This window comes from Orbicella faveolata, unplaced genomic scaffold (assembly GCF_042242905.1).
Source record: "Orbicella faveolata isolate gen_17 unplaced genomic scaffold, um_ofav_v1 contig_14, whole genome shotgun sequence".
Taxonomy (NCBI): Eukaryota; Metazoa; Cnidaria; class Anthozoa; order Scleractinia; family Merulinidae; genus Orbicella; species Orbicella faveolata.
In genome coordinates, this window is record NW_028301541.1 from 14,253,718 (window position 1) to 14,397,896 (window position 144,179).

The 144,179-nt window shown below is 38.0% G+C and overlaps 5 protein-coding genes, 5 long non-coding RNA genes and 1 pseudogene across 15 annotated transcripts in view; 5 read left to right on the forward strand and 6 right to left on the reverse strand.

The window, feature by feature from the left end:
• The window catches only part of LOC110047366 (uncharacterized), a 10,199-nt gene extending 9,294 nt beyond the window's left edge, over positions 1-905 (reverse strand). Inside the window, exon 1 of the mRNA XM_020753113.2 lies at positions 769-905. Coding sequence (XP_020608772.2) covers positions 769-808 — 40 coding nt within the window. The 5' untranslated portion in view covers positions 809-905. The remainder of the gene's footprint in view (positions 1-768) is intronic.
• Positions 906-6,236: 5,331 nt separating this feature from the next.
• LOC149114130 (uncharacterized) lies at positions 6,237-8,059 on the forward strand. Its single transcript, XR_016206416.1, has 3 exons — positions 6,237-6,445; positions 6,702-6,780; positions 7,822-8,059. It is a non-coding gene; the product is annotated as an uncharacterized LOC149114130 (long non-coding RNA).
• A 32,765-nt stretch (positions 8,060-40,824) lies between these two features.
• Positions 40,825-52,481, forward strand: LOC110047343 (uncharacterized). Its single transcript, XR_016206417.1, has 5 exons — positions 40,825-42,305; positions 45,090-45,213; positions 48,278-48,409; positions 48,723-48,830; positions 50,310-52,481. It is a non-coding gene; the product is annotated as an uncharacterized LOC110047343 (long non-coding RNA).
• Positions 52,482-63,844: 11,363 nt separating this feature from the next.
• On the forward strand, positions 63,845-70,956 carry LOC110047360 (carbonic anhydrase 1-like). Its single transcript, XM_089286729.1, has 8 exons — positions 63,845-64,084; positions 66,703-66,779; positions 67,091-67,120; positions 67,247-67,560; positions 68,065-68,157; positions 69,211-69,274; positions 69,426-69,586; positions 69,697-70,956. The coding sequence occupies exons 2-8, from the start codon at positions 66,716-66,718 to the stop codon at positions 70,048-70,050; spliced, it is 1,080 nt and encodes a 359-aa protein (XP_089142855.1). The 5' UTR covers positions 63,845-64,084; positions 66,703-66,715; the 3' UTR covers positions 70,051-70,956.
• Positions 70,957-78,973: 8,017 nt separating this feature from the next.
• LOC110047363 (carbonic anhydrase 2-like) lies at positions 78,974-86,947 on the reverse strand. Its single transcript, XM_089287603.1, has 8 exons — positions 86,708-86,947; positions 84,939-85,016; positions 84,682-84,720; positions 81,712-82,025; positions 81,103-81,195; positions 80,657-80,720; positions 80,337-80,497; positions 78,974-80,202 (listed from the first exon to the last, which is right to left on the reverse strand). The coding sequence occupies exons 2-8, from the start codon at positions 85,000-85,002 to the stop codon at positions 79,846-79,848; spliced, it is 1,092 nt and encodes a 363-aa protein (XP_089143729.1). The 5' UTR covers positions 85,003-85,016; positions 86,708-86,947; the 3' UTR covers positions 78,974-79,845.
• A 3,964-nt stretch (positions 86,948-90,911) lies between these two features.
• On the reverse strand, positions 90,912-98,855 carry LOC149114131 (carbonic anhydrase 2-like). Its single transcript, XM_089287602.1, has 8 exons — positions 98,637-98,855; positions 95,994-96,070; positions 95,724-95,762; positions 94,649-94,962; positions 94,016-94,108; positions 93,114-93,177; positions 92,480-92,640; positions 90,912-92,303 (listed from the first exon to the last, which is right to left on the reverse strand). The coding sequence occupies exons 2-8, from the start codon at positions 96,055-96,057 to the stop codon at positions 91,938-91,940; spliced, it is 1,101 nt and encodes a 366-aa protein (XP_089143728.1). The 5' UTR covers positions 96,058-96,070; positions 98,637-98,855; the 3' UTR covers positions 90,912-91,937.
• A 6,500-nt stretch (positions 98,856-105,355) lies between these two features.
• LOC110047361 (carbonic anhydrase 2-like) lies at positions 105,356-111,123 on the reverse strand. Of its 3 annotated transcripts, XM_020753108.2 has the most exons (9): positions 110,885-111,123; positions 110,383-110,485; positions 109,438-109,514; positions 109,147-109,185; positions 108,229-108,542; positions 107,622-107,714; positions 107,129-107,192; positions 106,845-107,005; positions 105,356-106,688 (listed from the first exon to the last, which is right to left on the reverse strand). In XM_020753108.2, exons 3-9 carry the CDS (start codon positions 109,499-109,501, stop codon positions 106,323-106,325), a joined length of 1,101 nt encoding a protein of 366 aa, XP_020608767.2. In that variant the 5' UTR covers positions 109,502-109,514; positions 110,383-110,485; positions 110,885-111,123; the 3' UTR covers positions 105,356-106,322. The 3 variants fall into 3 exon arrangements, with proteins under 3 accessions (XP_020608767.2, XP_020608766.2, XP_089143727.1); XM_020753107.2 differs by lacking the exon at positions 110,383-110,485; XM_089287601.1 differs by lacking the exons at positions 109,147-109,185; positions 110,383-110,485.
• Positions 111,124-112,280: 1,157 nt separating this feature from the next.
• Positions 112,281-117,630, forward strand: LOC149114132 (uncharacterized). Of its 4 annotated transcripts, none has more exons than XR_016206418.1 (2): positions 112,281-112,760; positions 115,346-117,630. It is a non-coding gene; the product is annotated as an uncharacterized LOC149114132 (long non-coding RNA). The 4 variants fall into 4 exon arrangements; XR_016206421.1 differs by lacking the exon at positions 112,281-112,760 and adding an exon at positions 113,127-113,462; XR_016206420.1 differs by lacking the exon at positions 112,281-112,760 and adding an exon at positions 113,504-113,875.
• A 19,680-nt stretch (positions 117,631-137,310) lies between these two features.
• Positions 137,311-144,179, reverse strand: part of LOC149114133 (uncharacterized) — a 477,513-nt gene continuing 470,644 nt past the window's right edge. The window contains exon 3 of the long non-coding RNA XR_016206599.1: positions 137,311-137,326. This is a non-coding gene — a long non-coding RNA (uncharacterized LOC149114133). The remainder of the gene's footprint in view (positions 137,327-144,179) is intronic.
• Positions 138,888-140,924, forward strand: LOC149114134 (uncharacterized). The gene is made up of 2 exons (XR_016206612.1): positions 138,888-138,929; positions 139,608-140,924. It is a non-coding gene; the product is annotated as an uncharacterized LOC149114134 (long non-coding RNA).
• The window catches only part of LOC149114135 (uncharacterized protein KIAA1958-like), a 1,073-nt pseudogene continuing 626 nt past the window's right edge, over positions 143,733-144,179 (reverse strand).

Consider the following 144,179-nt stretch of genomic DNA (forward strand, 5'->3'; position numbering starts at 1 on the left):
TAGCCTGTCTAAAAGACAGTTTTCTTGCGAATCGAACCGATGTACAAAATGCTCTTACATGAATAATGTTGAAAATAATAAGTTGTCAAAGGCAGGAAATATATTTATCTCTTGCTACACTTGAATTGCAAATTTTAGTGCCCCTATCTACGGTGTGTAAACACATTCTGTTTTAAGCAAAGTTTTAGATAACATTTTCTACTTGATAACAATTGTTGTGAAAAGTGTAAACAGGCGGACGGTGACAGCCTCTGCTTTGAAAAGTCACTGGGATAAGGGAAGCTGCTTCTAGTTCCCTTTAACATACAAAATTTACAAAGAACTATCCGCTCTTGTGAAATTCTATTCGTTAGTTTAGTCTCCCTTGACTTTCTTCTCTTCTCGCAGTCAGACAGTATTTTTACTGAACGGCGTTTCGTTTAAAATCTACGAGCCTCTGTAAATTGCTTTGAATTACCCAACGACGGAAAAACCACGCCGTTTTTGTTTTGGTTATATTTAAGTTGCTATTTCAGACATTGCTTTGTCAATTAATCACCGTAAAATAATTTGCCCTTTGAAAACGTTTCTTTAGGTAAACAAAAAATTAACAGAAGGCAATGACTTAAAGCGTGGCTTAATGAGGAAAAAAAAAAACCCTTGGAACGATTTGCTCTAAGCAATATCATTTCGGCTAGTGATTAAAGCTGAGTATCGACCAAAAGCACAGTATGAAACAGTTAGAGTCTTAATTGAAGAGAAGCCAATCTTGAATGGAATCTATCTTACCTACGCCCAGGATTAGCAGGAGAACTGCTGTACTCTGCATTTTGTCGTCTAGTGTTTCTTGGTCAAGAAGCAAACGTCGACTACGTACAGAGTTTTTGTGCTCAAGATTAAATGTACCACGGCTCTTGACGACTCAGTTTTATCCATGGAAACCAAAGTTCAGACATTCATGCAGTTAAAAAGCTGTCAATCTTCTCCGTGCCGTTAGCGAAGAGTCCTATTATATTAGCGGAAAGTGCTCTTAATTAAAAAAACATTTTGCGAGCTAGCGTTATTTTACGAAGAAAATTATTCAAACTTAAAATTTTCTTTTCTTTTTTCAAAGATTAAATCCGCACAAATTGGCCACATTCCCGTTGCCGTTGCCGTTGCCATCGTGGTTTTCGTAAACTCCCTAATAACTCGGCTATTGATTATGTGCTTTTTGTGTGGGATACCTGATACCTGTGATATCCCACACTAATGTCATCGGCTCGTGTCCGTTAATGCGACCGAGACATTCCACACTTGTACCCTTTTTGGGTACCTATTTTTTACATGACTCTCTCTGTGACTGAAGTCATGGTCCGTTATTAGGTTATTACGTGCTGATTATTCTTCTGGAAGAATCTTTCTGCCGATTTTCTGAAATCTTTCTATCGAGTTTCTGTTCCTTTGCCATCAGCGCCACAAACAATAATACACCATTATAGTGCTATGTTAGTCTATAAGGAGTTCTTAAAATGCCAGATTTTGTGAAGATCGACAGATATCCTAATCCATTTCTTCTACATGAGTTTCTTTATAGTTATGTCGCATTCGCCATGGATACCAATCAACTAGGAAACGATGTGAGAATATCCGCAGTTGAAAAAGAATCTGAAATATGGTGTGGAGTCCCAGAGAAATGCCAGAATTTCTCATATTTGTCCATGTTTCTCTCAAATTCTAGTACTGAATCTCAGCTTGTTTTAGCAGGAAATCCGAAAATCTGAATCTCCTGCAGTTGACCGTTATGAACACGAATATATTAACACAAGAATACTTTTATCTTAAAAGACATACATTCTCACTAAGAAATTTACCCTGCTATAAGGCTCAGACGGGGATTGTGATCGATTCTTCGTAACTCCAGTCATATAAACGGTGTCTGGCAAACGTTTTGGGGCCAGATATGTCAACGTTTTCAGCGTGAATTACGTGGCTGTGATAATATGTTTATTGAACGTAAACAACCTGCTGTCTGTGCCTAAAGCTATGGTCTGTCACTACAGAAGAGTGGTTATTATTTTTCTTTCTAACCGTCAGTTAGCAGACGGAATTGAGAGTATATATTCCGAGCCCTCTGGTTTGCTAAGTTCATATTTTCTAATTTTCACTAAGTGAAAGTGCTTCAGCACAAAATTAAGTTATTCAAGGCTTACTACGTGTTTTCAAATTTCTGGTTTCACTGGTTTGACACGTTTTACTGTTATCGATTCAAACGTCGGCGTGTAAACTTGGGATGCCGTTTTGTTCGTTAGACGCATTTTTATGACAGTCCAAGTCGTTGCTAACTTTCTCAATTTTATAAATAAGTAATTAGATGAATACTAACCAGCGAATTCAGATAATTCGAATGTCTTTGTTGTTTGTCTGCTCTATTAAATTCTGCTAACTGTACTCGGTTTAATGTTCGTCTAAGGCCATCTGGTTGGTTGAACTTGAGTTTTCGTTCAGTGTTGATTCTGCTCTAGTTCCTTTCCTAACGGATAAATCCCGAATTCTTGAGGAGTACACAGTTTATATTGAAACACCATTATTTACAGGAAACAGCACAGGGAAGCGGCAGTTCTCCCCCTGTTAAGATGTTTAAACACGACACGCCTTCTCAGAGGGTTATGTCAACACGAAAAGCCGCCAGCCAATAAATTAACAGAACCTCTAGCATTAGATGCAAGCTGTTAGGTGGACGACGAGTAGTCCCTCTTTCGATTAGTTCGTCGTGCTTGACGCGAAAGAAAGCCGCAAGGAAAAAAAAAATGCCCCGCGAAATTTGGCACAGCCATGTTTTCCTCGCGGTTTATTTACGGTCACCCTCGACAGACTGAGCGAAAGAGGAACTACCCGTAGTCTTACAGTTAGCAGTAAAATAGACTTCCGCATGAGAGCGATAGTATTACAGTCATGTTCTCCCGGCCTGCTTGCTTTGTAGTCAACAATAGGAAAAGTGTTAAAAGGAAAGCGCTTTACACGACAACAAAAGGATGTCGAAGACCAAGTGCTCACGCAAGGAATTTTCTCTAAGTGGCGCCCTCTGTAAATTTCAATTATGGCCATTTGGACCAGAAAAAATCAAATTCCTCGAACTTTCTCAGATGAATGGTCTAGATAAGTGATTCACAAAAATATAACTTTCAGTTCAATTCGTATTGATTTAAACATGAGCTTCTGCTTGCAGGCATTTTCTAGGTTATTTTTGCAGGGTAGGTGGTGGTGGTGGTGGGGGGGGGGGGGGGGGTCTTGTATATAAAAAAAAAAAATCAAGAAAAAAGAAAACGATAGACAGTATCACGTCAAAAGATTATGATCTGTGTATCTTGATCAGCTTTATCAGTTCATCAGTGAGGCCCTATTAGGGGTTTTCAAGCAGAAGCTCATGTTCAAATCACTCTGGTAAAGCCAGTTACTAGCTTAGTCATAGAAATGCATAAAATGGCTTTAATGGCGGTTACATTTTCACTTCCTACCCACCATACCCCTACCCGTTGGAATGTGCATTTGTCAGATGTAACGCAATCTGTGGAATAATGGCGGGTGCACAGCAGATCAAAACAGAACTGAGCTTAAACGAGTTCTTGATGAGAGTCCTCGATTAAGAGGAGGATTTTAAAGGCTGCTTACAGACTTCTGGGTCAGTTAGGATCTCAGCAAATTGTTAAACTTCTTGTAAACGGTGGCTTATGAGACGAAAGACAAATAATATTGATAGATGTTTGTAAGGTGGCCGAACACAGTTTTCGCGCGCGCTTTTGCTGATGTCATTCAGCGCACGCACAAGGATTGCTAAAAACAAGCATGCCGTCAATAGAGCGATCATTTTATTTACTATCTGCGTTATTTTTCTCTATAATTGAACCCAGAGTATTGATGGCTTTAGTCTTTTACTACAAAGATATGTTAGGAAAGGTAACGCTGCAAAGAACCCGGCAATTCTCAGCTTTTTCTTTGTTACCGAAAGAACCCAGTTAAATGCGGCGCATGCGTAGTAGGTCAAAAAATTGCGATTGAATGAAAATTGCACTCTCGGAAATACGCCTATTACTCGAAAACCACTCATTAGAATTTCACGAAATTTGGCACGAAAATACTTAAGGAAATAAGTAACTGGAGTATTGAAAATGATTGAACTTTAACAACGGAAATTATAGATATTCCAGTGAACCTTCAACAAGGGATAATTAAAGATCTCTCTGTTAAATTATTAGCAAAATGGTGTTAACTTGTGAGAATCGTTACAAGCTTGTTGCATGCAAATTACAAAGAAAATCTAATAACTAGATTTTCTATAAATAAACAAAACCGATTTTAAAGGCCTATTTATATTTATTCATGTTACCATGGCAACGGCACATACGTCAGCTTAACCATCAAAAGACCAAAGTTTGTGATGTTAACTTGCTTGCTGCCATTTTTGGCGACTGAAGGATCAAGGGTTTTAGAGAAAAAGGTGAATGAACACAGGCATCAAAAACTGTGTTCAGCCACCTTAAGCGGGCTTCGGAGAGTTGAAATCTGCTTAATCGTGGGCGATGGGTGAGAGTAATTTCGTACACTAATCACCGAAAATGTGGCTGAAACATACTGGAAATATAAAATGAGGCATCGTGGAACATCCAGTTGTCAACATGTCGCAAGGTAAGTGGAATATATCATTGTTTTCTCTGTGCATCGTTATTTTCACGTTATTATGCGAATTAGGACGGCGGTCTTTGTTGACAAAAGCACAGCTTAAACTTCTTCTTCTAACATTTTACACTTTTAACTGCCCCCAAAGTTTATTGCATGTTTTTACAGGTGAGACATTACTCTTTAAGTGGAGGGTAGGTTTGGGATCTCAAGTGATGTACTTTTGGGGATATTTACTTTTAAAACTTCGCATTTTTTATGGCGCTTCATGGGTAGTCCGAAAGGGAAGAAATTTAAAATTCTGTAAAAAAATCAGGTGATAATCAAATTGCCAAAACAGCCTCTCAACGTGGCAAGGAACATTTGCTTGTCTCGAATAAAGGGTTTTTACCCGGATTTATATCGTTTTCTTTGTATGGCAAATTGTTAAAAATGTGCCCTAAAATGGCCGCTGAAAGCCCTCTCAGAGGGGCAAAACCAAGATGGTGACCCCAGCGCCAAAATACGAATCGAATTGAACTGAAAGTTATATTTTTGTGAATCTATTTTGTGATATTTTTGTGAATCACTTATCTAGACCATTCATCTGAGAAAGTTTGAGGAATTTGATTTTTTCTGGTCCAAATGGCCATAGTTGAAATTTACAGCGGGCGCCTCTTAAATAGCAGTCTGTCAATTCACAAAAGATAATCCCTCCCAAGTTAGCCGTTGCTTTCAGGATCGAAAATGCGGGAGGGTCTGGAGATAGCAAATCCCAGTAGCCTGCGTCATAGCCGCCCTCACTCAGAAAGAGGGTGGGAGGGTGGGGATGGCGGGGAGGATGGGTAGGGTGGGTAGGGTGAGGGAGGCGGGAGGGCGGCGACGGTGGCTTTGACGCAAGCTACAGCACAAGCGACTTTACACGCATTTTCATCCCCCTCGAAAACATCCACGTAACGCAAGTGGTATCATTACCTGTGGAAAGACTGGATATCATGTCTAAAAATAACTTAAGGATGATTACCTTGAGAATATAAAGGCCTAAATCAGGGATTAACTCTCCTACCCTTCATCCTTTCATATCGTTGTCTGTTAAACAATCAGATTTTGAGCTCGAGATTTCTATCGCGCGATAGAAATCGAGGTCGAATAATCCAATTGTTTTAATATAAAACTACTAGGTGTCCAAAACTTTATCGAAATCCTCCTCAGCAGAAACTTCGAAAACGCCAAGAAGCAGCCGTCATTTTGTTAACAAGGAAATACCGCCACGCTACTCACTATCTATTACAAAATAGATAGTGAGTAGCGTAGCCAATCAAAGAACGGCACGTGATATTCCGCTAGCAGAGTTTATACTAAAAATAGATGTATAAAATGCAAGAAGTTCATGTACTAGCCTGTACTAGCCTGACATGTCAGTCATCTCCCGCCCTCAGCTTTAGGATGAGGGCGGGAGATGACCGACATGTCAGGCTATTCATGTACATGGGAGAATCGTTCTATGGGATCATTATTTCTTGCTACAAGTTGATAATTAAATTTTCAAAAGAACTCGAAAATTAGTTACCGACAACGAAGGACCACAGTTTGTAGATCATAACCGTAAACGTTTGTTCCATCAAAAAGCTCTATTAGGTGCGCAGTTCCTGTACTGTTATTTATTTAGCTGTTATTTTGTCACGCAACGCTCATCCGCACGAGGGTTGCCTGACGACCTCTGGGCCACTGCATTTTTTTCTTAGGTGCCGGTCAGATGTATTACTACGTGGTATTCAATGGATTTCACGTGACCGAACAAAAGATTACATCATACTCTAAAAATGACAAGGTAAGTGACTGATAACTCCCGGTAAATCATTAGATATCGCTGTCATTTATCGGCTTAGAAGCTGATAATATCATTTCTTTTACTTAAGCTCAGTGAATGCTGTTGGTGCTGCTCGGTAAGCTGTAAGCATGCAGTGATATTCACATTAGAGTTAGTATGTGCACGGGTGTGGGAAACCTCAAGCGAAAGCTATTGAGCAGTAATTCCATATGATATTTTTTATTCTATGTTCTTTATTTCTTCATGGATTGTTTAGAAGCTACGTGTTTTGGCCAAGAGATTAGCGGAAAACCTCAATCTAAACTACTTTGATGTTAAAGCGAATTCGAAGGATCGTATCCTTTATATAAATCAAAAGAAATTTTAAATTAACATTACATGAACACCTAATTAGTACATCCCGAATAATTTTTATAACTATTCCAATTCGTACCTCTACGGCACGCTTCGGTAAGATCTCAACGGAAATTTGGTGGAGCTATAATAGCCATGAGAGACGAAATAAGGCAGTTAGATATCAACACGAAAGACCGACTTTGACCACATTTCCAAACTTCGAGAAGAGAGTCGAAAATACGACGCGTAGCGGAGTATTATTGAAGAACATCTCACGTTTAGAAATGTGGTCAAACACGGTTTTTCGTGTTTGATGTTTCGCCTCAACCGAAGCTAAAACTCAGGAGAAAACGGAGAAATAGAACCATAAATATCGATACTAATCAACTAAACAATAGCCTCCATTTTGTGCGAGAATATGCTAGGATAATTGTCCGCCGACATTATCTGTTCCGAGAAGCGAGCTGTGAGCTTTAAGGAACAGATTATGTCCAAGGACAAATATCCGAGCATATTTTTGCGCAAAATGGAGGCTATTGTGTTTATCAGTAGTCTTCAAATATTTTTCGAAGCACGCGCAGTTTTTAAAGCTGGAAATATCACTCCGATATTCCCCAGTTTTAGGTGGGGCATATTCTGTCATGTGACGCGTTTAGACCAATCGCGCGCGAGCAAAATTATTTGATGGATAAACAATAGCCTCGATTTGGCGCGAAAATATTCTCGGATATTTGTCCGCGAACATTATCTGTTCCGAGAAGCGAACAGTTTTCCGAGAGCGAAGCTCGAGGAAAACTGTGAGCTGAATTAGCATATTCTCGCGCATACTGAATTATTAATGAGTTTGCCAATGATATGCCGTAGAGGTGTACTAAACAAGATATAATTAGGCATTTACTGCTTCCAAAATTTGGCGGTGAGTCCACCGACATATCAGGTCCGTTACATGATATCAGGACAGAAGACTTGGCTTCTGATTGGCTAATTGCTCATTTGGGTACGATATATACCCTGCCATTATCTTCCTTGACTTGCGTGAGATGTTATCCGACATCGTCCTGTGGTTCAAGTCCCAAGTTGCAGTAACAGCGAAGTCATTGTTACCAATCCTGTTTAATTACCCTGAAACCAATATTCAAATAACCTCGTGCATGGATATTCGATAAGGCCTGACATTCACTGTTTGTTATTTTCTTAAAGCATCTGACGCCTTGACTCTTTCGTAAAATGTGAAATAAACATTAAAGAAGTGTGATTTTTTCAAAGTTTTTAAGAGTGCCTTTTTACTTGTTTATACCCAGGGGAGACACCCATATAAAAAGGGCGGGGTGCTAGTCGGAAATTTTGAAAGCAACCTCCAAGAGTTACCAAGTTGCTGTTTTGCGGGTGTGGCTTGAATTTGAACACAAAAGCTCCCACTGTGGACCTTTTGAGGCTGAACACCCTGAAAGTTACCAAAACCGCTTTTTAGCCCCTAACAGGTTTGACGAGCACGCCCGTCATTTTTATATTGGAGTACCCCCCCCCCCCCCGCCCCGGGGGTCTATACCTTTTTATCTTTTATTTGTAGTGTTTGGTTAACCAGCGCTTACTAACGATTGCTTAAAAACTTGTCCTCGGACAGCGACAATTCAGTTCGGGACTTCCTTTAGCCGATAAGCATCACGAAAATTCTTTTGAAATTTTCTAAAAGTGGGCTAATAGCTGGTTTTCACATGACGTCACCAAACTTCGAACTACAAAACTATCGATCTTCCTGATATTTTACTTAAATGATGTATAAGAGCAGCTGAAAACTAATATTCATACAAATTTTCGCTCCGAATGGGCTCTTGGTTTTGTGACACACTACGCTTGAATTTCTAAGCTTTTGCGTGACGCGGCATTTACATGACGGCCTAGAGAGCTGTCATGATGGTTAAAAAAGTGACTTATTTCGGGGAACTTGGCTATCTGAACAGTTCATGTCTTAGAAAAAGTATTATTTTAATGTTTTACAGTTCCTCGAGGGATAAATTCACGCTTTTATAGCAAAACGCAGTGACAGATGTTTCTGTCGGTTTCCGGCCGCCATGTTGGTGCCCACACGGATGGGCACCAGCACGGCGTCTCCATAAAAATCTCTATAAATTTGGGTAAAAAATTTCTCCGCATATCTCGCATAAGAAGAATTGCTGTGACCAGAATTTTGGCGAGAGTCTTTGCATATTTACCTTCTTTCATTTCCCAGATTCTGGACTTTATCTATTGACCGGTTTTGATTTTGATTTTGATCTATTTTGAATTGTGTGACACTGAAAACCAGCAATGGTCCAATCATGAACTGCCTGTCCAAACTTTGCAACGTGGATCTTAGTTACGATATTTTATCAGATGCCATTGTGATTTCAAGTTGGCAACTCATAATGAAAGAAAATGCGTAAGATATAGCTTGACCTGTGAACGCCCTAAATCTAAAACACCGTAAATCCGCCGTTTAAAACGTAGATCTAGCAGGCGGCAACATGTGCAACTTCCTGCCGAAGTAAGGCGTAAAACGAACGTAAAACTATATAGAGAAACTGCGCTCGTTAATCACGGTATCCCGAAGGCACGCTTTATGACATACGATACACAAAATAACATGTTTACACGCTGTTTCTGATTCGTATAATGAAATCAGTTATCCGTTTACCACCTCAGCTATAGTCAAGTTTCTCTGAACCGTTTTTCGCGTTGTACCTTTCCTTGCCAAACGTTTTATTATGCCCAGACCGCACTCATCTTTAGAGGTAAACCAGGTTCAGGATTATATTTTCTTTCCTGAGGTAAGTTTCTTGCTTTGCTTTGGCAGTTTGTCTGAGAAACCTTATAAGGCCTATTGACCAATCACAAGGCGCGCGACACCAGCAATTTTAACAACCAGTCGATCAGGCCTACGAGCGCTAAAAAGGTCTACTGCCATTTCGTGTAAATTTACATGGTTATCATGAAAACACGAGAGATTGATTCTGTTGCTAGTGCTCTGAACACGCCTTCGGATACTGATAGGATCGGCAACAGAATGTGGATCGAAAGTTTGCAAAGATAAGTTTAATGTGACCTTTGCTTGTGAAAATAAGGAGCTGTCAGTTTACTTTCTTTCGTACTTAATACAGAACCACCGGCACGTAAGGTGATGACTTTTGCTATCCCTTCACTTATTTGACTGGATTTGGCTTGCAGCTTTAACTCCGGCATGGACGCAAATAAGCCTATACTCTAACGAGTGTTGTTTCCACATTAAATATACCGACAGTCTTACAAATGCATATACATTTGCGTCGAATGGTCAGGTGTTGTCTAATGCCAGAATAGACACCAGACACATTAGTTCAGTGGCTTTTAATTCGCTCCCTTAATTTAGTTAATTCCTCAACTATAAACAACAGACGATTAAAATTTAGAAGACTTTCTGAATCAAATCGCCAAAATTATTGCTTTTACAGCTCAGTTGAACACAACGTTGTCGTTAGAAGCCCATCAACTAGTCTTGTATCGTCGCTGTTAAAATTTACGAGTTCAAAATCAGTGGAACATATCTTGTGGTGCATCTGTCCTTGTCGATAAGCATCAAACCGCGTATGCCCTTGCGACTTCGACCTGCCCTCATCGCACCGGCTACAAAACGTTTTATTAAACAAGTCTGGTTCACTTTCTTCTGAGAGTAATAAAGACAATCTATTCTGGTCAGTTCTTTCACCAACAGGAAGACACGTGCTGCTGTGACTACTTGGAAGTTGTCTGCGTTTCGTAACGATCGCCACACCACTCATAGAAGTTTTGAAACCCTCTTTTCTCTCTGTGATGATAGTTTGAGGCATAACAGAGTTATTTTTGTTGTTGTTGCCTTCGTCTTTGTCAACTTTCTTTGCGTTTTGCTTCACTTTGGTTGCCATTTTGTCTTTCCCGTTTGCTAGGTGCTTACCGTAGATTAACACAAGATAGTTTCCGGCTCAGTTGAGTTTGCCGCAGAAACGCAAATCTTCTTTTGTTAATAATCTCAGCATGTTTAGTAGAGTGTTGTTGATGTGTGACCGAGCACGGCGTCCAAACGTCTATATGACCCAAACGAAATAGCTTTTCGGCACGCCTCGTCACGTTTTCGTATTTTCCTCTTTTTGTATAAAGCCCTCATTGGTTAGTGAAAACACGTGTTCTCTCAGACCAGTGAATTTACGAGTTAAGGAGATAGTTGGACGCTGTGCTACACCAACGTGTATAAGCATTTGGTTACCAATTTCCGTACCTCTTCGAAACATGCGGCGTTGATAAGAATAACTTTGTTATATCTGAAAAAAATGAACCCTTTAATCAGGGTCATACGCAGCTCTGCGAGCACTAATTACTCGCTCTCTTTAATTACTGACAACAAGAGCCCATGGTCCCTTTCTGAAAATGAAAAAGTTAACTACAGTAATGATTACTAAGTGCAGATTATATTTCGCATCAGCCGCACAAAATTGAAGCTTGCATGTTTACAAAATACAGTGAAAAACAAGCCCCAAGAAGTGATTTAATGGTAAAAGTCGCTCACGTGATTCTATATTCTGACGTTATCTCTGGCCTAATAGCTGGCTTTATTGAGCTTAGTTCGATGATAGTTTGGATTGACTTTGTTGAGTTATATAATGTATCTATGAACGTGCATGATTGCAGATTACGGCTGTTCTAAACTTCACTGTATCAAACATGACCTAAGAAATTATTTCTAACATCAGATCGAGTTTGATAAGTAATATCAGTGTCCTTTGTGAGGATTCAGACAGATCCAAACGAGAATACCTGCACAGAAGAGAACGTTTACCCACTTTCTATTTGTGCTACCAAGGATGATAACTGAAAATCGATAAGAATTTTAATCTTTTAGACCGTTCGTGTTGTAGGTCATGTTATTTTAGGCACTTTTGTGACTTAAGGACGTTCGCGCGAAAATTTTCCAGTCGATAGATTTTTTTTTTAAATTTTTACTGCAGTCAGATAATGAGTTACTTGTGTCAGAAATGCAAAAAAAAAATTGGGGGGTCACTGACTTCGTTTTAGAGATAAAGCGTGTGGAAAACTACCCTGATTTTGAAAAATCGGCGCACGTAATTCAGCATGGTCTACAGGGGTTTATAGTTAAGAATATCGAAGGTTAGTCAACGGAGGCAAACGATCCTAGTCATATCTTGTAGAAGTGGGTCTGATGCGTAAATAATTCCAAATGTTACCAACGTTTTAACAAAACTTAACCCTTTAAGAGGCATTTGAGACCGTCGCACAGATAAACGAAGAGCTAAAAAGAACGGAATTCGATTGTCCATTATGCAAAATATTCAAACTTCTAGTCGATAGATTTTCTTCAATTTTTCGCTCAACGTAGAAAATCGGTGGAGAAAATGATCCATCAAAAGAAAAATAGGGGTCACTGAACGTCCAAGAACGTTAAATCCAGGAAAAGCTATAGCAATGGCCATCTGCATGTCCTATCATTGTTCACTTTAGGGAGCTTAAGCAAACCACGACAGCAACGGCAACGAGAACGCCACCAAACAAAATGTTTAATAAGGAGAACAACGGCTGTGCACGTGCGTTATAATTCTTGGTACATTTCTTAGCCGTCCTCTGCAAAACAACAACGTGAAATGACTAAGTTCTGCGTATTTTGGAGAACGCGAACGGCGACGGCTAATTTTTCGTATTTTAATTGGGAATTCAACGCTGGCATTACACATTTAGCTTGAATAAGTTCTGAGAGAGATATGTGCACTGAACAAATCTACACAGCTGCGAAATTCGAAGGTAAAATATAAACCTATTTTTCACTGGACGTCGTCCCGGCGTTGCCATCGTCATTGCTTAAGGTCCCTTTTATTACTTAGCGCGTGCGCTAATGCATGACGTGGCGTGTGAATTTGCTTGAGCAGTAAGTATGCGCAGAAACAATTAGCGCGAACGTCCTTTTAAAAATTCAGACCACTTTTTAAAAAAAGTGGTCTGAATTTGTTACTAACATACAAACTGGGCTTGAAGTCGACTGAGCCCTCATAAGTCTTAAAAGTTCCTTGCATTTGGCCGGCCAGTGCGGGAGAAAATATTCTGTACTGACACCACATGTTTGTTAACAAGAAAGGCATTGCAATCGGGCTACTTTTCTCACTAGAGAATAAGTTGAATATTTACAAAAAGACGTGCAAAATACCAAAGACCCGCAAAACAAATTGTAACAAATGAAAAGTAATTATAAAGAAACATGCCTGTAAGCTTAAATTTGGCCGCTACAAGACTTTCCGGCAACTCGCAGGCCAGGTGTCGCCAAGAAAGATTATACTTGCGTTATCCTGACTTAAAAACGGATCTAGTTCCTTGTTGAATTAAACACAGAATTCTCGGGGGGAAGTATTAGAAGAGGCCAAAAGAACTAGGTGACCTAAAAAAATGTACCAATGTCTTCATTTTTCTTAGTTATGGAGAGAACGACTTTTATTGTGTCGTTTCGGTTAGACAGGAATCGAAAAATTGAGCGAAGAAGCGTGAAATTTCAGTTTTAGCTGAAAGTTGTTTTCGTTCGTGTCACAACGACTGCGATACCCGCGGCTCGCAGCTTGATTGCTCGCTCTGTTTTTGCGTTCTTCCCCGCGGATTAAAGAGCAAAAGAGACTACTCCACGATGCAAGGAATCTAGGTAGTTTTAATCTGTGTTTGTTTCTTTGTCCTCTTAATTTATATAAATTTATATACCTTCATAAGGCTTTTTATAATTTCTTTTTTTTCTGTTTTTTTTTTTTTTTTTTCGTGGCGTACCTGTAAACTAGCTTTTTAGCTAAGCGTACCGACCACGTTAAATATATTGATTGATTGATTGATTTGCAAAAAGCGAAGAACAACAAAGCAAATCTGAAAAAAAAAAAAAAAAAAAAAGAATCAAACAAAACAAGCAACCTGGTCCAACCAAGCGACAAATAAAAAATAAAAATAAACAGTCCTATTCAGGACTACCCTCATTTGAACATTCAAGCTATGGCCTCAGAGAACACGGTGAAACTCCATAAAAATTATGTGTGTTAAACACTTCTGAAGACCTGACAGAAAACGATTGATAAAGAGATATAGTGGGACCACACCCAAATTCACACACGCAAGCCAAAAGAAGAGTGTACATGGTGGATATGTAAATTTGCGTGCGCTTGTAAAAGTGTTGATAGCGAAAGATTTGGAAAAACATTTCAATTTCAGGATAAAAGGTAGCGATATTAAAAAATGACGTTTCGGCGACGACATGTCACCATTATCAAATGTAAATTATTGTAAGTTCAGTAATGATCTACATTTGACGAAGGTGACATGACGTGTGGAGGCGCGGTGGCGTCATGGTTAGTGCGCTCATTCCCGGATCGCGCGGTCTGGGTTCGAGCCCTGGCCAGGGACACTGTGTTGTATTCTTGGGCGAGACACTAAACTCTCACGGTGCCTCTCTCTACCCAGGAGTATAAATGGGTACTGGCGAATTGTTGGGTAGACCTAAAAAATTGCGGGGGAGTGACTTGGGATGGACTAGCCGCTTCATGCTACAGAAACCGGAATAAGCTCCGGCAGCTATGAGCCAGTCGGCTCCAAAGCTTCACCTTAATGTTGACCTGTCGTCGCCGAAACTTCATGTTTTAATATCGCTACTTTTTATTTTTGTAAAAGTTAAAAACAAAATAAAGTTTCAATGAACCATTCCTCCTAAAATTCCATTTATATAACAGAGAAACAAAAAAAATGTTAATGACATAATTTATAGGTCTGTCTTCCGATAGATCGTAAGTAAGAACCAATCAAATGCGAGTATAAACAAAATGGACGACAAAACACATGTTAAAAAAATATCAGTTTATTTCTGAAATTTGTCAGTTATCTGTTGAATTTCTCGTTTCCAGTTTAAGCCGGCCATATGCTATCTAAAATGGCTAATTTTCTTTCCTTTCATTTCGCTCCATCGGCCGTTATAATCAAATTGTAAATGTCTGAACATGCTCAACAGAGAACTATAAAATATAAAGACAACATCACTTGTATGAGGAGTAGTTAAATATAACTTTTTCGATAAGTTAGTTCCTGAAACGGGAGCCCGCTGAAAGAAATTGCATCAATGTTCTTTAACTTTGTTTTTACAGTTCTGTCGAGCACAACGTCGTCGTTAAAAGTCCATTAACAAGTCTTGTCTCATCGTCGGACAGCTTAAACTCAACTTGGGCGTTTGTAATCTTGTGTTGCATCTGTTTTTCTTGGTAAATATTAAACGACGAATTTGGTTTTGACTCAGATCTGCTATCCGTACACTGAGTAAAAACAGTTTCATTAAATAAGCGTTGTTTGGTTTCTTCTGGTAATCTTTGATGATCAGTCCTTTCTTGGAGTGTTGGACACGGATTTTGACTGTCGGTACCTTCTGTCAGGGTCTTTGAGGCGATTTGTAAACTCGCGCGCCTTGTCACGGCGATAACTTGAGATATAATCTGAACGCTATGGTCTTTGTCATCTTGTTGCCTGTTTTGCTCTACACTGGTCGCCATGTTATCGTTGTTTACCATGAACGGTCTACAACAGCTCTTTAACTTGCTTTTCACAGGTCGAAAGAAAGCTACAGCTTCCTTTTATTAACAATTCCATGTTAACGTTTGCTTATATAAACCGAATGAATATTGAGCAGAACTTTAAATAGATTTTAGACATACCTTCACCCACACTCGTCACGTTTTTGGTGGTATTAATAACAGTGAAAAGTGCCAATAGTCCGCATAAAACGTGCTCCGCAGGAAGTCTCTGATCTTATAAAATAACGTAGGAGGGAATACGACGTTTGTTTACCTAACATGCAATCAACAACTGAGATGGGAGTATATTTCGTGCTCCGTGTGTACACATTGGCGTCGATAAGAAGCAGGTTTATTTACTTTGCATTATCAGCAAACATTATCACCTGACATGTAAAAAAGCAAAGACTACTCACGTATATTCTAGATGCCCCGTTATCTATGGATCAATCAGTTGTAGAATGGCTACTTCAGGCTTTCAGCCTTGCCCTTAATATAAACAGCTATCATATCTCTTGTAAACGTGACTGTACACGTTGGCTGGGGAACGTTTGCAGGTTAACTCGCGTGGGACTCACCGGCCTGTAGAACTGATACCCTTTCCGCTGATAAGCGATACGGCAATATTCTTATGCAACTACCAGCTTACTTGTTTACTTTTTTAATTCGACTTTTGTTCTAAGGGTATAATTAAGTTGCTTGCGGTTTACTGAATCTTCCATGACCGATTTCAAAGCCCTACGGAAGCCCCAAAGGGACATCCACTTATGAAAAATAGGAGTTCGTTTTTCGAGATTAAGAATTTGCTTTTTCGAAAATGGGAGTTTGTTTTTCGAAAATGCGAGTTTATTTTACGAAAATGCGAGTTTGTTTTACGAAAATGGGAGTTTGTTTTTTCGAAAATGGGAGTTTGTTTTTTCGAAAATGGGAGTTTGTTTTAGGAAAATGGGAGTTTGTTTTTTTAAAAATGGGAGTTTGTTTTTCGGAAATGAGAGTTTGTTTTACGAAAATGGGGGTTAGTTTTTTTTAAAAATGGGAGTTTGTTCTACGAAAATGGGAGTTTGTTTTACGAAAATGGGAGTTTGTTTTGCGAAAATGGGGGTTTGTTTTGCGAAAATGGGAGTTTGTTTTTCGAAAATGGGAGTTTGTTTTCTCGAAAATGGGAGGGGTTTTTTGATGATGAAAATGATTGACAGGCCAAACACCACTCCTATTGGTCAAGATAGAGCTAGCCAATGGCGTAATGTAAAGTTTTCAATCCTTATTTGTTTGAAGCTCGACCTCGTTGTTTTGTGTGTCTTTGACGACATTTCAGTGTAAAATAGGGTTGACTGGCCTTCACGACTTCTACGGTTCGTGATACTTGTACATTTGCCGTTCTCTGTTCGGCCACTCGACCCGGCTTTGTTTTGGTCGCTTCCCTCGTGTTTATGAAGGGCACTTCATGCTGTGTTATAAGGAGTAATTCTTATTTATGTCATTTTTAGGTGATTTTTGTTTAGGAGGGCTCCACTGAAAACCGCCTTTGGCGAGTTGGATTCCCTCACTAAATATTATTATTATTATTATTATTATTATTATTGTTATTATTTAAGTAGAGTTGAGCCGTTAGATCGTGCTATGGCAAATTTTTATAGGTCATAGGTCGGCATGATTTCCGCTGTTATCTGCATGTCACTTCGTCGAGTTTGACACCTCTGTAATTTGCCATGTGCTTATACATTGTTTTGGCTCATTTATATTGCAAGCTATGTTGTTAAATCTCCAAGTATTTGCTTTTAAGGACCAAAATACGAAATTTACCGTGAACATGTTGCTTACTTGCATTCTATATTGTGACGCCTGACCCGGCTGTGATTAAAACTGTTTGCAAGTACAGTAGTCAGTAGAGATTGTTGTCACGGATATCATATTTGCCCTCGTACGTTTTTCTTCGGAGACGCCGTAGCTTTACTTCAAGAAAGCTATACGTTTATCTTGAGACATTTTAATGTTTTTTGCAGCTATCTGATCGAGCTTATGTTTCTCAAGCTCGATGTTTATGTCTAATCCTCCTTTGATCGTTCTGGCACCACATGATTCAAATGTAGCTATTCACGAGCAAACAAATCAGGATCGAAAAGTACATTACGCCATTGGCTAGCTCTATCTTGACCAATAGGAGTCGTGTTTGGCCTGTCAATCATTTTTATCATCATTCTCATTTTCGTAAAACAAACTCCCATTTTCGAAAAAACAAACTCACATTGTCGTAAACCAAACTCCCATTTTCGTAAAGCAAACTCCCATTTTCGAAAAAACGAACTCCCATTTTCGAAAAACAAACTTCCATTTTCGTAAAACAAACTCCCATTTTCGAAAAACAAACTCCCATTTTCGAAAACCAAACTCCCATTTTCGAAAATCAAACTCCCATTTTCGTAAAACTAACTCCCATTTTCGAAAAACAAACTCCCATTTTCGAAAAACAAACTCCCATTTACAAAAAAAAGATACCGTTTTTAAGAAGTGGATGTCCCTTTGGGGCTTCTGTACAAAGCGGACTTAGTAAGTTGCTGTCTTTGTATGTATAGTAATTTTATTTTCAGGCTTCCTATTTTGTTTAATAATTGTTGAGATAAATTACCCGAAAACGTGACAGAACGTACTGCAAATAATTAACAGACATCACACTGGTTTGGAGCATTTTAAAGATCTCTTAAGATAAAGATGCTACTGACAGATTTGAGTTTTCGGCGCCAAAATACAACTGCGCTGAGGTCGTTATAACATAGGAGAAAAATCTCTGAATATAATTGAGTGCCAAGTTTTGCTTGAAACAAATTTCCTTGATTTATTGACGAAAGTCGTTTAATACATCAATTTGTTTAAAACTTTTACTGCGTTCAACTAACGAGTTTCAGAAACGCGAGAAAAATTTCGGAGGTTACCGACTTCGTTTCAGAGATAAAGAGTGGGTGAGGATCATCACTCTGATTTTGAAAAATTAACACAAGAAAATCAGCATGGTCTTCTAAACTTTTAGTTAAAAACATAAAAGATGAGTCAACGGAGACAGACTATCCAGTCATATTTAATAGGTCTGTTAATTTTGCGTTAGTAATTACTTCAAATGTTGTCGAACTTTACAGAGAACTTAAAGGCATTTGAAATTATGGCTTAAAAATAATGAACTCCAAACTGCCACAGATATACCTTGACTCTATCTCACAGCACTGCCTCGTGAATGCGAAATAAGGGGAAACCTATCCCCTGCCCGGAGTTAAGGGACTCTATTCAAATTTCCATTTAAAGGTGAAGCCTTTAACACGAGCCCGGGTTAGTTTTTAGTCCGGGTCAGATCACCGCAGAGAGTGCTAAAAATAAACACTTTACAGGACCCTGGTGCCAATCTGCAATAGCATGCGGTTTGCTCCAGGCCTGATCCGGGTCAGCCTTTCTACCGACCCGAAAAACTGAAAACAAGGGGCCGGAAAGATGACAAACAAAAAGCAAGAATGTTAAGAATGGTAAGTGATCATGATGTACAAAAAAAAAAAAAAAGAGTAATAAAAGAACGAAACAAATATGGTTATCTGAGTGAAAGTATAAACCCCGGTTAGCTCTTGGCCCAGTGTTTACATGTAATATAATTTAAGAAAACTCAACCCTTTTAGCCGTTTAACTAGATTCTCGACAAGGGTTACCCGGCAAGAGGAGTTGACCGTGCCTGACAACTGTTTTTATGTAAACGTTTACAAACATTGGACTGCAAAAGGGTTACCCTTCGCAGTGTTTTAACCCTGGTTAAAAAAGCAATCCGGCGCAGGGCTCCTGCCGGCGGGGTCGTGTAAAGAGGCTCTTCAGGTGTAAGGGCGGAATCTTTTTATGATATCATTATAGTGCGTCGCATTCTGCACTGATATCGTTCAGCTGTGAGATTCAGTTTTATTCGTCTTCTCTTTTGCTACTGAAACTGAGAATCTCTACCTAAGTAGGTGGCGGAGACGACTGACTGGGGAGCGGGCGGGCGAAAGAAATACGAGCGGGTTACGTCTAAATTGAACGCACGTGAGTCACGGTGTCAGCCCTTTTGCTTGCTATTACATAACGTCTACATTTAAAATCAAATTAATTAAAAGTTTGACATTACATAACTCAAGAAAGATTTGAAATTATCGGCAGCGACGGAACAATTTCCAAAAATTTCTCTTTTCGTGTCAAGGTTAACAAAAACTAGTTTTACAGTTCCTTCATAGTTTCTTGCAAAACAAAAGATTGATAATACCTTGCCAGCTGTTGTGAGGTATTTAACAGGTTGTCAATCAGGGCAGTGAGTCTTAAAATATAACTCAGTATAGATAGTTATCCACCTATTAAAAATGCTTTGCAAAAATAGAAAATTATTTTAATTTTCATAGTTTTACGTTTCTAACCTCATTAAGTTAAACTCATTATAAATAAAACTGACTCCAGGAATTCTCAGCCAGTCAAATATTTACCTTTTTCGTAAGCGATTTTTGCCGCCATATGGTACTAGTAAGCCATGCATTTATGACCAATTTATCGCAGTGTTACTTTCGGCAAAATTATGTTCTGAAAAGCATGCTGCCCGTGACGACGAAACACTGACTTGAGAGCTCAAGGTTAAGTTACTTACTTTAGCCGTCTTTATTGTTTGCTAACTCACGTATCTACATTTGTGTCGTGCAATAAAAAGGTGTCTTGTCAACACCGGTTTACATATTCAACAGAACACGGGCAGCCTCATGAAATTAAAGGAATGAAATGTAAGAATGGCGCATTTAAAAGTCTTTTTGACTAATTACAGGCAACAGTTATTTCTGTTTTCTATTTTTTCTTGATTGCGTGACTTAATTAATCCCGTGAAACTCCAAGCTTTTACAGTTTCAAGTGAGTTACTTCTGAAACGCTTTCGCAGTCTTTTGTGTTCAAAGGGGTGGATGTCGCTTGATGGGATGTTAATGATCTTAGTTTAAAAATAAAACCTTTGACGACGTATTACTCTAAAAATTTGCACGAAAAGAACTTTCAAGATCACGCAACTTGAGTAAACATAAATTTATTGTACTATTTTGGTCGTGTCAAAAGTTAACATTTTTTTTTTCCTTTCATACCCAATTATAGTACTTCATGCGTTCCATACTTGAAAGCAAATGTTTCCATTTTCCGGTCTGGATAAGTAAGGCATACAACAATTTTTCTTTCGATCATTATTTTCCTCTAAATGTACCTTTGTCTCAGACAGTTCGTCTTCTTAGCATATTTACAACATTTGACGTAACCATCGTTTTGTTTTTACAGTCAAATCTTTCAGAGTTCAGATTTCAGTCTAAACTAGTCAAGTTATTGTGGCAGAGTTGTTAATCCGACTACAGCAGTTTAACGCTGTTTAGGACTCTAATGTTTTATTATGTCTCGAGCGAGATTTCATGTCGAGCACGAATCGCGAGTACTGATAAATCTCAAGTTAAATCAGTTTTCAAAGTTCCGTTGAGCAAAGAGTCGTAGTAAACAATCCATCAATTATTTCAGTGTTGGGAATCTCCGTCAGTGATTTTGCATTTCTTGGACGAGGTCGAGTGGTTTTTTCTCTCACAGGAGCTGGTGTCGAAGAGTGCCTTCTTTTTCCAATCATTTTACCAAATGGCGCCGAATCCTTCGCCACTTTACTCTCTGCAACTTTTGTTTCCTGTGCATCTTTCAACTGAGAATTCATCGACCGCAGGGTTACACAGTTCTTCGGCGAAAGCGACATGGCAAAAATACCTTGAGAAACTGTTATCAAGGCTACTTGTGTGCGAGACATTTCCGTCGACCCCGTTGACTTCATCTGTGTTTTCCAAATGAATTGAATTCGACTTCAGCTTCTTTCTTCAACTTCCGACTGCTTAAAACGATCACCAATGTATCTACAGAATGCCAGATTCCTGCTTTAGCAAAGCACTTTAACGCTTGCGGTTTTCCGCATCAGTGGTACATTTCAGCGAAACAGCTCTATTAACTGCGATGCAACAGTTTGCGTGTATCCGTTTAAATCTCTGTAAATCGTGTTAACTCATAAAAGCTCTTTTGTTCCGTTCTCAATGAGGAGCAATTATCAAGACATCAATCACAATTGCTGATTTCAAAAATAGTTCACAATTACCAGTATCCCTTGGACAGCATTGTGTCGGACGCTTCTAGAATGCCACTTGAACCAAAACACAGCCAGCACGCTATTGCACTTTTTTGGTCGAATTTCCGTGATTAGTCACCAGATGTCAAGTTAATACTATGATTTATTGCCGAGCATATCAACTGAGCTCATGGGTTTACAAGAGATTACGATCCTTTGCAGAACATATGATGAAGTTTTGAAAAACAAACCTGATGTTTTGTGAAGCTTATCAGACAATTTCCGGTCGCTTTCTTTTCTGATACAGTTCATTACATACACTTACATACATAATCCTATTCGTGCCGAAGCTAAAAGTGGCACATAAAGCCGTGCATACGGTGTACATATGGTGTACAACATACACCATTCCATAAAACAGAACTTGTAAAAAAAAAATAATAAAAAATAAGTGTATTAAAAAAACATACAAACAAACAAACCAACAACAACAACACACAAATACACATACTCCCATCTCTTCTCCTTCAGTATATACAAGAAAAAATCATAGACAGTTCTCTTTCGCAGGAATTGTTTGTAATTTCTCAATTTCTTGGTTGATTTTGAATTACATTCGGTGTTTTGAGCTTTCGTCTTGGATTGTGTGACCTAGGCCGTGAACTTAAGCTGCATACATGCATTAAGCTTTTATTACAACGCGACTAAGGAATGCAACTGTATTGCAGACAAAAGCCGTACGGAAAAATAAAACCAATAATATTAATAACAACTTTATTCATTCGTACATTTACAATTTTATAATAGTATTTATGAATAGAAGAGAAGAGGAAAAAAATGAACAATTTGAGTCTGGAGACTCATGTAATCCGAAAGTTTCTTGGTCTCCAGATTTGTCATGTTTATGGCGATATTTATGACTGAAAATTGAGAACTCTTAAGAGAATAGTATAATAGAAAGGAGATACATGTAATATTAATAGTTTTTGGACTGTTGTTCAGAGCGCGAATTAAAGTTTCAGTTCTTTAGAAAAGTAAAAAACGATCCTTTGCTGTGTCTACTTAGAAGCGCTGAGTTCTTTAAATAACATTACGTGATGATTAATTAGAACACTAAGGCACCTTGGGCGCTTATGCAATCCGCCAATAACATATAGCAGAAATTATCGCGTTTCACCCGTCAGCGCTCTGAGAAAAAAAAAAAAAAAAAAAAAAAGACAGAAAAATGAAATATTAGTGTAAAAAGGGGCGAAGAAAGGGGCAAACTTTGAAATTCCCGGCCACATAGGCTTTTTCGAAAATTTCCACAATACTGTGCAATGTACATGCAGGTTTAGCCTCAGATGGACTTAGTCTCTCTTTGTTCTTGAGGAATTTACGATACATGTAGCCGGCTTGTAAACGTTTACCGGTGCAGCTTGTTCTGCACCGGCAAGAGTAATACCTGAGCAAAACTCAGTGGCGGATTACCTTACGGCTACCATGTTGGTCCCCTCCGAGGGGCATCAATAGGGCGTCTCCATACAAAGGTCTATAAATTTGGGCGAAACACTTCTCCAAATAACGCGCGCGCGAATATAAAACCGCACAGACCTAAATCTTGGCGAGGTTGTTTATATATCAATCATCTTTCATATCCCACATATCCTTGACTGAATTTATTTAATGGTTACAATTCAGTTTATTTTTGATTGCGAGACAGTGCAAACAAGCAATTGAACTGAAAAAAAATTACGAGAGATAGTGCTTCTTAGAAACGGAAAAACATTTCAAGCCACGCCCACAAAACAGGATGTTGGTACCTCTTACGGGTTCTTTTCAAAATTTCCGACGAGCATCCCAGTCCTTTTTAAACTCGTGGATACGCGAAGCCTAGCAACGTGTTTGTTGTGGGGACTCCGATATGCAAATGTGTTACTCAGTCACTCACTCACTCACTCAGGTGTAGACACTGTTCGTAATTAGTCGGCCCGAACAAGAGCGCCCGAGCCCGACGCCATGTTGGAATAGTAACCGTGCAGCTGCACGTTTACTATTCCAAGTGTGCATCTTGCCAGCCCGAATTTGATGATTTTGTAGCTTTTACACGACAATAATATTAAATGTTTCGCTAAAGTGAAGTGGAGTTGACTTCAAATGTTGGAATTAGTACTATGGCCAACTTGAAGGCTGAATTCCAGAAACATCTGAATCGTCCAGGCGTAAAAAAATTACCCGGATATGAGCATTTGTTTGCTGAAAAGTGACCTGAAAATGAGTAAATCTCATGCTAATGTAGTAAGCTTTCATGAGAATGTGTCTTACCGGTCGACCTTAATGAACTTATATGAGCGAAACGAACTATTTTTATTGAACGAAACAGCCATTGAAAACAGTGTAAACATCGGCACCGTTATATAATATTGTAATTTCATTTATATAATTTAGTAACATCTAAACCTGAGGCCAGCCGAAATATTGTTTTAAATATACGAAGCTGTGTCAGCCTTGCAGTAGTCGTTGACTTATTATCGTTTTACTGTGTGTGTGTGTGTGTGGGGGGGGGGGGGGGGGGGGCTTTTTGTTGGCAGGAGTGTCCTCTGACTGTGACCCAAGAACCCTTAACCTTTACCACTCCATGTTCAGCTGCAATTTTGCCACCCTAGCTATTCTGGACGTATGTCTTTGTAATGTGTGTGCAACAAAAGCCTACACTTTGTGAGATAAGTGTGACCTTGCATGGTACAAACCTGGCCTGTTTTAACGGCATTTAATAATACACCAATAATTGCAAGTCCGCCAACATATTTCATCTCTAGATTACTTAATCCACGAGTTTGGCCATAGGTCTCCTTTGATTTATATGGGAGTCCCCCTGGAGTGCTGTGATGACTGTTCCCTTGACTGGGATGGTCTCAATTAAGACATGAGTATGGCTGCCGCTTGTGGCGAAATGTCGAGTCCTTCAAATGATTCCCGTACACACTAAAAGCTGCTAATCGCATTTTAAACTGGAGTCTGCGTTCTGAAAAATGCTTTTCTTTATTAAGAATATAACACAAACAAGCTACGAACAATGCACAACGGTTTATGCTTGTTTTTGTTTCCACATGTACTCCTGCCTTTGAAACCCTGAAAACCAAGAGGTTATTCTCTTGTGGAAACCAAGTTTCCCAGCAACTTTCTTGATTTCCTGTAGATCCTTTATGAATCGCCTCTCTGATCCGATTTGTTTTCCTTGATAACTTCCTTTAGCATTTTTTGGTTTAAGTTTTACAAATAGACCTTTTTTTATCGATACGGCGACCATTTTGAATCCCATTGTTTCCAATAGCTATTATGGGATGCTTGGGGGGCAAATACATACTCATTAGTCCCTTGAGCATTTCATTATGTCTCTCAAACCATTAAATACCAAAATGGCCGCCGTATCGGTAAAAAGGTCTACTTCGTCACTACTAGCTGTCATTTTTGGCTAACGCTCAAAATGTCAACACAAGCGCAGATTAAAAATTGGCCCCCTTCAAACATTCAGGATGGCGGACGTGACCAGTCCCCGCGATATTTAAAAGGTCTATTCCGTGGAAGTCTATGGGGATTGAGACGAATGAATGAAATGAATATTCCCACAAATATACTCAGGTTTATTTGCAATTATTTTATCTAAATATTATTAGAGTAGTAATAGACGGTAGCAGATTTACAGAAATTTTACTAAAATCAATAGTTATCCGTATAGTTTACTAGTTGCTAAGTTCTGTTAGTCAATGTATACTTCAAGCTTAATTTCTTTGAATCAACATTTTTTTAGAAACGGATTTCCCTAAAAAAGTTAACGTTAAAAAGCAACGACGTTTCGGCCGTTCGACCGTCATTTTCAAGTTGAAAAGTAACATTTTTGCATGCGCCCAAATATACATAGAAACAATACAAGAAATAATTAAGTAAATAGCTTCGCGCTGATCGAGCCACTCTGTTTGTTCAATTTTGGTTGAAGTTTACGAATAAAAAGCATTTCAAAAACCAAGTCAGAAGATCAAAGGACAATTCAAACCAAAGGAACATAAACCTCCAATTGTGAATCAACAAAACGTTGTTTATTACCATAGAATTCCTAAAGTAACGGCCCCCCGGAAAGTAACGGCTTCCCGAAAGTAACGGCCCCCCCGAAAGTAACGATCCCCCCGAAAGTAGCGGCCCTTTCAAAAATGACAACTCAAAAACAATAAAATCTGTTGTATTTAATGTAACGCCTGTTTCAAACAGTACGGTAAGTGCTTAGAAATACAACGTGGCAGTGAACTGAATAATTTCTATTTTATTCATAGCAAATACCAATCAGTGGTCTCTTGTGTGTATTTTCAAAATCGATTCAAAAGCATTGCATAAAATAACTACCGGTGATACGGTACCGTACTAGGGCCGTACAGATTTAAAGAAGACATTGAAAGAAAAACTCTCTGCTCTCAAGCGAAATGCGGATGGAACAGCCTGAGTGCGGGACTGATCAAAGGACTGAAACATTTGAACAGTAAATATTTGTGATTTAATTTCATACTTACATATAAGGGCTGCATGTGCCAGATACGGTATGATCAGAGTCAAATAATACAGTATTTAGTTCTCGTATAATATGAACGCTTCTTTTCATTGTATTGTACACACTTTTGGCGCCTTTTTTTTGTTACAGTATGCTTTGGTAATAAATACGTAACGCCTGATCGCAGGTTAATACGTAACCTGAATGACCTTTTCATACGTATCATGTAACGTGTCTTTGTGTAAAATGACTGCCCAATTACAAACGTTTTTTAACCATCCGAAAGTAACGCCTACCTGAAAGTAGCGGCTCCTTGGGCCTGCTAAATCCGAAAGTAACGGGGGCCGTTACTTTCGGAATTCTACGGTATTACAAGTGTGGTCTGTGCGAGGCAGACTATCTCGGTTTCACGAGTCGACGCCTACATCAACATGTGGAGGAACATAAGCGATCAACAATCGACAACCACGTAAAGGATGAGCACGGAAAGGATCCAGAGACCATTGGAAGCAATTTCAGGATTTTAAAAAAAATGTCAGAGTAAACTCGACTGTTTGAGTTTTGAAATGCTTTTTATTGGTAAACTTCAACCAAAATTGAACAGAGTGACTCGATCCGCGCGAAGCTATTTACTTAATTAATTATTTCTTGCGTTGTTGCTACGTAAATATTTGCTGCGGAGCGAGCGTAGCGAGCGAGCAGCAACATAATCAGGATTTAAGAAGAATATATAGAAGGGGTACGAATTCTCGAACTCATCACTTTTTACCAGAATGCATTGCAGTTAACCAGACTGCACTGCGCCACTTTTACTGGAGTGCATTGCGTCACGAACAACACGAGGATGTCATACTCGTCGAGCCGTCGTCCTTTTTCGCGTGGATTCCACTGAGAAAGTTTGCTCTGATTTACCTGTAAAGCGATGTGAAGGAGATCGTGCTTGACTTTCACAACTCTTGCTATGCAGTATGTGAAAGTTTGTAAATCTGGACGATCAATTGTGACATCTTAATCTTAGTATGTCATTTCTTAGCAGTCTCGCCTCCTTCGCCGAATTCTTAAATGAAGAGAAATCGTCGTTACTAAAGCCTGTAGAATAATTAAAACAAACGAAAACCGTGGAACACGCTGGTTTCATAAATGCTGCAATCTATTCCTTTTCATCGAAACATGAATTTAAGTAGACTACGAGTAGTCCCTCTTTCGCTCAGTCCGTCGTGCGTGACGCGAAAGAAATTCGCGAGAAAAAAATGGCCGCGCGAAATCCTGGGGGCTAGGAGCGCGCGAAAGGAGGGACTACCGCCTAAGCCCAAGAGTTTGCCCCTTCACGGCCGAGTGATTTTTCGGTGTAGGATTTCTCATCTTGACGTCCTCTTATTATCGCCTGTTATCAGTAGCCCCGGGAGATTAAAATTGCTCTACTCTACTCTTCAAGTGGCCAGGCAAAAACATATGCCGTGAGAAGTATATCTTCGTTCAGTGTTCGTTCAGCGAAACTGTCAAAGAAGTTTTAAAAAGAAGACGGCGAATGAGGCCTCTTGTAACGATTTTCGCTGCGTCTAAAAGTTATTGCGAAAATTTCAACAGAGTTTCAACCGAACATTTACATTATACATTATACATTATACATAGGAGATCATCCAACTGCGGTGAAATGTTTGCCGATAGCAGCGGAAAATTTCAGGTGAATGTCCGGTGTCAAGTGAGAGTCCGGTTCAATCTTTCAAATGGACGGCAGAAAGGCCAAGCTCAGTGAATTTATATTCGCTGACTTAGACGATGCTGTTGAGCGGCGAAATCACTAACACGCTCGCAGTCGGGGTGGAGGCAGAAAGCTTTGCCAAACAAAACACTGGATAAATTTAAATCTTTCCAAAGCGCCTGTTGGCAGATTCGCAAGAACATTACGGCTTGCGAAGCGCGATTCCAACGCTTCGATTTGCTCCGGTTCCAAAACATTCCTGCAAGACGTCACAGGTATCTCGAATGTTGACAACACGTTGTCAACGCTCCTAACATAAGCCAATCATATTTTTGCGTTGTGAGAGCAACGCATAATTCAAACTCTTGGGCTTAGGCGGTAGTCCCTCCTTTCGCGTGCTCCTCGCCTCCAGGATTTTGCGCGGCCATTTTTTTCTCGCGGTTGTCTTTCGCGTCACGCACGACGGACTAAGCGAAAGAGGGACTACTCGTAGTCTAGAATTTAAGCTAAAGCTTGAGCATTTTCACACATCGCGGTGGACACGTTCTCGACACAGTCTGCGTGTTCTTCTGTCGAGTTCTAGAGATATTTAATGCGTGCCAGTACAGAATTTATAAGTTAGATTTCTGCTCCTACAATTTCCACATCTTTCGATTTTCGCGATCTGGTAAAGGAGAGGCTGATGTGTATCGTTTTATGTCCAAACATACTTCAGATCACAATGTGCTTTTTTGTCTCGATCCTTTGTCACACCTCGCCATCGATGCGTCATCATGCATGAAGTTGATGCATACAACGACAGATTTTAAGTGACACCACGATTTGACACTACTTTGAGAAATAACAGTTAATGAAGTCTTGGAACACGCAGATAAATGAATCACGGCGTTAAATATGTCACTATCAACAGAATGTGCCGCAGCATTACTATCTTTTAGATACCCTAGTTTAGAGTTTTAGTCAGTGTCTCATTAGCATTCTTATAATCGATTGTATATATTTGGGCGCATGCAAAAATGTTACTTTTCAACTTGAAAATGACGGTTGAACGGTCGAGACGTCGTTTCCTTTTAACGTTAATTTCTTTGCTTCAAAAATGACAACAAAAGCACAAAGCAGTCTTTAGACTGCAGTCTGCATTTGGTACATTTTGAATTTTAGTTGTTGAAAAGGCTAGCGGATCACGTGCTCAATCTCACGTGATCCTGTAGTATCAATTGGTGACGTGGAGTTTATGCATATTTGTATTCACATGCAAGTTGTGCGTAAGGGTTTTATCAAAAGTGATAATTAAGCGTGGGTCACTATCAACACCAAGACAGTACAGCAGCACAGTGTAGAAAATCAACTTTGTCAGGTAGGTCATGGTTAGTTTTGTTGGCGGTCAGTATGACATTGAGCGGTGCTCGCAGTGTCGAACCTCACGTCGTTAATGATTGTCTTCCCGCTGTCTTCTGACCATTTTCCTTTTCTGTTCGGACATTCGTGGCAATCCGAATTGCACACTCCTTAGTTGTTCTTGGTAGATAATAGCTAAGAGAGAGAAGTTCTTGAAATACGCCTGATGCAAAGTAAGATAAAGACGTTTGTCTGGACTCCCGTAATCGAATTTCATTCGTGGAATTGATTTATGTCCGCTCAAAGAATCAGATTACCAAACAGAGTAAGCAATGTTCCCCGTTTGCGCGCACAAGAAGGAACTTTCGCGGGTGTAAAACTTGCTATACCAGTTTTAAATCGTTTCTTTGCTTTGAAATTGCCAGTGATAAGATTGTCTTATTTTATATCTTGATGATCCATCGTGTGTTTATCTTAGACATGACACTGAGAATACGATCCAGCCATTTGCTAGACCAGGCTATCAGGTTCCGATATTAATTCAGGGCCGAGTTAGACGGCTTATTACCGTTGTTAGGCAGTCATATACAGCTCTCCTCGTCGATCATTCAAGGCTAACTGGTCCTAAAGCCGATGTCACAAGCCGCGATTTAAAAAACAATTTCCATTGCTTCTAACACAACCTTTCGCGGAAAGGTAATTCCTTGTAACTGTAACATGGACCGGTCGACGGTTTTCTGCGACGATTTTTCACGAGAGCTTTGTAGACTAGAAACAGCAGCTCAAACTGGAAAAAAATCAACCACAGCGAGTCAGTGGGGATGAAACAAAGCAAGCAAACAAACAACTCAGTGTTAAAACTAAGAAATTTGCGCTGCTTAGCTGTGCGTGACAAACATAAATTGCACGTCATACTATTTATACGATGCAATTCGTAACGAACTGAACGAAGCCGGCTTTTTTGCCAGAATTGCCATAACCAACTGCTTTTTTTGTCTGAATTGACTAATAAAATACATTTAGGAATAGTTTTTGATAAAAACCTCAACCCTTGCCCCGAAAATTTGCGATTTGTCAAAGATTCGACGTTGTTTACAGCTTGTGATCCTTTTTTTCTTTTTATCCTGCGGACATATATAATAACTTGCAAAATCGACATTTTTGACATGTTTGTCTGTTTTCGACACCGCAAATGACCAAGATATTCAAACTTCAGAAAGAATACAAAATAATTATAGTCAAATTCAATTTACGTTTTTAAAATTATGCCAACATTTACACTACAGGCTTTATGCAAACAATACTCGAAGGTGATTATATTCAAACATAAGTGTGACCTTTGTCTACGGGATGCAAGACAGCCTTGATTAATAATTACCTAAATAATTTGATTTTTACTTAATAATTCTCTTGTATTGAAACTTGCACTACTTAAAATGTAGTTGAATGAAGATACTCCAGCACGATTAACAGGTAAACGGAAGTTATACAAAGAACTACAGAATTTTATCTTACTTACTTGCTAACATGAAATTGTATACTATTAACATTGACGATTGAGAAAAGGTTAATCAGATACATATAATTATGCATTTGAAGTGTCTGCAGACAGCTACCAGGGTGGGAGTCAAAGTCAAGCCTTGCAACAGCAACTGTTTCAAATACTCTCTTTTCGTTCGAATCGTCCCCGAGTGGAACGATGTACCTGTAAATGTTGTAGAGGCCAGTAACCGGAATCTGTTTGAGAAAGTTCTGAAATCGTTTTTACCTATTTCATAATCTAAAATTTTAGATTTTTAGTATTTATTCGTATTTGCAATGGAAACTTTAGCATCAGCTTTTTAATACATATTATATTATAGGGGTTTTCTTAAGATAGAGTCCAGTCCTCTTTAAACTCCCTTTCAGGGTGTTTTTTTGTATCTTATATTAGTTTTTAGTTGTAATGTCTTACATGTATGCAGGGAGAGGAAGGGAAACTAAAGCGAATTTAAATATATCGGCCGATGTTGCTTGAGCGGGAGCAATGCTAAAATGTGATCTATCACTGTAATTAAGGAGTAGAATATCTCACTTGCCACCGTACGTTAAGTATTATGTTAAGTATTAGTACCATATAGAGTAGTGATGTCGCAAGTATTACGAAGTTGATGCAACAAAACTCGTGCTCAAAAATATTACTTGCTCGCTGTACAAATCCTACAGCTCACATCAGAGCCACAGTTTATAATTTTGAACTGCATCAGTCTGATAGACAGATGGATACCCTAAATTGCGACATTTGCCTGATGGAAAAGAAAAAAACAATCTGACATTCCGTACAGAAAAAAAAAGGAAGATATTAATTACAGTTCGCACAAAAGCAGTTGTTACTATTTGCGGTCGGTTAGAAGCAAATAAAATATCTTAACAAGATGGTACTCCATTTATGTCTCACGTGGGTTTTTTTGTTAATGCTACGTGATCTTCGAAACCAAAATTATATTATATTCCAACACAGATTTATAGGCGTTTATATGTCCGCAGTGCGTACATAAGTGGTTTACCAGTTATTTTGTAATTACAGTAAGTTATGCCCCATGCCATTTTTCCGTCTTTGGTAAACTGCACCATAGTGATAACCATTAAAAAGACATGGCTTTTCAAGACTTGAATTTTCCTCCTCGCTAAAGTACATTTTCGATAATAATGTGTACAAATTAAAATGGTGGCGGCACCAGCAGTAGTGTCTTCTGTTCAAAATTAAAATAACTGAGTTTCCTGTGAAGCAAATCCTCAATTTTATGATAATTATAATGATAATAATAATAATAATAGTGATAATGACAATGACAATGACAATGACGATGATGACAATGACAACGACAATGACAATGACAATGACAATGACAATGACAATGATAATGATAATGATAATGGTAATGATAATAATAATCAACTTTATTTATTGAGGGTAGCACACAACAGTAATGACTGGAAAACCAGTGGCTCTCGTATAAATAATTACAGAATAAAAAAGATGTCGTGTTAAAAATTAAAAATATAGAAACTGATTCTCAAATATGCAGCGATTATATATCACAAAAAAAATGAGATATAAGATACACTAAAATATTAAAAAGCGAAGCAATGGATCTAGTCTAACAATTAAAACAAGAAACTTTAAAAGTTTACATGATAAAATGGTGTAATTCCTTATAACTGTCCCTAAATGTTTAAGAATGGATTTTTTGAAGCTGTTAAGGTTAGGTTGGTTTTTGATATGGGCAGGCATCATGTTCCAGAGAGGCGGCTAGTCGATACTGACAAAGACCTTCCACCCTCACTCTCCCGTTTGAATCGGGGGCAGACAAGGTATAATTGACCATGTCTGCTCGTTCTTCCGTTGACGTCTGCATTCCTTGCCACTGACGTTTGATGTGCCTGTGATACGCTGTAGTATAACTGTACATGTCTCTTGAGAGATTCACGTTATTTTATATTTGACAAGAGAGGCTGGGTGTCTAGGTGTAAATATTTCTTGCCGATCAGAAACTCGTCCCTGCGAAGTTTTGACTTTTATCCTTCTCTTCTCATAAAATGATTCGTTGCGTTACTTTTAAGAAGAAAAATAGCAAAATAACACTCGATGGACTTCAAGAAAGGCTTGCTTTAGATGTCAAAACATGTGAAATAAAGTTAATGCAAGAGAAGCAAGAGAATACATTTGCAAATCGTTAGTTTCAGTGCCCAAAGTAAACTTTGAAGTCATGATTGATCATCGCAGTTATACCCACAGCTCAAGGAGCTCAGTCACGGTTTGCACATTTTGAAAAGTTTAGCCTAAATTTTTCAAATTCGTCGTATGCAATCCGTGTCAATCTTCGCCATCCTTGACCATCTTTGTTCCTTTATGGTTTATTATTATCTCTTTGATGTTTTTCTTTCTTAGTAAACTATTGTTTTCAGGTTTCCTTCCATTTAAAGGAGATTTTGTAAGTGGCCAAAACAAAAGAAGACAAAACACCGTGACTGAGCTTCTTTAAGCAGTTGTGAAATTAAAGCCTGAAAAAAATTCAGGCTTGAATGGGATCCCGATCAAGCCTTCTTAATTTGTGTAATATAACTGCAACGATCAATCATGTCTTCATATCTTTCTCTGTAGTTCAAATATATGATTTTTCATATGTTCACCTGTAAAGTGAAATTTCGTAATGATTACATTAAATGTGCTCGTCGCGTGACTCTCTAGAGTGACAGTCGTAACGCGATATGCATTACAATCTATTCCAGGTCAAAGTCCATCTATGACCTCTTTATCAGACCTTATTTCCTTTGCTGCAAACGGTTGTCTATGAAATAAATCCCTGCGTGATCATCAAATGTACGTTTTTGTCCATATTTGGTATTAGCCTTCCTCGATGTGCAGGTACATTTTGTTTTGCGACACACACGAAGATCATTTCAATATTGACTTTACTCACGAGTCCATTCAGCAATAGACTTTTGTTTCACCAAATTGTACACTTCTGCCGTGCCGAACTGGGGATGAGCCGCTGGGACCCTGGAACTCTTAGCCCATCCCAGAGCTAGTTCAGCTTAATTTTGCTACCCTATACTAGAGTATACTCCCCAAATCCCCACACCTATCGACACTATTGAGGCTGATTTGGTAAATTTAAACTTGCCGATTTGATTTTTTATATTTTTGAGTGGCAATTCCTGCTTTCCTTAGTCTAGATAAAATCTTCAACCAACTGGTCAGTTTTGTGAAAAATGATACCCTATTCTAGACCCAAAAGCTCTGATTTATATACCCTATCCTAGAGTAAACTGTTTGAAAACCATACCCTTCACAGCGGCACATACCTATATAGCCCATATATGGTAGTGCCCCCCCCCCCCGGAGATTTCGTTCCCTCGGGGAGTTAGGAGGAGAATTGTTACGAGGCCTCAGTAAACCCTGGATTTGATTCGCCTCTGCCACGACGTCTGAATCAGAGTTGATTTCCTGCCGTGCTACAGTCGAACCAAATCGCAATTTTGTTCGGCACGGCAGAAGCACGACGTCTGAACTGAGCCTAAGCGGCTTCAGGGTCTGAGAGTTTTTAAAGCTAAAGCGAGACTATGCAAGACATGTTGTCTCGAGGATAAACAAAGGTTTTCAGACGGCTTTTCCTAAAAAAAAAATAATAATAGCAAAAAAATAATAATCCCTTGGCTTAAAGCCGTGGTTCTTGTCACATTGCCTTTTCACATTGAGCGCATGGCCTTAAGTGCGGGAAAACGTGTTTTGGCCGCGCTCCAAGTTTGAGAAAATGGCGGGAATTTCGTCGACTCGAGTAAACAAAAACGATTACGAACTTTACATACTTTCCCAATTTTCTCGGTAAGAAGCAACATTTTTTCGTCACTAATATGGAAAGCTGGTGTAATGTTTTTGTGGGAAATTAACCTTTTTTCGGACAAAATTAACATTAAGAAGGTTTCCGAACCCTTTATTTCCCCGTGGCATACAAGAAATTTTGATACGAAGACACGATTTTCCCACACATCCTAAGATTCGCATATTGCATCCATATAAGCACACCACTTAATGTATAAGCAGGAGAGCCTCACAGTCGGCAGGGGAAGCCTTGTTTTCCTAACAGTGAAATGCTGCAAAAATCATGCTAGCCCAAGAAGAAATACATCAACTGATCGGCATCCTCTTGGTCCTTATTACAGTCCTCAATCCTCTTCGCCATTGCTGCAGGCATTGCCTGGGCCATATGCATAAGTAGGGATACACAGAAAGCTGCGCAGTACGTTTTTCCACTCTGAATGCATGCCGCCTAACGAAATTACGAGTCCCCATTCCATGCACTTACGGACATGGCGTGCTACGTCAATGCCGTAGACCTACGCGGTCAAAGCGCCAAACAAGATGAGGCCTTGAACTTAGTGTCCTTATATAGTAAGCCACACAACTAGAGTCGGCGACAGGCAATTAGATTGGATTTAGTTAGAAGGATAGCCTGCTTGGCTTAGCTTGAGAGAATACTGGTTGAGGCTTTTCTGTTTTCTTTCTTTTTCTTCAAAGTAAATTAACCTTCTGAGAGAAGTAGTCTGAAAAGAAAAATGTTTGCCATGTGCTGTAAAAACAATTCACTAGCTGGATTCAAAACGTTCAAGTGTATTTCGCTTTGCTGTGAAGTTTGCACTGGTATTAATGCAAATACGTGCCCAAAAGATTTGCTACCGCACAGCCCATGATGAAATTATCACAGTTGATTTGTAGGGGTGAATCGCGTCTAGAGCCAAATTAAAAAAAAAAAAAAAAAAAGATCTGTAAGACAGATTTTAAGCTATTTTTGATTTCACATTTTTAGTTTACGATAAATCTGTCTTACAGATTTTTATTTTACTTTCCATGAATGTTAAATAAGAGCCAATTTCTAATTCCTGAAATTTTGAGGTGGGGTGATAAGGGCAGATTTTGAGAAAAAACGTGGATAAACCTTCTAGTGCTCAGTCTCTTCTTATGTACTCGGTCGTTCATTTTGGACATTTGTTGACGTTTAAATTGTTCAAGTTTCACATAGTATGGTAAAAGACTTCAGCAAACAGTAAAAAGACAAAGGAAAAACATCTTGGAACATTTGTCAAAATAGTTAGAAGTTGGGCTGTTATAATCCATCAAAACTACAGTAAGCGAACTTAACTAGGTTAGCAGAACTTATGAGTATGATCCGCAGCCCAGTAATAACAGACATGCCTTGTAGTTTAAGGAGGGGGGGGGGGGGGGGTAGGGAGTGGGTGGAGCTTCTTAACTACAGATTTAGAGCTGCTGCTAAGGGATTGCTTTAGGCGATATTTACAGGGATGCTATTTTAGAGTGTTTTGCAGTGCTAAATGGTGAATTTTATATCAAGGAACGTTTATTTTAAAAGAAATATGATTTCGCGTGCGTAACTAGTGCCAGTCCCCAATCTCTAAAACTTGGAAGAAAAGAGGAAGAGTTCCGATTTTTCTTGTGAATCAGAAATAACTTAGCCTTCTTTAAAACCGTACGCGTATGGAATTACTGTTTACACCTAAAAGAGGAAAGCTACTGTAGAAAGTCTGTTAACACTGATGCTTATTTTCTCGATCTCATAACTTTTATGATAATGCGATTTCATAAAAACCCATACGTAGCATTAAATTTTCGGATTTAGATGGCTTTTAAGTTTTAGGGTTTTTTTCTACTCTAGTCACATGACTGGTCAAATACGGCCGTGAGTTGAAACTTTTGTAGGAGTCTTCAATGGAATTAGCCTGTGCAAAAAGGTTTATTATTAAGAGGTCTGGTTTTCAACATATGACAGTTAGAAACCTTCAATAGCAACAAATTCATGACGAATTGGTAATTAAGAAGGACCCCCTTAAAGATCAGCATTTGTTTCCAAAACATTGACAATCGTCTCACCTTATCTTCTCATAGTCTTTCAAAAGGTGGAACACAAAGTCACAGTTCCCAAAATTTGATCACATTACCATTGGCTCCCAGTAAAATTTAGAGTTCACTTCAAGTTGCGTCTTCTTGTCTATAAGGCTCTGAACGACAAAGCACCAGAATACATAAAAGATCTAAATTACAAGCCTTGAGATTTCGCTTTCGGTTCCCGTGATCATTCAGGCTCTTCTATCTGTGCCAAGGGTGAAGTGGTTCCAGTCCACTCTTCCCTTAACAAGTCCCAACCTGGACATTAAAAAACAACAACAACAACAACAACAACAACAACAACAACAAACAACAAAACAAAACAAAACAAAACGAAAAACAAAACAAAAAAGGGATTGAAGAGATATTTCATAATTTCTTAGCTTCAATAGCTATAAGTCTAACTCGCCGTTTTTATTCTATTGGTACATTTTTTGGCATTCTTGATCTACATAGCAGTAGGTTGTGGTGACAATTATCTTTACGTGCACGATATGTCGGACGTAACCGCAATTTGTAAAATCACAGAAAGGAAAAAAAAAAAGGCTTCCCACTGGAATCAGCGATCCTTCTTCGGCCGAAATTTTAAAAGTGCATTCATCTTTGAATAAATGCTTCAATCCCCTCCCCTCCGTTTGTTTGTTTGTTTTTGCGGGGGGAAGGGGAGGGAGTGGAGTTGCGATAACTGAGAGAACTATGATCGAGTTGATTGTGTTGGGAGTGTTCATCACACGTCCTTTGTTTTTTACTAGGAAACTATCAGAGTAGAGCCCATCTCGTCAAGACTTGGAAAGCTTGATACACAGAACTAGCTAAGCCTAAAAAAGAACCCTCCCGATTATTATAGCGGAGCTCCGGCGGCCCTAAGGGCCGCCAAGCGGAGCCCCATACTCATATGGGAAAGACAAGGAAACCCATGAATGGATTTTCTCGACAGGTCTCAAAAACCGCTGATTGGCTGGGGACTTTTTTTAAGGACGCGTGCGCAGAACGTTGACCGCTGACTTACTGCGGGGATTGGAAGCGCGATCGAGTGACCATTGAACGGTAGTTTGTGTGAACTGCGCTTGATTGTGCTCTTTTCACCACAAGTTGGTGCTTTTTCCTTGGCCAGTTTGTCAGTATACTTGCACTTTTATCAATGGTTATTTATGAAGAAAGACTGGGTTGTCGAGGATGAGCATAAAATCAATGGACTGCAGTTGATGTTTGCCGACAACGACGATGTTAGCCTGCGCTTAGAGGAGCACAGCAAATTCGGCGCGAAATTCTGCTACATCCTTGCATTGGTTTCTGTTTGGGATTTGTATATAATGGAAGGATCTCTGGTGGATTCGTTTCCTTTTAAATTCTACCCTGGTCCCAGAGGTTTTTCTTCATTTTTCTTTTCGCGAAGCGGCGAGAAAGAAAAACCTCGTTTTTCTTTCTCGCCGCTTCGCGACTCGTGTTTTCACCACTTCGCGGCTCTCTCGTAGCTCTCTCGTGCGGAGAAAAATCAAGAAAAATCTCTGGGACCAGGGTATGTAAATTCAGAAGCGCTCCGCAAATTTTGCTTACTTTGATGTCATCAACCTTTTTCCTGTAATCGATCGTCGAACTTGTCATCCCCTCGATTCTCTGACTCTCTATTTGAGCTTTCTTCTGGTTCATCGTCGTCTTCATCTCCACTGTTTTTGTTTTCTTCAAGCTGAGCTGTCATTCGCATACACCTCAGCTCATACAGTAAAAGTCAAGAATAAGAAATTGGTAAGCAGAATTCTGTATACATATAGTTAAGAAGGTCATTAATAACTTACATTGTACAACTTTCAAAAATAATAGTTCATTATATTATGTCCCCTTCACAATACATGTTTGTGATGTTTCCACCTCCCAATAAAATTCCATACCAGTGGCCATAGCACCTGACCATGCAATGTCTTCATTACTTAAGAATTCGAAAACGGAAAAAACCAGGAGATTATTAACCATAATTATTTTACCACAGGTTGAATGATTCTGTTACAGTTTTGAGGCAATTTATTGCTTCTAAAGCCTCCTCTTTTGAAAATTTGATTTTCCTACACAGTTACAAAACTAGCTACCTTCTAAAATTAGAGTGAAGGATTTCAATCTTTTTCCCTGTGAAAACTTCAAGGTGGTTCTGAAAATTATGTGCCATACCTTAGCAGCACAAACCATTTCATGTCCTATGTCTTGCTAAATTCTTAAAGCACACTGCATTTTTTACAAACATAGATTACTTTCATTCCTTAAAACTTTTTTCAGCATTTGACCAGTTGAACTCTTTGAATAGCAGAGGGAGATGTTGAAGGAAGTTTTGGCAGTGATAATTTCCTCTTTCAACGGATACAACACCAAGGAGATGTTGAACGTCAATAGCCCCTTGCCAAGGGCGGACTGTGCCACCGTCCATGGTCACGTGAACATTGCGGTGACTCTTAGTGATATCATCTCCCAAATCAACTACTTCCATTTTGTTGTGACTTTGTACATCCACAACTGCAGTGCACATATGCCAAGTGGTACTTGCTACGGAACTTGTGGACCAGATAGTGCTTGGCATGCAAAAAAATGTCTTCCTTGATGAAGAGCGTGAACTTTCTATTCTGCAAATTTTGGGTGAAACACTGTACATTTCTGCTCTCGGAGTATACAGTAACACTGAAACTTCTATCATAACTCTTATTGGTATTACCTCCTTGTATTAACGCAAAGTAGACTCATCTTCTGTCTACGATCATTGATTGGACAATAATTTTGTTATGATCCACAACAAATTTTTCTGTTTTCTAAGTTGGGCACAGAGTGGAAATACCAAAAAATTGCTGGCTCAGACTAACTAATTTAATTCCAGTTGATGATTATTAGCAACATGTGATCTCACGTTTATTGCGTCCCTTATTAAACAAATTTTGTTTTTGTACTCCTGTCTTCTTGTCTGTCGACCAAGGTCTTTTCATAGTTAAGTAATGGCTGTGGGTGGCGGCTGAACCCAAGAACCATGTACACATCAGTGAACTGTGACTGGCTCCTTTCATTTTGAGATTTGAGCCATTTGCCCTCTGGATTGGAGAGTTTTTCTAGCAGGCACACAAACACAAAAAGATGTTATGCCAGATGTCCCTGATAAAATGCAAAGTCAACATTTTGTCTCTGAACTACTGTAGATACATGTATTTTGCAAGTGACCAAACAGTCCAGCAGAATGCTGATCACAGAAAGCTTCCATTTCAGTCAGATCATAGAGGTGTTTACCACCCTTGTGTATAGTGCTTGGTCAGTGCTCTGTGAAACTGCTGAACATGTTTGCCAAATTCTGGTTCTGCTACAAATGTTCACAACATTTTAAAGGAGCTCAGTCACGGTTTGCACATATTAAAAAATTTAGCCTCAATTTTTCAAATTCGTTGTTTGTAATCCATGTTAATCTGCTCCATCCTTAGCCATCCTTGTTCCTTTATGGTCTATCATTGTCTTTGGTGTTTTTCTATCTTATTAAACTGTTATTTTCAGGTTTCTTACCATTTAAAGGTAATTTTGTATGTGGCCAAAATAACTCAAAATACTGTGACTGAGCTCCTTTAATTTCTACCTGTATTAACAGTTGAGTACAGTCAAGGATAATATTATTTTGATACCTTCATTAAACATGGGTTAGCACTTCAGCCCTTTTGTTGTTTATTAGCACTGATACATGCTCAAATATAGTTAAAATTTGTAATGAGCCTTGACTACAGAGTGATGGTTGACTCTAGGGGGAAAGGTTTATAATGATCCCATTCTCAAACTGCAGCTTCTTTTGGATTCTGCAAAAACTGACTTATTTGTCTGTTTTCAATTTCAAATAAGAAATTAAATTAACATGTTTGGTCACAATTTTTTTTTTCACTTGAATGGAATGGTTGGGGTGGAGACTGGTGATGCACAACTTGCCAGTCAAAATAGGGTTATAGTTACTTTGTGTTTTCTCCAGTAACTTTGCACTGACTTGTTCAAGGTCCTCAACTACATTGTGTATGCTTTCATGTTGTAATCTGGCGACATTTAAGTTAGCATTCTGCTGAATGATTTAAAAGGTCTGATGTAATTATTTTGATGCTATACCTGTATACCTGTGGGGAAACAAGATTTGATAATGATTGGTATTTTTTCTTACAGACATTTTCATTGAATGATACATTTTTTTCTGACATTCAGATTCATGAAGTAATTTTTTTTTTCACTTTAAATCCTAAATATTGTTTTTTGGGTTTTATATTCCAGCAATACTTGGATCACACATTGACCCAGGAGTGCTTTATAAATCTGACTCTCTGTTTTTATTAAAAATCAATAAGTTGAGTCTTTTAGGTTGAGTTGTGTTAACTAGTAAAGCATTTTCTGTATGTTAAACGTTTGGTACTGATGCTGGAAAGCCCTTTTTAGGGATGCTCCGTAAAGTAAACGCAGGTATTGTATGGTGCAAGATAATTTTTCTTTATTGCTTCAAAAACAAAAGAAACCATTACAATGCCCTGATCAGAAGCCAGTGAAGTGCTTATGCTACCAACCTTGCATCCTACTACAGTGTACGATTATTTTTAATTCTGAGAAGTAAGCTTGAATATAAGCTTATGTACCTACCTATTTCGGCGAAATATAATGTTTGCTGCAAACTATTCGCTCCTGTGCGTCTGCTTGAATTAACTTAAGCTTAAGTGTTTGTTGCAAATGCTCGGGTTTAAAGAAAGCTAAATCGCTGTGGTCCAGGCTCTCGAACACTGTAATGTTAAGGGTACTTTAGTCAGCCTCCCTGATCAGGTGTCACCAGCGGAACTTTGCGGAAAGCAACAAGTTGTCTCGTTTAATATTTTTCCGTGAATTTTCATTTGGCCGAAAGAACAGAAAAAATATCCTCCCCTAATTCATTTCATTAACAGCGATCTGATCGAGTAATCCTTTTCTTTACCGCCTCGAAGGGCCCGTTGTCCCTTGGCGCATATTATTGATTTCCACAAAAAGTACAACAAGATCTAAGAGAAATCCAGTTGCTTGTTTTGAGTTAGGTAAGCTAAATTTTTCAAAGTGGATGCACCTTGAAATGGCGGGAAAAATTCGACAACTAACCGTGACGCTGAGAAGAAAGACTACAACTCCATCTTGATATTCTAAACAAATCCTATTTTATTTCACATGAACAAAGAGAGGCGTGCAATACACTACAATAGAGCATTTATTAAATGATGGGAATTACAATCTTGATGGTATTTAACACGAAAGGAACGCCTAATGAGGAAACAACTTGTCTCTACTCACAGAGTCAAACTCATTTCTGTTTGTTATGTCGACAAACGATAGCGGAGGTTGATCTAATATTTTCAAGATAGGGTTGCCCTGAAGCAAAAAAACAGAAGAATTAACAGGCAAAGAAGAAGCGAAGAAGATCGCGAAAAAGAGCGGGCCAGCACTGGGGAAGGAGGCGAAATAGTACTGAACAATGCCGTGAATTATAGCGAGTCAAGGGCTATAGAAAGGAGGCGAAAGTACCCGACAAATTGACTCTGAAGACTGCAGAACTTTTCAATCATGTTTCAAAATTCGCGCGATGTGATGCTGTGCAGCCGTGCAAGTAAAGTCACATGATTTGGTCAGGTGATGAACAAGAGAAATCAAACGCGCCTGAGTGTTAAGAGAAATTACCAAACGGTGAACACAGCGGAAGAAAGTGGTTGATTCGTTGATCTATCGAAAAGATCAGTTCAGTTCAGTCTTCACAACTTTTGCTGCAAGTTTCTGCCTGCCAGGAAGATTTACACTGACCGAACTGAATTGCCAACTTGCGGTAAGTGACTTTTGTTGTTGCGTTTGCTATGAAAATTAACAAGTTGCCTCGGCGATATAAGCTTATTTTCAATTGGAATCCTTTTTAAAGTCTTCCTTATTTGAAGCCATGCTGTGAGACATTTTATAAATTACATCGTTTTAATTTCGCTCATCTCTAAACAATAACACGCGAGTCGCTTTGTGGAGGTTGTTGTAAGTTGTAAACAAATTAAGTTTTCTGCCGATTTTCGTCGTCAACTTAAGCTTATAACCTCACGTCTAAAAATAAACTTAACCAAAACCGTATTTGTAAACACGACCGGGCGAGTTTTGAAGTTTTCTCTGTGTTAGTTGGCACAGCCACTTCGTGGAAGGCTAAAATGTCTTCTTCTGTTGTTGAAAACCAAGAAAGGTAAACCATTTTAAGCCGAAGCGAACAGGCTTTGCTAAATATTTACTTTTGACGTTCCTATGTGATTACTTGCATATTGTGATTACAAAGTATGGAGATTTCCTCGTTCGTTAGTTCAATTTATTTGGTTTGGCGAAATGCTTGGGTGAATTCCCAGGTTAATTTGGTTGAAGACTGGTAAAGTTACCGCCGATAAAATGACTGCAAAGCTAAATTAAGCCGTCGGCAAAAATACACACTGTAATCTTCAAATTTAAGCGTGAATAATTATTAAACTTTAACACTTCAAGCTTAAACGAATTTTCTTTATCCTTTCTTTTATTCGGTCACCTTTCATTGAGAAGGGATTTGCTGTTGATACTCAGATGTAGTGATATGCACATTGTGTTTATGATGTAGAGTTTAATTTTGTTGTCTGTCCAATTAGTTCGGTTTGGTGAAATGCTTATATAGTCCACATGTCGAGTGGATGATTATGCATGTAAATCCTGTCTGCAAATAAGGCTCTACTTTGATTTTGATTTGCTAGTTCATTTTATTAGTGCCACTGCTTTTGGTTGGGGGTACATGGGCCCTATTTTCTTAATGAGAGGTTATTCCCCAGTGCAGTATTTACACTTAATATGGAAATGTTCCTCAAAAGTGAGATAGTACTAATGAAAAAAAAAAAAAAAAAATGCAAAGAGCTTTACTTGGTAAATTGAACAGTGTAAATGACATTTACATACTTTAAAAAAAATTAGGGCCTAGAAGTTCTTGCCCTGACCATTTCTCGGTAATAAAAATAACTTTTACATACATATATACACAATTTACTTGGTGAGAGCGCTCTCCGCTCTCCACTCTCTCTCTCTCTCTCTGTCTGCTCTCTTCTTCACACTAATTTTTGTATTAACTAACTCATTAACCGAATGTCACTGACTGTTTTCTTTGTTGTGCATGCATACTTTTTTGCTCATCGAAGAAAGTTTCAGTTTCTTCCTGGCTGTTTCCTTTGTCTTGTCCAGTACCAATTCGCTTGTGATATAACTTTGTGAATAGAATGCACTCTCAGAGTGTTCAATCATTGTTTTCAGTGGCTACAGTTTTCAGGATAAAAAGTAATTGTTTTCTTAATTTCCTTTTACTTTGTGCGGGGACCTTTTAGCATGCCCATAATTGGCCCATGGGCATTACAGTAGAATAATTTTCAAGTAAAGAATTAGATCCGTTTTAGTGTTAAGTATTTTTAGATTATTATGAATCAGGCATTTCTTTTTCTTTTTTGTTTTTTATTTTAGTCGCTCGTGATGTTCTATGATTTTACCGACGTATACCATGTAAATGTAAATAATGCACTAGAATTAGCCAATCAGAGTGTGCATTATATCGGCTTTCAACACAAACCATATGTAACAAATGTATGTAAATGATATTGTTATGACAGAGAACTGGACAGGGCAAGAACTTCTCCTTCTTTTGTAAATTTATATATTCATTCCTCTCAGCACTGTCAAAATGTCTCAGGAAGCTTCAGTTTTGGTAGTCCATTGTTTTCCACCATACCTAGCACAGAAGCTCACCAAATCCTAACTAATAACCAACATGTGTGTATATCTGCCCTTTGCTGTGTACTACGTGTATATTCTGTTTTCCTGCCTTAATTGCTAGAGGCAATTTTGATGGAGTTGTTTCAACAGTTTCACTTAAATTAATTTCCAGCAACAGCGCTACATGTAGCAGTGTTATTGAGAATGAACTTTATGGAAGGTTTTAATTTTTTTATTTTTTTTTTTATGATTACAGAAGACAACAAAATATACATGTGTATACATAACCTGATGTTGGTGTTGGTTGCTAATCGTAGTTTCGATTGAGTGTCGTAAAACCAAAACCAAAACCAATTACTTAACAATTAGACTTTTCAGCTAATCTCAAACTGTAGTAAAACCAAAACCAAAACCAAAATAACTGTCTAATTACTTTTGACACTCAACTGAAAACCGCTCTAATAGTCATCCTATTACAGGTAAGGGGGAAAGTTCAGAAAGTTTAGAACATCTCTTCCCCCAGCACATCTTCTGTCTACAGGTGCAATAATTGAGAGGTTACATATATATACGAAGAGTAATGTTAAGTTACAAACTTAACATTAAAATCTGACATTTGAACGCCTCCTTTGCTAAAATTAGTCACAATGTAATTGTTATCACTCCCTGTGAATTCATAGAGATTCCAGAGGCAAATTATCACCTAATGTGGAAGTCCTGTCTTCAAGTGAGGGAAAATGACACAAAAAAGTGACAATGAAAGTAAAAAGAGTCGTGAATGTTGATATGTTGTACATTGTACATTGTGTAAAGGTATTTGGTGAGTGCCCAAGGCATAACATTTCATGTATTGCTTTTTCAGGACAAATTATATAACAGTGACGTTTTAAAAAGTGTGATGGGAAAAATAATGAGTACATTGTCCAGGCAGTACCAGTTTATGGATGGCATATGCAGACAGTAAGAGGAACTGTAGGCATTACTGGGTAAGTTTGTTTTATGCTTTTGACTTCTTGTACTTGGATTTTGTGTCATTTCATCACAAGAACAGGTGATGAGAGATGCAACAGTTGTTGCAATTTATTTTTGAAAGCAAACTTATAAGTCTGCCTATGCTGGATAACAGCCATGTGTAAACTGAATGTAAAGCAAACACACTGTTAAAGATGGGGCAACCCTAAAACCCAGAAACTGGAATCCGGAATCCAGAGCCAAAAACTGGAAGCCAGAAACCGGAAACCAGAATCCACAAATCAAAGAAAACAAGTTCTTCAAATGCTCACAAATTGTTTTGCTTAGGTTTTTGCCTGTGAAAAATAAGTGGCCAAGTAAAAAGGACCTCAATCTTAACCTTTTTTGAAACAGAAATTCCCCATCTGTTGAAATTCGTGCCACTGTTATTTCTAGTGAGGGCTATGATTATGAGAATCTTAGTAAAGTGCATCGTAATTTTTTTCCAAGCACCCTGAGAGCGTCTAAAATAGGCTTGCTGGTAATTAACCGCGCAGCCATGGCCGAGCGTGGTTCAATTGTTCTACTTGTGGTTTATATTTTTTTTGTCAGTGACCAGACCCAAACTTCCTCTCAGCCAAATTTTGAATCATGCAACCTGTGATGTTTATTTGCCAAAAGCTGTTGAAACATTAATACAAGGACAATGTTACGGATATTGTTTTCTTTATTTGTGTGCAAAATATATTTTCTTTTGGATTTATAGAAGCGTTGGATTCGAAGGGAAATAATAAATACGCTAAAAACACTAAAAAAGGTATCACATTGTACGTCAGCCATGGAATGCGCTGATGTTGCAGCTTTCATTTTCGCTATGTGACAAATAAGATCATGTTTACTTTGCAAGTTTATTTCGCCAGAAGCGATGGTCATTAATTTATCTGCAATTTTGCAAGTATTCTTGTGGGTTGCGGCAAAAGAAGCGAATTCTTTGGCTGTTTCATCGCAGCAAGTTAAGAGATGTGAAGAAAAATTAAATATTTGCCGAGGTAAACAAGAGCTTGCCAGAACTTGCAACGTTTAAATTAGTGATAGGAGAAAAAACACAACTGTTCTAAAATTAGCCATGGATAGCGTAAACCCTCTGATTGTGTGACTTGTGTGACTACTTCAGAGCACAAACAAATTAAATTTTGACTTTTCAGGAAGAAAGCTGTTTATTAATAGTGTGACACTCATTTCCTTTTGTATCATTCCTGGGCATATCCCGAGTGAACTTCCAGATAAAGACCATTGCATCATCATAGATTTCACAAAGGCTAAGAGTGATGGTGCAACAAGTTATAACACAGTTTGTGTTGATCAAGTGATGTGTTTACAGTAATCAATGACTCATCAAGGACTGCTTTGGAATGTGCACTGCATTGTGGCTGTAGTGTTAACAAAACAGTTAAATTTTAAAAACATGGTTATAAGATCTAAAAGATCTTGTTGCCATTTTGTTTAATAAGTGATCTGCAATTTACAGGAGGTATAAATTTACCCTTTTTGTCTAGTAGATACTGAACAAGATAGAAAATGTCATAGAGAACAGGATGTCCGTCAGTGACAGCCCCCTGTACATTGACGGTTGCACCCCCACTTTCGAAGTCCAAAGGCTAGCCTGGCTCATCTAAATATAAAATTTGATTTTTCCAACAGATATGAGACTAATTCCAGATCAACACTATTTCCACACTGATACTGTTACAAGTCAGCATTTCATATTCTTGGCGGCCATCATATTAAAACAACTTAAGAAATGTTGTACACTTACATGTACTTCTGTCTGCTTCTCGCTTGCTAACACATTGGACCACATGTTATTAAAAGGTGGTAGAAGACTGCCAGAAACTCACCGCGATAGTTTGTTGTTATTGTGCTACTCACCAGTCTTCTCAGAGCAATTTGATCTAGACAAGAACTGTGCTCTCACCGACCAGGGCCAGGTTGAACAGAAGATGGGTAACTTAGCCTATGAGCAGGCTCTTGTGTTTGGGCCGGGGGCATGAGCGGCAAAGCCGTATCAAGGCACTTGCTCACATGCCAATGCAGAAAAACACTAGACTCTTATTTAGCCTGCTCAGACACTAAAGACAGATACCAGAGCCTGCTTGCAGACTATGAGTAACTCTATCCACCTGAAAAATCACTAACCCTGACTGGATAGTGATTTACCCAATGGATACATGTAGCTTTGTCTAACTTTTGAACAATCAGGCCAGATGTATAGCTAAGGGTTGTTCAGAACTAGTCAATAATTTTTTAGCAATTACAGCTTGTGGCTGAAGTAAAGCCAAGAAAATAAATAACAGCAAAATAATTTTTCCCCATATTTATTTATTAGACACTGCTGAAGTGAATTATTTCTATCATCATTCATAATATCTGGATTCCGGATCCTGGTTTCCGGTTCCAGATTACGGTTTCCGGTTTCAGTGTTTTAGGGTTGCCCTTAACGATGTACATGCATGTTAATCTTGAATAATCTGAAATTTCAGAGACTTTAAAAATATCATGTCATATCTGTCATGGTTCTGAGGTGGAGGGCTGTTACATGTACATGTAAATGTCTCATGCACAGTTTTTTCACTTGTTATGATTCCGCTGCAGGGCTCCCTCCTCCTGTTACTTTGGAATTTCTAATGACTGGCCATGAATGGGTGTTGGGTTTGAATATCTTCTGGAACTGCACATTCAGATTAAGTCAACAAGGACATCAGTATTTATCCTGACAAAGTCTGATTTTCAGCCTGGATGGCCCTTTGATTAGGACTGTGCACATTGTTGTACTGCAATATTCCAGTTTCTTGTTTAAAGCAAATTGCGTGTGCTCTCAAAAGCAAGTCGCCAAGTTCATAACAGTTATTCATGTATATGTTTGCTTTGCATCTCAGGGCAGAGCCTACCACTGTGAAAGTTTGGGTACCATCCCCCTAGTATTTGATTCACTACTGTATACACTCAGTAAACAGCTACCAATGAAGTACACTGTATATCAATGAAAGGAATGTCATCTGTTGGTTATAAATTATAATTGATATGTCTTTGTATGTTCAGTGGTGTTCAAGTAGCAGCTATATACAGTATGACTACGTGTACATTCCTGTTCCTGTCAGTCAATATACGAACAGTGTACACATGGGCAGCCTGAATTAAAACATCACAGATGTTCAAAGCAACGATGGCCAGGTGAGATATTTCTAAAGAAATATAAATTCAAGGTTGCATATAGGAATTGATTTTTATTGAAAACAATATCTTACTGAGTGTATATTCTTGTGTATTAATTGTTGTAGAACACAGAGACCACTATTATGACAGAGATATTAATGTGTAAAAAGTTCTATAAAAAAATGCACTGGGAGCAAATTAAATCATCATAGATGCAGCTTCTGAGAGATCCCCAATATTAATGGAACATACATTGTACATACCTGTAAAGGAGTTCAATAATTTATTACTTAAGATTGAAATGCTTTGTTTGGTTTCTCTATATTTACAGACAACTTGATGCCATAATAATTTCTGCACTAAGTTCATTGAGCAAACTGACTTGGAAGTTGAGTTCTGCAACCCATACTGTGTGTAGTAATATCATAGCTGCAACATTGTGAGGGATACACTGTATTACATTATTAAGAAACACCTATGATACACGTATTTACTAATTATTTAAAGTGTCTGTCAAGTTAATCAGTTTTTCTTAGAGATAATTTACCCATCATGTCATGGTTTAGTTAAATAATTGCCTTTTTGGCTTAAAAATGATATTTATTGTGCTTGTTTTATGTTGCTCTTAAATCAGTTTTGTGATAACCTGCATTGGGCATGGCATAAATTAATATTTTGCCAACACGAAATGAAGAACTGGGTCTTAGGGAAAGTTGCAGGATTAGTATTTTTGTAGAAAGAAAGAGTTGAGAAATTTGTAACATTCTACCGACAGCCTTGCCATTCACAACGTCCAATAAGGTTAATTTGCTCCCTAGTGTTGTACAAATAGAGTTCTCTAATTTATAAATTATTTCAATCTGTTGTTTAAATGATTGCCTTATAACCCCATGTCCAGCTTTGGTGCATGTAGGATATTGATGTATTGTTTATCCATTTTGCTGTAAATTATCTTTCATTGATGTGTCAATCAAAACATATCTTGGATATGCTGGCATTTTCTGACAAATGTACCTATGCCTCATAATCTTTGAGTGCGTTTGGTTGTGTAGTGCAGACAAAATACACGTACATAATATAACTTACTCATATAATTCTTGGTATAATTTATTCATAGCAAAATAATAACAGCTCCTGTAGTCCATAATCTCAGTCGAGAAAAAGAACAAATCACTTTGGAATTGAATAATAAAATTATTATCAGAAGCCTATGCAAAGTATTCATGATCAGCAACAAAATATCATATTTATCGTTCATGCCAGAAGGATTTTGCTTATACTTATACTTTGAGATATGGTGCAAACCCTTTCAGCGGGAGGAGACTCCATACAAAAATGAAAATGGCTAACTATCTTTGGGGATCAAGTTAGAAAACAAAACTTTTGAACTTTTTACATGTGTATACTATTTTGGTATTTTTGTGAGATTTCATTTGCTAGAGATTTGGGGACTGCGTATTTTGTAACCACTGCATTTCAGTCATACCCCACAACAAAAAACTCTGTAAACGTCTTTTGTGCGGGAGTCCCCATGTTAACTAAGAAAGAATATAATGATTAATGACAATGTCTTGTCTTTCTCATTAAGAAAGAACAAGAAATGCCACCAAAAAGCACAGAAGACAATTCTGTGATGTGATCAACATTTTTGGTGGCTCCCCTGAAACCCTTGAAATCATGGCTCTATTTTCATCATCACACCATCTTACACCTAAATCTACTGATGTAGTCCTAGTTCGGGCTGAAACGATAAAATCGTTCGCAGTTTACCTCACGTACATGTACATGTTGGATTATTTTCATTCGTAACAACATTCCAAAAAATAACTGACGAGCTCCGCTTTTAGGCTTGGCTAAATCTATATATTATAGTAAACGTTTAGCTGAAATAGTAAACTTTAAAAAATTGTATCCTTAGAAAATGGGCAACAATCAGACTTTTACAAAACCTCATCCTGGAACATGCTGGTCAAGCGTGTTTGCGCCGTTTGGTCCCGTCAAAGAACCGCTGCCTATGTTGGCATGCTTGTTCGTCGCTGCCCTTGGTCTCTTTGGCATGTTGCTGTCCAGGAGAGTAACCTTGGGAGGCAAGTTTCTGTACTCTGCTATGTTCGGCTATGGCATCTCCAGTCGCTGCTTCCACTGGAATTTTTGGGAGGGCTTCTACCGTGTCTTTGACGTCCAGCTTAACTTCCTCCAGGCCATCAACATTGTTTACATGAGTTGCATCCCCAAAGAAGAACACTTATTTTACATGATATCCTCCTACGTGCTGATCATGTTCTTCTCTATCTACCCGTTCTTTGCTCATGTTTTGGGAATGACTTTAGGGCAGCCCTGGATCTCTTGGATCATATTTGATGGGATTCGGATTTTCGCTTTGATCGGCTGATGATAATTTGGTTCCAATGGGACCACTTGGGAACGCCAGGACACCCAAGTCGACAAGCAATGTTCAATTTAGTGTGGAACACCATCATCTCGGTGGTATTGGCGTACCTCTTCTGGATCCTTGATGAGGTGGTATGTATGAAACAAGGTAACCAAAGTGTCGCCGTTGTCATCTTTGGACACACTCTATGGCATGTGTTCATTGGGTTCGGCTTTTACTACATGACGACCCTTGCAGTCTTCTTACGAGCTCCAAACTTGCGTGTTTACCCTTAAGTCCTCGCCTGGCCCCAGAACAAGCCTTTCGTTGTTTTCGTTGTGGTGCAATACGACCCCAATCTGATGCTTAAGGAAACAAGACCAAAGAAGGAACACTAATTGTCTCAGTTTGTATTGTTATGGTTAGGGACCGATGTTTCTCTCGAGGTAACAATCCGTAGACGTTTTTAAAAAATGAAATCAGTGTAATGGTTTTTAGTGTAAATGCATAGTCCATGCAAGCTCGATTTATGATCAAGCCAATGGATTGAGGTCCTTAAGGAGTGAAGACGAATTAAGGTTTCTTGATCGAATGTGTCTTTGTATTTCCCACCACAGGTACATGTACGCAATGATGGTAAAGCATGCTGTACCCGTAATTCCTAGCGTGCTAGACATACAATAAGTGTTGGTTATTACTTAAAAACGTTCGGTCAATAATATATACATAACAAATGTAGGTTGAACTTCTCCAATTAAAAGCTGTTTATTCTGCAAAGTAAGCCATTACCGTAAAGGCATTATTTTTGTATCAGTGCAAAATGACAAACAAATTTGAGCCAGTTTTGCTGTCTTAACACAAGATTGGCAAGACTACGTTGCATGTCTTCCACATTTTGTGCAAAATTTTCTCATTTGACCAAATGTTACTTAGAACTGTCGTTCTGGGCCAGTTTTCTGTTTTAACTCAAAATTGAGAAAAACTATAATTAAAGGTAGAAAGACCGGACACTTGTCATCACTGGAATGACAGATTTAGAACTCGTCATGTGGAAACAATATTCAGGTCACAAAAGATTGGAAAGTAAGTGTTGAAAGACTTTTAAGTCAGATCTCTTATAATTTTTGCACAAAATAGGGCTGCATATGGATGCAACAGTTTGTTCATGCAGCTGGTAACTGTAATTCAACAAAAGGATGGATATGGGGGGCGTCATTGTACTCGATATGACTCTTAGTGATTATCGTCGACGGGTTACCAGTAACTGCTTGTTGTTCCCACTGCAGTAGTCAGTATTATTGGCTGAACAAAATCCAATCTCATACCCTAAAATTCTGAAAATTCGCCCCCTCCCCCCTTCTATTCATAAGCTTCTCCAAATGTAAGCCCCCTAATTGGAAACTCAAGAAAGCCTCCTGTAATGAGCCATTTCTTATACAAGCCCACGAGGGCTTATATTTGGAAATTATTTTCATCTAAAAACTTAACACTATATACCATATTGGAACTTTACGAGATAAGCCCGACGTGACTTCTCACACGTTAGATTTCTATAAACTATAAACTACGGTGTGAATGGAGATGTTTCTTGGTGTTGCGGACGCTATTAAACACTTAGAGTTAGTGTGGGAAGCAAGCCATGATTATGTGTTCCAATTATATTTTTTTTGTAATCAAGAGTGTCTCCACTGATTTTGGTAATAAAGTGTGTGTTTTGTTGTTGTTGTTGTTGTTCAGCCAGATAAAAATGGTCCTTAGGGGCCACTCTACTGTTCCGTATCTGGTAAACAAGTCCGGATCCTTAGACGTCAATGTGTATACTCAAAGAAACCTTCGACATTATCGCCGTCACAAAGATGCATTTGGATGAAAATAAACAATACACTCCGCAGATCTCTTCAGAAGTAGCTAACTGTCGTGAGTCGTGAGTCATGGCTAGTGTACCATTTTATATGTTCAAGCATAATTTGCACAATCGTGGAATTCAGTGCCTAGTGGTTCCTGGATTCAATTCGTCTCTATTAAATTAAACGATTTTGCGATGTATTGACAGAACCTTACACCCACGACCCACAACAATTAGCTACTCCCGAGGTTTATAACTGACCAGTCATCTTTTGTACAAAGTGAACACGATGTAAACAGTCGATTTGTTTCTAAGCACCCTTGGCAGACAACGAGAACGGTAAAACTATTTACCTTTTGCCTGAACTAAGGTTTTTGAAAACTATGTTTGCCTCGCAGAAGTCCAACATAGCCGAAACATCTCTTGTTCCTTAAGAAATTCATCTATGAAAGCTCGTAAGGCTTACTTTTAGTTTAGCTCATAATTAGCTTAACTGAGTTTCTCACCATGTTCCATGAAAGGATCAAGTTAAGTGGAGCGCACATATGGACTTTTAAATTACATGTCCGCATCCTTAGAGTGTCACTGAAACGAAATTTTCGTACTCTCTTTTATTAGCCCAATTTGTAGTTTCAAACGTGCTTAAAATAATGGTGAACTTTATTTCTGTCAAATCCTAACGGAAAGTGCTTTTTTTAGTTGCTGAAATCGACTTTTTGAGCAAAAGTGTGTCCGGGCTCTGGAACCGAATTTAAGGACCTTGTGACGTCACTGGTATTCACGCAAGAAGCGCTATAGATTCTCTCTTGTTTTCACTTGATTTATTCAAGTCTATTTTTCATATTGTCGATACCTGCTAGTTTTCTACCTTGTAATTTCTGTCCAGTCTTGACAGGAAATACATATCATAAACGTTGGAGGGCGCCAAAGAGTGTAGATTCACCAAAATAAATGCTACAGATAAGAACAGCTCAGTTACTTTTCGAACATCTTGAGTACTCGATTGGAGATTTCGAAGACGAGTGTGGCAACTTTTATATCACGTCCTAAAGCCTAAACACGATATTTCGTCGTCTGTTTTCAGCCTGGTTCTGAAATTTGGATTCTCACGTTTATCTAAGGTCTATTACACAAGGTTCGAATATATCCTCGGCAACTTTACTGCAGCAAAAGCCGTAAGCGCAGCAGCCATCCGCACAATCACGAAGTTATTAACGGTCCACAAGCTTTGAGTCGAGTACTTCTTTGCACACAGAGGGCATCTTTTTATGATACTAATAAGTGAGAGTTCTTGTGGTGGACAAAATGTATCTTTGAAAATTGTGATCCGCAGCAGGGTTTGCTTTATCGCCGCATACGTATCAGTGTAAACGAGGCGGGAATTTCGCTTCTCTTTTACACGTATCTCCCAATTGCAATATTTCACGGTCGATGGATTACTTTGAGTTCTTTAGCACATACTTATGTCTATGATCTTCATTTAATGGTATCCAAATTCAAAGCAATTCGTTTAGTTTACACTCCTTTCGAATGTTTATTAAACAGAATTTGAACTAATTTGCATATATCACCTTTCGCCGTCGACATTGTCACGCTTTCTCTCGTTTCCTGAAAACATACTTGTAGGGTCATGGCAGCTTAGTTTACCTTTATAGTTTAAATTCGCTCCCTCACATAAGAGAAGAGGGTTTCTTAAATTGTTGCTGATTTGATAACTTGTAGGATGTAACAGATACAACTGGACTAAAGGTCACTGTAGCACAATCTCGTCCGCGGTGAAACTCACAAAGCGTTCGGTTTCCTCGAAGCGAAGCGACTCGAAACTCGAAGCGTTGTTGCTGCGATTCGTGCAGCAGCAGTCCGGATAATAATTTCAAAAGCCGCTTTCTCTTGTTTTCATGTCTTTTTTACTTTATGAGTATAGGTATTGTTTAATTGAGTGGTGGCCATTTCACCAAGAGTGCCGATCATTTTGCGATCTAAGAACTCCCACTCGTTTGCTTGCTTACATAAAATATCCTGCAAATATCCAATTAAATAGACTGAAAAGCCCCAGGATCGACTCTCCACCTCTTCTTGTCTAAGGCTACTGTTATTATCTGCTTTACAGCACTGAGATGTCCTTAAGATGTTTTTTGGGGGGCGTCGAACAGTATTCTCTTCTCCCATAATCACTCTAAATTTTCAGCGCGGCATGAGAGTAATACAACCAGTGACGTCACTAGGCTGTTTTGGCCGCGCCAAGATGGCCGCCAATTTTGGGCTTAACCAGCCAACTTCGAACGGCTGAAAAAGCAGTTTTCGCTTACCGTATGCGAAAAAAAAGTCCCCAGTGTTTCCAAGTAAGGTTGAAACTTTATTACTAAGCAAAAATCTCACATACGAAAATTTCGTTTCAGTGGCACTTTAAAAGTCAATGTATTCTCAAAGAAACCTTCGACATTATCGCCATCACAAAGACGTATTTCCGCTTTAGGCAAGAGGTGATATGTTCAAGACTGTCCGCACTTTGTTTCCAATCTGAAGGATTTATTTAACAAAAGTAAAAAGTACGAAGAGTCCGAAAAAGGAAGCTTAATTTCAAGTCTGTAAAACAGCGTCTCTTAATCGCACACACGCTGGACTGAAGCAGAGCGCTCCACTATGAAGACCTATAATAGGTAACATCTGACTGTCAGGAGAACATGAATTATGAACTGCTACCATTGAACATTGAACTGTGAGCAAAAATCTTTGAGACACTTCAAAATAAGCGTTATTTTTCGATGAATTAAACTTTTTAAAATGCCTTTCCAATTGATTTGATACTGTTCACCGTGGTCTCACCAAAGTGCAGCCATGTTGTATATGAACCAGGCTCAACCCACAATTCCTTGTGGCAGCCTGCTTATCACCTAAGTTGAGAAGCCTACAAGAATTGAAAGCTGTCATATGGGTGGCGGTAGAAATGTCAATCAGTCTTTTAGAAAACAAATCGAAAAGCCTATTTATTAATTTCGTTCCACCCGCCATATAGTTTACTATAGTAGTTATTGTTATCTTTCCCGCTCGGTTTTGGTAAAACTGAGTCACTTCTGTCCAAAACGCGCGTGAAAATGCGAGGCAAAATAACTACATTAACAATGGCGAACTGAAGAATTCAGTTAATATATGCGAAATACGTGCAAGATATTCTCTTCGATGGCTACCTGTAACACGAACCAAACTTGTCCAAAGAAATCGTTTAAGAAAAAATTTTTTAGACTCATTTCAGTTGAAGGCGTTGAAGAAAATGAGAGTTCTGAAGTGAGATCAAAGTGCTCTATGAGCAAATCCTTGAATCTCACAGTTAATGATGACTGACACGAGCTTTCCTTTGCGTACTAATGATTCTGACAATAAACTTTCGCAAAGTGAGATCTTTTCCCCGGATTTCATATCCACTGAAGAAAAGTTATTACACCCGGACGATTGAGATAAACAGCTCCCCCCAGAACAACCAATTAATTATAACTAGATGTTTTAACAACCATTTCATTTGAGTTATTTGAGCTAACATTTCCATTTTCAGGGTAACACTCGCAATTACGTAACACGTTGTCCTAGCGATGTCAAACAAGATATACGCCCGCAAAACAGCGAAATTGCTATGGGAACGTAACAAATGATCGACCAACCCTAATCTGCATAATTTGATATACCACTAAAAACCGTATATTGCCTACACAATCCACGGGTTAAAAAATTAAAGTTCTTAAGAGGAAAAATGACATACAAGTTATAATAACAAAACGGATTGCGTAATTTAGCTAATGAGACATGTAGTTTCAATTAGATTAAAATCACAACAGGGATCACTTAAACATCACCTCAAGTAGAGTTTGGACCCCCTCAAGCCAAACAAGTGTGAATGATATTACTGTAAAACGGTTCACAAAAAAAAGGTTTAATTTGATGCTAGCGTGTAAACATTGGAGTAAAATTAACTGAGTTTAACAAGTTATCGCGACACTTTTAGTTATTTTAAGGACTTTAGGAAAAAGGTCAAAAATGCAACCGGGAGGGAAACGTCGTGAACCCTAGGGTTTTAATATCAAACGATGACGCAGGTTTCGTAATTAAGGAAGATATAAACACTGAAAAAATGCTGACAATATCCCAAGATAAACTCAGTTCTAAGGGTTCTTAAACTAACTTACCCCGCAACGCTGAAACTTTAAAATTAATTAACAGTCTAAAATTACTTTGAGTAGCTGAAACACCATGTCTCAGCAGCTAACTTACGTAATCTGTTTTCTTATTATAACCTGTGAGGTTATTTTCCCTATTAAGAACTTTCATTTTTAACCCAAGGAAGTTTACTATGTCTATATTATGGTATCAGGGTTGTTAAGGGCAGGTACACGGAAAAGAAACAAACTGGCAACAATAGCAACAACAGTAAATCGGCGCAGATATTTTAAACGAGAACGCAGGATATAGTTCAGTAGCGCGCTCACTGATAAGTAGCGCGCTCGCTGAGTTAGTGGTAAAAATTTCTTGTCAGTTCCACCAATTGTCAGTCTTCTCACATCTGACGCACCGTTTTATAGGGTGATATTGGAGAGGGCGGTGATTTCAATATTGAATTGCGGTATACCTTAGCCTGTGGGATGTAGTTTGATGCGTTCAGCAGCCCCCAATGTTCTTCTCATTATAAAGCTATGGCCGATCAATGTTAAACAAATAAAATTTGGTTTTGATTTTAATTGTGGTCAGCCGAACAAAAGTTGCATTGTTAATCAAATTAAGTTGACCTGACCAGCTCGAGCGATGTTGATGCAATATCGTTGATATGCTTCAGTTGTAAGTACTGGATATAGGGGGTAAATATCTCTTGAAGCTATTGAACAGATACGTTAGAAAGTACACGTGTTTCTACATTGAAATTCTGCCTCGTGTCAAGTATGATTTTGCCTAGCGTTTTTCGTTGTAACAAAAAGACAAAACCACGCATTTACACCCTGAAAGTTTTTTTCCTGCATCGTCCTCTATCTAGCTTAGCGTTTATTTCGCTTTTCAACTAATATATTCTTGTTTTTCATGTTACCATGGTCCCGCCAATAGCATTGCTCCACCAGTCGATATGTAAATCACACACTCACAATTCTTTGGTTCGCTCTGACGAAGGGCTTGTGCATTTCAATCTTTTACGGTGGAAAATTGACTCTTATCAACACAGTTATTAATCCTACTTCAACTTGGGCCTAATAATAATATCAGTTTTTGATTCCGGGTAGTCTTAATATTGATAATGGATAATGACTTTTCAGAAATGACCTTAACTCTTTAAAACTACGCCTTGATGGTCACTCTGTATATTGAGCCATTCCACTTGGGAGATAATCTTATCACTCTGAAGTGAAACGAGTCAAACTATTTTTACACTATTATCTATTAAACGAAGACAAGAATAATGGGCAAGCCTCTGGTTTAATTGGGTTATCACCAGTCCTCAGACTTTTCTCCATGCTAGTGTGAGGGAAAGATTATTATTCTAGTAGAAGCGCTACCTTAAACAGAATGGTCCATGAGCGTGAATGCCAAAAGCGCTAGGGCTTTGAAATAATTCGAATATGCTCAAAGGGACCGATCTAACCTTTTCGTCCTCGAGGGAATCGGGAGTAAGCATTCTATCTGTGGTCTCACGCATGAGCTCTCCCCTCTTGGCGGTCCCCTTTACCGAAGGATACCTCCGAGTAGAAGGTGATTAACTTCTTAAAGCAATTTCCTCTAGTGCTGTTTCTTATGCCAGTGTGCAGAGAGTTTCTAGCATCTGGTTCTGTGAATGAAATCCTTTCGGTATCACCACTTAGATTAAGGCAGAGAGTGTAACTATTCACGCCTGGCGTTAATTAAAATGAAGAGTTTGATTTGGTTTTAAGGTCATTCCTCACATTTGTATTGCCCATCCTTACTGCGCATAATTTATGGCGTCATTAGCGCGCGCTCGTGCACGCGCATATTGAAAACATGACGGATTTGCCTTGATATTGAGCTCTTTCAGTTGAAAAATGGCTCTAGCTCACCAACGAGCATGGGCACCCCAATTTTTTTTCCAGTCATTGTAATCAACTAATCATAAGCTTCGCATGAGGAAAGACTGATCTAATTTCTATTGCTGAAAATTGAATAAATAAGAAAAATAGCAGATACACTGTGGTCTTTTCTATTTTGCAGTCGGTTACCACGTCAAGAAATTTGGTTCAAATTTTTAATCAAGGATTTAGCTTTCTGTCTGAATCAAGCTTAAAATGTTTATTTGTGTCCGACACAATGTATTGACTGTAGTTTAATGCGTTTTGTTATGAGTCTGGGCTCACAAAGATTTTACAATTACTGGGAATGCGTTTTTATAATAAGCATTAAATAATGCCAAAATGGGGCATTTTCAATGCCTCACTGCTCCTTAATGAGCATGGGCACCCCCCTTTTTTATTTCAAAATTGAAGTTATCATATGACAAATATTCAGTGGAAAAAGTTTGAACAAAAATCTATTGTCACTTTTATTTCAGAGGAATTACCTCGAGGAACTGGCTCCAACCTTTGTCTTCATTGTTATGTTTCAATAAAAAAGTACCAGACTCCAGTCTGCATCTTTTTCAGTGCTATCATCCAATTAATTAGGCCAACCACGCCAGACGTGAGGTGATTCAGGCGGGACATCAGTAGACAGACTGTTGTGTTAAACGACGGGTTATGATTCTGAGACTACCTCACGTAAAGTTACAATACAACACAACAACACGAAATGAAAAGGACCGCTACTTTATCTGACACTAAAACAATATTTTACCAATTTTCTGTATTTGTATGTCGCATTCAAATTTCTGTATAACATCCAGAAACTTGATCGATCTGTTCATGTTTTTTTTTCTTCCAACATGGTCAAGGCGTTTTAAAAACCTCCAGTCCTTGTTTTACCCATCACGATTTAGTCCACGGATATTTTTTTTTCTTTTTCCAGCAACTGGATCATATACATATTGCTCGTTTCAGCATTCTTTGACATAGAGGCGAAAAGAGGCTGTGGGCGTTCTATGTGGTACAAACTAACCATTCATTCCAGTAGCTTTGTCTTGCAGTTTCACTTTTTCTTAACATGTTCACATGTGTGGTCAATTCACGTGCATATGCACGCGAGGGCACACAATTTTAGAGCCTTCATCATACGATCACTCTGGCCAACTCTCATGAGATCCAGGTACTGGAGTGCAATATTTCCTGTGTGTTGTCGAGATCATAGATAAATATACTTAGAAACACCCTTATTAATCTGTAAATTTATCCTTTGTCACCAATCTGGTTTGCTTGAGTTCCTTCAATCAACAACTGAAAACTCCAGGTTTTCATCGATGATGTTGTGAAGGTTCAATCTCCCTACTGATTCTTTCCTTGCGCTTTGGAGATACGTGTATTGCCAATGATTCATGTCAAGTTCCGCTTTTCTTGATGAAATGACCCCGTTCAAAAACACAGCCATGCCAATGTACGGAGAAACAAAATGTTTGCTTCCTTGAGTTACCATAAAATGGCTTTGAAAACCTTTACGTCTACAATTTGCATGACTCAGTAATCCTAAGAAGATTTCTTCTTTTCCCAATCAGTAATAACAAGGTGCTTAACAAACTTCCCACAATCGTCTTATGCAAGTTTATATTTATATTTACGAACTATATAATACCAATTCATATGAAATGAAATGTAAAGAAAAACAAAATCAAAATCTTTAACCGCCATGACTTCTTTGGTTGGTAACGTGAAGATCTGTAAGTACCTGCTTCGCTTTTTCTAGAAATCGATATAAAGTTGTTTTTAAACCCAAGCCATCATTGATAATGACTTAATGATTTCAGAAAATAAAAACTATTTATATTTTATTGTGCAGAAAGGACATCGGTTCTGTAATCAAGCGTATTTATAACGTATGTTGCTTTAACTTACACAATATTCAATTCTTTATTGGAGAAATTTTGCAATAAATATTGAATCGGTAGTGTTACGGTGTTTCAGCGCGCTTCATCCCAGACTTATGGTTTAATACAGGTTAGGTTTCTGTGCATTTACCGGCCTATTTTGATCGCCTGGCAAAAAGAGACTAAAATAACTTATCGACGATATCTGTCGCACACAACAGACGTACCGGCATATAGATGCATATAATCTCGAATGTATTTACCGTTCAGGGGTGGACTGGGGATCGCATTTTTTTTAACCGGATTATAATGTTCAAACTTCCCAAAACTTCTCCAGCAAACTGGTGCAGTTTGATTGTTATCTTCCTACACCTCTTCCACATTCTTCAGTGATAGAACAAACTTTAGAACTGCATCTAGTGAGTTAAAAGTCAGTTATTACCGCACACAATCCTATCACTAGATTGCAATTTGTAACCGAGAATGTGTGCCTCGCGTTTGACAAAAAAAAAGGCTGAAGTGATTACACACGTCTGGGGTTCACACCCCCAGTATATATTACAGACGTCCATTTTGTGGCCACAGTTAAGAGGACGGTGTAAAGTGCGTTTTGAATGATTTGTCATAACAGACTAAAAGTTGACAGTTTCTTGCATTGTTTAGCATTACCGCGGTTTCACTAATCGTGCCAAATTTGCCAATATTGCGATTTCTGACATTCACGTGCCTATCCATTCACGTGCGTATCTCTTCACGCGCATATGCACGTGAGGACAACAATTTCCGAACTTTCATCAAACGGTCACTCCAGGCTAGTGAGATCCAGGGATCGAGTGCAATGTTTCCTGTGTGTTGCCGAGATCATTGATAAATATTAATGACATAATCAGAAACACCGATCGGGTGGGGGGACTCCTAAATGGAATGGATGGGGATGCTCGTCGTCTCGCTTAGGGGTGTAAATTTCGGATTTTGGTCTCGCTTAGGGTCTGGGCAAAATGTCATTATTTTTAGCCGTCAAGGTCTCGTTAAGGGTTGCACGCGAAGAAATAACAAAACAGAAAGAATTTTGATTCTTTATATTTACTCAATTCATATAAACAAATTCGCCATCATTAAAAGTCACTGTACTTTTTATTTGTCTGTTTTATAAACTGGTCTCTTTTAGGGGTCTGCATAAGCTTCGGCCACGCCCAGATTGGTCTCTTTTAGGGGTTAAATTCAAAATTTCCGACGAGCATCCCCGTCCACTCCATATGAGAGTCCCCCCCCCCCCCCCCCCTCGGGACACCGATATTACTCTGTCAATTCATCCTTCGTCAACAGCTTGAAATGGCTTGCTTGAGACCCTTCAGTCCACAACTGGAAACTCCAGGTTTTCATCAGTAATGATGTGAAAGTTCAATCTCACTGCTTATCCTTGTTAACAGCAGTTTTGTTTTTCCTTGTGCCTTTGACATAACCATTCTGCCGAGTGCGGGCATTGGTATACTGCCGATGATAATCGATTCCAAGGTCTCCTAATCTCGATGAAATGATTCCTTTCAAAATAACAGCCATGGTAATTTATGGAGAGGCAAAATGCAAGTGACCTTGGCAATCAATCACCTGCTACATTACCACGTCCCTATCACGTGAATTTCTCACCCAGGGAATAATCCAGTATCGTAGCACCTAAAGTACACATTGCGTGCCCATGTTCGGCTTTTGCTTACTTGTTTTATTATTAAATAGTCCGCGGACACATCCGGATTTCCAAATCCGTCTTTATACGCATATACAAATTTCATGACTTATTCCTAAGAAGGTTCCCACTTTTCCTAATCATTTATAAATAATGTCCATTGTGTGTATCAAAACTCCTTCAAACGTCTTATGCAATATAGCACTGCGGTATTATATCTTTAATAGGGCTTTAAGTGCTCTACTTTAGAGTCAACGGACTTAATTGGTCTAAATATACCCGTGAAAGTCATGATTTATATTTACAAACTATACCAACGCATATGAAATCCAATATAAATAAAAGTTTTAAAAGCCACTGACGACTTTGCTGGAATACTTGAAAATCTACAAATAATTTTAGTTGTTAATTAAATCTGTTTTTCTACACTTCGCGAAAAATACTTTGTTACTAAGTTGTTTTTAAATCCAGGCTATCAATGATAATGGCTCAACAGTTTAAGGCAGGAACCTTTATTAATATTTTATTGCACAGAAAAGACACCGGTTCTGTGATCAAGCGGTATTTATAAGGTATATTGCCTTAACTTACACAATATTGGATTTTTAACAGGCAAAATTATGCAATAAATCCTTGTTAATCAGTGGCATTACGGTGTACCATCGCGCTACAATCCAAACTGATGGTTTTATACAGTCAGGTGACGTTTTTGGGTATTCAAGGTTTTTTTCTCTGTTCAACTGTCAAAGAGGCTTGTAGCTAGAGACAACAACAACTTATCGATGATATCACTCGCACACTGCAGACGTGTCAGTATACAGAATAATATAATCACGAATCTCTATAGCGTCCGGGGGTAGGCGGGAGGAGGGGTGTCTTCAACAAAATTGTAACGTTCTAACTTTCCAAAACCTCCCCAAGATTGATTGTTCTTATGGCGTGTGTCCAAGCGAATCTCATCTTCCTAAAATTTCTCAGCATTCTTCAGTGATGGACCAATTTCTAGAGCGCAGTTTGCAGTGATAGTGTGTAACTGAGAATGTGTGCGCTCAATTCATAACCTCGATTTCCGCAAAAAACTGTCTGAAGTGATTTCATACCTCTAGGAATGCACACCCTCCTGAAAAATTATATTGTAGACGGCCATTTTGCGTCTACAGTTAAGAGGGAGTGAAGTGTATTTTGAATGTTTTGCCACAACAGACTTAAAGTTGACAGTTGTGTATTTTGTATTGTTTTTTAATATCGCAGTTTCTACGTAATCGTGCAGAAAGGTTTGCCAATATTTCGATGTTTGATGTTTGCTGTCAGCTTCTTCTGCTTTTTTTCATTCAACAGCCCATTTTCTCGATTATTTCTTCAAAATGGCAACGTTGATGGCATATGTGTTTGTCAATAAGAATTTTTGGGTGTTTTAAAAATTGCTCGAATTGCAAGTAATGAAAAAGGAAAAGGAGATGTAGTCAAAACAAACCAAATATATTTTGACAAGTATTCCCAAATGACAGTGGAAGTGAACTATAAATATAAAGATATTCCTTTCTTAGAATTTTCAAATATTTGAAAATATATTAATTTTAATTAGTTTAGAAGGTATAAAGGGACATGGAATCTGACTTTTTTTCAGTGTTAACCTCGATCGCTTCGACCGCTGATTGAACCGTGGAATTTATCATTCGCTATAGTGATCGACGCGATCGTAGCACTCATAAAAGGCTTGTTTTATCTTCGACGATCTCTTTTTCTTTAAATTTATTTTGAAACATTTGGCTGGTTTTACACCGTCATTTTCTAACCTGAAACAAGAAGCAGGAACTTTTGGCACCCAGAAGCATTAAACTTACTTCACTTTCAAGGTAAGGTATAAATTTAGTTTCGTTTTCAATAATAGGGTATCTGATTAACTGTATAATAATGGTGTAAGCAAGTCACAGACAATAGGTGCTATCTATTATTTGTGTACTGGTTTTAAGTGATTGATTCCAAAAATATATTGAATAGTGATCGCAGGTGGAACGCATAAAAGCAATTTGTAACCAGAACTAGCCTTTTCAAGGATTAATTCGCCTTCGAAGCGCTTGCACAAAGCATAACTCGTAAGAATGATCTGCTTAGTTAAAAGTTAATAGCTTAAAGCCTTAAATCACCAAATGCTTAGGATGACGCCCACAAAATTGATGATAATAGAACAGTCTGGCTTTCGCGTTTTCTTTAAAGCTCTGACAAAACGAGGAAATAATGTATTTCCTTGTTTTGCCAGGCCCTATAGTTTGTCTCTAAAAACACAACTGAGAAACACCCGTTGCTATCGACAGGTTTTAAAAAGAGCAACGGGTCGGTATGCTAAATATATTCGTTCTAATATATAGATGCTTTGTTTCACCCGAGTCAGCACTCGATTGCGTCAATTGGACTTTGATTTCACCGGAAGAGTCCGTAAGGCTCAGAACTTATAGGAAGACCTTGCTTGAAATAAACTGAGCCTTAACGAGGTCCTACCATCAAAGGACATAAAATGAGAAGTTTTATCTGGAAAGGTCTGGCAAAACCTGGAAATATTTTTTTCCAGAAATATGTTTCCTTGTTTCTCATTATATTATCACAAAATGTATGACTCATCAAATTAAAACGGATCTGTCGTTCGTTTTCAGCTTCAAAACATTTCACGTAACTGAGCTATGTTTCTTGCTTAAGTTTTGATGAACACATTCGACAATTCCAGCGAATACCAAATATTGGCCATCGTAAGAGTGTGGCTCTTATTCTTACGTGTTGATTTCTTGCTGACAGCCTTGGTTTATTTTTAAAAGTGGATGACGACCCATGAAACCGCAACTTTTACCGAACTGAAACTAATTCCCAGAATAAAGAATACAATTTCGTTAGTTCCCTAAACTATTATTGTTCAATGAACTTGATATTCGAGTCAGTTTAGATCTCTTCTCGCCAATGAAAAGAGAACTGACGGAGAGAATAACACCAACTGAAACTTATCCAAAAAGAGAGCATTTAATAAAAGTAAAATACTTATTCCATGCCGAGTATTAAACAATCAACTCTCTCTAATTCTGAGTCGCAATCAATCGTTTAGGCTTTCTAATCAGCTAACTCCAAGAAATAGACAGCGAATTATGGTTTGCTATTAGTCGCAAGATAATACGATGTACCATGCGCATTGAGGAGTCGTTCGCAGATTAAGCACAGAGTTTCCCTTCTAATGATCTTGCAAACCGTATTAAAATAACACGAAGTGAAGTATCTCGCACAAATCAAAGCCGCATTTAATGCCGAGAAAGAAACTTGAGTGAGAAGTCAACTTCTGCTCTGAGCTCCCGGTAACGTTCTTACTACACATATTTTACAATATTATTTTGTCAACTAATGCTTTCTTACCAGACAAGGCACAATGAATTCCGTTGCAAGATAGGCTGCGTGTTAAAAACATATTATACATATTAAGTTGCGCATAAAGTTACAAAAGGTCAACATATTATGGACCTTGATTACTTTGTATCCGGCTAGAAATGAGGATCTCGCAATTAACAATAACATTATATATATTTGTTTCCTATGTGGTCTTTGGCTTCTATTAGGTAAGGCCACAAAAAAAAAAAAAAAAAAAAAAAAAAAAGCTACAAATACTCCTGACTCCTGGTCAAACAGGCGCACATGAACCCTCACGCGTGAGGATGGTCATCGAAATGTATCGCAACACAAATATCATTAATGACAACTTAGAACATACACCTTCTGCCCTCATTTTGTTTCTTCAATATTTGTCTACTAGCTTTAAATGTTTCCCTGTAGCGTTGCCTTTTGTTCATGCATTAGCTTGATTCTTTTTTGAAAGAGATCATTTGATCATATCTAGTTAATAACTGTTAATGTGCAGAATAAAACTATACCAAAAAGCTTCAACGAAACAAAACGGAGATTCAGTTAGGAAAACAAATGCCAAATTTGTGTATATTTTCATCTAACACCTGGTATGAGCAGTATGTACTCGACTTCTTAAGACTTCATTCATAATGAGAGATTATCTCCTAATATTTCTGTTTTACTACTTTTGCGTTTTTTGATTGGCTATCGATCCAACTAATGATCTAGCTATTTATCTGATATTGCTAAGAAATCGTAAAAATATAATATCTCTTAACTAGTACTTGGACAATACGTCAATGAAAATTTATTAGTTGTGTGATGTCATTAGTTTCAATAGCTGAGATTATTTACTGATTTGAAATTAAGACCTTTTGAAGAATATTCTATACTATATTCAGCTTCTAGTCAATTCTAGAAATAAGCGCTTTATAAATAAACAATGAAAAAAGCCTAAAAAAAGGAAACATAAATTTGTAATTGTGTAAGTACTCTACAAAAAATGACGCAATATTAATCATCTTTGACGTAATTTTCATGGTTTTTGTTTTCGAAAAATATTTATAAAATTTCTTTTCTTTTCTTATATTTACAGCAATAAAGTTATCATGGATCGATTTCTTTTAATCGCATTTCTTTGTGTCAACTGGTCACATCTTGCCTTCAGTCAGGGTAGGTACAATGTGATGTTAGTTACAATGTATTGGTCTTAACATCGTGTAACACGGATTAAAATAAAACCGGCTGCTTTTGCCTTTGAGAGAAAGGAAGTGATTCAGCAATTAGTGAAAAAAGTAAGCTTAAAAGTTAAAAAAAAATAATGGTTCTAAGTTTCATTAGGTAAGACGTGAGCTTTTTGCGATGCACTTACAGAATTTTCAATGAGCTAGCAGAGTTACTGAGGTGTGTTAGACCTATGATAGTCAGGATGAAGCGAGTATGAATAATAATCCTTATTATTATTATATGTTATTATCTTTTAGCATGGACCTATATTCCAAATGCCTTACTAGGTAAGATTCTAATTAATACATAGAGTTAAATATCCACATGATTTGTACATTTTTAAAGGGCATGTTTCCTTTTGGTGTATATATTTTTTATTTTATTCAAATAGTTCATATTTCATTTTATTTTAGGTCCTGCTAACTGGGCAGGTATATGCAGCACAGGAAAAAGGCAATCACCAATTGACATTAAAAGCTCCGAGACAACTCTTGACACAGGCTTAGGAGCGTTCACACTGAAAAACTACGACAGGAAACTCAACAAAACCTTTACTGGCTCAAACAATGGCTACTCCTTGGGAATGTCATTCCCTGCTGGAGTGTACAATGTTAGTGGAGGAGGTCTGAACGATGTTTACACCACTGTTCAGTTTCACTTTCACTATGGACCAAACAACACAGTGGGATCGGAGCACGTTGTGGATGGAGAACATTATGCCGCTGAGGTGAGTGCGTGAGTGAACAAAATAAGAGTGTTATTGCCACGAAAAAAATCTCCAACGAGATTGTTAATGTAAGCGGATATTCACTCAGTAGATAAGAACCAAATCCACTGGTGTTTCTAAACGTTAACGCAGTGTTTTTAGGTCTTAAATTGTGCACTTTCTTTCGCCAAGTGTTTCAGATCTCTCCAGTGCATCTTTATGCAACCTCGCCTAAATTTGCTTTTTTTTTCTGGGCTCATATTTGATGGGCTTATGAGTATCAGGGGAATAAAACTGTCTGGAGACAGAATGACGTCTATTTTGACAGCCGTTCAAGTGTGATAATGATTATGATGATGACAATGATGATCAGAGATCTTCCTTTGCAATCCTTTTTCAGAATTTTAAATTGTTTCCAAAATGGAGGCAGCTGCAAACGATTAAAGCAAAAAAATGCCTAACTTACTTTGTACCATTTAATATTCTCTCTAAACGCTTAACCTTGTTCTGTTTTTACTTCGACAGTTGCACTTTGTTAGCTACAATACTAAATATGCCGACCTTATGGACGCACTCAACCATGAAGATGGCCTCGCTGTTCTTGGTCTCTTCATACAGGTAACTGGAATTAAAAAGGTTTATTGATGCTAAGTAATTCAAAAACCCCTAAAACTAAGCACACACTTTATAGACTCCGATGACCGGCAACTGAAGGTTTTGACCGCATATGTCACGATCCTACTCGGAGAACAAAAAGCATATGGTGTACATGAAACAGCTCTCAAACTGATAACATCTTACTCACAAACATAAAGTAGAATACAAGTGAATATATGAAAGATCGTATGTTTCAACTGCGGAGAAAGATATGAAGACATGATTGATCATCGCAGTTATACAGACAACTTAAGCAGTAGTGAAATCAAAGCCAGAAAAAAAATTCATGCCTGAATGGGATTCGAACCCATGACTTCTGCAATACCGGTGCAGTGCAATGAAGTCTTTATTCTCTAATAATATACGTGAAAAAATTACTCGATTCTGATTGGCCGAGAGCAGTGCAGTTCAAGTGTAACACCAGTGCAAAAAGTGTAATACCAGTGCAAATCACACATCGTAATTCTGGATTATGACTGGCTGAAAAGCAATAGGAAATTTTCTAAGCCAATGATATCACGTAAAATGATGACAAAAATTTTGGGCGGAAACTTTGAAAAAAGTTTTGTCGAATGAGAAAAAATGGCTTCAAGGAAGATCTTCCGGGACTACCTCCACGCGAATTTTTTCATGTTTACATTATTAAAGCCCGAAGCAGCTCGTGTAATTTCACCTTTTTGAAAAACTCACCCTTGCAAATTAATTCCAAATTGAACTCGAAACCGTATCATACCTTACAAACACTTTCATTATGAACCCTAGTGTGGGAATTTAGACGAACTATTCCATTGTTTCTGACATTAAATAAATGGTCTTATCGATCCTCTCTTATCTTAGCATGCGACTTATCATCAACTACGTATACGTTTTTGTACAGTTGTCAGTGCATGCTCTGCTTACACGATTGATCAAGATTATATAAATTAAATTTTTATGTAAATTTAATTTCATTCGTGCGATCCGTCTTAGCAAAAGCTAATTAATATTTATTGTTTTTTACTCTACTTTCTTCAGGTCGGAGGCAAAAATAACACAGCATTTTCGTTTCTGGAAAGTGCCCGAAACCTTACTTCTAGCTGTAAGTCATGTTTTTTCTCTGTATTTGAAGAATTATTTTTCATAACCTTAATAGAAAGCTCTATAAGATATTATTGTTATATATTATTATAACACATCATACTTTTCAATTCATGTAGTTATATTAATAAATTGGTTATCATTTTCTACAGACACTTCTATCAGTGACGTTCCAGCTTTCAGATTTGACACAATGTTGCCTGCCAATAAGACCAAGTACTTCCGTTACAGTGGTTCACTAACCACTCCCTCGTGCAAAGAGAGTGTAACTTGGACGGTTTTTAGGGACGCTGTCAACATATCGGAGTATCAGGTACACTTCAATTCAATTGAGTTGAATTAAAATAAACTACTTTTTGGTCAGAATAGTCATTGTCTCGTCAGCAGGGTGATTTTCTCTAACGTTGAGTTTATTTTTCCCAGATGAACATTCTGCGTCAACTAAGGAAGACTTACACCACGAAAAGTGTCGGAAATTTCCGTCCCGTACAGCCACTTTACGACCGAGTCATCAGGGCTAGTTTCCAAGTTGGCGAGATGACAAACACCACTTCGACTACTGCCAGCACCAATGGGGCGGAAGCTACCACTCCCACTATAACTGACCAAAAAAGTACCTCTTCAATCCCTTCTACTGTTCTTTCTACTACAAATGCGGAGGAATCACCCCCAGCTCCAACTGTTGAATTTGACCTTGGATCATCTGCTGTTCGAATGACCGGTGGCCTGGTTCTGTCGATGTTGTTTTCTGCCCTGACAGCTTTATTTGTGCATTAACACGACGTCATGTTGACACTAATGTAGTTTCACATCTAATTGTCTTGTACCAGCGTCCACTCAGAAATGACATTCAAGACCAGCCCAACGTAAACGGGATTACCACGTCAGTAATTACTTGCAAATTGGCAGGAATCTGTAACCTGTGGTCAGGCTCGATTTTAGTTTCACCATAAACTTCACCTTGTTATTAGGTGCACTTGAGCACAGGCCTCAGTAATCCTGTTCGGAGTTTTGTCGGTATACTCTACCTGCGCTAGCGGTTATTTGGCTCTTAGGCCCACCATCATCTTTTGACAACGCGCAAACACGTAACCTTTATTTCCACTCTGCTCTCCCACACTCAAGGTCTTCCTAGTCCCCCTTTTTTGACTTAGATGGGTGGCTATGCCATCCCCCTTTCTAAACTAAACAGGAGGATTGGGTCCCCACCCTCTGACCAACCCTGCAAGATTGTAATGCCAACTGGAATGCCAACAAAAGCATTTTAGCAATCACCCACGTAAAAGAATATAAGAACGTCGCTAAAATTCGCGGAATTACAGGTTACAGGTTCTTAAGTCCAACGAATTGCAAAAACAACAACAAAAAAATGCATGTTTGGCTACTATTCGACCAATCAGAAGCAAAGTAAGATTAACAGGCTTTGGTGTATGCGTTTTACCGCGCATGATGGAGGCTGAAATTAAGGTTTATTGCGAGTTCTGGTGGCTTTTTAGTTCATTCATGCGTTTAGTGAAGGTTGAGGAAAAAAAAAGCCGCATACGACAAAAAAATGTAAAACAAAATGAAAAGAGAAACAAGAAGGCAAACATAAAACAAATGATTAGTATTTGCATAAGCATCGTAATTTTATGTATGATTGTGTTAAGGTAAAGAAATAAAGAAGCTTAAGAGATATTTTAACTCTGTCGTCCTTGATCTTAGTTATTTGTAAGTACTTGGTTGAAGTGCTTCAATTTAAATGGGGCTACGTCAATTGGACAATTCTAGCACTTAAATCACAGAATTGACTGAAATATCGAAATAACTGCTTCCAACTGTAGAAGTAAGAACCCAAGCGAAATACAAAATAGACAAAGAGGAGCACGTTTGAGCGAAATTGAAGGAGTTTAGAAAAGGATTGCATTCAAGCATCATTGGAATTCAGAGGCCCACATATTTTCAAGTTTGCCTCAACTTGTAGCATAAGGTTTGGCTTATGTTGCTCGGGGATCAAGCAACAAAGTTTTGAGATTTGATTTTATTTGTAACATGTACATGAATGAACTGTTTTTACCGTCTGTGGGGAATATATACACCTTTTGTGTATTTGGTGGGGATGAAGTGCTCCCATAGAGGTCACCCTTTACCCCATAGACTCTTATGATTCCTTAACCCGGGGAATTCGACCCCTAGAGAGGATTATAAGCAGTACACTTATAATTGTACGCAGTACACTTGCGGAAATAATAAATCTTTCTATTTCATCTGGGATGTATCCCACTAAATTAAAAATGGCAAAAATTATTCCTATTTTTAAAGCCGAAGATAATACTAATGCAAACAACTATAGGCCTATTTCTTTGCTGTCTAACTTTAATAGGATCTTCGAAAAACTGGTCTACTCCAGAATGGAATCTTTCATTGAGCAAAATGATATACTTTCGTCATCTCAATATGGCTTCCGCAAAGCGCATTCAACACAGCATGCAATTCTTGACATTGTAAGTACCATACAGGAAAATATGGACAAGCGCTTGTTCTCATGTGGTGTATTCATTGACCTGAAAAAGGCTTTTGATACAGTCGATCGTAAAATTCTTTTACACAAGTTAGATCACTATGGTTTTCGTGGTGTTATAAATAAGTGGTTCTCATCTTACTTGGATGGTCGAACTCAAACTACGCAAATTGGCTCTTATATATCTAAAAGGCAAAATACCACTTGTGGTGTACCGCAAGGCTCAGTCCTAGGCCCTTTACTTTTCCTTATTTATGTCAACGATATCCAAGAATCCTCTGACAAACTTAAATTTTTTTTATTTGCTGACGACACCAATGCCGTATATGCTGACAAAAATCTTAAGTCCCTTGAGTCGACTGTAAATCAAGAACTCTGCAAGTTGTTCGATTGGTTAACGGCTAATAAATTAACCTTAAATATTAAAAAAACAAATTTTGTTATCTTTAGACCAACTCAGAGAAAACTTACTTATCATCCCAAAATTATGATATTCGATAATGATCAACAAAAGAATGTGGCTCTAGAATGTAAAGAATTTGTGAGATATCTAGGTGTAATAATTGACAATAATCTTTCTTGGAAATATCATATTGATCATGTAGCTATTAAAATAAGCCGAACTGTAGGATTGATTTGTAAACTACGGCACTTTCTGCCAAGACAAACTCTTTTAACTATTTATAGATCCTTAGTTACTCCTTATTTAACCTATGGTTTGGTGGCCTGGGGCCAAGCATATAAATCACACCTTGAAAAGCTTCTCAAGCTCCAAAAGCGAGCTCTTCGCTTTATTTATTTTTCTGAGCGAGATCAACATACGATTCCTTTATTTATTGATGCCAGTGTTTTACCGTTAAAATTTTTGTATTATGAGCTTTTAGCTAACCTTATGTTTGAAATAAGACACAGAAATGCTCCTGGAAACATTCAAGATCTCTTTCAAGACATTTCTGATATTCATTCTTACAATACTCGATCCTCTGTCTCAAATAATTTTTACACACAAAGTTCTAGACTCTCAATTCAAGTGAATTCATTTTCTAGAATCGGAACAAAAATTTGGAATGAAATGCATATATATTTAAGAAAGCTTCCAAAAAATGTCTTTAAGAGGAAAATAAAACAAATACTTTTTGAAATTCTAGCTTCAGAAGACTGTTATATTGATCTTACAGAAATCGTTCAAAAAGTAAAGCTGAATTTATTTTCCTCCTAGTATGTATTCATTAATACTCAATAATTTCGCTTTAGTGTATCTGTAGTCTCTCGTCGTAACTGTTGTCAATTATTATTTGTAATATCGTTAGTTTATTAGTTGTCTTTAGTCATCGTTGTCAATTCTAGTCTCTTTAGTTCTCTTGTTACCTTCAGTTGTATTTAGTTGTACCTAGTTGTATATCAATAACTCCTCCAAACATGACCCGCCTAGATTAGCTCAGCTATCCGCGGGCATGTTACAATTGTAATTTTAATTTGATAACAAATAAAATGTATGTATGTATGTAACTCTCCATACCCTGGGGGATTATTACTCCCTAGAGAGGATTATCGCCTCTCTCTGACTATCCTGGGGGATTATCACCCCCTAGAGAGTTTGATCACCTCTCACTCAGTACCCTTGGGGGATTATCACCCCCTCTTGAGGATTACCACCTCGCACTGAGTACCCTGGGGGATTATCACCCCCAGGACGATCCTTACACCCCTAGGAAAAAGTGACCTAGAATTCTTCATTGGAGTGCTTCATTCCTTACCCCTTTTCCCCACACATGTTCTGGTTGTGTTGTTTGTTTATATATAATTATAGTAAGGGTTATGGTTTAGGAACATTAAAGCCAATTTATATCAAAATATAAATTATAGTTAATGTCTAACCATACACCCCAGGAGAGAGAATAAATCAGGTCACTTCTGGTCACGGATCACTTCCCACATATGAGTTACTCATGTCGGATGATCCCGCTCAGTCAATCAGTATCTACCATGCACATGAAATCTTGCACTGTATAATCGAATTTAGAATAATAGAATAATTTAGGTCTAAATTGCGGAAAACCGAAACGAAATATCATAATTTTGGGCGCATTTACCGTATTTTTAAACTGAGCGTAGGCTTCAAACTGCTTAAAATAATAGCGATTTAGACCTGTACGCTAGTTTAAAAAAGCTTAAAAATACCGTTTTAGGCCTAAGCAAAACCGGCTGCTTGCGGTTAGCTATAATCTGTTGCGCGGGTCAGCGACTATTATACTAATTTTGTAAATGTAAACAAAGTGAAATAAAATTCTAGCTTACCTGTCGCGTCTGTCCGCATTTTTTTCCTCTTGATTTCCTTCCTCAAATTCAGACCCATGCGATGAAACATACTTCGTTTGACTTCCCACCATGTATTTTCAATACGCTGGGTGTGCGAACCTGTGTCTGGGTCTACGAAGTTTAGGCTGTGGTTGACTGTGAGAAGCGATTGGGAGAAAGAAAGAAATCACCCCCACCCCGTTCCTTTTATCCACCAGAGACCCACACATGCGATGCCTGTTTTCGTGCAGCGTGCAACATGCGTTAAACACACGAATAAGTAAATTGTAATGTTAATTTTTTTGGAATGGGAACGAGTCAAGTAAAATAAAAATTACTTTTGTACGGGTAATTCTCAACTGAACCTCGTAGTGTAGTGGTGTAGAAGAGAAACTGGTAAGCGAGAGGTATGCGAAAGGTAAGTGGTTCGAGACCTGATGGGACGAGAAAAAAAGAAGAAAAAAAAATCCGTAGGAAGCCTGGGTAATATGGAGAAGAAAAAGAGAGAAGAATGGAGCTAGGGGAAGAAGAGAATCGACGAAAAGACAACGCATGATAGCGCGCCACAGCGCGCAATCAAATCCTCTTTTATTCACACAGTAAGTAGTAATTATCAATGTATATATTCAATACATTAGGGAGTTGCTATTGTCTTCAAAAACAATAGAGCGCATACATAATTAATAATTCTGCATGCATAATAAATGGGGTTATACGGAAATCTTTCCAGGTCTTTGACCTTGGGCAAGAGCCTCCTTGTATAAAACTTTGTTACTTCCCTTCCTCCTCTCCATGGACATAGTTCTGTAGGAAAAGAAAAACCCCTCATAAATTGTAAATAAAAACATTCCCTTCACTTCAGGTTCATGATTGAAACAAAACCGTCGGAAATCATTGTTATGATATTGAAGGAAATTCTTTTTTTTTCCTATAGATTTCCTGTTTACCCGCAAGCTACAATCAAATTGTTTATGTTTGACTTAGCTTAAAGTAAACAAGATTTTGCCAATATCCATGTCTCACTTAAGTGAAATTGGGCAAAATACTCTTGGCAGTCCTGGCATTCTCAAGTTGATTGTCTAAAATAAATTTCAAAATCATGTATTGTAATTTTTGCATAATAGTAATCATTGTTATACAGCTGTTTCATAATGTTAACTGAACAACGGTCGTAACCAATTTACCTTGACCCAAAATGCACTGCTGACTCATATACATTACTATATTGTCAATTTTGGACTGACTGGTAAATATGGTGAACTCTCATTTAATGATTTCATTTTGAAATAGTCTGTTGTTATTCTTTGACACTACATCATGTACAAGTTAATATGATAACAATGTTCCAATTCCAATCGAAATTAATTATTATCCATTTTAAAATTTATAAGCTGTTTGTGTAAACAAACTGTTATTTGATTTTTGTATTTCTTTTCTATTTCGAGCAGTCTGGCCTCGAACCCTGGTTGGGAACATTGTATTGTGTTCTTGAGCGAGACACTTAACTCTCACAGTGCCTCTTTCAGGTGTATAAATAAATACTGGCAAATTTGATATTGCGAGATAACCCTGCGATCGACTAGCGTCCCAGCCGGGGGGTAGTAGGAATGCTTCTAGTCGCTTCATGCTACAGAAACGGGGATAAGTGCTGATCTGATGGACCACTTGGCTCATATGCAGAGGTTATTTCCACTTCGGGGTTGCTGTTTGCCTCGTTTTTAGAGCGAATACTCGTGCAAAACATTTCAAATGAAAATGACTTGATTTTCAAGAGAATGAACGTACAGGTGACATGCATTTTCATACGAATAGTTTTGCACAAAGACTCGTTTTGCCACAGAGGCAAAAATCAACTATTCATCTATGAGCTGGCTCAGGGAGCCTTTGATTCTGTAATTAACTTCAACATATCTTAATGCGGAAAAAAATGTTCTTACCCTATATTTACTAATCGTGGTAAGTAAGAAGACCTAGATATCACCCTACCTACTTGGGTTGCCTATCAGGAACAGATTATATAACATGTCGAATTATTCTAGCATTTTGATTGGTTCTGACTTATGATCTATCGGAGGACAGACGCATAGATAACATCACGAACACCTTTTTTGTTTTTTTCGTATATGAAAACAAGTAGATTCCATGTTGCCGTGCATCTTTTCAGTCATAGATCACTTACATGTACAATGTAATAATCAAAATTTGCTTAAAGTAATTAAAGTTAAACTTCCTAAACTGTGAGAAAAAATCTGGGCAACACTTAGGACCTTTATAGTGCGAGATTATGTGTACAAAGAGTGGAGAAATACGCACGAATTCGAAGGACCTTTTAGGTGCTACATGTCTGTTTCTCCTTGGCCTTAGGTTCCTAGTCCAAATGTCCAGAGGTCCCAAATTCCATTCCCGACAGTTCCGAGAAAACCAAATCCGAGTTTATAAGTTTTGCGCGTATAGGTTCAGTGGCTGACCATATGAGAAGCGTTTTCAAGCTTATTAGCTTGATTATATGTCGTGTCTGCGTCGATTTTCATGATTTATTTAATCTATAGATTTAGCCAAGCCTAAAATCGGCGGGGTACCATAAAATACTAATCATTTAACGGACACAATAGCCTTTAAAGACTGAAATTTACCAACCAACATTTCACCAAAACAAAATTATTGAACCACAAAAGAAAACGAGTAAATCTTCATTAACACAATATGGAAATGACTGCGTGCGAGTGTCAGATTGCAAATCCTGTTTGGCAGGGGTATTTTGCAGAACACTGCAAATGCACTGTTTGCTTGGGGTTAGTTTCACTGGTGTTTTCTTCTTTTGGAGCTTTTATTTGTTGGAAAGAGCCAAGTACAATATAATGCTGCCCTTAACAAATAGAGGCCGACTGGAAGCAAACATGAATGAAACCAATTAACCGCGAGCAAACAGTGCATTCGATGTTCTGCAATCGGGGCGTTCTGCAAGATACCCCGGCCGAATCCTGTTCGCTTTAAAGCATAAAATTATCAACGAAAGATAGCCGAATGAAAAAAATGTTAAAAAACTTCGTTTAAGATTGATCATCATTTAAGATAAATCCAAGAAATGTATTTAGAAGTAGAAAAACGTCAAAAATTTCATAGACGTGCGGTTTTGCATTCTGCGCGTTATTAATTATTCACGCTAACGCGTAATTTAAATATTTTTGTCGACGGCTTTGTAGTCATTTTGTTGGCCATAGCGTCACTAGTCCTTTGAAAAAATCCAATCTAACTTCGAAGCAATACTCGACATCACCATTTGTTTTCAGAAGTCCCGGAAGCTGCATCAAATCTGCAATCTGTCTTTAATTTGCTTCCATCGAAGGAAAGAAAATTATCCACTTATTCTTCACCAGCAAGGTTTTCATGACCCTCTACCTTAAGATGGCTTACTACAGTTTTTCGGAGAATCATTAGCGTGCGTTATGATTGCCTGCCAGACGCCAGTATTAATCGCGCTTGCAAAAATGACGCAAGTTACCCTAAGAAGAAACTAAAACCACTTCAGCACATGAAAGACGTTAAATCACTTCGGTTCTTCGTAGCAATAGTTTCAAACTCCGTTCAAACATGTGTTTAAGCCAAGGGCCCAGAAATATGACAAAAAGGTCGATAAACAACCGGTAAGAGAGCTCTAATTTACTCTTTCTTGCACGTGATAAATGGCGTGTCAAAGCCAGCCTTCGATCGAGGATTGCTCGAAAAGCTACCGAACAACCCATGTACCAATTTGTGCAAGTGGTGTTTGTGCGGACGTACAGACTGATGGTTCTACCAACAGTCACGTTGTCGTTTTTAGATCGATGATTTACCGATGGGCCAATTTCAATATATGTGACCCTCCACGGGGATAAAGTGATAGCACGCTCAAAACACGCTAACACAGCACGCTTGGTGTGTCCTAAGACACGCTTTATGCGCATATTTAATTCGTGGCACAATGAAGGACACACAACGATTTGTTAACACGCTAAACCTAGCCAACTGTATGTGACCCTCCACGGGGATAAAGGTGATAGCACGCTCAAAACACGCTAACACAGCACGCTTGGTGTGTCCTAAGACACGCTTTATGCGCATATTTAATTCGTAGCACAATGAAGGACACACAACGATTTGTTAACACGCTAAACCTAGCCAACTGTAACACGCTTAGTGTGTGAGTTAGCACGCTAGAACATGCTAGAACTAAACGGTACATCGCAGAAAGTTTGCGATCTCGCTCTCTAAAATTTTACTCTAAAAGCTGCTAAATTAGCGACAATTAATAAATAGCGACAAAGAACGGGAAAAAAACTTGGTATCCGTGTTGGACAACGAACAAAAGATACTATTATTCTGAATGAAACACAAGTAGAACATTTTTAAACAAACTGATCACCTTACTTCCTTTGGAAACAAATACAGCTAGAGAAGTTGCTGTCTCTGATTCTCATCGGTGCCGAAGAACACCTTCAGCTCAAAACAATAGACCTCAGTACGAGGCTCTGGGGAATAACGGCAGAATTTGTGGGGTTTATTCCCCAAAGCCTTGTGCTGAGGTATATTGTTTTAGGCTGAGTGGTAATATATCGAAATTGGTCTATTCTCTCTGATAAGGAGATAGGAACGCCTTTACATTTTGAGGCAAAGTTGAAAACTTGCGGGCCTCTGAATTTTAAGTTTAAGTGAATGTAACTCTTTTAAATCTCTTAAATCTCTGTTTTGGATTTTCTGCATTACGTTTGTGGTTTTGAAGCAGTTATTTTGATATTTCAGTTAATTCTGTGATCATTTGGTTAGTGCTGAAATTGTTTAAATTAGCTTGACCTAAAGTAGCCCCTAGTGAAGCACTGTAACGATTGACTTACAGATAACTACGACTGAGGAAGAAAGAGTCGGTATGCCTCTTAAGCTTCTTTATTTCTTTCTTTGAAATATATATAATACATAATTAAAATGTCGGTGCTTGTGCAGATACTAATTTAAAGGTGAATTGTTTAGGTGTTATGTTTGCATTTTTTCTCATGTTGTTTTTCTTTTGCATTTTTTTTTTTTTTTTTTTTTTTTGTGTGGTATTCGGCTTTTTCTTCCACCAACTCCACTAAACGCATTAATGAACTAAAAGGCCACCAGAACTCGCAATAAAACCTTAATTGCAGCCTCCATCATGCGCGGGAAAACGCATGCACCAAAGCCTGTTAGTTTTACTTTGCTTCTGATTGGCCGAGTAGCAGCCAAACATGCGTTTTTTTGCCACTGGTTGGACGTAAGAACCTGTAACCTGTAACTCTGCGAGTTTTAGCAACGTTCTTAGAGTCTTTTACGCGGGTCCCTTGCTAAAATGTTTCGTAAGCCATTCTGGCCCGAATATTTCCGAAACTAAAACGGAAAAATCTCCGCCTAAGGATAGTCACCTTGTTGGGATGATTGAACTTTTTGGACAAATCGCGATGAAGAATGCTAGCTACGAGAACTAGGAGCCATCTAAACTGCTATTAAGGGGCAGAGTATACCGACAAAACCACTCGGACTCACTCCGAGTGGACAGCTGAGGCCTCTAATCAAATGCACCAATTAACAAAGTTAAATTAAGTTTGAGGTGAAACGAAAGTAAAGCCTGACCACAGGTTACAGATTCCTGTCAGTTCGCAAGAAGTTACCGACGCGGTAATCGCTCTTACTTTCGACTGGTCTTGGAATGTCATTTCATAAGTGACTCTGATACAAGACAATTAGATGGAAAACTACAATGGTGTCATTATGATGTCGTACTAGTTCACAAAAAGAGCAGCAAACAACATCGACAAAAACAGGCCACCGGTCATTCGAACAGCAGATGATTCAAGGTCAAATTCGACAGTTGGAGCAGGGGGTGATTCCTCTGGATTTGTAGTGGCAACAACAGTAGAGGAGATCGAAGAAGTAGCTTTTTGGTCAGTTATGGTAGCAGTGGTAGTGCCAGTCCAATTGGTACTAACTGTACTGTTGATCTCAGTCGAAGTGGAGTTTATAATCTCGGCAACTTGGAAACTAGCTCTGATGATTCGGTTGTAAAGTGGCTGGACGGGACGGAAATTCCCGACGCTTGTCGTGGTGTAAGTCTTCCTGAGTTGACGCAGAAGGTTCATCTGGGAAAAAGAAACCCAATGTTAGGGAAAAGCACCTTGATGACGAGGCAGTCACTATTCTCACCAAAAAAAATAGCTTATTGGTGTAACAAACAGGTCTGTGGCAACTGAATTCAAAACACACGGTAGTGTACCTGATACTGCGATATGTTGACCGCGTCCCTAAACACCGTCCACGTGACACTCTCTTTGCAAGAGGGAGTGGTGAGAGAACCACTGTACCGGAAGTACTTGGTCTTATTGGCAGGCAATATTCTGTCAAATCTGAAAGCTGGAATGTCACTGATAGAAGTGTCTGTAAAAAACGATAAAACCAGGCGATGTATTAAAATAACTACATGAACTAAATAGTAGATATGTAATAATAATGTGTAATGATAAAATATTAAATGGTTTTCGATCATGTTATGAAAAAACTCTTACTGATAATAGGGAGAAAACATCATGCACTTACAACTCGAAGTCAGGTTTCGAGCACTTTCCAAAAATGAAAATGCCGTGTTATTTTTTCCTCCGACCTAGAAAAGTAAAAGTAAAAAAAAGTATAAATTGAATTTTCCTGAGAAGGATCGCATGCTGAGATAAGAAAAGAAAGATAAGATGATTTATTCAATGTCAGAAACAGGCCACGCGTTAGTGTAAATTTCCTAGCAGGGGTCATGATAAAATTGCAAGTTAACTCCATTGCATTTTACTTTATCCTTTACGGTCTTTTGGGTTAGACTTTATCAGTTGGAGGGCTGGTTATTGTACGCCACATACTTTTAGTTTTGCGAGAAGTAGATCGTAACATGTGCATTCAAAAGCCTCAGCTACCGACGTCGGGGTCGATAAAGTGTTTGCTTAGTTTTAGTGGTTTTTGAATTACTCAGTATCAATGAAACTTTTAATCCGAGCTACCTGTATAAAGAGACCAAGAACAGCGAGGCCATCTTCATGGTTGAGTGCGTCCATAAGGTCGGCATATTTAGTATTGTAGCTAACAAAATGCAACTGTCAAATAAGTAAAAAACAAACAAACAATAGAACAGCAGTTAAGCGTTTGGTGAGAACATTAAATACTACTCTGTGAGTTAAGAATTTTGTTGTTCTATTTTTCTTCAGATGGTTCCGGGCTAAAGAATGAGAAGAAAGATATCTTATTCTGATCGTCATCATCATTATCATAATTGCGCTGATGACGAGATAAAAGTCATTCTGTCTGGCTACAGTTCCGTTTTGCTTGCACTCATAAACTAAAAGGAGCCAGCACTTCTTGAGATCTCTTAAGAAGGCGCAAATAGAAGAAAGGCTGCCTACAGCTGCACTGGAGAGAACTAAAATGCTTGGCGAAAGAAAGTGTAGAAATTACGATCTAAAAGCATTCCTTTAACTTAAAGCAAGACCATTGGGTTTCTATTCTATTTACTGAGCGAATATCCACTAAAATAAACAATTTCGTTGGATTTTTTTTTCATTACATCGTTCCTTTAAAGCAGAACTTCCTTGCTTTCTCACTCACTCACTCACCTCGGCGGCATAATGTTCTCCATCCACAATGTGTTCCGATCCCACCGTGTTGTTTGGTCCATAGTGAAAGTGAAACTGAACAGTGGTGTAAACATCGTTCAGACCTCCTCCACTAACATTGTACACTCCTGCAGGGAATGACATTCCCAAGGAGTGGCCATTGTTTGAGCCAGTAAAGGTTTTGTTGAGTTTCCTGTCGTAGTTTTCCAGTGTGAACACACCTAAGCCTTTGTCAAGAGTTGTCTCGGAGCTTTTAATGTCAATTGGTGATTGCCTTTTTCCTGTGCTGCATATACCTGCCCAGTTAGCAGGACCTAAAATAAAATGAAAAATGAAGTATTTGATCAAAATCAGAACAAAAGCAGCTGGAAGAAACATAATTTTTTCGACCAAACTTGAAGTTTCGAATGCTACTACTACTACTACTACTAATATTTATATACAGGATAAGCCCCGTCAGTGTAATAAACACTGGTATCAAAGGAATTTCTGTTATTTATAGAGTACATAAGTAAAAATACAAAAGTTCCAAAAGGTAAAAAGTCACTTAGAAAATTGTCACACGGCCAAAAATCTATAAAAGAAGAATGCATCTACACATATCATAAAACGTATCATCTAATTAAGGAAAAAGTCTTAAGTGTCCCTTGAGAATTCAATGAAGGATTCCTTTGATTTATTATGGGGAGGAAGACCATTAAATTCCATCGCACCAGAAATATAAAAAGATCTCTTGGCGACCTTTTTATTTTACTCGACATATATGTTCAAAAATTAATGGGCAGAATAAGAATGGAGATGGCCAATAATAGAGCAGAAACGGGGCCCTGGTAACTAATTACAAAACGTGTTGAAAGAGGAACAAGAAGATCTGTTAGATCTTATAACCGCGCTTTTAAAATTTAACTGTTTGCTTAGCACTACCGTCAGAACGCAGTGCACATTCCAAAGCAGTCATTGATGATTCTTTTCTTACTGTAGACATCACATCACTTGATCAACACAAACTGTATTATTGCACCATCAGTGGTAGCCATTGACAAATCTCCGATGACGTAATGGTCTTAATCTTTGTAGAACTTTCTTCGGGATATGTATGGCCATGAGCGATATGAATGACACGATAATAACACTATTAACAACAGCTTTCTTTCTTAAAAGTCATGATTAAATTTAATTGGTGTTTTCCACGAGTAAAGGGCTAACAAAGTAGTCACACAAGTCATATAATTTAATAATAAAACTCTATCTCGACCGATGTATCGATTTTGGTCACTCCAGTGACCACAGATTGAAAACGTGACAGAAAATTGGCGTTACTTTCGATTCTCACAAATTTGGACAGTGGGATGATCTCATCATTAGCCAATTATAGGCCATCTTTCAGCTCTTTTCGTCATATCCCCCCCTCGGGAGAATTTCGTCAAGTTAGCTAATGTAGTATGCAAGCCACCGTAATGGCGGTCACCGTCGACGAAATGTTTATTTGCTCAAAATTGGGGCAAAATCTTTCGGACATGGAAATCAGGACATTTGTAAGGATACAGAAAGTAATTTGGGGCCGGTTGCTGGCTTCTAAGGCTGAATTTATCCAGAAGTAAGCTGTATTTTCGTTTTCGTGCCGAAAGCCGTGCGATGAAATGTTATCGGCTTGTTCTGCTGTCTTGTTCTGTTTTTCTCTTGGTGTTTCTTGTAGCCCGCCGAGGCCAGTCTTTCGTCTAAATCAGTTGAAAAAAGTTCGAAAAAGATGTTCCCATTCAAGTTTAAGCTCTCAGGCGATAATTCTGGAGATTTTTGGCCGAAACGTTCGGCTTTGTTATGTTCGTGTTTTTCGGTTGCTATGGGCGACCGTGGCTTCCTTTGTTAGGTCAAGTCTGGGGAGTGAGGTCACAAAAAAAATCTAATTAATTCTGGTTTTGTTCGATTTCGCTGAAATTTTAACACGATAAAGCTGGATTGTTAACGAATAGATTTACCGCCTGCCAATGTGTGGTAGCTATTAACGCTGAAGTGTTATATCGCTTCGAAGTCAGGGTTTTGACGAGATTTTTTTGCAACGTGTGGGTTCGGCGTGATTTTGTAATCGGAGGTTTTTGTTGACCCCGAAAGAAAAAATATCCGGAATAGGTCATTTCATCGACGATTCAAAGGAATATAAATATGTATATGTTCCGAGCTAAATTTCTGCTGAAAAAATATAATTTTTGACGAGCGCTGGGTTTTTAATTTTTTCCCGCGAAAGTCAGTATCGGAGATGAGATTTATTAATGTTTCAACACCTTTTGGCGAGTAAACATCACAGGTTGCGTGACTCAAAATTTGGCCGAGTGGAAGCTTGGGTCTGGTCGCAGACAAATCTGCGAAAAAAAAAAAACCACTGGTAAACCATGAACCGCGCTCGGCCCATGGCCGCGCGGTTAATAAATCGGTCGGCTGTGAAACATTTTTACTCAACATAGCATTGTTAACGTTTAACGCAGAGCTGCATGGTTCCAGTAACGAAATTTAAGATTTTTGGAGAAGGGCCAGATAAAGAGAAAACGAAATATTACATTTGCCTGACATTTATTCATTAATTATATTAATTATTATAGCTTGATATTTTAACTTAGTTAACTACCTTCACCACGTTACATGTAATGTAATTAATCTTCTTTTCAGTCCCCAAACTATGTTTTGGGGGCTTTTTTTTGGGAAATCCCCAACGTTGAAGAGTTTCATTCAGTCCACTACTATTATTTTCAATGAGGCTTGATGAGGGAAACCTCGTTGTCGTTAATATACTGGAATCTATTTTTGTTATAGACTTAATATAAGATTGGTGGCAAAGATCCCTTTTACACTGAAGGATTAAGGAATCGGTACTGAGAAAATTCGGTAGTTTCTGGTGCGATCACCAAATGACGTAATACAAAAGGTTGAAAGAAACTTAACAATACAGACACCACTATATACCAAAGTAATTCTTACCTAGTAAGGCATTTGGAATATAGGTCCATGGTAAAGCAGCTAAAAAATAATAATACATAATTATGAGGATTATTATTCATACCTTCAGCCTTTGATACACGCCCCCCCCCCCCTTTAACTCGACTCGCACCTTACCAAGTCAAACTCAGATCTATTATTTTGTTGAAATTTTCTGCTCACTTATTTCACCTATTGCTAAATAACTTCCTTCCGACTTAAAGACCAATATATTATAAATAACATCAAATTATACCTACCCTGACTGAATGCAAGATGTGACCAGTTGACACAAAGAAATGTGATTAAAAGAAATCGATCCATAGTAACCTTTATTGCTATAAAAATAAAAAGAAAAGAGATTTAATTATTTTTTATACAAACATAAGATTTAAATTACGTCAAAGATGATTAATACTGCACCAGTTTTTGCAGAGTACTTGTACAAATATGAATATATGTTTCCATTTTTCCACGCTCTATCTTTAATTAATGGTTATTTATAAATCGTTTGTCTCTAGAACTGACCAGAAGCTGAATATAGTATAGACTATTCTTCAAAAGATCTTAATTTCGAATCGGTGGAATAATCGTACCAGCAACTGAAACGTACTGACAGCACACAAGAATATTTTCATGAACGTATTGCCCAAGTTCTATCAAGTACTAGTTTCACGATTTTAAAGTAATATTCGGTACATAGCACAATCGTTAGCTACATCTCAAGTAAACCAAAAAAGCAAAAGTAGTAAAAAGCGAGATATTAGGAGAAAAACCATTCGTTATGATTAAAAACCACAAACGGCTCATACCAGGTGCCAGGTGGAAATATACACAAATTTGGTATTCGAGCTCTAACTGTGGCTTCTTCTTCTTTTATCATTTTCGTTTTGGAAAAGTTTGAATCTCTACAGTAACAGGTAGCAACTATAGGTATGATCACTTTCTAAAAAGATCCAACCTAAAATATATAAAAAAAGCCAACACTGAAGGAAAAGATTTCAAGCTGATAAACAAATATCGTATAGTAGAAACAACATGGGTCATTAATTATATTGTCTTAAGATATAGTTCGGTGACCATCCTCGCACGTGAGGGAGCATGTGCACGTTTTTACATTAATTCATTGGAAAGAGTGAGGCAAGCAACGAAGGTAGTTTACCAACGAAAAAAATATCTGAGTTATAAAAATACGACTGTGTTCATCACAATTTAAACAAGAAACATTGCTCAGTAACAAGACGAACGAGAAAGAAGGAAATAGCTCTATTTTAACTTGAAGAGCCGTGGAGGTTGTATTAATATATATTTATATAATTATAAGATGAGAAGGATTGCTACCCGTTTCTTTTCATACGCAATGTAATATCTATCATCTAACTTAAACTGAGGAGAGTATTTTTTCAAGCAAGGTCTCCCAATAAGTTTTAAGCAGAAAATCTATTAAAGAGCCACTCTTACGGTGAGTTCAAAGTCCAAAAGACGCAATCTTGTGTTGAGTTGGGTGAAAAAGAAGCAGCTGTATAATTTATTAAAACGAATATATTTAGCATACGAGCCCATGAGGTCTTTCTAAAACCTGCCGATAGCAAATGGTGTTTTTCAGTTGAGCGTTCTGAGTTCAAACTGAAGAAAACGCGAAAGCCACTAAGGCTGTTCAATTATCAGTAATTTTGGGGCGTTATCCTAGACCTTTGGGTATTTAGAATTTTTAGCAATTTACCTTTAAGTAAGCAGATCATTCATACGAATTATGCTTTCTGCAAGAGCTTCATAGGTAGAAATTAAATCTGGAAAAGGCTAGTTTTGGTTACCAATTGCGTTTTCGCGATCCATCCTCAAATGCTTACATACTTATTGAATTTACTCTACCCGCAATCACTGAACTCCCTATATTTTTGAAACCAATCACTTCAAACCTGTACGCAAATAATAAAATACCACTTCTCGTCTGTGGCTTGCTTGCACAATCATCATACAGTTAATCAGATACCCTATTATTGAAAACGAAACTAAATTTATACTTTACCTTGAAAATGGGATAAGGTGAGTCCTTCTGAAAGGCAAATGTTCCTGCTACTTGAATCAAGTTAGGAAATGACTGTAGAAAACCAGCCAAATATTTCAAGACAAATTTTTTTAAAAAGAGATCGTAGAAGAAAAAACAAGCCTGTTATGAGTGCTGAGATCGCGTCGATCACTAGAGCGGATGATAAATTCCACGGCTTATTCAGCGGTCGAAGCGATCGAGATTAACACTGAAAAAAAATCAGATTTCATGTCCCTTTATACCTTCTAAAAGAGCTAATTGACATTAAAATATTTAAATATATTCCAATATTCTAGGAAAGAAATATCTTAATATTTATAGTTCACATCGAATGTCATTTGGGAATATTTGTCAAATATTCTTGGTTTGTTTTGACAACATCTCTTTTTTATTTTCCATTACTTGCAATTCGAGGAATTAGTTTAATATACCCAAAGATTCTTTATATTGACAAACACATATGCCACCATTGCAATTTTGAAGGAATAATCCACAAAAAGGGTGACTTGTTGAATGAAAAAAAAGTAATAGAAGCCGAAAGCAAATATCAGAAATCAAAATATTAGGAAACCTTGCGATATTGCAAAAACAGTGCGAAATACACATCTGTCAACTGCTGTGACAAATCATTCAAAATACACTTTACTCCCTCTTAACTGTAGACGCAAAATGGCCGTCTGTAATATACTTTTTCAGGAGGGGTTGATTCGAGGTAATAAGGTCGTAAATCGAACTAATCCACACTCAGTAACACAAAAATAATCTTAAATTTGGTCTATTTAGATTGAAAGAAGGTTTAGGAAAATGAGATTTACATAGACAAAGATTATAGGAACAGTCAAGCTTGGCGAGGCTTTAGGAGTTGGAACGTTACAATTCGGTTGAAGACAGGTCTCTCTCTCCCCCCCCCCCCTCCCCCACCCGCCTCCATACGCCATATACATTCGTAATTAGATAAATAATTTTAAAAAATATTGTGTAAGCTAAAGCATTATACGTTGTAAACATACTTGATTACAAAACGGGTGTCTTTTCGGAGCAAAAAAAAAAAAAAAAAATTCATTAGAAATGTTTCTTTCTGAAACCACACAATCATTTTCATTGATGGCCTGGTTTGAAATCAAATTTATAACGAAATTTCTTTTGCCATATCTGGAAAAGAAGATTCAACAGCCAAACTATTCTCACAGATCCTCAAGTTACCAAGCAAAGAATTCATGGAGATTTTTATTTATATTGCATCTCATATGCATTGGTATAATACAGTTTGTAAATATAAATCTTGACTGTCATGGGTATATTTAGACCAATTAAGTCCGTTCACTCTAAAGTAGAGCACTTAAAACCCTATTAAATATATACCCCCTGAGTACTGTGTTACGTAAGACGTTAGTGCAGGAGTTTTGATATGCAAAATGGACATTGTTTATTTATGATTAGGAAAAGAGGGACTCTCCTTGTGATAAGTCATGTAAATTGAACATGTAAAATTCTGAAAGAAAATGGTAACGGTTTTTAAAATAGTACTGAAAACAAGCATGCAAAATTCAAACTTAAGCATGCAAGGTGCACTTTAAGTGATGCACGTACGGTACTGGATTACTCACTGGAAGAGATGTTCACGTGGTTGACACGTGGTGGTTTGTTAGGCGACTGATTGCCAAGGCTACTATCATTATTCTTCTTCATACATTTGCATGGCTGTCTTTTTGAAGTGAATCATTTTGTCATGAAAAGAGGTTCTTGTCATGGATCAAGGAAAAGAAAAAGAATTGCTGTTAACACGAATCAGTAGTAAGATTGAACCTTCATATCATTACCGATAAAAACCTCGAGTTTTTAGTCGTAGATTGAAGGAGCTCAAGATAGCCATTGCAGGTTGTTGACGAGGAATAGATTTACTGATTAATACCTGTGTTTCTGACTATGGCATTATCTATGATCTCGTCAAGCCATGCGAAGCCTAGATCTCACGAGACTGGAGTTCGAAAATTGTTGCCCTCACATGCATATGCACGTGAATGGATACGCACGTGAATGAATGTATGTGTGGATAGCTCGTCAGCACACAAGAGATATTACATGTGATGCCTAGATCTCACGAGACTGGAATGATCGTATCATGAAGGTTCGAAAAATGTTGACCTCTCGTGCATATGGACGTGGATTGTATGCACGTAAATGGATATATACGTGAATGTACCACACATGTGTGAATATCGGAAATCATAGTATTGTCAAGCCTGATCCTCACGGGCACGATTACGTAAAACCGCGGTAATGCTAAACAATGCAAAATACGCAACTGTTAATTTTTAGTTGTTAGGGCAAGTTATTAAAATACACTTTGCACCCTCTTAACTAAGGCATAAAATGGACGTCTATAAGACACATTTTAAGCAGGCCGGGGATAAATACGTTCTACGGAGGATGTGAACCCCTCGATATGTGTGATCACTTCAGCCAGTATTTTTTGTTTGTGAAATGCGAGCTTATAAGTGGAACTCGAACATTCTCAGCGACAAACGCCGATCTAGTGATAGTATGGCCAAAGATGGCTGAATGAAAGAAATGTTTAAGATTGATTATCATTCAAGATGAAGCCAAGAAAAGAAGAAGAAGAAAAAAGAAAGACGTGCGGTTTGCATTCAGAGCGTTATTAAGAGAGTGTCCACGAGAAAACCAGGCAGGACTTTCACATATGTCAACTTATGAATTTAATCTTCTTCTGCTCTGTTTGTGTCGATATCGTGAGAAATACAAAATAAAGCTCTGAAAATACTTTTTCGAGTTAGTTTAAAACAGAAAATTCAAGACAACTTTGCAGATGTTCATGGAATTGCCATATATCGTAAAGTCCTTTGTAAACAATACGCCTGCACAGAAATAATATTGAAGTTCTCAAACATTTTATGGCTTTTAATTTTGCGAGCTTTAGTGATTACTCGCACTATTCAAGTTAGAATAATGTGTATTTGGTTTTACTAATTAAGATATTTGCCATCAATAAAATGTTATTCATAACATACGAAAGATGTAATTTACTTTTGATGCAGCAAGGGAGAGGAATCAAATTGCCTAGTTCCAATGAATATCTGTGATTTAAAACTGATATTGTAGAACCTGATCAAGTGGATTTCAGTAGTTTCACGCGGCCTTTCTTAATGTAGAAATACTACACGAAAAAGAGCTAATTCAATATCATAAATTAGTGTCAAATAGCAATCTTCTCAAGGGGTCCCCCTAACTTGAAGGGAACAAAATATTTTGACCTACGTTTTTGTTATAATCTTTCACTCACCAAATCCATTATTTGTGGCAAGTTTGAGCGAAATCGGTGATTTGAACTTTATAGCCTCCTGCCTGGTTTTCTCATGGACTCGCTCTTAATTATTCACGCTAAAGCCTGATTTGAATATTAGTTTTTTCCGACGGCAGTTATTTTATCGGCCGTAGCTTCACAAGTCCTATAAAAATTCTTATCTAACTTCGAAGCAATACTCTACATTACCAAGTTGTTTTCTCAAGTCTTAGAAGCCGCATTTAATTCAGCAATCTGTCTTTAATTTGCGGTCATCGAGAGGAAAAATTATGCACTTATTCTTCACCTGCAAAGTTTTGAATGATTCTTATCGCCATGATTTTTCTCTTTGGTGTCTCTTAAACATTGTTTGGTGTTTCTTCTGATCTTTCCATTTTTAAAAGACTAAAAGAGGTAATTTTCTGTGTTATGAACGAAAACAAGACCTTGAAAGCCGGTAAATTTGTGCAACCAGTGTACCTGTGTAATTACGGTTCTGCGGACAATCACGTGACAACCAGTTTTGATTGGTTACCGATTTTCTTAGATAAAGCTATAGAAAGGCCTATCTACAGACAAAATCACCGCCAGTAACAAATATAGATTATTTCCTAACATTCTTAGTCACACCTCGCTACAAGTTGAGGCAAAGTTGAAAAAGTTTACCTGAATGCAGTCCTTTTAAATCTCTTCAATTTGGCCCATCCGTGTTCGTGTTTGGCTTTTTTTTTTTTTTGTGCTCTTTTACAGTTTGAAGGAACTATTCTGAAATTTTAGTTGATTTTGTGATTGTTTGGTAAGTGCTGAAATTTTCGACATAAGCTTGACCTAGAGCTCCTTTAAAGTGAAGCACTACAACGATTGACTTACAGATAACTACGATTGATTGTCTCTTAAGCTTCTTTATTTCTTTTCTTTGATATATATAATACATGAAATGGGGTGCTTATGCCGATACTAATTAACTTAAAGGTAAATCGATTGGGTGTTATGTTTGTGTTTTTTCTCTCTTTTTTTCTTTTACATTTTTTTGTGGTATTCGGCTTTTTATTCTTCCACAAACTCCACTAAACGCATAAATGAACTAAAACGCCACCAGAGCTCGCAATAAAACCTTCATTGCAGCCTCCATCATGCGCGGGAAAACGCACGCATCAAAGCCTGTTAGTTTTCATTGCTTCTGATTGGCCGAGTAGCTGCAACACATGCGTTTTTTGCCATTGTTTGGATGTGAGAACCTGTAACCTGTAACTCTGCGAAGTTTAGCAGCGTTATTTTTTTTAGGGTCATTTGCTAAAATGTTTTGTTGGCGATTCCAGTAGAACTATCTCTTGTCGAAACTAAAACGGAAAATTCGTTACCTAGGGATAGTCATTTTGTTGCTGTGGTGATTTTTTTTGGGAAAGACTCATTTGTCCTAACAGCTACAAATTTAATATCCTGCAGGGCTGGTCAAAGAGTGAGCCTCCAATGCTACAGCTAAGTTTAGAGATGGGAGTGGAGTAACCACCCATCTACGTCAAAAAAGGGGGGAACTAGGAAGACCTTGAGTGACGGGGAAAACGGTGGAAATGAAGGTTACGTGTTTGTGCGTACGCGAAGGATGCTAGGAGGACAAGGATACGTCTAAACTGCTATCCAGGGGCAGAGTATACCGACAAAACCACTCGGACCCACTCCGAGTGGACAGCTGAGGCCTCTGATCAAGTGCACCTAATGACAAGGTGAAGTTCAAGATGAAACGAAAACATAGCCTGACTACAGGTTACAGATTCCTTCCAATTTGCAAGAAGTTACTGACGCAGTTATCGCTCTTACTTTGGACTGGTCTTGAAATGTCATTTCATAAATGACTCTGATACAAGACAATTAGATAGGAAACTACAATTGGGTCAACATGACTTGGTACTAATGCACAATTAGAGTTGACATGGAAGCAAACAACATCGACAAAAACAGGCCGGTGGTCATGCCAACTGCTGACGATCCAAGGTCAAATTCGACAGTTGGAGATGGGGGTGATTCCTCCGCAGTTGTAGTAGCCACACCAGCAGAAGAGACTGAAGAGGCACCGTTTTGGTCAGCTATGGTGGGAGTGGTAGTTTCCGCCCCATTGCTAGTGACAGTGGTGTTGATCTTAGTGGAAGTGGTGTTTGTCATTTCTGCAACTTGGAAACTAGCTCTGATGGTTCGGTCGTAAAGTGGCTGTACGGGACGGAAATTGCCGACACTTGTCGTGGTGTAAGTCTTTCTGAGTTGACGCAGAAGGTTCATCTGGGAAAACGAAACCCAAAGTTAGAAAAGCTGACGAGACAATCATTATTTTAACCACTAAACTAGCTTATTGATGTAACAAACAAGGTTGTGGCAAATAAATTCAAAAAAAAAAAAAGGAAAAAAAAAACGGTCAGAAGAAGCGTATGACACATATTAAGAAGTCTATAGTATACCTGATACTGCGATATGTTTACAGCGTCCCTAAAAACCGTCCACGTGACACTCTCTTTGCAAGAAGGGGTGGTTAGTGAACCACTGTACCGGAAGTACTTGGTCTTATTGGCAGGCAATATTCTGTCAAATCTGAAGGCTGGAATATCATTGATAGAAGTGTCTGTAAAGAACGATAAAAACCAACCGATGTATTAATATAACTGCATGAACTAAATAGCGTGATATATAATAATAATAATATCTGTTACATATAGGTTGTTCTTGTAGCCGATATAACGCGCGCTCTGATTGGCTAATTGTAGGACATTATTCTCTCGTAATGCCCACCGGCTGATTACGGGCTTACAAAAACAAAGCAAAAAGCCACATAATAAACTACTTTTAAACCTCGAACGTTTGGTCGTGACGGGAAAATCTCAAACCTCGACCTTGCCGCATTGACCTCGCTATCCCTTGGTCAGTACGGCAAGGTCTCGGTCTGAGAATTTCCCGTAAAGACCTCACATTCGTTTAATAATTAGTTAGTAATGATAAGTTAATATTTTTCTATCAAGGTATAATTTGTCATGTTCTGAACAGAAAAAACAAAAATAAAATAAAATAAAATTATAATACACAGAAAACATCACTTACAACTCGAAGTCAAGTTTCGGGCACTTTCCAAAAATGAAAATGCTGTGTTATTTTTGCCTCCGACCTGAAAAAAGTAAGAGTAAAAAGAGTATAAATGAACTTTTCCTAAGAAGGATCGCATGCTAAGATAACAAAAGAAAGATAACATGATTTATGCAATGTCAGAAAAAGAGGAAGTGGTGGTCTAAATTCCCTCGCCCGGGGTCACGACTAAACTGTTTGAAAATAAGTTAGCTCCATTGCAGTTTAATTTACGTTCACGGTCTTGTGAGTAAGTTTTTATCAGTTGCTGGTTATTGTGCGCCACATACTTTGAATTTTGCAAACAGTAGATCGTAACATGTGCAGTCGATTTAACAAATTGACGTCAGTTTTTTATGTGTCTGTCCTCTTATTGATGATGAATTGCGTCATAACATTGTCAAAGTGACTGTGGAAGTGGTTCTGCAGTAAACTTTGACAATGTTATGACGAAATTTATTATCAATAGGAGGACAAAAGTATAAAAAACTGACGTCAATTTGTTTTTTTTACAATAACAAGAAACCAAAATGGTCAAGTGCCGGGAATAAATGAGGGGAAAAGACGCCGTAAACTTGCTGTAAACAAGGATAAGTGAATTTTATTCAAAATGATGAGGGTATTGTAAATAGCTTTTCTCGCTTTTTGATTGGCTACTTAGAAAAGTCCATAAAACCTCATTGGTTAAAAAGTTGACAGTTGACAGCTGAAGGTTGAACTTGACAGCTTGCGTAAATTAAAATTTTATCCGTCTTCACTCTTATTGATGATAAAAATGAGCAAATTAGCGCGCGAGAAAACAGTTATTGTAAAAAAGCGTTTGCTTAGTTTTAGTGGTTTTCGAATTACTCAGCATCAATTAATCTTGTAATCCGAGTTACCTGTATGAAGAGGCCAAGAACAGCGAGACCATCTTCGTGGTTGAGTGCGTCCATAAGGTCGGCATATCTAGTATTGTAGCTAACAAAGTGTAACTGTCAAAGTAAGAAAAGAAAAAGAAAGAACGACGTTAAGCATTTGGTGAGAATATTGAACACTACACATCGAGTTGAGCATTTGTTTTTTTTTTTTTTTTTGATTTGCTCTTTTTCAGATGGTTCAATTATGACAGCAATTTACCAAAATCCCGGCCAAAGATTGGGAAGAAAAATATCTCACTACCATCGTCATCGTCATTAAGCTATTGACGAGATAAAAGTCATTCTGTCTGGCAACAGTTCCGTTTTCCTTGCACTCAAACTAAAAGGAGCCAGCACTTCTTGAGATCTCTTAAGAAGGCGCAAATAGAAGAAAGGCTGCCTACAGCTGCACTGGAGAGAACTAAAATGCTTAGCGAAAGAAAGTGTAGAAATTACGATCTAAAAGCATTCCTTTAACTTAAAGCAAGACCATTGGGTTTCTATTCTATTTACTGAGCGAATATTCACTAAAATAAACAATTTCGTTGGATTTTTTTTTTCATTACATCGTTCCTTTAAAGCAGAACTTCTTTGCTTTCTCACTCACTCACTCACCTCGGCGGCATAATGTTCTCCGTCCACAATGTGTTCCGATCCCACCGTGTTGTTTGGTCCATAGTGAAAGTGAAACTGAACAGTGGTGTAAACATCGTTCAGACCTCCTCCACTAACATTGTACACTCCTGCAGGGAATGACATTCCCAAGGAGTGGCCATTGTTTGAGCCAGTAAAGGTTTTGTTGAGTTTCCTGTCGTAGTTTTTCAGTGTGAACACACCTAAGCCTTTGTCAAGAGTTGTCTCGGAGCTTTTAATGTCAATCGGTGATTGCCTTTTTCCTGTGCTGCATATACCTGCCCAGTTAGCAGGACCTAAAATAAAATGAAAAATGAAGTATTTGATCAAAATCAGAACACAAACAGTCGTAAGAAGCATGTATTTTTCGAGCAAACGTTAAGCTCCGTGTGCTACTCAACATCGATGTTCAAAAATTAATGGGCAGAATAAGAAAGGAGATGGGCAATACTAGAGCAGAAACGGGGCTCCGGTAACTAATCACAAAACCCTTTGAAATGGGAATAAATCGGTCCGCTGTGAAAGATTTTTACTTAACATAGCAGTGTTAACGTTTAGCGCAGAGCTGCAGGGTTCCAGTAACGAAATTTAAGATTTTTGGAGAAGGGCTGGATAAAGAGAAAACGAAATAATACATTTGCCTGACATTTACTCATTAATCATATTAATTATTATAGCTTGTTGTTTTAGTTTAGTTAACTACCTTTACCACGGGACATGTAATATAATCACCTTTTCAGTCCCAGAACTATGTTTTTTGGGGGCTTTTTGTGAAATCCCCAACGTTGAAGAGTTTTATTCAGTCCAATACTATTAATTTCTTTCACTTAAGCTTGATGAGGGAGACCTCATTGTCGTTAATGTACTGGAATCTATTTTTGATATAGACTTGATATAAGATTGGTGGCAAAGACGTCTTTTACACTGAAGGATTCAGGAATCATTATTTAGAGAGTTCGGTAGTTTCTAGTGTGTTGCGGTCACCAAATGAGGTAATACAAAAGATTGACAGGAACTTAACAATACACACACCTTTATATGTCATGTAAATTCTTACCTAGTAAGGCATTTGGAATATAGGTCCATGGTAAGGCAGCTAAAAAAAAAAAAAGATAATAATATATAATAATTAGGATTATTATTCATACTTTCAACCTGACTATCGTAAGTTTAATTGATACACCCTACTAAGCTAACTCGGCTTGCACCTTACTGAGTCAAACTCTGATCTATGAGTTTGTTCTGGGCTCACTTATTTCAGCTATTGCTGAATCACTTCCATCCGACTTTAAGACCAATATTGTAAATAACATCAAATTATACCTACCCTGGTTGAAGGCAAGATGTGACCAGTTGACACAAAGAAATGCAATTAAAAGAAATCGATCCATAATAACTTTATTCCTGTAAAAATTAATAAAGAAAAGAGATGCCATTATTTTATTTTTTTATACAAGCATAAGATTTAAATTACGTCAAAGATGATTAATATTGCACCAGTTTTTGCAGAGTACTTACGAAAATATAAATATATGTTTCCTTTTTTTCAGGCTCTTTTTAATGGTTATTTATAAGGCGTTTATTTCTAAAGCTGACTAGACGCTGAATATAGTATAGAATATGCTTCAAAAGATCTTAATTTTAAACCGGTGAAATAATCTTAGCAATTGAAACGACTGACAGCACACAAGAATATTTTCGTGAAGGTGTTGTCCAAGTTCTATCAAGTATTATTTTCACGATTTCAAAGTAATATTCGGTACATAGCACGATCAATAGCTACATCACAAGTGAATAAAAAAAGCAAAAGTAGTAAAAAAGCGAGATGTTAGGAAAACAATCATTCGTTATACATTCGCAAACTGTTCATACCAGGTGTTAGATGAAAATATACACAAATCTGGCTTCGTTTTGTTTCATTGACTATTCATGGAAAGGTTTCAGTCTCTACTACGGTAATAGACAGAAAATATATAGATATGATCTCTTTCAAAAAAAAGAACCAACCTAATATTTTAACAAAATCCAACACTAAAGGGAAAAATTTCTTGCTGATAAACAAATATCGAAGAAACAACACGAGGGCAGAAGGTGCACGTTCCAAGTTAATTTTCATTAATGATATTTGTCTTACGATACAGTTTGGTGACCATCCTCGCACGTGAGGGAGCATGTGCGCGTTTTTCACCTAAATTCAGTGAAAAGGGTGAGGCAACCAGGCGAATTTAGAATTTGTCTTGTTTTTTTTCTGGCCTAAGCCCCCAACCTCAAAAACACTACAGAGCTGCATGTTTCTAGCCAGATACAAAGTAATTGAGGGCCTTAATCTGTTGCTTTTATGTAACTTAAGGCGCCTTTCAATATAAGCTGTTTTTAACATACAACTAATCTTGCAACCGGAAACCAATGTGCCTCGTCTTGTAGGAAAGTATTACATGGTTGACAAATATAATAAAATCTTTGTAGAAAGAAAGAAAAATACCGGGAGCCAAAGTTACAACTCGTTCAAGTTTCCTTGTAAGCAATAAATGCGGCGTTGTCTTGTAGTTAACTTGTACGAGATACTTAATTTGTACCCAACACGACTCCCGGATGTGCATGGTACATCGGATTATGTTGTGACTCATAGCAAACCATAATTCGCTCTCTATTTCTTAGAATTATTTTCCCATTATGTATGTTGATTAGAGAGCCTAAACGGTTGATTGCGGCTCCGAATGAGAGATAAGTAATTGTCTGATACTCGACATTTTTTTATCAAATACTCCCTTTTTGGTTAAACTGTTCAATTGGTTGTATTTTGTTCCTCAATTCCCTTTATGATTAGCAAGAAGAGCTCTAAACTGACTCGAATGTCAAGCTTTTTTGGGCAAAAATAGCTTTAGGGGCCGCACGAAACGTTCTCTTTTTGCTGGGAATTAGTTCTTTCAGTTCGGTCAATGAAAGTTGCGGTTTCATGGTTCGCCATCTACTCTTAAAAATAAACCAATGCTGTAAACAAGACGTCAACACGAGAAGAGTGAAATAAAAACGAATCTCTTACGGTGGCCAATATCTGGCACACGAAAGAATATATGATTGATAAAAACACGACTGTGTTCATCAAAATTTAAACAAGAAACACTGTTTAGTAACGCGAAATGTTTCGAAGCTTAAGACGAACGAGAAAGAAAGAAATAGCTCCATTCTAACTTGGCAAGCCGTACATTTTGTATAAATATATATAATGATACGCTGAGAAGGATTGCTAGCCGTTTCTTTTCATACCCAATGTAGTATCTATCAACAAACTCTAACGGAGGAGAGCATTTTTTCAAGCAAGGTCTTCCAATAAGTTCTGAGCAGAATGTATTAAAGAGCCATACGGACTCTTGCGATGAGTTCAAAGTCCAAAAGAGGCAATCTTGTGCTGACTGGGGTGAAAAAGAAGCAGCTATATATTAGAACGAATATATTTAGCATACCGACCCATGAGCTCGTCCAAACATGACCCGCCTAGATTAGCTCAGCTATCCGCGGGCATGTTACAATTGTAATTTTAATTTCATAACAAATAAAATGTATGTATGTATGTAAAATGTATGTATGTATGTATGTATGTAAAAGCTCTTTCTAAAACCTGAGCGTTTTGAGTTAATACTGAAGAAAACACGAAAGCCACTAAGGCTGTTAAATTATCATCAATTTTGTGGGCGTTATCCTAGACGTTTGGGGATTTAAGATTTTGTGAATTTTAGTTTTAACTAGTTTTGGTTACAAATTGCGTTTTCACGATCCACCCTTAAATGGTTACAGGCCTATTGAATTTATTCTATCCGCAATAACTACTCCCTATATTTTTGAGATCAATCACTTAAAACCTGTACGCAAATAATAAAATACCACCTCCCGTCTGTGGCTTGCTTGCACCATCATTATACAGTCAATCAGATACCCTTTTATTGAAAATGGAACTAAATTTATACTTTACCTTGAAAATTGAGGTATGGTTAGTCCTTCTGAATGACAAAAGTTCTTGATGCTTGAGTCAGGTTCGGAAATGACCAGATAAATTTAAAAAAAAATGGATCGTAGAGGAAAAAAATAAGCCTGTTATGAGTGCTGCGATCGCGTCGATCCCTGAACGAATGATAAATTCCACGTCTTAGTCAGCGGTCGAAGCGATCGAGATTAACACTGAAAAGAAGTCAGATTTGATGTCCTTTTATACCTTCTAAAAAAAGCTTATTAAAATTAATATATTTAAAATATTCCTATATTGCAAGAAATGAATATCTTTATATTTATAGTTCACTTGGAATGTCATTTTGGAATATTTTTCAAATATTCTTGGTTCGTTTTGACAGGATCTCCTTTCCCTTTTTTATTACTTGTAATTCGTCCAATCAGTTTAATATGCCCAAAGATTCTTTATATTGACAAACACATTCGCCACCATTACAATTTTGAAGGAATAATCCACAAAAAGGGTGACTTGTTGAATGAAAAAAAGTTCAAGAAGCCGAAAGCAAATATCAGAAATCAAAATATTGGCAAACCTTGCGATATTGAAAAACAATGCAAAATACACAAACGTCAACTTAAGTCTGCTGTGACAAATCATTCAAACTACACTTTACTCTCTCTTAACTGTAGACACAAAATGGCCGTCTATAATATACTTTTTCAGGAGGGGTAAATACTCACCTCTACACTGAGGGTGTGAACACTAGAGAGGCTACAAATCAAACTCATCCATTCTCAGTAACAAAATATGATCTAGTGATAAATTGTATATGGTTATAACTGGCTATTAAGTCGCGAGATGCAGTTCTAAAATTTGGTCTATTTAGACTGAGAGAAGGTTTAGGAAAATGAGATTTACTGAGACAAAGATTATAAGAACAGTCAAGCTTGGCGAGGCTTTAGGAGTTGGAACGTACAATTAGGTTGAAGACAGGTCCCTCCTCCACCCCCCCCCCCCCCCCCACCTACAGACGCCATATACATTTTTGATTAGATAAAGAATTTTCAAATATATTGTGTAAGCTAAAGCAATATACGTTGTAAACACGCTTGATTACAGAATTGGTGTCTTTTCTGAGCAAAAAATTTCAGTAGAATTTACTTTTTGAAACCACACAATCATTTTCATTGATGGCCTGGTTTCAAATCAACTTTATAACGAGATTTCTTTCGCCAAATTTAGAAAAGAAGATTCAACAGCCAAAATGTTCTTGCAGATGTTCAAGTTACGAAGCAAAGAAGGCATGGGTACTTTTATATTTATGTTGCATCCCGTATGCTTTGGTATAATGCAGTTTGTAAATATAATCTTGACTGTCATGGGTATATTTAGACTAATTAAGTCCGTTCAGTCTAAAGCTGAGCACTTAAAACCCTATTAAATATATCCCCCCCCCCCTGAGTACTGTGTTACATAAGGAGTTTTGATATACAAAATGGACATTATTTATTTATGATTAGGAAAAGCGGAACTCTCCTTGGGATAAAGTGATATAAATTGTACATGGCAGAGTTTTTTTAAAGAGATTTTTTTTTAATAGTACTAAAAACAAGCATGCAAAATTCAAACGTAGGTATGCAATGTGTAGTTTAAGTGATACACCTACGATACCGGATTACTCACTGGACGAGATATTCACGTGGTTAACACGTGACATTTTGTTAGGTGACCGATTGTCAAGGTTAATACCATTTTGCTTCTCCATACACTTGCATGGCTGTGTTTTGTGAAGGGAATCACAATCAATCTAAGATTTACAGATTACTATCTTTGTTTCTGACCGTGACATTAACATTTATCTATGATCTCGTCAACACATTCGATGCTAAGATCTCACAAGACTGGAGTAATCGTATGATGAAGATTAAAAAAATTGTTGCCCTCACGTGAATGGATATGCACGTGAATGGATATGCACGTGAATGGATATGCACGTGAATGGATATGCACGTGAATGGATATGCACGTGAATGGATATGCACGTGAATGGATATGCACGTGAATGGATAGGCACGTGAATGGATACGCATGTATGTGTGAATATCTCGTCAACACTCGAGAGATATTACACTTGATGTGTAGATCTCACGAGACTGGAAAGATCGTATGATAAAGGTTCGAAAAACGTTGACCTCACGTGCAAATGCGCGTGGATGCTATGCACGTGAATGGATATATACGTGAACGTACCACACATATGTGAATATCAGAAGTCATAGTATTGGCAAACCTTATTACGGGCACGATTACGTAAAACCGCTGTAATGCTAAACAATGCAAAATACACATCTGTCAAGTTTTATTCTGTTAGGGCAAGTTATTAAAATACACTTTGCACCCTCTTAACTGAGGCATGAAATAGACGTCTATGATACACATTTTAAGCAGGGGGTAAATACCCTCTACGGATGATGTGAGCTCCAAGCGAGTTTTAAAGCTTATAAGTGGAACTCGCACATTCCCAGTGACAAACAGTGATCTAGTGATAGATGGCTGAATGAAAGAAATGTCAAAGAACTGCACTTAAAATTGATTATCATTCAAGATAAAGCCAAGAAATGCATTTAGAAGGAGAAAGACGTCACAAACTTCAAAGACGTGTGGGTTTGCATTCAGGGCGTTATTAAGAGCGTGTTCATGAGAAAACCAGGCAGAACTTTTACATATGTTACATGTTACATATGTCAACTTGTGAATTTCATCTTCTTCTGCAGTGTTTTTATCGATATCATGCGTGTCTGAAGTGCTTCTTTTCTTCACATTTTTACTCGTAATCAATCGGAAAATGCTCAGTTAGTTATTTCGAGTTAGGTTAAAACAGAAAATTTATAACGACTTTTGTGTTTCATGAAATTGCTCTATATCGTTAAGTCCTGTGTAAACAGTACACCTGCACAGAAATAGTATTGAAGTTCTCAAACATCGCATGGCTTTTAATTTTTGAGAACGTTGGTGATTACTCTCACTGTCCATGTTAGAAAAATAGGTCCGCAATGCGAACTTGTGTGGGATTTCTGTCAAATAAAAGTTGATGTGCTATGGATAAATCAGAGAAATGGTAGCTTTACAGTAAATATTTATACATTTTGTCGTGTTGTAGTGATGACCGTCGATTAAAGATACCGTAGAGTCCTGGGGTGCTTACCATTTACAGAAACCATCCGGTTGGAAATTTCAGGCAAAAACATTAAACAGTTGAATACCATGTTGCCAGAGAAGGAATCGCTATAAAGTATATCCACATCAGTTCGAGAGACTTAAAAGAGCAGAAAAATAGCATCACCTCAAATCATAGCCCATATTTTCAGAAGCTTCCCAAACGGAATGGCGCAAACCATTTGATTTTCCAACTGGAATTTCCGGTTTTCCCATGTAAATGGTAAGTACCCCTGGTTATAAGATCCCAAGCTGCAGACGAAAAAACGGTTACAGGAGAAACGTGTTTGGACTTTAGTTTCTAGGAAATTCGTTCCCTTAGGGTTCGGTTACATGGAACTCTTTACCGTGGTAAATGACCCTTTTACCACGGGAAACTGCATTTAGTGAGTATGACCAATATTTGCGGAGGTAAATTTCCCGTGGTTAATACCCATGGATACATAAAAATATCACATGCAGCGCCCTTAACATAATGTGGTAAGTTGCATTGGTGTTTTAATGGCCAAGGTATTACGAGCAAATCACATTTCTCCGTACGTTTGTCATTAGTATGTAACCGAAAAGGAAAAAAGGTTTTCCTCCGTGTGCCATTTTTGTTACCTTGGCAAAATCCCGTGTAACCGTTGTTTCACAACGTATACTAAAACCCAGCAAAAAAAAAAGAAACAAAAAACACACACAAAAAAAACAGAAGTCAGCAGACATATATATATGGCCCCAAGTTATTGGGCGGGGAGTGGGGGGGGGGGGGGGGGAGTTTTATTGAAAGAGTCATTGAAGTAAACACATTTTGCAGGTTAGGCTTGTTTTTCGCAGCGGGGGCGAAAACAAAAGACATCATCGAAAAGCAAGTGCAGACGAGACGGTTTAGGTTTTGGTTGTGATTCTGGACCGTGCAATAAACGATAACGTGGCCTGTTTCGTCGGGATGTCAGATGACGTGCTACATAACTGGGACAATTAATGTTCCCGAACACAACTTTTGAATCGCGTTGGCTTGGGGATGTTTACTTTGGGAACAGCTTTATTTCACTGGCTACATTTGTCCTGGAATTTGTTGATTAGTTCCAGTGGAGACAAATAGTTCAGTTAGCCTTAGCAAACGCTTCCTCCCCCCCCCCCCCCCCCCCCTCATGAAAAGTTCAGTCTGTATTCAGTCGAAATTATTCGGAGAAGTACTCTAAAGCCATAAGAGTAAGCCTGAACCAAGGAACGGTAATAGAAATGCTGTCTACTTTTATTCATCAGCGGAAATTTTAGAATCGGTCGCTGGTTGCACGGAGCTTGTTTACGACAAATCAGCTCCGCTTGGAAATGTCAGCTAATATTCGTGCTTTCAGCTGCGAAAGCTGTAGGTAAATTATACTTTTAGAAATTAGCTTTTGTGGCTAAACATGACCAGTAAATGTGAAAATGTTTAGCGTGAAGTTTGAAGGCAAATGCAAATATTTAGTCCTTTTAAACTTGTGAGTCTACGGAAACAGCACCGTCACGCAACGTATCAAGAAATCATGGTTTGTCAGTCGAGAGGACCTCAACTTGGTAACCATAAATACACAGGAAAATACTGGGCTTTGTCATTATGTTATATCTGTCCGTAAGACTGCGGTTGTTGATATAAATATGCTGATTTTAGTAATAGACGGGAGTTCAAAGTAATGAAATCAATCAAGTGTAAATTTTCTTTCGACAGTTGCACACTGCGCGGCGCGACATGCACAATGTTTACTACAATTCATTTTCCGCAGAAATTGTCGGGATTTTCAGCTGATCGAAGGAATTTCAATGTGACATAATTTAAATATGAAATGGCAGAAAGTTCTGTCCGAGAACTGGAACTTTGTATGATTGTTGTATGATTGTTTAATTGTTCCTTATTCATCCAAGAATTTCGCGCGTATAGAGAAAGCGAATGTTTACCCACCTTATAATAAATGGCCCGTCAAAAATAAATACGGCAGCGAGTGGCTAAAAAACACTAAGACTTAAGGCCTAAGACTCCCTCAGAATCTCAAAAACAAGTCAAAATTCGCCAAAAAACAACACCCGGTAAGAGTAATCACACTAATGGCCGCCGCACAAAAACATTCAACCTTTTGCTAATTGAACGCGGTCTACACGCCAGGTAGAAACTACGTGACGAACGCTTTCCTGTCGTGGACAAATAAATAAATAAATAAATAAATAAATAAATAAATAAATAAATAAATACATAAATTTCGCTGGCGTTGACAAAGTGTGGGAAATCCTACACAAAAATGTGTGTTTGGTTTTACTCATTGTAGATATTTGCCATCAATTAAAGGCTATTCACAACACTACGAAAGATCTACTTTACTTTTGATGGAGCAATGGAAAGGGATAAAATTGCCTAGTTCAAATGAATATCTGTGCTTTGAGACTCAGAGATAATTGTAGAACGTGATCCAGTGGATTTCATCATTTTCACATAGCCTTTCTTGTTGTAGAAATACTAAACGAAAAAGAGCTAATTAAATATCTTAAATTGGTGTCAAATAGTCATTTTCTTGAAGGGTCCCCCTAACTTGAAGGGAACAAAATATTTTGACCTACATTTTTGCCATGATCTTTCACTCACCAAACCCAACATTTGCGGCAAGTTTAATTTGAGCGAGATAGGTGATTTGACCTGTATCACCTCCTGCCAGGTTTCATTATGGACAAGCTCTAAATTATTCACGCTAAAGCTTGATTTGAATCTTTCTTTTTCCGTCGGCAGTTATTTTATCGGCCGTAGCTTCACCAGTCCTTTAAAAATTCTTATCTAACTTCGAAGCAATACTCTACATTACCATGTTGTTTTCTCAAGTCCTAGACGCCGCATTTAATTCAACAATCTGTCTTTGATTTGCGGCCATCGAGAGGAAAACATTATCCACTTATTCTTCGCCAGGAAGGTTTTAAATGATTCATCGTTGTCATGATTTTCCTCTTCTGTGCTTGTTAAACATTGTTTGGTGTTTCTTCTGATCTTCCTATTTTTTTAAAAAGGCCAATAGAGGTAATTTTCTGTGTTATGAACGAAAACAAGACCTTGAAAGCTTGTAAATTTGCCGGTGCAAGTGATGTACCTGCGTACGTACGGTTCTCCGGACAGTCACGTGACAACCAGTTTTGATGGGTTACCGATTTTCTTAGATAATGCCATAGAAAGGCCTATTACAGACAAAATCATCGCCAGTAACAAATGTAGATGATTTCCGAACATTCTTAGTCACACCTCGCTACAAGTTGAGGCAAAGTTGAAAAAAATGCGGGTCTCGATCTGATTTTCAAGTTTACCTGAATGCAGTCCTTTTAAATCTCTTCAGCTTGGCCCATCCGTGATTGAGTCTGGCATTTTCGTGTTCTTCTGCAGTTTGAAGCAATTATTTTGAAGTTTTAGTCGATTCTGTGAGTGTCTGGTAAGTGCTGAAATTGTCTAAATTAGCTTGACCTAGCCTTTAGTGATGCACTACAACCATTCACTTACATATAACTACAATTGAGGAAGACAGTTGGTATTTCTTTTAAGCTTCTTTATTTCTTTCCTTTGATACAGATAATATATAAAATGAGGTGCTTATGCCGATACTACTTAATTTAAAGGTGAATCGTTTGGGTGTTATGTTTGTGTTTTTTCTCTCTTTTTTTCTTTTACATTTTTTTGTGGTATTGGGCTTTTTCTTCCACCAACTCCGCTAAACGCACCAGAACTCGCAATAAAACCCCAATTGCAGCCTCCATCATGCGCGGGAAAACGCACGCACCAAAGCCTGTTAGTTTTATTTTGCTTCTGATCGGTCGAGTAGCAGCAAAACATGCGTTCTTGCCATTGGTCGGACGTAAGAACCTGTAACCTGTAACTCTGCAAATTCTAGGGTCGTTTGCTAAAATGTTTTGCTGGCCATTCTAGCTGGCCTATTTCCTAAACTAGAACAGAAAATTCGTTACCTAGGGATATTCATCTTGTTGTTGTGGTGAATGTTTTGGGAAAGCCTCATTTATCCTGGAGCTATGAACTTAATCCTGCAGGGCTGGTCAGAGAGTTAGGCCGCAATCCTACAGTTAAGTTTAGAAAACGGGAATGGGGTAACCCCTATCTACGTGAAAAAAAAAAAAAAAAAAAAAAAAGGAGAAATAGGAAGAGCTTGAATCACTGGGAGAAGGGTGAAAATGAAGGTTACGAGTTTGCGAGTAGTCGAAAACTGCCATCAAAGGACATAGTATACCGACCAAACCATTTGCCAAGGGACCCAATCCGAGAGGAATACTGAGGACTCTGATCAAGTGGACCTAATAACAAGGTGAAGTTTAAGGTGAAACGAAAATATAGCCTGACTACAGGTTACAGATTCCTTGCAATTTGCCAGAAGTTACTGACGCAGTAATCGCTCTTACTTTGGACTGGTCTTGAAATGTCATTTCATAAATAACTCAGATGCAAGACAATTAGATAGGAAACTACAATTCGATCAACATGACTTGGTTCTAATGCACAATTAAAGCTGACATGGAAGCAAACAAAATCGACAAAAACAGGCCGGTGGTCATCCCAACTGCTGATGATCCAAGGTCAAATTCGACAGTTGGAGCTGGGGGTGATTCCTCCGCAGTTGTAGTAGCAACACCAGTAGAAGAGATTGAAGAGGTACCGTTTTGGTCAGTTATGGTGGGAGTAGTAGTTTCCGCCCCATTGCTAGTGACAGTGGTGTCGATCTTAGCAGAAGTGGTGTTCGTCATCTCTGCAACTTGGAAACTAGCTCTGATGATTCGGTCGTAAAGTGGTTGTACGGGACGGAAATTGCCGACACTTGTCGTGGTGTAAGTCTTCCTGAGTTGACGCAGAAGGTTCATCTGAGAAAAACAAACCCCACATTAGTGACAAGCACCCATCGAACTAGGCAATCGCTATGTTTACCAGAAACCTGGCTCGTGTTTATGGCAAATGGATTCAAAACATAACGGTCCTAAGAAGCTTTTAAAAGACACGTTAACAGGTCAATAGTGTACCTGATACTGCGATATGTTGACAGCGTCCCTAAACACAGTCCACGTGACACTTTCTTTACATGAGGGAGTAGTTAGTGAACCACTGTACCGGAAGTACTTGGTCTTATTTGCTGGCAATATTCTGTCAAATCTGAAAGCTGGAATGTCACTGATAGAGGTGTCTGTAGAAAATAAGACAAACCAGCCGATGTATTAAAATAACTACATGGACTAAATATTATAATATGTAAAACAGTATGAAAAAAAATATATATATCTTATAATATCCAGAAAACATCACTTACAACTCGAAGTCAAGTTTCGGGCACTTTCCAAAAATGAAAATGCTGTGTTATTTCTGCCTCCGACCTGAAAAGGTATGAGTAAAAGAAAACAATATATGTTAATTTACTTTTCCTAAAAAGGATCGCACCAATGATACCAATCGTCCAAGTAGAGCATGCGCAGAAAGCTAAAGAAATCGCATGCTAACACGGATAAGCGTAGATAGATACGAACTTTATTTTGATGTCAAAAACGGAGAGAATGGTCGTCCAAATTCTAAAAAAGTATTTAAGAATAAAGACTTTACTGCATTCTTCTTTATGTTTATGTTTTTGTGAGTAAAATGTTATCAGATGGAGGGCTGTTTCATGTACGCCACATACTTTCATTTGCGAGCAGTATATGTAGTTTGTAATATGTGCAGTCAAAAGCTTGAACTGCTGATAAAGAGTTTGCTTAGTTACAGTTGTTTTCGAATTACTTAGTATGAATAAACCTTTTAATCTGAGTTACCTGTATGAAGAGACCAAGAACAGCGAGGCCATCTTCATGGTTGAGTGCGTCCATAAGGTCGGCATATTTGGTATTGTAGCTAACAAAATGCAACTGTCAAGGTAAAAACAGAATACTGTTAAGCATTTGGTGAGAATATTAAAGAGTACAAAGTAAAGTAAGCATTTTGCTGTTGTTTCTATCGTTTGCAGATGGTTCCATTATGACAACAAGGATTGCAAGGGAAGATCTCTTATGGTCATGATCATCACCATCATCATTTTAACCCTTGAGCTGTTGGCAAGATAGATCTTTTTTTTTTTTTTCAAATGACAGTTTCATTTCCCTTGCATTGACAAGCTCAACAATGATGAGCCTTGTATTTCTTGAGATTTCGTAAGAAAGCGCAAATAGGAGTAGGGCTGTATACAGAAGCACTGGAGAGAACTGAAATGCTTAGCGATAGAAAGTGCACAATTCAAATTGCGATCTAAAAGCACTCATTAAACTTTTAGACATACCAGTGGATATTGTTTTTATTTACTGAATAAATAACCGCCTATACATAAACAATCTCGTTGGATTTTTTTTATGACAATAACATTATTTTGTTTGCCCGCGCACTCACCTCAGCGGCATAATGTTCTCCATCCACAATGTGTTCCGATCCCACCGTGTTGTTTGGTCCATAGTGAAAGTGAAACTGAACAGTGGTGTAAACATCGTTCAGACCTCCTCCACTAACATTGTACACTCCTGCAGGGAATGACATTCCCAAGGAGTGGCCATTGTTTGAGCCAGTAAAGGTTTTGTTAAGTTTCCTGTCGTAGTTTTTCAGTGTGAACGCACCTAAGCCTTTGTCAAGAGTTGTCTCGGAGCTTTTAATGTCAATTGGTGATTGCCTTTTTCCTGTGCTGCATATACCTGCCCAGTTAGCAGGACCTAAAACAAAATGAAAAGAATGGACTATTTGGTTAAAGCCAGAACAGAAACAGCTGTAAGAAACATGAATTTTTCGACAAAACTTGAAGTTTCGTATGGTATTCGATGGTTTCTAGCGTGTTACGGATTGGTGCCTTGACCAAAGACGTAATACAAAAGATTGCAAAAAAACTTAACATTAATACACACACCACAACACGATACATAACCAAGAAGAGCCTACGCAACGCCAATAAACAACAGGACATTCTGAAACCTTCCTCAAAGAGTATTTGAATGGAGGGTGAGTTAAGAAAGGTGAAGATAAATAGAGACCCACCATGGTGCACTGCTTAGTTAGGGCATTTAAAGTGGTGCACAGATAGTTAATTGCTGAAACATTTTACAAGAGGTCACTCGTCGAGAGTTTCTCATTAAGCAAAGTATTGATCCATATTTGAAAAACCAACAGATTCCTATCTTGACATTTAAGTGTAAAAACCAAACCTCAGACTATAGTGTAGAAATTGAAGATATGTCAGAAAGGGGAGCTTGCGTTAAATCCCTTTTAAATATCTACAAATCATTTTGGATATATAGCCTTATATATCAAGTAAATTCTTACCTAGTAAAGCATTTGGAATATAGGTCCATGGTAAAGCAGCTAAAAGATAATAACATATAATAATCAGGACTATTATTTATGCCTTAATTCAGCCTGACTATCATAAGTCTAATACACCCTCCTAATTCTGCTAGCTTATTTAAATTTCTGTATGTGTATTGCAAAAAGCTCGAACCTTACTGAGTGAAACTTCAAACCATTATTTTGATAAACCTTTCTGCTCACTTATGTAACCTTTTTAACCTTCCGACTTTAAGATCAATATTGTAAATAACACCACTGCGTACTTACCCTGGCTGAAGGCAAGATGTGACCAGTTGACACAAAGAAATGCGATTAAAAGAAATCGATCCATAATAACTTTATTGCTGTAAAAATAAAAAGGAAAAAAAAACAAAAATAAGATGTAAATTACGTCAAAGATGACTAATATTGCACCATTTTTTAGAGTACATGTACGAATATAAATATAGGTTTCCCCTTTTTTCAGGATCTATCTTTAATGGTTATTTATAAAGCGTTTATTTCCAGAATGGACTAGAAGCTGAATATAGTAGAGCATATTTTTCAAAAAGTCTTAAATTCAAATCAGTAAAATTAATAATCGTAGCAATTGAAATTACTGACATCACACAACTAAGAATATATTCATGAACGTTTGTCCAAGTACTAAGAAGTATTATTTTCACGATTTCAAAGCAATATTATAGGTAAGGCGAGATCAACAGCTAATCAAATTAGTAAAAGTAGCAATAACCTAACAGCGACTCAGAAGTCAGTTCCCTTTATGATTACTAAGGAGAGCTCTGAGCTAACTCGAATATTATCAAGCTTTTTTAGGCAAGAATAGTTTGGGGTCCTGACGACAGGTTTTTTAGGTTCTTATATCAGCTCGGTCAGAATGAAAGTTGCGGCCCCCTGGTGCGTCATCCACTTTTAAAGATAAACCAACGCTTTAAACACGACGTCAACAAAAGAAGAATGAAATAAAAACCAACCTCTTGCGGTGACGAGTATTTGGCACACGGACAATTGCTTTCTTTTACAAAAAAATAATTTGATGAGCCGTACATGTTGTGTAAATGTATATACATGTAATGATAACACGAGAAGGATTTCTGTAATATATATTTTTTCTCTAATTGAAGACGGCATTTTTTTTTTTTTTTTTGCAACCAAGATTTAAGAAAAAAATGAGACGGAAAAAGAAGCTATTACAATGCACAAGTTACGTACTGGTTCACTTCAATTTCCTTTGCAATGTCCAGATAAATCTTTCCTTGTTGTGTGCTTTGATGGAAGGACCGCGTTGTTCAGTTGAGCGCGTTTTGAGTTGAAACTGGCGAAAAAGAAAAAGCCACTGAGACTGTTCAATTCTCATCAATTTTGTGCGCGTCATCCAAGGGATTTCGGAATTTAAGATTTTTAGTTATTAACCTTCAAGTAATTAGATCGTTCATAGGAATTATGCTTTCTGCAAGCGCTTCAAAGGCAAAGTAAACCTAGGAAAGACTAGTTTTGGTTACAAATTTCGTTTACGCGACCCACCCGCAAATGTTTACATACTTATTTAATTTATCCTTCTCGCAATCACTACTCCCTATATTTTTGAGATCGATCACTTAAAACCTGTACGCAAAGAATAAACACCACCTATCGTCTGTGGCTTGCTTACAACATCACTATGCAGTTAATCAGATACCCCATTAATGAAAACGAAACTAAATTTATACTTTACCTTGAAGATGAGGTAAGGTTAGTCTTTCTGGATGACAAAAAGTTCTTGCTGCTTGAATCAGGTCAGGAAATGACTAGAAAACCAGCCAAATGTTTCAAGATAAATTTAAAAAAAAGAGATCGTAGAAGAAAAAACAAGGCTATTATGAGTGCCGCGATCGCGTCGATCACTGAACGAATGATAAATTCCACGTCTTAATCAGCGGTCGAAGCGATCGAGATTAACACTGAAAAGAAGTCAGATTTCATGTCCCTTTATACCTTCAAGAAATACTAATTATAATCAAAATAATTTCAAATATTCCAATATTCCAAGAAAGGAATATCTTGATATTTATAGTTCACTTTGACTGTCATCTGGGAATATTTCTCAACATATTTTGGTTTGTTTTGACAACAACTTTTCCTTTTCCACTACTTGCAACCCGTGCAATTTTTAGAACACCTAAAAATTCTTACTGACAAACAAATAAACCATTAGGGTTGTGATTTTGAAGAAATAATCCACAAAAAGGGTTACTTGTTGAATGAAAAAAGGTAAAAGAAGCCGAAAGAAAATATCAAATTCGAAATATTGGCAAACCTTATACTGGCACAATTACGTAGAAACTGCGATATTGCTAAACAATGTAAAATACACAACTGTTAACTCTAAGTCTGTTATGACAAAATATTCAAAATACACTCAACACCCTCTTAACTGTAGACGCAAAATGGCTCTCTATAATATAATTTTTCAGGAGGGGTAAATACTCACCTCGCTACAGAGGGTGTGAGCCCCTAAAGGTGTGTAATCACTTCAAACGAAGTGAAGGATGTCGGAAAGGTTCAGGAAGATGAGATTCACTTGGCAAAGGTCATCAGAACAGTCAAACTTGGCCAGGTTTTAGTAAGTTAGAAGGTTACAATTCGGTTGGACACAGCCTTTCCCACGCCCACCCCCGGACGCTATTTACGTTCGTGATGATCTAAAGAATTTAATAATATTGTGTAAGTTAAGGCAATATACGTTGTAAATAGGCTTGATTACAAAACCGGTGTCTTTTCTGAGTAACAAAATTTCACTAGAAATTACTTCCGTTATCATTGATGGTTTGGTTTCAAAACAAAGTAACGAGGTTTCTCTCTCAAAATTTAGAAAAAAAGATTTACTAGTCAAAATGTACTTACAAATGATCAAGTTACCAAGGAAAAAAGTCATGGAGATTTTTATTTATATTGTATCTCATATACATTGGTATAATACAGTTTGTAAATATAAATCTTGACTGTCATAGGTATATTTAGACCAATTAAGTCCGTTCAGTCTAAAGTAGAGCACTTAAAATCCTATTAAATATATACCCCCCTGAGTACCGTGTTACATAAGACGTTTGCAAGAGTTTTGATGTGCACAATGGACATTTATTATTAATGATTAGGGAAAGCGGGAGTCTCCTTAGGATTAAGTCATGTAAATTGTACAAGTAAAGATGTTCAAAACCATTTTTAAAATGGTAAAAACAAGCAAGAAAAAGCCAAACATAGGCACACAATGTACACTTTGCATAATTAAGTGATACGATACTGGATTATTTACTGCACGAGATATTCACGTGGTTGAAACGTGGTAGTTTGTCAAGTGACTGACTGCATTTTGCTTCTTCATGCATTTCCATGGCTGTATTTTTCAAGAGAATCATTGCTCGAGATAAGAGGATCTTAACATATGTGCAATTAACGACAGAACCGTTATCTAAAATGCACAATCAAGGAAAAGAAAACAAAATCTGCAAGTTTGCAAGAATCAGCTAGGTGTGAGATCGAACCTTCACATCATTACCGGTGACAAAACCTGGAGATTTCAATTGAAGATTGAAGGAACTCAAGCAAGGCAGGTTGGTGATGAGGGATGAATTTACAGATTAATATCGGTGTTCCTGGCATTAATATTTATCTATGATCTCGTCAACACACTGAAAATATTGCACTTGATGTTTAGAACTCACGAGAGCTGGAGTGTTTCTGCAATGACGGCCCAAAAATGTGTGCCCTCACGTGCCTATGCACGTGGGTGGATATGCACGTGAATGGACCACATATGCGTGAATACCATAATTCTGAATATTAGTCAACCTTACTAGCACGATTTGGTGAAACCGCACTTAATGCTTATATCATGCAACAATTCAAAATTCACAATTGTCAATTTTTAGTCTGTCAGGTCAAAGTATTTAAAATAAAATTTACACCCTTTTCAATGTAGCCATGAATTGGACATCTATAATACGCGTTTTCAGCTGAGGTAAATGCTCGCCTCTCTACAGAGGGTATAAACCGCTAGAGGTGTATAATAACCTGAGCCAGTTCTTGTGAAACGCTAGGTTATGAATCAAACTCACGGATTCTCAGTTGCAGACTGCGATGTAGTGATAGGAGTCACTAGATGCAGTTCTAAACTTTGGCCTGAAGAATGTTGAGAAGGTTTAGGGAGATGAGACTGAACTGCGAGTTTGCTTGAAAGGTTTTAGGATCTTTAAACGAACAATTCGGTGGAAGACAGCTTTCCCCCCGCCCAGCCCTTTACACCATATACATTGGTAATTTTACAGATTTATTTATTGACTCGTCTGTAATGTGCGAAAGATATCATCGATAACTTGTTTTTGTCCAGCTACAAACCTTCTTTTTTCCAGTCGAACAAAAAAGCCTGTAAATTCGCAAAACGCTACCTATATAAAACCATAAGTCTGAGCTGTGTCGTGCTGCCTAATAAAGAATTAAATATTGTGTAAGTTAAGGCAATATGTGCTATACATACACTTGATTACAGAAGCAGTGTCTTTTCTGCTTAATAAATTAAAGTATTAATAGAAAATTCGATCTGAAATCATTAAACTATTATAATTATAATTCCTTGAGTTTTAAAAACGTGTACCTGGGAAAACCAGCCAGGAGGCGATACAGCTCAAATCACGGATTTCGCTCAAACTTGGCACAAAAGTTAAGTTTGGTGAGTAAATGATTATGGCAAAAAAGAAGGTCAAAATATTTTTAGTTTATGTATATTTAATTAGCTGTCTTTGGTCTAGGGTTTAGCCATGTGAAAATGAAATCCCCTGGATCATGTTCTTCAATTATCAGACTCAAAGTGTAGCGATCTATTTAAATTATAGGAAATCGGATTTCTCTCCACGGCTCCATCTTAAGTAAGGTGCATATTTCATAGTATTGTTTACATAAGACTACGATTTATGACAATTTCATGAACGTAGACCCATTTAAAACACCAAAGCCGTTTTTCTGTCTTTCTTTTTTTTTTTTTTGCGTTAATCTAGCTCGAAATCAACGAGAAAAGTATAGCTACGTATTTTCCTATCATTTTCGAGTATAGGTTCGGCGAAAAGTAGCTCTTGAGACATTTCCTTCAAATATTTTCACAGCTATATTTTGTGGCATTCTCTCGATATCGATATAAATACTCCATAGGAAGATTAAACTCTATACGCTATACGAAACGTGTCATCTGTTCGGTTGCCTCGACCGAGGTTTAAAGAGAATATCCATAGCCATCCTGCATGTTCTCGTCAACACAGATATTAACAGCTTGTCAACATCGCTACTCAAAAGGCCGTTCAAAATCGACAGACAGCCATCACTGCTGCTATATCCTACAGATTTCTTTCAAAAACCACCACAAAAGACCCCGCCACCCTTGACGACGTTGAGCCACCATTGAAAAGTGAGCAGTTATTTTCCTTTCATCATGTCATGTCATGCATTGTGATACAAATTGTTTTCGCATGGCATCGTTAAAAGATGGCGGAATGCTGTGGGTTTTGAGAGCAATCTTTAAGTTATAGCAAAAAAAAAAAAAAAAGCATAATAAAATAATGATAATAATAACAGCAATAATAAAAATGTTATAGCAGCAGTGATAGATGCATGTCTGTGGATTTTGAACGGCCATTTTAGTAGCTTTCTCGACAACCTGTTGATACCTCTGATGATGAAAGTGGGACTGTGATGGATATCACTTTTTACGTGGATCGGAAACGGAAAAAATGACAAAAAACTGGACACTGAGTCTGAAAGGACATCAAAATCCAAGAATCAAAGAAAGCGCAAAATCCCCTCTAAGTGACATTTATGTTGTGGTTATATTTTTTTTTCTGCTTCCATTCTATTTTACACCGCCTTTTACACCTGAAAGCGTAAATTGAGAAAACTTGTGTGTTAAATCTTCTGCCCCTGTATTTGTATCGATATCTTGTGAATGCAAAAAAATATAGCTCTGAAAATATTTGTGTTTTTTAAATGATGTTCATGAAATGGCCATAAATCGATAAGTCATAAGTAAACAGTACGCCAGCACAGAAAAAATGTTGAAGTTACAAAATATTTTATGGCGTTTTTGAGAACTTTACTGATTTTTCTCACTATTCATGTTAAAATAATGAGTTTTTGCTGTTTCTCATTGCAGATATTTGCCATCAATTAAAGACTATTTACAACACTTTGAAATATGCACCTTATTTAAGATGGAGCCAAGAAGAGAAATCAGATTGCCAAGTTTGACTGAACTACTGCCCCTTGAGTATGATAATTGTAAAACATGATCCAGCTAGTGGATTTCATTTTTGTGTTTTTTAAATGATGTTCATGAAATGGCCATAAATCGTCAAGTCACATGTAAACGGTACGCTAGTACAGAAAAAAATGTTGAAGTAACAAAACATTTTATGGCGTTTTTGAGAACTTTATTGATTGTTCTCACTATTCATGTTAAAATAATGTGTTTGTGCTGTTTCTCCATGCAGATATTTGCCATCAATTAAAGACTATTTACAACACTACGAAATATGCACCTTACTTAAGATGGAACCAAGAAGTGGATTTCATTTTCACATTGCTTTCCTTGTTGTTTAAATACGCATAAATTAGTGTCAATTAGTGTTACTTGAAGGGAACAAAATATTTTAAACTTCTTTTTTTGCCATAATCACTCACTCACCCTACCCAACATTTAGGTCAAGTTTGAGCGAAATCGGCGATTAATTGAGTTGTATCACCTCCTGCCTGGTTTTCTAATGGATATGCTCTTAAGTTGATGTTACACAAGCCGATTTCAACGCCGATTTTTAACGCAACATTGTTGTGTTAAAAATGGATATCGTGTAACTTGGCGCAGAGGGCGACTTCTGACGCAACATTCCGTTGCGGCAAAATGTTGCAGCTTTTTGTAAGTGATTTAAAAACCTGCAACATTGTTGCTTGAATGTAGAAAAAACAATCGTCTCGTGTAATATACCGTTGCCGCAACAAAGTTGCGTCAAAAGTTGTTTCGTGTAACATGAAGTAAAAATATCGGCGTTAAAAATCGGCGTCATGTAACATAACCTTTAAGCAAATTAGCAACGATTTTTTTTCTAAACTTTCGCAAAGTTTAGAAAAAAAAAACTTACGTATATTCAAGTTACGAAACAAAGACGTCGTGGTGTTAAAGATTCTCTTTACATTGTATTTCATATGCATAAGTTTCATGCAGTTTGTAATATAAATATATACTTCCAGAGTACTGTATTGCATAAGACGTTTCTGGAAATGCACAGTGATCACCATTTATTACAGATTGGGAAAAGAAGGAATCTTCTTGCATTAAGTCATGCAAATTGTTCACGTAAAGGTTTTCAAAGCCATTAGCCACACTTTGAGTGATACGATACTGGATTATTGGTTCACGTGTTAGAGAAGGTAGTACTTTGTCAGCTGAGTGATTGCCATGTTCCATGCTATTTCTGCATCTCCATACATTTCCATGGTTATGGTTTTGAAGATAATCATTTCATCGAAAAAAGAGATCTTGACATGGATCTACGGCAATACACGCAGTCAATCTCCAAAGTGCAAGGAAAAGTAAAAAAGAAGAAACAACAACAACAATAACAACAACAACAACAGCTGTTTACAATAATCAGTAGCTAGTGAAATCGAGCCTTTACAACATCATTGATGAAAACCTGGAGTTTTCAGTTATTAATTGAAGGAATTCAAGTGAGGCAGATTGGTGTTGAAGGATGAATTCACAGATTAGTATCAGTGTTTCTGACCATGGTATAAATATTTATCTATGATCTCGTCAAAACACAGTAAATATTGCACTGGATAACTGGATCTCACGAGAGGTGTAGTGCTCGTATGACGAAGGGCCAAAAATTGTGTGCCCTCACGTGCATATGCACGTGAAATGATCACACAGGTGGGCATGTCAAGGAAAAGTGAAAATGCAAAACAGAGCTACTGTGTCAAAGAATGCTGATCGAGCAATACGTATGTTTAGGGTGCTGAAAAATGAATAATAGTTCCTCGCGATGGACTTAATCATATTGGGTTTAACATATGAAAGGAAGTTTTTAAAAGCCTTGAATGCTTGTAAGACAAAAACATGTGCTGATTGGTAAAACATTGTTTTAATGCCACATAACATGACTGAGCACTCTATCAGTCCTTTTCATTTTCTGTTGTTGTGTTTTGTAACTTTAAGTGATGTAGCTTCCGAATCATAACCCGTCGTTTAACACACCAGTCTGTGCCCTAAAAAGTTCCGAAACCCCAACAGCTCTCACGCCACTGGGTAGAGAGCCATGCAAGAAAAAAGAACGTCAAACAAAAACATAATTGGTATGAGGCAGGGTTGGAATGGAAACAAATATGATATTGTCTGTAGCATATGATAAAAACTCTAATAAATCTCCGTACAAAAGACAATAGAGAGATTAAGCATGACGTTACGTAAAACGGCAAACAGCAAAAATGAAACTTTTGTCGTCTGTCTTCAGCTGTCTATACAGTAGAGTAAAAATATTTGTATTTGCGGTGAATAGTAGGAGACATTATTCTATTTTTGTGTGATTTAGTTAAGGATTGGAAGAAAAGGACACAAATTCAAAGGTAATCGATGTTTGCCTTTTGCCGTCTGCCGTAAAGTCATGCTTAAACTCTCTTTTTACTCTATCCTTCCAGTGCTTACAAAGCATATCAACGATATAGCAGCAACAACGATTGAGTTGGCCAGGTCAAATTTATTTGCTTAACAAGGCAACTTCTGTTTGGCTGACCGCAATTAAAATCAAAGCCAAATTCTATTTTCTTAACATTGATCCGAGCCCTTTAAACTGAGGAGAACTAATTGGGGGCTGCTGAACGCTGCAAAATACCGCATTCCACAGGCTTCAGTATAACGCAATTCAAGATTGAAATCATCGCCCACTTCAATATCACCTCGGATGACTCGGTACGTCAGATGACTCGTATGTGAGAAGGGCTACAATCGGTAGAACTTCTACTGTGTGCTGTTTTTGCTTAAGATTTCATGTCAGTGACTGACATGAAATCTTATGAAAGCAACAACAGCACATTATCGTTATATCTTTTCCTTTCTCCTGCAACTACCAGATGAAGCTGCATAAGTTACATTCCCTGAAGTAATCTTAGAATGTAAATTAATTTTACAGTTTCTAACTCGAAATCAACAAGATATGTATAGTTAAGCATTTCCCTAACAGTTTAGAGTATAGATTCGGCAAAAAGAAGCACTTGGGACGTTTCTTTCAAATATTTTCAGAGCTATATGTTGTGGCATTCTTACGATATCGATATAAAATACCCCAGCAAAAGATTAAGCTCTATAGGCTATACGAAATGTGTCATCTGTTTGGTTGCTTCGACCGAGTTTTAAAGAGAATATCACTCACATGACTCAGATGTGAGAAGGGTGACAATTGTACAGTTTCAGCGTTACCGAACAAGCTAGTTAAAGAACTTTAAGAATTGAGTTTATCTTAGTATACATTGTCCGCGTTTTTTCAGTGTTTATATCTTCCTAAAATATGAAGTTTGCGACATAGTTTGATTTGAAAATCCTATGGTCGACTACCGTTCCCTCCCGCTTGCTTTTTCGACTCTTTTTCTAATGTCCTTATAATACTAAAACTGTCACAATTATTTCTTAATCTCAGTTAATTGCTGCGATCCTTAGCGAGAGGCAACACTAGTTTTGACTGACCATGTGGGGCTTGGGCGCTTTGCATATGCGACTTAACACTCGATTTTTTATCCAAATTCTTTTCGTTGGCGATGATTTTGAGAAGATGTAGTATGTAGGACCAGTGGCAGTAGTTGCTAAATTGTGCGCGAGTTGGACCGTGAGTCACCGAGAGTTGTGCGTGCTCTGCAGGTTAGCACTTGCTCGGGACGTGCTCAGCTTATACAAAGGAAAAGTACGTAAATTATACGAAAATACTGCTAAGGAAGGATTTGAGCTCGAGGCATCATCCCCATTTACTGAGACTTTGCCACAAGTGCAACCACTGGTGCTGGATAACGAAAACCACCACTGTCTTCATCATCTCCTTCAAGAATGCCTCCTGTTATTACATGTGTAATGCATGCTCGAAGAAAGTTGAAATTGACGGGAGACACTATGAAATGCGACAGCTGCAAGTTAAATGAAAAGACTCACCAGAAAAAACAAAAAACAAAAACAAAAACAAAAACAAAGCATTGGTATGCTAGGGTGTTTGCAAAAGATAACCCAAGTCAAAACAAATTCTATATGTTACTGTTTAATTCTTATATTGTTAAACTATTCAACACATAGCACAAACGGCTTCTTCCATCAGCAACCGAAGATGACATAACCGATGTCATACTCGATCCTAAAAATATTCGGCTAAAACAAAATATCGATGGCGCTGTAATTGATATCATCGCTTAATAATTTTGCTCCTCTCATGTTCAACGTTACAAGATAACATCACAATAACAAAAACATTCAGCGGCAACAAAAGACGAGTGGATGCGTAATTGACATCGTTACTTACTAGAACTAGAATATTAACACTGTTCCTCTCATGTCGAATTCTTCTCATGCTGAGATTGATGGATGTGTAATGAATATCTTTGCCTACTAGAACTAAAATATATACACTTGTTTTGTTCCTCTCATGATGAGTTGATGGATGCGTAACGGACGTTTTTGCTTACTAGTGCTAAAACATATACATCAAACATATATATGTTGAATTTTGTTCCTCTAATGCAATTGAGATCATCATTGACTAAAAATAAAACATATCTTGTTATTGCTGTTGTTGTTGTTGTTGTTGTTATGCAGTTCTGGGAATTTAAAGTGCTATTATGATCAATTTTTTACCCCTTTTAGATTTTTAGGTTAATCACATAGAATTCTACGAAAGATTAAAGACGCCGTTTACCGTTTACAAATATCTGCATTGGTTCCGGAGATATTTAAGTTTGAAAAATGAGTAAAATATGCAAATGAGATAACTGAAACTGCAAGGGACCGCATACGATGAACGCTGCCAACGTAGGATCTACAAGAGATCTGATCAAAAAAATGATATGAAGAAAAACAATAGACTGTAAGGCTGATACTACGTGAAAAACGTTTCGAGACACCAACATGACAAGAACCGATAAAGTAGGATCGCAAAAGTGGACAGCTGTTTCGCCCTTCTTGGGGCTCGTCAGCACTGTGTAGCGAAGATATGTAACGCCAGCCCAACAGCCAACGGCCATAAATTGCAGAATGACCCGTTGTTATATCAAGCTCCGTACTTTGAACTCACTTGCGCCCCGAAACACGCGTTGCCACATCACATGTTTCGGGGCGCAAGGAGACAAAGAGTCAAGATTGGTGTCTCGAAAGGCAAAAGAATAAATGTGACTGGACAAGGCCAGCCTAAACATTCAGACATTCAACCGCATGGCCAGTACCATGCTTTAAAAACGCAGCGTATCGGATCTGAAAAGACCTACGGTCCGAAAATACATACATAAATGATATGACTAATGACGTCATACACTCAACCAACTATTACACCAAGTATATAAATAGCGCTATCTCGTTCAATTTTCAGCAGAAACCATTGAAACTTGGTAGGCTAACACTCTAAATGCAATACACTTACCGCTATAACAATTTCCGTACCCATGGCAACCCACTCTTTTCCAGTCATCTCTAGCCTGATTGCAATATTTTAGTGATTTTAAGTTTGGAAAACATTAAACAAGGCTATGAACTCAACCTAACGTATTTATATACCTGCCGGATCATGCAGATGAGGCACTATTGACGAATAAGTGGTCAGAAAAGCCTTCAATATCGTGGAGGTCTGGAACCTAGTATGTTGCCATGGTAACAAACATTGTTAAACTTATATTGCAGAGCACATCTAGTAGAATGTTACTGTAAAAAGTCAAACATTTCTGATACCAATTGACTGAGATATCATTGTTTCTCACATAAGATCAAAATTCGGTTGAGTGTATGACGTCATCACTTCGCTAATTTGCATATTTTAAAAACTTGAATATCGCTGGAACGAAAAGAGGCATTAGAAAACAGTAAGCAGCATTTTTACTCTTATACAGACTACTTGTTTATGTCTAAAATAGCTCAGGTTTGAAGGATGCGATTTTCGCCATAGCAGCACTTTAATTTAATATGATACTGTAGGGTCTTGATGGAAGTGATTATGCCTTATTGGTGTATATTTAAATAGATCTAAACTTAACGCATCCTTGGAGACCCAGGGGCAGTTAGTTGGGGCGAGAGGAGATAAATCGGGCAAAAAAAATGAGCGTCGTAGGTTTACAAGTAAGGCTGGAAGAGCCCCTGGGAACCGACTCGGCCACACTTCTCTTGATCATATTTGCGAGGGAAACGTTCATTTTAATTTACTTCAGAGAGCCATAGAAATTAGGGAAATCATTTCGAATGTTATCAGAAAGAAACTCTACGTTTCGTCGGGAAATTTTTCGTTTCGACCGATCAAAGGTATCGTGAAATACAACACCTCTCAACGGAAATTAAGATTGTCCTCTCAACACCTTCTGGCGACCCCGAAAGCTAGACTGAAAACATATGGAGAGAGAGCATTTGCTGTGGCGGCACCGAGACTATGGAACTCGATCCCACTTGAACTAAGATCCAGTAGTTCGATTGACATTTTTAAACGGCATTTAAAACATATCTTTTTAAACAAGCTTTTTAACCCTTTTAATTTTTAGATGATTTTTTAATTTTTTTTTCCCCTTCCCTTTTTTAGCTTTTTAAATATTTTTTTATTTAATGTAAAGCGCCATGGACAAATACCGGATTGGCGCTATATAAATATTTTATTATTATTATTATTATTATTATTATTATTAAATGGTGGCTTGTTTATTGGCGAGTCGATTTCAGCTTTCTTTCATTTCTTGGGTCAATTGAAACTTTCACGCACTAGGTCCATTTATTTTTGTAAACAGGCGTTACATCACTGTCTGATTTAAGTTTTATTATAAATTGCTGATGTTTTGGCTTACTCTGTTCAAAAATTCCAAATCTTCTTATTTTGCTCAATATTCTTTTGCAAACGTTCTCATCAGATTACACGCAGCAATGAAAACGACTTAGAGTCAAAACTGAACTGATATTGCAATTTTTTTTCCCTGATGCCTGCAACTTTCACAACTTTAATGCAATCTTTAACAGTGTTCTCTCACATCAGAATTTCTTTCAATGTTTTCCTTTTGTGGTCTTCTCAAACTAAGCAAGAAAAAAAGAAAAATTACATGTAGCATTACCTACAGTGTAGCTGGCTTGATTCTCACTGTCGTTGTGAATTGCAATAAATGGCCTTTATACATGTAGACCTTTGTGTGGTTTTTGATTGTATTCTTGTAATGGGTTCCTGTGCTTTCTTAAAAAAAAAAAACTGTTTGACTCCCAGGGCAAACGCTGTGCAAAAGGATTAGACATATCTACCAGGTCTGAATCACTGAGCTAATAATGCAATGTACTAGCCCTTATTTACCCTAAGCCACTATATATTTAGCATCAGTTCAAGTGAAATAAACGTGTTTCAAATTTCAAGCCATGAGACCTCGGAAACCTGAACATTCAGAAATTTCCAATGGAGGTGTTCGGCAAAGGTTTCTTCCGCTGGGAAAGATGAGTTGGGAAGACATTGAATGGTTGTTAAGCTGTTGGGATTTTGTAATGAGCACCTTTAAATTGAGTTCATTAGTTCACCAGCCATGTGGAGTACCCAATACATTTTCTTACTGAAGGTGTAATTTTTGATCATTGGCTATGCCCACTGCACCTGTCATCCCCAGATGCTCTCTTAATGGGCAATTCACTTGGTCTTGGTCCAAGAGAAACCATAACTCAAACAATCACTACCTAAATAATGCAAGCACTTTCCATAACACAGACCTTCAGCTCTGCCCCTTTGGTGTCTGTATTAAACAGCTGTTTTTAATTGCCTTAATTTGGATGCCCTGCCATGCCCGCGATACCATTTTATTGGCCATGGTGATTAACGGAGTTGCCCTTTTCCTGGCTGGGCGAGTTTTGAAACCTTGCTGGAAATTAAAGTCCCTCAATGTTTCTCCTGAGAGTGCTGAGCAGAAATTTTACTGCCAGCAACTGAAAGTAATGCTTTACAATGAGGTGTTTATTTGTTGCTTTTAACTCAGGTGAATGCTAACAAACTGCCTCATTAGCTGCCCCTGAAGAGACCATAATCTGTTTTCATGTCAGTGATAAACGTTTATTAAACACAAACACATTTCCCTGTCGGTACTAAATAATACGATAATTTTCCTTGTTTGAGATTCCAAGGCGATAGTATTTGGAGAGGCAATGTCAATATGTAATATCGATATATCCTCAACTGGCCTCGCAGCCTACAATCAATTGACAATTCACTTCAACTGCATAATACGATGGAATTCTCCTCGGTAAGGTTTGTTGCTCGTGTACAAAAGTAAATGGACGTAGTGCGGGAAACTTTCAGTTAACCCAAGAAATGAAAGAAAGCTGAAATCGACTCGCCAATAAACAAGCCACTATTTTACAATACCTTTGATCGGTCGAAACGAAAATTTTCCCGGCGAAACTTTGAGTTTCTTTCTTGATAAAATCCGAAATGATTTCCCTAATTTCTATGGCTCTCTGAAGTAAATTAAAATGAACGTTTCCCCCGCAAATATGATCAAGAGAAGTATGGCCGATGCAACAATGTTCGTGTAAGAACACAGCAAAGTACCTCAGAAGCTGCTGTCCGCTGATTGGGCAGAATAACACAAAGACTTTTTCTGCCCAATCAGGAGGCAGCATTGGCAGAGCCGTTTGGAAATGGTCTGGTAAGAGTCGGTTCCCAGGGGCTTTTCCAGCCTTACTTGAAAACCTGCGACGCTTCATTTTTTTTTTTTTGCCGGATTTATTGTTTCCCACCCCAACTAACTGCCCCTGGGTCTCCGAGGATGAATTTAACGTCACTAATGTTGTAACCATACTAAGTTTGATATCTGAGAAGCTTATCAGAGATATTTTATGTAAAGTGTGTTTTCTACTTTTTCCTATGGTGTAGTATAGTTCTTTCTTTCAAAATGACGACGTTCAACATTTTTCAGCTCTAAACGATTCTGGGAAGGTTCTTATTATAATTATATATAACTTTAATCCTTATGTTTTTCATACATCACCTCGCAGCACTTCACTTGCCATTAGCAACTGTTAGTTTTATCTCAGAGTATACACGTTAGTTGAACCTTTTTCGTGCACCGTTTTAGAGTAATATCATTCACAAGTGATTGGCGCATGAGGGGGTCCGAACTCTAGAGGTAACGTTAAAGCGAAGCCTGCTATGATTGTTAAAAAGTTACATTAAAAGTTTTCTAAATTCCCTAAAGCAATGTTAGATTAAATAATGAATATTACATTTGGGGAAAAGAAATTCACAATCGGTCCAAATCGTAACTTAAGAGAAGCCCACAATACGCGGGTATGAAAGTGTTTTATTTTTCTTCAAGGAGGCCTTCCTGTTATATCTCCGTAAAATTTCTAACCTGTCTAATCCAGTCAAAGTTGCCACATATTGCCTCCTTTAAACGCTACAATGAATTAAAGGAAACAACAAATTAGTAAGCTGCCTGAGCCTATGATATCTCAACAGGTTCCTTGAAAACAGTCCACACTCTGACGTCATAGATTTTGCAATGCTATCAGCTCATGATCAGTTGGACCCGGGAGCTGTTTCCCCGGAGGGGTTACTCCCAGAAAAGTTGACTGGGGGTGTGCCGCCCACTTCCCAAAACCCTTAACCTATTTATGACCAAAATCTACGATTGTTGCTACCATTGTTACCATTGCGGCTGGCGCAGTTGCCCTAAACATAAGTCATGAAGGGCTTTTGTTGACGATCTTATTGATAGCGATAAAAAAGTAGCTTCTTCTAAGAAACACACCCAGTTAAAGACTTGAGTGCTAAAACCATACCCTATTTAAGACCAAAATGGTAAAAATCGATACCCTATTTATGACCAAAACGGCTGAAAACCCTACCCTTTGGGGCCGCACATACCTGTATAGCCCATATAAGGGAGTACTCCCCTGACTCCCCATCTCCGGCCTGCTTCTCTGTAGATGCGAGTTCGTCCTTGCTTTTGCTATTTTTGATTTACGCTACAGTTGCTCAACGCGCTGTCCTTTGTCCAATAAACATGGAGCGAGGGTAAGAAATATAGGAACACGAGTGGAAGTTTGGGAGAACGAGAAATGCTGCGGAAACACTCGCTTGTATTGCATAGAGAAAACATTACATTTCTCTCTCGAAACAGTCACGTTTTCAAAAATAAAAATCATGATAAAGCAAAGATAGCATTTTTAATGGCTTTTACCTGAAAAATTTGCTTGGGAACAAGTCTCTAGACCTCCAGAAATATGCGGTCTGGCTGGCCAGGCCTCCAACTCTTGGCTGGCTACGCGCGTGGCTGGCTAAGTCCAGCGATCACGCCATTACATGCAGTCTCGCTTTGTGTTATAGCCAGCTGCATGCAGTAATTGTGACGGTGCGTTAAAAGAAAAAAAAAAAAAAATTAACCGATCAAGTTTATTGTTTTGTTTGCTGCGGAAAAAGTAGTTAAATTCTGACATCAAATTTTTACTAAGTCCTCAAGAGTTACTGACTGGAAATATCGAGAATTGCTGGCCAGGTTAGAAAAATCGAAAATCCCGAAACTTTGCCTAAACAACGCTTTTAGAGAGCCACTTTCGAAAATATTATTCCGATTTCCATAGAATTTAAAGTCTTCGAGAAATTCGCAAAAAACGGAGATATAGCTTTTTGCCTCGTTAAATATGCAAAAAATATCTGGAAAATTGACAAAGTTCCCGGTATTCGCATTGAAACAATTTACAAAACTAGAACTCGGGGTAAACTTAGCACAAGAGCTTTACTTTTCTTCTATCTAACAACAGGAAGTTTTAAATTTTTCAAGCATTTTGAAGGATTCCGTCGACCGTTGAAGAATTGCTTTTTCAAGCCCCTATGAAAACGGCAAAAATTGCGTAGTTTTACGGGCTTAAAACGCATCTTGGTATGTCCGATATGGAACTAAAACAAGTATTGTGCAAAAGATACTCGCTTCTACTATAATAACATGGAAAAAATTTTCTGGGCAATCGAGGTTCACACGGGTATAATGCAAAAGTTCGCGACAGTCTCTGTCTCTCTGTCTCTAGTCAGTTTTTTTCCATTCGTGGGCCTTGCTTTGTGGGAAATATACAAAAAGATAGTTGATCCACGTCGTTATTACAACATTGTTTCATTATTTCACGCAAGATACAAAACATCTATTGGAAAAGCCTAAAATATAATTTCAAAGTTACATAGATTAAACACGTTACGTTAAACTCTTACGCGACTGGCGTCACGTAAGCGATATTTTCAGTTAGTTCCAACTGGAATTCCTCGATTATTGAGGTTTAGACACTTGCTTATAATAGAAGCATATACGGGTTTGTCTTTCGCGTCTATACACACTCGATTAGTCTGCAAATATTCGAAAGGAGACTGGTCTTTTAAAGTATTTTTTTAACCACTGTGTGTCGATTTTGATCTTGATGGAAAACGGATTAATTAGATGCACTAAATGAAATGAAGAAGTTTTATTAACGTGATCCAGCTAGACCAAGGAAGCAGGTTTTCTTGAAAAAAAAGGGTAAGACTGTTTGATGTCTATCTCGCGATCTGACCTCGGCTGGAATTCGGCCTAGTCCAAACGTCGTGCTTCTGCCGCGCCGAACTCAAATAAATTTGGCCCGGCAGTGGCATGACAAAAAGCTATGAAAGATTCAAACGTCGAATTTAATTCAGTCGCGCAGAAGATCGGAAAAAGTTTGCTTTGCTGAAGACCTTTTTAAATGCTAGAAAGCAACTGCAGCTGTTGCAGCAGGATATGAATTCACAGGGACGGCGGTGTCTTTTTTCAACTGAAAGAAGGGGTGGGGGGGGGGGGGGGGTGGGGGAAGGTGGGGGGCTTGAAAACGAGCGGTGCCGGCGCAAGTTTGTAGAGGGGTCTAGGGGCATCCTCCCCCCAAAAAAACATTTTAAATCTAGGGGCTCGGAAATGGTATTTTTTACATTCTCCATGGTGTAGTTCTTAAGAAAATCAGTCTAGTGGATGAACTATAAAATGACAGGTACTTTTAGTGCATTTGCAGCAATATATTTTGAAGGTATTGTGAGCTTGATACATCTTTCCCAGCTCTCCATGATATATCACGGCCTTAGCACTGACTGACCTGCGCTTTTACACAAGCCACCCCGTGTGTGGGAAGGAAGCTTAAGTGCACGCTGCGGAAAGGTTAAAACTATGTAAACATGAAAAAGCTTCTTACAGATTTGGTACGAGCAGGAGCCCATTACCCTTGGTACGAGGTTGTAGCTTTGTAAATTCTTGTTAAATCTGTAGTCAACCAGACTTTTTTCGTTGTCTTTTTGTTTTCTTTAGTTCTTCATTTGTACCTCATACTAAAACAAAATAAACTGTCATCGTGGTAGAAAGTGGAGGAGAGTGTGCGGGGGGGGGGGGGGGGGGGGTTTGAGCCCCCTCCCCGGCTCCGCGTTCCTGGTTAGGGGTGGCGAATGGTCGTTCAAAAAATCTGGGTCTCGCACAATTTAAGTCGAATTTCACGGGTCTTGTAGTCTCGTTTTTTAGCGGTTATGTGCGTCTCGCAGTCTCGATTTTTATACGAAGCTCTCGCGGAGTTTCGACTTTTTGCAATTGCAAGGTTAAGGGTTTCGAAGTTCCGATTCGTTTGTTTGTTTTAATAAATGACGTCTTCTCGTAACTTGATATTGAATTTCAATGAAGCAACTTTCAAATTTCCGAGAAAATATTAATGCTAACTTCTGGCAAATTGTCTGAATTCCACAAAAGGCTGCAAAACTTACCGCGAAGTCATTTTGGCGCCAAAAAACAGTTATTTTGTGCTAGGATATCCTAACGTAGTGTGCTATAGTCGAATTTCTAGTTCCAGCTTGTTCGCAAAGGTTGGCTAAAAGGCTAAAAGGAGATTTATTTTACCCGGTAAAATAAATGGCTTTTATGGTGCTTGCTATGACTCCGTTCTCACTTCCGCCCAAGGGGCTTCCGGGACTACGCACGGTTATGACGTCACATGCCTCGATGTCCTTTCTCTCCCTTCACGTCGATTGAAGAAAGCATCGTGCTAGAATTTCATCCTCTCCTCCACCCCGTCTTCTCCGGTGCATAGTCTTATTCTGGGGCTCGCCAGCGGTTTTCACCCTCACCTTTGCTGGGAACGAGGTCGTTTAAAGGGTTAACTCTTTCTTGGGGATGAGTGATTGGCAAATAAATGCTGTACACTTTATTGATTTAATAAACGACCACTCACGTGGCCAAAAGTTTGCCAATCAAGGTGTGATCCTTTTTACCCACTTCCTCTGTTCTCATCAAACCAAGCTTGGCCTACGCAGTGCTCATGCGCGGCTTTGTTAATAACATGCGTCATAAAGGAGAATCAAGAAGCCACACACAATCCACGATAGCTCGTGATGAAACCCACGAAGTCGAAGAACTTATCTGTTGCCCCCTGTGGAACTGTGTGAAGGCACAAGTATTTAGGACGAAAGGTTCCTTTGTAAGACTTCTGTACAAGCTCATTCTCGCTCATTATTCTTATAGCTCTCAACTAAATCTGGAGCTTGAATTTTAAGAGTCTGAGCCCCTCTCGCTCGCACTCAAAACACTCGGTTTCGCAATCTAAAAAGTCAATATGTCTCGGGCTCGCAAAGAATAGCGCTGGTCTCGCCGTCTCGCGCAGTCTGGCATTTACCATTCACCGCCCCTCTGGTTCAGTTCGGCACGTGCATAGCAAGAGCATGCCGTTCGAAGCCAAGTCGCGCAACTGCCGTGCGGAACGGCATTAGGCCTGCCGTGCTATACGCAGTCGCGCCGACTTCAATTCAGCCTGCCGAACTGAGTGCATGCATGGTTTCAAACGTCGTGCTACTGCCGCGCTTGAGTCGAAGTTCTCGGTATTCGCATTGAAACAATTTACAAGACTAGAACACCGGATAAACTAAGCATATTGAAAGCTTTATATTAAATTAAATTTTGAGAGGTTCCGTCGACGGTCGAAGAATTCAAGCCCCTATGGAAACAGAAAAAAAATTGCGTAATTTTACGGGCTTAACAGGCGTTTTAGTTTACCCAATATCGGGTCGAAGTAAATACTTCGATTAACTTTTAGTCGTCTTCAATCAGTATTTGGAACAAAAAATCTGGGCAGCAAGAACGCGCGCCAGCAAACAGAGACGTTTTTAAGGCTAGGTGAACTTTTTTGCATAATTGAAAAGTCTCTTCATAGAAAGACTAGTCGATATATTTCTAACAGTGTTTTTTGTCGTTGTTGGTGTCTTCAGTTACTTAGCCTTAATAATTTCAAAATAATAAAGAAAGAGGGAAAATCGATGGTTAAACTGACAACAGTTTACATAACACATTACCCCCTGTCATATTTTTCGGTTCAATCCCTGTAAAAGGTACCGCAAAAGCTCTTGCGGTGGACCTTTTGAAGATTAACTCCTAAAATGTACGACGAGCACCCCCGTTATTTTTATATGAGTTCCCCCCCACCCCCCCACACACACACCACCCCCTTCCCGGGGGAATAATAAAGTTTGCATGCCGTGTAGCGTGACTTGACTTCGGCGTGCTCTTACGTACCGTGCCGAATTGAATTCATAGCCTGCATCAGCTGCCGTTGCTAATATTTGTAGCATTTAAAATGGCCTTCAGCAAAGCAAGCTTCTTCCGATCTTCTGCGCGACTGATTGAACTCGACGTTAGGAATCACCCCTGTTCTCTTGCCATTGCCACTGCCAGGACAAATTTATTTGAGGTCGGCACGGCAGAAACGCGACGTTTGGACTAGGCCGAATTCCAACCGAGGTCAGATCACGGGATCGATTTCAAACAATCTTACTCATTTTTCAAGAGAACTTGCTTCCTTGGTCTGGCTGGATCACGTTAATAAAACCTCTTCGTTTCATTTCGTGTATTTAATTAATTCGTTTTCCATCAGGATCAAAATCGAGACACATGCTAAAATTTACTTTAAAAGACCAGTCTCCTTTCGAATATTTGCGGACTAATCGAGAGTATATAAGCGGGAAAGACAAACCCTGATATGTCTCTATTATAAGCAAGTGTCTAAACCTCAAAAATCTAGGAATTCCAATAGGAGCTAACTGAAAATAAATATTACGTGACGCCAGTCACGTAATACATATAGCGTGTTTAGTCTATGTGACTTTGAACTTATATTTTGGGCTTTTTCTGTAGTTTTATGTACCTTGCGTGAAATAATGAAACAATGTTGTAATAACGACATGGATCAACTCTGTTTTTGTATATTTCCCACAAAACATGGCCGACAAATGGAACAAAAACAGACTAAAGTGTTCAACAATAGAGTTCTTTGAACATATCGTATTATGCAAATTTGAGAAGAGACTGTCGCGAACGTTTGCATTTTACCTGTGTGAACCTCGACTGCCCAGAATTTTTTTTTTCCATATTATTATAGTAGAGGCGACACTCTCTTGCACAGTACTTGTTTTAGTTCCATATCGGACATACCAAGAGCGTTTTAAGACGTAAAACTAAGCAATTTTTGCCGTTTTCATAGGGGCTTGAAAAGGCAATTCTTCGACGGTCGACGAAACCCTTCAAAATGCTTGAAAAATTTAAAACTTCCCATTGTTAGATAGAAGAAAGGCAAAGCTCTTATGCTAAGTTTACCCCGTGTTCTAGTTTTGTAAATATTTTCAATGCGAATACCGAGAACTTTGTCAATTTTCCAGACATATTTTGCATATTTAATGAGGCAAAAAGCTGTATTTTAGTTTTTTTGCGAATTTCTCGAATACTTTAAATTCTAAGAAAATCGGAATAATATTTTCGAAAGTAGCTCTCTAAAAGTGTTCTTCAGGCAAAGTTTCAGGATGTTTGAGTTTTCGAACCTGGCCAGCCATTCTCGATATTTCCGATCAGTGACTCTTAAACTTCGAAAAAGCGTGTTTCGCACTCTGCCAGCTGTCAAGAAAAGTCAACATTACAGTAACAAAGCTGTGGACAAGAGGCTATCGTTTCCACTAAAATTCTACCACGTTGACAATTTAGTCGTAAACGTGGGGTGCACTGCAGTTTTTTATTGTCCTTGTCTTTATTTTATTTATTGTTATTCCTTGGTTTTTGAGTTATTTTTTTGTAAAAAAAATACCTCTTAGTCGGCGCGTCGGGTATGTTATGGACGGGTCAATGGGTGAGTGAGTGAGTGAGTGAGTGAGTGAGAGATGTATGTATGTCACACCAATCAGATTGGATCTACTATGAACAGCCAATCAAATTTCTTGTTGTAAAGGTAAATGGTACGTGAGAAACACAAGGTATGTATAAACACAAGGACTTTGGTAATTGAAAAATAAAGAGTGACGTGTATGTTGCCGGTTTGTGATTTTTAGTCCGGTTTGGAGGGGAGTGTGACAGTTACATACGTACATTGGGTTGTTTTAGAGTGCATAATTTTCAGTGTAATGGTGGCTAGTTATGAACGAGATGAGTCATGAGTTTTGAAGCAGTTCATGAGTAGTAGGCAAATGGCACGAGATATTTTTATTTTTAATTACAAAGGGTAACTTGATACTTTTGTTTTTCACAAGGAGTTAATTCAATTAGAGGTCACGAATCGTCGGTTCTAGTTCTTAGGACATGTTTTAGAGGAGACGAGACTATTTAGATTTGAAGCAGTTCTAACGTTTACAATAGTAAGTGCAGGTAATGATTGTTTTGTTCTTATTGCATGCAAATATAACGAGATATTTTTATTTTTTAGTTACAATGGGTAATTTGACACTCTTGTTTTTCACAAGGTAGTAAATTCAATTAGAGCTGACGAATCGTCACCACTTGTTCCCACGAGATGTTTGCTATTTTTAGTTACAAATGGTAACTCGACACTTGTTTTTCATATGGGAGTAAATTCAATTAGAGCTTACAAGTTATCGGCTATTGTTCCCAGGATATTAAACAAAAAAGCTTTCGTTTCTAGAGTGTTTTTACGTCTCTGCAGTAGCAGTTTAATATTTTTATTTGATGGGCATTTTATGACATTCTTTTCAGTCCGATATGTTTAAAGGTAAAAAGTATGAAAACTGTTCAAATGTTCTTTGAAGACTGTGTGGCACCAAGTTAAAGTGCAATTTAATTAAATCAGACTTTCAACGTGTCCGAGAGGTTTTTTCTCTTTCTTTCAATTTTCGGTGAAGTAGTGTTGTTGCGTTGTGTTGTGTAAAAAGGGTAAACTTACGACTCGTATAAAATGCGAAAAGTTCTCTTAACTTGAGTATTTTTGAGCAAAATTCCTCTTGGGGACTGGAAGGGCTCCCGAGGGGGTACTCCCAGAAAAATTGGTTGGGGGTGTGCGGCCCGCTTCCCAAAACCCTTACCCTATTTATGACCAAAATCTGCGATATTCCTTACCCTATTTATCACCTGACCAAAAATTCGAAACCCTATTTACGACCTGACCCTCAAATCAAAACCCTGTTTCAGACCTGCGTTATAATTAGCTCCCTAGTTCAAACCAATGTTAAATTACCGTAAACATATAAATTTGTGAAGGGCTTTTGTTGATTTTCTTTTCGATAATGATGAAAAAGTGGCTTCTTCTTAAAGCATACCCATATCAAGGCTAGAGTGCAAAAACCGTACCCTATTTATGACCAAAATGACCAAAATCAGCTAAAATCGATACCCTATTTATGACCAAAACGGCTGAAAAACCATACCCTTCGGGGCCGCACAGACCTATATAGCCCATATAAGGGAGTCCTCCCCCCCCCCGGGGGGAAGGGCTACGTGATCGATGAGTGAGGAAGTTATGCATGTGCGCGTGTCAGACCAATCACAGTGTGGGTTGTATCAAAGAACGAATAAAATTGCCTGTTAGAAAATAAGATGCTCTCTTCATTAATCTGGAGACGTGTCAGATTACTGTAGTTTGTTCAGTCAAACATTTTATGGCTTACTATTTAGTTATCTTACCATTACCGATGTAACAACGTATGTACATCATAAACTCCCAGTTTCTTTCTTGCTGTACATCGCAACCAAAAAACTTGTCAGATCAACCAAATCATTACTGTAAACAGTTCCATGAATGCTCCTATCTCCGAGACTTATAGTTCACAAAAAAATAACTCTTGCACGCCTTGCGTGCCTATGTTTATTGATATGTTTACAAAAACAAACAAAAGTCTATCTCTAACCCCATTTTAATCAATTCTGACTATATAACAGGTTTCTGCTTTACAACGGTCTCGACTTTTAAATAACATACACTTTAGGTGGTATTTGCACTGATGCACTCGACTTTGTCACCTTAATCTCGAGAAGCTTCACCTTTTTGCATAGTTAGGAAGCAGTTCTTGTCATTAAGAGTTAAGCATATTAAACATACGACAGGTGTGAGCATGAGCAGTCTAAGTTGGCTCTATGGACTCGTCAAGAAAGGATTCCTATAGAAACTCGAACCCTGCTTTGAATCTTCATGGCGTCCTTTCAAGTAAATTTTTAAAAACCCCTGAATTCGAAGCGACTGACGACAATCCCATCGACTTCAATTCTGGAATAAAATAAACTGTGGCTAAGCCGGGATAACAAATATTGGGTCTTAATTCAGGACGGTGCCTATTAAATACAAAGGTTTTTGCACCAGGTTAGGACCATGTGGAAAAAAAGTACATCTTTGCAAGGGCTATTGGAATCCACAAAGAAAAATTGGGATAGCCACGCATTTTTTCGCGATAATTAGCCTTGAATCTCGACAAAAATGCTGGCATCAGCATTTTTCTGAAAAAAGAAGGAAAGGATATTTCTTCACAGATTTCCTTCGAATTCGCAAACACATTTATACAGATCTTAAAACTACATGGTAAATGGCAACATAAAAACCATTTTTGGAATGTTTTTAATGACAAAATCGTTCCAACAGCGCTTTTAGCGTCTCTTACAGCCTTCGTCTGGTTCAGCTAAAATACAGTCCAAATAGGCTCTGCACACAACCAGAAACTAATCAAGTGATGAATAGGCATGCTACTTCCATTTCATAACAAGAAAATGTAGGGGTAACCACGCGTTTTTTAAAGTTATTGATCTTTTTTTGAAAACTTTTACAGTGCCCGTTACAGTTTTTCCTGTCACTTCCCCAGCAGTTATGACGTTTACGTATCTCGCACATGTTTTGCGCGCGCACTACGCCATTTGCAGATATATCTTTACAGTTGGATTTCAGTACAATTTCGACAGATAACAGCTAGTTTTGCAGCTGGAAGACGTTAACAACTAGTGGTTAGCGATATGCTGCTATTTTGGTGTTCCTGGTTTACGTACAGGTTCATTAAACTTGATTTGGTAACATTAGGAGAATTTTGCTTTCATTTGAGTCGGTACCTGGTAGAGTAGTTGATTGCGTCAAATGTCAACCCCAGCGCGTCCGTGGCGCTTACCATGCCTTATTGGATGCGCAGAACGTGTACGCACTAACAAAAGCAGGCACCGTCCTTAACACATCCTGTCTATTTAGTCTGTCATATTCTTCGCCGCTTTAAGGGCCTATTAACCGATCTTTTCGAGCCGTTGCTGAGGAAAATGTAGTCTCGTATAACCTCGTCATTTTAAGCTATTTCAGAGTTGTGAAGGTGAATTAATCAACATGACACGAGCGTGGGACAAAGAAAAATTCTGAGTCCCCGACAGGAATCGAACCCATGACCTCCCGAACACCGGGCGGGCGCTCTATCCACTGAGCTACGAGAGCTCATGGAGAGCAAGGTCATTTAACTGAGTTCATATATGATAGGTGTCCTGCATACTGCTAGGACCAACGCTATCGAATTCATCGTGAGTAGTGATAAGTTAATAAAGATGGTGAATTTTAAGCTCGGTAATGAAATGTGAAGGTAAATTAATCAACATGACACGAGCGTGGGACAAAGAAAAATTCTGAGTCCCCGACAGGAAACGATGAATTCGATAGCGTTGGTCCTAGCAGTATGCAGGACACCTATCATATATGAACTCAGTTAAATGACCTTGCTCTCCATGAGTTCTCGTAGCTCAGTGGATAGAGCGCTCGCCCGGTGTTCGGGAGGTCATGGGTTCGATTCCTGTCGGGGACTCAGAATTTTTCTTTGTCCCACGCTCGTGTCATGTTGATTAATTCACCTTCACATTTCATTACCGAGCTTAAAATTCACCATCTTTATTAACTTATCACTATTTCAGAGTTATTTCATGTTTTTCAACTTTTTCATGATCAGTAACACTAGTGATGACGTCATCAGGCCACGCCCATGGTCATGTGACTAATACAGAAAAAATGCAAAGGTTCCCAGGCAAATTACTTTCTCGGGATTTTTTTCATTGATTTAATATTTTAATTTAAATCCTCATCACGCTATGCATCGATTTTGTTTTTGTTTCATTTCTAAAAGGTCAGATTTTAAGAGAATTTCAAAATATTGAAAAATTCGTAATTTTCTGAAAAAAGTATGATCTCGAAAAAGAAATGCATAGCTATGTTGCCAACGTTGGCTTTAATCGAAATTCGTCGAAAAAGGCTGGATTTAATGAAAAATCGCGTTTCCTTTAGCATTTAAAGAAACCGGAAGTGCGCCCGATATTTATTGGAAGTTACCCTATCTGCGCGTGCGCAATTTACACTACCAGCGCACTTCAGTAAGATCAAACAAAGCCACACGGAGTTAGTATTTCTCTTTCTATTGCTCTTGTTTTTCTGTCTTTCTCTTATTTTGTCTTTGCTTGTACTTTTTTTTTTACTTTACATTTTGCGAAACACAAAGAAAAACATCTGAAATGTATGCGAATTTGCAAGTTTTGGAGTTGTTTTTATTTTCCGTGCTCAGGCTGACGTAAGTTACCGGAAGTGAAATTTCACCTCCTCAGAAACGCGCGCGAGCGCGCGCACGAATCGGTTAATCGGCCCTTAACAGTGTTGTTTAGACTTGTCGTTACGACTACTGGTTTATGGAATAATGCTTTCCTCAAATACCCGTTTTTGCCTTGATTTAGTCTGAGACATTAATTCATGGTGTTTTAGAACACTTCATTTGTTTGAGCATATCATTTAAGTCGCTTGAGCTCCACCATATGTTCTCTAGAATGACAAGTCACGCCATCATTAGATGCTAATTCAGGGACAATCTTCCTTTTCCTCCGCAGTTTTAAGTTTTGATGACGTCACACTACCTTTATTGGAAAACGCTTAACGAAGCCATTTCATACATGACAGCCTATCGCCTCGATATATACTGTGCAGCTTATTGCGAGCATCTTCGCGCAGAGTCATATGCGAATATCAAAAGTGGAGCAAACTACGTTTATACGGGGGAAACCTATGGACTAACTAAGAGCTAATATATAACTTTCGCTTTTCTGAGAGGAACTTTATTCAGCTAAAAATTACAAGCAACCTTTCAATGTCGACCGGACCTCTCTCAGTGATCATTCTGTTGTGTAAGTATAAACCATATTTTCGATAATGTTTAGAACACCTTAGTGCTGTTCAAAGTAGCCAATTTATTAATTTTTTTTCTACATGAAACTGAGTATTTATTACTACGATTATCAGTTGAGTAAGGCGGGACGAAAGTTTGGTCACCAAGTTTTAACGTAAAATCGTGTTGTTGTCACGGGCAACTTACCTCGTTTCCGTTGGTAACAATATCAACAGCCGTTGGTCGCCTGTCGCGTCGCCTACAATTTCGCGCGCTATGCTGTCAATTGACGTCAAAGGCCGACAAGTTGCCAATGGATACGGAGCCAGTTGCTCGTGACAACAACACGATTTTTACGTTAAAACTTGGTGACCAAACTTTCGTCCGCCTTACTCAACTGATAATCGTAGTAAATTGATTGCCTGTTTCTTGAATTCATTGAATAGCGAGCCAGATGAAAACAGCAATTAATAGAGCTATTTCCTTTTTTTTTTTTTCACCTGGTCAAGAAGCTAACTTTTTAATGAGGATCGCCTAGCACTGTACGTTGCTGGCTCGTCAGAATTTTTGATTAATTTTTGACATCCTATTGACAGGTTTTTCAACAGCTGGGTTTCTGTCTGTTTCTCGAGATTTCTACTTTGTTGTCACCAAACAACAAAATGTATTCTGAATATCTAAAATTGGGCAATGGATGGATTAAAAAGTTTTGTTAGATTTCTCTTTGTAGCCAAAATAGGTATTTTTTCGCCCACTGACATCGTTTGATAAAAGATTTGGGGTTCTGCATTTACAGCACTTAACGCAAGTCGACTTGAGTGACAAAAAGGACCAAAAATAAGAGATGTATTACTCGAATACTGACAAGTTCACTTTCGATCATATCGGCAAATATCGACATAGTAATGTATGCGAGGGTAATATGCTATTATATCTTTAACTTCAATCGTTCAGCGTTCACATGTCTATCTTTTATTATCGATCTTCCTCGTTTTTTCAAAGTTCCAGTATGAATACATGCATGGTTTATGTTTATTCTAGCGAGACTAAAGGAAAATGCTACGCCATTATTTTTCAACATGCAGCTTTATTGCCCGTTCACTTGGGTTTTGTCAAAATTTTCCTCACATCGATTGTATAAAATGAAGTCGTTTACCAGTTTTTGACTGCAGGAAACCTTTCTTCAACCTTCGTTTGAATTTGAGAAAAGTAAAAGATCGTCAAATATTATTTGGCAGTTACCGAGCAGGTGACAAAGTTTTCTCCATACAAAACTTCCTTTTTTTATAGCTTAAGAAATGATCAGAAAATAGTTGCGACAAATTATGTTCATCTTTTTACCTAAACATTGCTTTAAAAAAAAAAAAAAAAAATGATCTTATGCCTTATTGGTTTTGATATTTGAATTTTTGAAATTAGTGTGAAGAATGGACCGGACCAAGAACTAAGTTTAAATAAACCATTGTTGCAAAAACGCTTCGTTAAAATTGAAATCCTTAAACCAGTTAATAACGCCGAGCTGTCTTAGATTTTTGGATTTGTTCTGTTTTGACATTTTATCGTCAACAACACCAAAGGAAAAGTAGTAAAACGGAAGCTGGCATGAAGGAAATTAGTTTACTCTTCTGAACTAAAAAGTTAAGTGAGTTTAGGTCTAAAATTTTCTTAAATCTTAATCTAAGGTATTCGTTACTACTAGATAATCTTAATCATGATCATGTCAGTGTTAAGACAGGGCTTCACGGGATCTGTATTGACGTTATTGGACAAATCTATTTCTCTTCTTTGGAGAACGAATATTTCTCGCGAAATAATTTTCTATCAAATGAGAAATGAAGAGCCGGCAACCTTGTCACCGTAAAAATCGTCGACTGCAAAGACTGTAGCACTAGCTAGCAGCAAAAAGACCGACCTTTTTCCATCGTACACGGTCAACATTTATTTCACTGTTGTATTTCTGATAATGAGCAGTGGCGTTAGAAATACTGACTATAACACTTGGTTGTAAGCTTTCTTCAGTTATTGTAATTGATGTAATCTAACTTTTATAAAATATTTCAGCATCTATCACCTTGCTACTGACTGGTACCATATCAGAAGCAGGTAACTTTAATATCTAGAATATTATATGGCAGTAGCACCGAGAAATAATATTACTACCCTGCTATGAATAAAGTTCTACTTGCGATCGCGAAGAAGAGACAACTATTCAAGACACAGTATCGAGGAACAATGTTATGCAATTGATGCATAGTACCAAATCACATGCGGGTAACTACAATATCTAGAAAAGTATGCGGCAATAGCGCCCAGAAAAATGCACTACTCTGTTAAGGATAAAGTTCTAAAATCTTACGCAAGCGATGCAACGATGCAAGATTGATAAAAAGAAGAGCCAAAGGGTAAAATAAGAATCGTTATTTTATTTATTTATTTATTTATTTTTTTGATTGTAGATTTCCAGTGGCTTGCTATATAAGGAAGAGCTGGATGTTTATTTTCTAAAGTCAAAATAGTAGAGGCAACTACGTTTGCGTGATCACAAAAGACAGTACAGATTTCAAATTGAAACTTTAATGCCACACCACACTGATAGAAATTCATGTACTTGATAAGGTAGTAGCGAAGTATTTCAGAGAAGAGATGTTAAAGCCGCAACGCCGGGGTTTCAACAAAGAAAAAGCTGAAATGCCAACCTGAACGCATAAGATACATGCGCCAAACGATAAAAAAGTGTGACCTTGATATGATTATAACTAACAGGTATGTTTCTATTTAAAGTTGATGGCTGCACAAATTACACAGTTCTGAATGAAACAGACCGCGCTCAAGGAAATACATCGCTACTGCATTCAAGATCCGATAACAACCTGGTAACTGGTTGGTATCGTTTCCAAGGAGCTGCTGGGGATCGAATGCCGGACAAATGTGTTCTTTTATGGAGCTGCGGTACTAGACATCCAGGTTGGCTTAATGGTACACACCCAACTGTCGCCGAAGGTGTGGTGAAACGTAAAGTCTGTTTTACCCGGCGAAATTTTTGCTGTGATTGGAGTCACAACATTACAGTGAAGAACTGTAGTGGATATTACGTGTACAGGTTAATGAACACGACTCAGATTAGTGCAGGGCGTGACCTCAGGTATTGCGGTAACGCCGGCGATGGTAAGTTGCATTGATAAGTTGTGTTAATAGCTAACTCTGGGTTATTTCGTTAGCCTGTCATCTCCTTAAAGGTTTTTTTTCTTCTCGTGGTTTTCGGTAATGATATTGGCGTCTCTACAACAATACAAGGAATTAACGAAAGTTGTGATTTTCCTGAGAAAATGTCGCAAATCAGCATTATTTTATAAACGGTAGCAGAGCTGAATTCGTAGACAATTGTTCTTGGGGTTAATCTTTCTTCGACCCGCAATGTCAAGGATTAAACAAGCCTACAAGACATCACAGACAGCACAAGAAGACTCATCTTTACATTTTGCAGCAACTTAGTTTTTTTTTAATTACCACTTGATGTCTGCAATAATTTTTTGGTCCCTCTGAAGAGTTCAGAAGACTTTCCCCGTCTGTGTTCTAAACGTACAGAATAGTTGTGTTTGATCTGCACCAACGCAATGCTGGTTTTTGTTTGTTTGATATTTATAGGACAACGCGTTACGTAACTGCGACTGTTGCACTAAATGGAAACTTTCTTGTTTGCTCTCTGGGTTAGAGTTTATTTGATTAAGCCAACATAATTTGCTATATCACACTAACACGAGTTTAAAGAGCCCTAGTCAGCCACACCTTTGTTTCTGTCTACCTGCGAGAGTTTGCCTATTATATTTTATTGGGCGTATATTGAAATGAAAGAAATCACTATGAAACTACTAAAGATAATTAAACATACTTTCAGGAACACAACTTAAGGTATCAACCAATTAACCCACCAGGGCCGTCTGCGCTCGGATCATTCTAGCGCTCTTTGTTTCAGCACAAACCCCTATAAGCCGTATATTTTTTGAAAGCTGAATAATCATGCTTACAGCTAATTCCCTTTAAAAGGCATAAAACTTTAATGCGCTAAAAAAATAAAAAAAAAATAAAGAAAAAAAAAAAGGGGGAGGTTTTAGCAAAGCTAAGTGTTTTCATTCATTAAGTTCCGCGTTCACTAAAAACAAACGGAAGAAAACGATTAATACGGCTTTCATTCCTTCACACGTTTGCCTAAAAAACCGTATCTCAGATTTCTGGAATGTGCGTTCGTTTTATTTTTACAAGCAAATATATTCGGGGATGAGAAATTATTGCCACCACCAGTGGAAAATAGGCTATAACTTTGAAATGAAAAAAATGAATTAAAATTCGCAGACACGGCTTTGTAGGTAAGCTATCTGAAAACAATTTGGCCAAATTTCAGCCAAATTGGTCCAGGGGCTGCCGACTTGGAGTTCAAAATGCATGCACAACTCGCCCAAATTCTCATATCGAGAAACAAGGAAAACTAGAATTTCGACCGCAATGAGATTAGCGACACCTAGGCGTCAAGCAAATAAAGTGTTGATCGATAAAAGAAAGTATCAGTTTTCTTGAACAATAGTAGTTTGACAGGTAACCGGAAACAGACAAAGGCACATTCTCCTGCAGTTCAACGTCCCAGTGACAGAATCGACATGAAACTGACTCATGAAGCTTTTCTTGCACGTTTTCTCCAGAGACAATGGTTCGACCATTCAACTTTTCCCACGATCCAACATCTTCTTGTTCTTCTTCGGCTTCTTCTAACCGAATTTTAGAACGGCTTGCACTCATTTCAACCGACTGCTTTTCACTTGTATCCGGTCTGCGTTCATGTTCTTGGATTTCTTGTAGCCAGTCGTCTTGGTTGAAGAAAGAACCTTTGTCGCTCGAAGTGAGGTCTGCTGCCGATTCACAGCTTATTGCTTTCTTCCCTTTCTTTGATCTTAGTTTTGACGAAGAAAAGGGACACGATCTTTTTTTCTTTTTCGAAGACATTCATAGATTTCTCAAGACGACAACTTTGAGAGCTTCCAAGATGGCGAATCGCGTGTGTTTTGTGAAACTCAAACACACTTGTGCTTAGCCGTCACGTACCTCTCCTTATTTGACAACGCCATGACAAGAGTTGTCGGCGGCTAATCAGAATAATTAAGATGGCAAAATTGTTTTCGCTTAATAACTTCCCGTTCGAATAACATTTTTTTGTGGATTTTTTTTTTTTAAACGGAAGCTATTCCTAAGATTTATCGAATCATATAAAAATCCAAAATTACGCAAAACAGTCAATTTTGGGTTCATGGGTTGATACCTTAAAGTAAAGCTATAAGATTTCGCTTCACCATGCAATATCAATAATTTTGGTGGCATTGAAAATAAAGGAGGCTGACAAGGAGGCACCGAAGAGGAAAATAATGGGGTAGAGAGTCAAAAATTCATTCATCCTTAGATGGACGCAAAGACTGTGTTTTGGTTCCACGGTTCGTCCACTCTTTTACTTACGCACAATCTAGAACAACAAAACGAAAATTAACTTTGAAAATTTGTCAGTTTCATCCTTTTTCGTTTTATCTGCGAAGTAACACGAAAAAGGGAAGAGCGAAATGCAACTTCTGTTTCATCGCTTATCGATTTGTGAAAAAGCTCACCGTAAAACAAACAAACAAAAAATATAAATAAATAAAATGAACTCCGTTTACCGTTTTCCGTTGTGAGACCTGTTATTTTCTTTGTAAATCACATGAAATCTGACTGAGGGACCAGCGCGGACGAGAGTGAGAATAGACAATACTGAATTTATCACGAATAGAGATATGTTTACTCTTCCATTCAGCAAATACTGTGTTGTTTTACTAAGTTGCAGTGGTTATCAATGAGGATTGATGATCTTCGAGTCAGGATTTCGAGTTGAACCTGGATCGACTCAGGTTTAGACCGTTTAAAAGCAATTTTCAAAGCTGTTTTGATCTCCATTCACAGAAGGCACTCGCATTAAGTTAAAGAAAGAATATGAAAGACAACGCACCTCTCTTAGGTCGTTGGCGGTCATTTTAAATTTTAATTACGCGGTCGCTGCAAAGTCTGAAGCCCAAAATACACCGCGTGTGGAACGGCCGATAGAATTCAGAAATCCTGGAGCATCTGACCTTACACCGAGAGTAACAAAGTAGAGTTCCTACACAACAACTGAGTCCATCTTTCATTTCTGCTTTCATGTGAGATCAGACCACCCCTTTTCAATTTATTTTCCTATCGAAAACTAATTTCACGTCTGTAGATCTCTTCAGTGTGTCTGTCGTTGTCGAGCTTTTCTCAGCTTGATAGTAATGTTAATAATCGTCGTAGTCGGAGACCTTCGCCATAGTGGTTCACGTTCTCGTAGCGACAGCCGGAAATACGTTTACGTTCACAGGCTAACGTTTTCCAGAATCGAAAACACAGGATTTGGTCATTGCATGTGTTTATCTTGGAGACTGGACTGGTAACAAATGTACCATTCCATTTTCTGTTTAAGCGTACGGTTTGTTTAGTGGTTTTCAGGTCATCGTCATAGTTTGCGTAAACTCCTTAATTATGACCTTCGACGCGAAACAACTAAATGTGAAACATGTATTAAGAATGTTTTTCGCCGAAGTAAGAAAGCTAGAAAGACGGTATTTAGTTATCGTCAGAGTCACTCTCCAGTTCTAAAGGCTTCAGATGTTTCCATCTCACCGCTTCGGGACCTGACGGATTTGTGGCAAGCGTAGGAGACTGATTTACTGTGTTGATTTGAATGGAAAAATTACCACCTTGAATAACAGCTCCGCTGAACAATGTATTCTGGGTGTCAGAGGACGACAGACAGGCTGATTGAGACGAGGACGAAGCTGAGGTACCAGCCACCAATCACTCACTCACTCACTCAATCACTCAATCAATCAAACAATCAATCAATCAAACAATCAATCAATCAATCAATCAATCAATCAGTCGTTATTTGTACTCACTCTTGCTAAAAACAGTGCTGTAGTTTTCTATGCTCTTCAAATTCGTATGACCAGATAGTTGTTCCATTTGCGTGGGTGGAATGTCATGTTCACTTAGCGTCTGGATCATTGTCTTTCTTCCGCTGTGATTTCGAAGCCTGTCGTTTTCAATTCCTGCCTACTGAACCATTGTTTTCATTAAACCGTTGAGTTTGTTAACGCCAACAGCGCCGGACTTGAACCAGCCTTTTCTTGCGAGGGAGTCCGCCTTGTTTACGGCCAGGTAAAAGGGAGCATCGTCTTGATTCATTTCCTCAGGTCTCTTCCTGGCAAAAAAATTCTAAACCGCGACAGGATCTCTTTCAGTTCCGTCGGTCGCAAACATTTT

Coding starts and splice junctions, on each gene's coding strand:
- LOC110047360 (XM_089286729.1), top strand. CDS start 66,716: ATGGATCGATTTCTTTTAATCGCATTTCTTTGTGTCAACTGGTCACAT. Junction 67,561..68,064: donor GAGAACATTATGCCGCTGAG/GTGAGTGCGTGA, acceptor TTACTTCGACAG/TTGCACTTTGTTAGCTACAA. Junction 69,275..69,425: donor CCGAAACCTTACTTCTAGCT/GTAAGTCATGTT, acceptor CATTTTCTACAG/ACACTTCTATCAGTGACGTT.
- LOC110047363 (XM_089287603.1), bottom strand. CDS start 85,002: ATGGATCGATTTCTTTTAATCACATTTCTTTGTGTCAACTGGTCACAT. Junction 80,721..81,102: donor TTCTTGGTCTCTTTATACAG/GTAGCTCGGATT, acceptor TTACTTTTCTAG/GTCGGAGGAAAAAATAACAC. Junction 80,498..80,656: donor TCGAAACCTGACTTCGAGTT/GTAAGTGCATGA, acceptor CGTTTTTTACAG/ACACTTCTATCAGTGACATT.
- LOC149114131 (XM_089287602.1), bottom strand. CDS start 96,057: ATGGATCGATTTCTTTTAATTGCATTTCTTTGTGTCAACTGGTCACAT. Junction 95,763..95,993: donor ACATCTTGCCTTCAACCAGG/GTAGGTATAATT, acceptor TTTTTTTTTTAG/CTGCCTTACCATGGACCTAT. Junction 92,304..92,479: donor TAAACATATCGCAGTATCAG/GTATACTATAGA, acceptor TCGTTTTCCCAG/ATGAACCTTCTGCGTCAACT.
- LOC110047361 (XM_020753107.2), bottom strand. CDS start 109,501: ATGGATCGATTTCTTTTAATCGCATTTCTTTGTGTCAACTGGTCACAT. Junction 109,186..109,437: donor ACATCTTGCCTTCAGCCAGG/GTAAGTACGCAG, acceptor ATTATCTTTTAG/CTGCTTTACCATGGACCTAT. Junction 107,193..107,621: donor TTCTTGGTCTCTTCATACAG/GTAACTCAGATT, acceptor ATACCTTTTCAG/GTCGGAGGCAGAAATAACAC.